Genomic DNA, 130,095 nt, shown 5'->3' on the forward strand with positions numbered 1-130,095 from the left:
CCCCCCAGGCCCTCACTGAGAAAGCCCGCCGCTCGCCTTGTTCCTGAAAACTCTCCTATCACTTGCGCCTGGCTGCAGATCTGTTCGGTACCGCCCCCGGATGCCCGCCTTGCCCAGCGCCCGCTCCCCTTCCGGAAGGCCTCGAGGTGATCAAGTACATGGCTGCCGCGCACAAGGCCCTTCGTAGGGACAGTCCTGTCAGCCCGACCTTCGACTCCTCCTCGCAGCACGGCATGTCATATAATCCTTCCCAGCCGGTTTCAGGCACCGCCGTCGCACAGCCCTTGGCCCACCACCTGGATGGCCACGACCTGCACCCCGGACTGCCCGCCTATCCCGCCGACTCTGCAAAGACTCTCCACGACAAGCGCCGCCACTCGCGAGGCAAGATCCATCCCCAGATCAAGCGCTCCTCCTCCACGCCTCACATGCGCGCCCTCGCCCTCGGAGAGTCGAGTCCCATTTCCCCCAATTCAGACAAACGCCGCAACAAGCTGGGTTACCACCGCACCTCCGTCGCCTGCGGTACGTCTTCTTCTGCCTCGTCTTCCTCTTCTTCTTGCTCCGTAGCTGACGCCTCCCAGGACACTGCCGTCGAAGGAAGATAAGATGTCTTCTGGCCCCGGATGACCCGCAGGGGCGGTGCTCAAACTGCATCCGCCTCAAGAAGGAGTGCAACTTCTACCCGGTTGAGCAGCAGAACCCGGGAGAGTCGAGATCGCAGGCTGCCAAAAGAGGCAGCGTGTCACAGGTCGCTTCTTCCTCGTCGTCCTCGTCTCCTCGCGCATCCAACGCGTCTGGGCACGAAGCGATTGAGGAATACAACTCATTCCAGCCCATGGGGTCCGGTGAGCCCCCTCCCGGTTTTGCCGTCACTTCAGAGATGGACGGGCCTCTTGACATCAAGGCGGGCGGGAGTACGTCGCACTCACCGCGTCAACGGCATTGTTCACTGACGCCGACAGCAGCCGTTCCCCAGCAAACCCCGTTCCCGTACTCTCCAAACTTCGACGTGACTACGTGGGGCCAGGGCTACCCGAGTCAGACGCCGTCCGACGGCCATTCGGAGGCTTCTTCGGTCGCGTACTGGTCAGCGACAGGAGCTCCGGTATCAGCATCCTTCTTCACCGAGCCCGTCGGCATACAGGGCCAATCGGGCCAGGAATCGTCCCACGGCCAGCTCGCACAGCCGCAGTTCCCACCGCCCAACCAGCAAATGTGGCCCGGGGGAGTCGCGCGGTCAATGTCTTACGGAGGTCCGGAGTCGATGCCGCACGATTTCCAACAATTTCCGCACTCGGGTCACTTGGCCGTGCAGCAACAAAGACATACGACCCACGAGCTGGGTTCTTCAGGGCCTCCAAACGCAGCGGTGCCAACATCGATGGCGGCTTGGCAGCCGTTGATGCCCCCGGGTTCGGAGGGCATGCAACCGGGCCCGGTGCAGCCGTACAACGCCCCGTGGTTCGGCGAACCGGCACAATTGGGATCACTGGAAGAAGAACACAACTACGCGTATCACCACCCTTTTTGAGACTTTACCATTTCCTCCGGCGCAACTGTTTTCATGATACCCCCAAAAGGAACTGGCATTTGGGATAAGCAAAATCAAATACGTTCGCACTCTCAAGGGCAGGGGATTCTCATGGTCGGATCGAAATTGATGAAGGCGGCGGTGGATCAGGATCAGGATCAAGATCAAGATCAGGATGGGGATCAGGACCACCAGGACCAGGATCAGGACCCCCCTGGATCGACAGTTTCTAGACATTCCGCCACCAAAGGACCATGATATCGCTTCCCACCTTCACATCGGCATCTTTTCGACCATGTTCGACTGGCATTACCACTAGCGCGGATTCGGGCCGACGAGCTGACTTGCGCTTATTCTTTCATTTTTTTTTTTTGGAGTCATAGCCATGCAATGTACATCACAAGGGCGGGCTTTCCGATGTTTCAAGAAATGCATTCAGGGGTGAGCTTCTCAATTTGTATAATCATTCTGCTACTTTGCGGAGGCCGTATAATATTTTTAGACTTTCTTCAATCGCATTCACAGCTTTGTAATTCACCACGCTTCCACGACCAAAGGGGAAGTCCTCCCTCGAGAAGCCTAATCAGGAAGGTTGTCGGAAGCATGGCTGCTAGCGTCTCAGTCAATATAGACAGCGCGGGTTAGAGTAGCAGGGCCAAGTCATGTCTTGGGCAGCAGTCTTGGATGAGGGCGGGTAATGTCCGGAAGAGCAGGCAGCACGTGGGCGTCAGACAGCGAGTTTCTGCAGCTATAGGGTGCGCAGCGGCAGGTTGCAGAGCAGGTTGCAGAGCAGGTTGCAGAGCCTGTTGCAGAGCCTGGTGGTCGCAATGGAGTCGGGGCCGAATCAGGGGCTCCGGGGCGGGCAGTCGGGGAGGACGAATCAGGGAGACGGAACGCGCAGACACACTCTACCTGCTTCAAGGCGAAACGACAACCGTATCCGCGGGAGCCCATGGCCGCCAATCCCAATCTTCGGGTGCTTAAATTTAGAGCGATCCCTCGTGGCTTTTTCGTCGTGGCAAGCAGCTGCACCGCAACCATGGGATGCGTCCAAAACACGTCGCTTAAGCTGGCGATGTCGCCGGGGCTCGGTCTGACAGCCTCGCAGCAGCCCGCCGTGCCACCTGAAACCCCCAAGTGAGGCACAGCCCTAATTTCCCGACGGCGAGCAAAAGGAATCCGAGCGAAGTCAAAGGCCCACATGGCTGCAACTGCTCGTCCTGATAAGCGCATGGATTCTTTGGACCAGCTGCAGCAGGCCGGAGCCAGTGCCTAGGCAGGCCGGTGACGCAATGCCACGCCGCTGCGCCGCGGTGCCTGCGCTGCCGAAGCCGACGCCGTCGCCGACGCCGATGGCAGAACAATGCGCGCAGCTGGGCGGCCAGAGCATCATGGTCATCATGGTTTGGTTGGGTGGTTCGGTGGCCGGGTTTGGAACCGCGAAAGGGAAATGGATGTGGACAGTCCTAGGGATCAAAGAGCGTTGACTAGTCGCGACCCGGCCCAGCGGGCGATCCAATGGCGGCGCCGTGTTGACATTCGCATCGCCCGGAGGCAGATCGCCGGGAAACCGGTCTCTTCGCCTGTCCATCGCCCTTCCCCACTTGAGCAACGACGCCGGCGCTTGCCTCGACCCCGGTTCCCAGCTCGCCTGGAGCCGGAGCCAGCTCCCACACCGGCCACACCGGCCACACTGGCCACACTGGCACACCCCAGCGCCAGCGCCAGCGCCAGCTCCACCGAACCGCCATGCCACTCTCGTGAGCCCACCAGCCCACTGTTTTTATTTCAACTACACTCCTCGCAGCCGCCCCGTCGCCGCCGTCTCGCTTGCCCGCCGCCGCCCGCCGCCCGCCGCCGCACGCGCACGCCGGCCACCTCGCAGAGAAGCAGAGAAGCAGAGAAGCAGCGTCCGGGAGACGCATGCAGCGCCCGCCACAAAAAGGAAGCAATGCTGAACTCAATAATCCAACGTTTCGCCACCTCGGGACCACTGGCTCTCCTAAGAACGCCCCCAACCAGACCAGTGCGCTGCAAGGATCAGAGCCCCGGCAATAATCAGCAAAAAGCACCACACCACGCCTCTTGCCTGCAACGGCGTGTGCACATCATGATCGCCGCTGTCGTGCCATCTCTCGCAGCATGTCAGCAACGCCATCAGTCAACCAGGAAAAGGAAAAACGAACGAGGAAACGTGCCTCCTGCTGCGTGCGTCACCACCGATCTTCGCCAAAAGCAGCATGGGTGAGCTTATGCATGATACCCTATACACGCCTTGTACATCAGTCGCCCATGCCACTTCGGAGAACCGTCCGTACCACACACACCCACACTTTCCTAGCTATACTATTCCCCCCGGCGCGTGGTCGGAGACGCTACGCGCAACAGTGTCGACGATGGCCTTTTCGTCGTGGATAAATCGACCCGACCAATTGCGGCGTCTCACCAAAGTGGATGGCGTGGCCCCCACCGCCACAATCAAGTCAGCTTCTCGCGTAGTCGCCCGCTTCTGGTCTGGACTGAGGGAGAAAAAAAATTCTAATTAACGACGTGGTGCTACAGGGTGCAAACTTAGTTTTCTTAAACTGTTGATCGAAAGCGACGAGGCTTGGGAAAGTCTCCCCGGCCTCATGGTAAGCATGCTGATAGCCTTACATTTTGCCACTGATGATCTCACTAGGGAGAGAGATTCATCATTCCCAAGCTTTCGCCATGAGAAACTATTGGTTCGTTCGCAACCTTTTCCACTCCTAATCTCCCTACCTACCTACTCGTCGCATATATTGTTGCCAATAAAGGAACACGAAAACGGTCGAGACCAGCATAGGGCCGCTTTCCTGGTCGCATTGATTGTGGCTGAGGGAGGCCCCCCCATGACGCTAATGACTAGCAGGGGGGGACAGACTAGTACTTGCAGTTATGTGCGGTGGCCCATCCCGAAAGGCTACCAGGATGGTGGATCGGGCCTAAGCAGAATTAACGAGCAAATCGAAAGATCCGCCTCTTGTGCGAACGCCACGGCGGCCTTGCCCGTCCGCTCCGCGCGCGCGGCATGGGGGCCGCCAGCGGCGGCGGCGGCGGCGGCGGCGGCGGCGGCGGTGGTGGTGACCAGGAGCTGCCACCTCCGCCGTGGCGGGTCGATGGCCCGGCGTATGTGTGCGTGCGCGCGCGCGCGGATGTAGCGGGCACTACCTACCACTATGGATGCGAGATCGTCTTTTTAGCTATTGTGTTCCTCTTGGCCCTGCTAAAACTGGACTATTCGAGCTTGCAGAAAGACACGACAGCAGCTTCTCATCCTTCCGTCCTTTCCTCTTGTGCCCTCGCCCCCCCTTTTTTTTAATCTCTCTTTCTGGTTTCTCGTACCACCGCACTATGACTGATCGGTACGGGATGCGCAATGCGTGAAGGAAGGCGCTATTGTCAGCCGGGCCGGCGCGCGAAGGTTTCGGTGGCTGCTTCATGTTATCCGCGCGGGCGCGGTTGGTGGTTGCGTCAGAGGGTTTTTTTTTTTTTTTTTTGGTTTGGTTTGGCCTGGCCTTCCCCCTCCTTTTCACTGGCGACGCCACGGTCATATTCGCTCGAGTAATCATTGTAGAAGCCAAGCCTGTACTGTTTGCACATTTATTGGTGGGCTAGCTTTTACCGCCTTCTCAGTCATGCGCTGTTCACTTACGGCGTGTGCTCTTCTGGCTTGATTCAACGCGATCAGCAATGCCGCGCCTCTGGAGAGACGAAGAGCTAGACCGGATGCCCATCGCTAAGGAAAGCTTGGCGCGCCGTTCAGGCACGGGATAACAAACGCATACCGTTGCCGTGTCGAGGGAACGGACAGCTGAACTCCGGCGCATGTACATCCGGATGAATGCTTCTAATGACCATGTGAGAGAGCCTAGGCAGTTCACATCTATGTCAGGATAGTTACGTCCACTGCCAACGCAAGAAGGTTTGAACTTTTAGTGTATGGGTGTAGGAGTGGCACTCCTTCATGCCATTCTCATCGAGTGCGGCCTGCGCGACACTAAGCTATCGGTCTACTGTGTACTTGGCCTTGAGCGCTATAACGTCGAGATCAACGGCCAGTCGGCCTGTGGTCGCGGTGTCGTTGGCAAGAAAAAAAAAAGGTTTCATACAGAGAAATGTGGCAAGCCGACCTACGTTGGTGAGACAGCAAAGGTTGTGTGCACTCAGCACATTGCTCAACCTGCACCCCCTTTACCAAGCGCCACCCGTCTCCATATCTACAGGCCTACGCATATGTGTGTGCGGTGCAACGGCTCAGTGTGCCCACAATGGTTCAAAGCAGTTGACATGGCCCGTGCGCATAGTGTCGGTCGTCCTCCTTTCGCGCGCTTACGCTGGACCACCATTCCGCTGAGTAGAGATGCGCAGAAGACTTTCTATACCGATAGATAGACCGGCATAGAGAAATGGCATGTGACAACCGTTTATCGACTCGCATTTCTGCCACGGGCGTGTAGCGCGCAGACGGTACAGTGGGCTAGCAAAGAATGAAGCCCAGAGAGACGTGGTGGAAACTGATGTCCGGACGTACGTGTACGGACTTCAGGTCCACTTCTGTGCCTCGATGTCTGCTCCAACTGCCCACGGAAGGAAGAACGTGTAGTCTCTTGGGGGGGAGGAAAGAAATGGATCAATGCTTTTCGCCATTCAACTGAGGCGGAAAACTTTCCCGACGGAGAGCGGAAAACTGCAGAGCGCAAAACTTGTCCGTTCCCCGCCTGCGTTATCAACCATCCGAACCCTTGCCTGACTGCCAGCTCATCTTAGGTCCAGATACGATCCCAAAGCGTCGCCATTCACCCCGCCTTATTGTACCGGTGGTTATAAAGGCCGCGCCTCGCTGCACCCTTCAGTCGGACAGTCACCGCAGCACAACAGATCAACCAAGAAGACCTGAATATGCCGGACATCTACGCCAACATCGACGCAGCCGCGCTGAAGGCTGACGCTGAGGACTGCATGCTCTCCTTCGGTTCGGCCTTCCATCCAGACATCATCACGCATGCCAAAGACGGCTACATCTACACCTCAGATGGGCATCGGATGCTGGATTGGACGTCAGGGCAGATGGTATGCCATCTCGTTCTCCATTAGTCTGGAAGTATAAAAAAGGAAGGAAGGAAGCTAAGCTCGCTCCGACAGTCCTGCCTGGTCGGCCATGGCAACCCCGAGATCGTTGAGACCATCACCCAACACGCGTCCAATCTGGACCACCTCTTCAGCGGGATGCTCAGCCCACCGGTCATCAACCTCGCCAAGCGCCTGACCAGCTTGACGCCTCCAGGCCTCGACAAGGCCTTCTTCCTGAGCACCGGCGGCGAGAGCAATGAAGCCGCCATCAAGCTGGCCAAGTCGTACACTGGCAAGTTCGAAATCGTCGGCCTGTCTGCGAGTTGGCACGGCGTGACGGGCGTTGTACGTTTTACCTACCCTTCCTTTCCCCGCGCCTCAAGCTATCAGAATCAATATTGACGCCAGATCGATTAGGCCGCTGCCGCTCAGTACCTCTCCGGCCGAACCGGCCATGGTCCCATGGTGCGTACACACCCATCATCTCAAATCCCTCCCTCGCAGGTAAAAAAAAAAAAAAAAAAAGGAGAAGACTTACAAGAAGCCCAACGACCAGATGCCCGGCTCTCTCATGCTCCCGGCCCCCAACACCTACCGCAGCATCTTCCGGCACGCGGACGGGTCGTACGACTGGCAAACGGAGCTGGACTACGGCTTCTCGATGCTCGACAGGCAATCCTGCGGCAGCCTGGCGGCCCTGATCGTCGAGCCGATCCTGTCGTCGGGCGGGATGCTGGTCCTGCCGGACGGGTGGCTGGCGGCGGCGAAGCGGCGCTGCGAGGCGCGCGGCATGCTGCTGATCGTCGACGAGGCGCAGACCGGCGTCGGGCGCGCGGGCGACATGTTCGCCTTCGAGCACGACGGCGTGGTGCCCGACGTCTTGACGTTGAGCAAGACGCTGGGCAACGGCGTGCCGCTCGCTGCCGTGGTCACGAGCGACGAGATCGCCCGGGTCACCAAGGAGAAGGGCTTCTTGTTCTACACCACGCATATCAACGATCCCATGCCCGCTGCTGTGGGGCTCAAGGTGTTGGACATTGTCGTGCGCGATGGCCTGGTTGAGAACTCGAGGCGGCTGGGCGCGAGGTTGCAGGCGGGCTTGCGGCGGCTGCAGGAAAGGTACGGGTGCTTGGGGGACGTGAGGGGCCGCGGCCTCATGGCTGGTGTCGAGATCGTGTCAAGTCGTGAGACGAAGCAAGGCGATGCGGCCCTCGGCTTCCGTATCTCTAGCAAGATGGCCGAGCTCGGCGTCTGGGCACAGCTGTCTACCTTGCCCGCTTTCGGCGGCGTCTTTCGCATTGCACCGCCCATCAACATCACCGAGGAACAGATGGATCACGGCTTGGCTGTCATGGAAGAGGCGTTGCGGATTACGCCAGGAACAATGCCTTTGTACGATGAGAGTTCCGAGACTGAAGCATTGAGCAGATTGTAAGGGCGTCTGTCGACAGGAGTAATTGGAAGAGATGATGGGTTGATGATCAGTCAAGTAATCGATGCGTATCCAATCAATGCTCTGCCCCAGTGTACAATGTAATCAAGTGTTTTTCCTAGGGCCCCTCAACTTTCAAGTATGTCCCACAATGACTCCCATGGGCAATCTGAATCCAGCGGACCAATCGGGATATTGAGCTCGGGATAGCCGCTCGTTCCAAGATCAGGCGTTTCTTCTTGGGTTCCCAATTGCTGGTTCTCTTCAGTGGCCTGTGTTGCATGTACGGTGCCGACTTCGCGATCCCTCATTGGGAAATCCAATGGTGCTATGATCCTGGAGATGGGTTCGTCGCAACGCTTGATAAACATGTCCGCGAGATCCCAATTATCTTTGCTTTTGGCGAGGTGTAGTCTTCTCCGAAGGGTTTTTAGAGTGTTTCTACACTCTTCGGCGACTGTGGCGTTGGCGGTGTCGATAGCGCAACGTAGCAAGACAGTAGCAGCCGAGACAAGTAAATGGCCAGTAACTAATACAGCATCAGCGCATGAAGCGTTGCGGAGGTGGTCGTCCAGCTCTCACAGGAAAGCCAAAATTCCCTTAGATGGCTACTTTTGAGCAAGCAAACGAAATCGGCGATGCGTGTGGCTGCACGACGGAGAGTTGTGAAATGGTATTGACGGACATCAGGTGCGTCCGATCCCTTCTCACGGGCAGCAACCTAGTACACGTCAGAACCTTTACCGGGGAGCATGAGAAACACATAGCTGCTCGAGAACTCAAAAGACCCGGATTTTACACCAAGGATACTCGATACATACCCGGTATGATAACCTACAAGTAAGCATTCTGACTGACAGGTAACCAAAGTGTAGACTACTGGCCCCGGAGACAGATGTTGCATTTTCAACGGCACCGACCTGAAGAAATTCGGGAAGCTTTTGCTCCCACTCATCGAGATCACATTCAAGGCGTCGTAGCTTCCTCCAGATCTCCTTGTCTGGTTCTGAGAGATCATATACCAATGGAAGCACGTCGCCGAGGATCTGGGATAGCCGGCAAAGCTGTATGAAGCATTCCGCTGCTTGGACTCTTTCAATGGTCTCGTTTCCAGGCGTCAAAAGCATGGAGAGAGTAGGTAGCGGGACGTCGTATTGTCTGCGTAATATCGATGGAGGAACGCCGTGAGCAAAGCTTGACCTGCAAAGGTCAGTAAACATGAGGCTGGATGTGTTTGCTGCGGAATACCATTGATCCAAAACCATGCAGCCCCAGAATATCCTAATTCTCATTTTCTTCTCCCGAGTCGCGGTTCTCCATTCGCTTGGGTCCCGGTTCAAGCCGAGGCTATGAGCCAAGGCCGTCGTCCTGCCGGAATTCATAATGTTGCCCTGGATGGATCCGACGGGCCTTCCCAGCAAATCAACCATAGAAGAATAGAGCGTGTACAAATTTGGGGCAAGGAAATCCTCTTGCAGCGCGGCGATGGCATGGTTCCAGAAGTACTGTTCGCTGGGACAATGGTGGTGCTTCAGCGTATCGGAAAAGTTCCAGAAGGTGAGAGAAATCGCGTAGATTTCGCAAAGAAGCGTAGAAGAAAGCGTTGGGCCATCTAGTCCTGAGACCAGCTCTTCATCGAGCACTGGAAATGCTGGATGGATGTGCGTGAAATAGAGTTGAACAACCTCCTGCTTCTTGGGGCCCAGGATCTGGTCAAGGATTTCTCGCTGGCTGCGACCCGAGTCTTTGGCAAGCTTCAGTCCTTCTCTATGTCTGGGGAGCGCCAAGTATATCATGGGATCACCTGGAGCATTTGAAACCACGCTGTACGGTTGGCTGGAATGCAAGCCGGTCCTTGGTTCCGCTGTCAAGTATCGCTGAAGGATCTGCACATCTTCAGCGACCAATGGCCCGATTACGATGGAGGCCTCGCCGGCAGGGCCTGATACAGCACGATCTCCATTGCGAGTGCTGGGGGCAGAAGTGTCTCGTAAATGGCGAGGAGCTGTGGGGGACCCCTCGCTTACGGCGCTGTCGGATGCGCGGGCTCTAGAAACAGACGACGGCCGGGCATTCTCCAACCTGGACCTTCTCCCTGCGCGTGCAGGACTTGGGCGGCCAGGATGGGCGGCGGGCGGACGGGCGTTGCTTGTACGCGTGCCCGTAAATAGGCAACTCAGGCCCTTCTCGGCACAAAGCTCACAGGGCTGTCCCGTGGCCGTAATGTTGCACCGGATCTTCCTTCGTCGGCATCTGTCGCAGGCAGGCACGCGGTGGCTCCGGTATGGCCGCGACTGCAGTGTGGTGTTGTTCATGATGACGGTTGCGAGGAGGAGCGGGAAACGATGATCCGACGGGAAACTGTGCTTTCCGTTTCCGTTTCCGTTTCCGGCCCTTGCCCCACCATGATGCTTAGCGTCTTGGCGTTCTGGGCCATTTAGTCGTTGCCGTTCTCTGCGAGATTTCTTCTTCTCTCGTTCAACGCCGCCACGTTTGGCTTGCCAGAGCTCGCCCACCCCCCACCCGCTATGCTTTTTCCCACATCGTTCCCGAAATCCCGGCGGCACCTCAGAATGCCGAGGTGCCGAAACCCCCGCTCACTGAACTGATCGGCATCGGTGGCTTTTGGCTCGTGGATGTATGCGCTTCATCGGTCCCTCGTCCAGAATTCGCGTTGTCCGAGGCGGTCCATGTCGTTCGAACTTTGGCGTATTCGCTGTCTCTCCTGGGGCCCTTCTCCGCAGTGGTCAAGCCTTACGAGCTCGCTTGCGCCCGTCGGTAGCGGGGCTTCGATCAGTGTGCCTCGGAGACCATCCTCCACACAACAGAGTCGTGTGCACGGCCCGCGCAGACTATATGCTGCCATTTCTCAGGCCCTTCGCTTCGTGTGCATCAATCGGCGTCAATCAAGCCGGAGCACCCGGTTTGCATGACACCCACTCTCGTATTCAAGACCAGGCTGCCCAATGGTCATTCCAGGCGAAACGAGCCCACCAACCACTGGAATTACGGCTCGTCAGCAGACCTGGATGCAGCCTCGCCGGTTGCTCCGTGATTCGGATAACTTGCTCAATCAGGCTGTGCTTGTATTGATGCCGATCTATTATCCAGGATTGCCGGCCCAGACGAGCATTGGAGCGACGAGCCACATCATCCGCCCAGTTTTTCTTATGCACGGTTGAGCTGGCGCCTGACAGCAGATCCCGGTCGGTTTCACGGCCCTGATTGGCCACCCCGCACCTTTCCCCAGTTCCATTCCTGCGGCCCCTCCCCACCACAACCAAAGGTCAAAGCCACTTGATATTCCCATCCGCTGCTGTACGCCTTCGTATGCATTTTCATGCTCGTTGGGTCGTATCTGGGTCCTGCATTCTCGCCAGTGGCCTACTGCATAGCCGCTCGCAACGTAATCCCGAAGTGGTACAATCTCCAAAGTTGCACAGCAACGACTGCGGTGGCATGGCGGACGGGCCGAGGCCCGGAATGCCTGACGAGCGGGTTTTAGATTACCTTCCACGAGGCCAAGGGATTCGAACTGTCCCGTGAAGCCTCGGGTTACGGCGCTGGGTGAGGTGTATATCAGCTGTGATCAGCGCCTCATCATGTGCATCACCGCTTTGTTGTCCGTACTTCACTCGCTTGGCCCAGCCTTAAGCTCGATTAGATCCAACATGCGTCTGTGCAGCCTTTTGATTTGCACGCTGGCCACTGCGGTGTGTGCTGCTCCTACAGCTGGCCCGCTGGGCGCACAACTCGGTGTCAAGTTCAGCAAACGGCAGGATGAGCTCCCCACTCTGACCCTCCCTTACGGGACATGGCGGGCATCAGAATACAACGCAGATGCTGATGTACGTCGAACGCTCCTGCCGATGCAGCCAGCAGCTGACCGACACTGTCCAGGTGTACACCTTCAAGAACATCAGGTTTGCCGCCCCACCCACTGGGGACAACCGTTGGCGCAAGCCTCAGCCACCGGCCAACAACGACACCATCCAGGACGGGAGCTACGGGCCGATCTGCGTTCAAGCTCCGATCGAAGGGCTCAATCTCCTCGGCCCCGGCAACAACGCTCCCATTGGTGGAGCCGTCAACCAGTTCTTGGCCGGGATCCCTGTTCCCATCTTTGAAGGTGGCTCCGAGGACTGTCTCTTCTTGGATTTGTTTGTTCCTGGAGATGCTGTACGAGGCCCTGACACAAAAAGCCTGCCGGTGATTGTGTGGATCTATGGGGGAGCATATGGTACGTCTCTCGGCTCATCTTCAAGGCAGAACCTGACCACGTCCCAGTGTTCGGCAGCAAAGATGCACTTGATTTGATTGGGTTCTACAGCGGAACGGGTCTGATCCAACAATCCGGCGGGAACGTCGTCTACGTCGCTGGCAATTATCGCCTGGGAACCTACGGGTTTCTTGCTGGAGAGACCGTGGAGAACGAGGGTGTGCCTAATGCTGGATTCTGGGACCAGAGAGGTCAGTTGCCCATTCCTTGGCAATTTGCGGGTGGCGCTAAGATCAGTGACAGCGGTCTTCCAATGGGTCCAAGACTACATTGGACTGGTCGGCGGAGACCCCACAAACGTCAACGCCTGGTAAGTTACTTTCCGCAAGTGTACCCAGAACACCCAACGCACGGACCACGACCGTCTTAGTACATCACCTTCGTTACAACCCTGCGCTCTTACGCTCGCGACAATCAATGAGGATTGCTGACAATATCCAAGGGGTGAGAGTGCGGGAGCCGGCTCGATCCTGCATCACCTTACAGCGCAAGGTGGCACCCTTGACCCTCTATTCAAGAGGGCAGTTGCGCAGAGCTCGGCATTCCAAATCATGTGGGATCGGAAAGGCACTCTTGAGAACATCTATCAAAATTTCACCACGCTTGCTGGCTGCGAGGGCCAAGGGCTCGAGTGTCTCCGCGCAGTTGACTCGGCAACCCTTGACACTGCCAACGAAGCTTTGATCAGGGACGCGCCGGAAAGTGCTTTCAACATTGGTCCCGCTGCAGACGGAGACTACGTGCGTCAACTTCCCATGCTAGAGTTCGCGTCAGGTCAGTTTTCCCAAGGCTAATCCTCCCCATTGCCGGACTCACACACTGAATAGGAAACTACTGGAAGGACCTGGAGTCCCTTATCATCAGCCACACGGCCGACGAGGCTGAATTGTTCGTTGATGGACACATTCAGACGGACGAAGAGTTCAACGGATTCATCGACTCTGTCTTCCCAGAGTATGCCAAAGAGGCCGGGATCAACGCTGCCATCGAGGAGTTCTACCCACCGGTCTCGACCAACGATACGTACGCCACGGAGACGGAGCGGACCAAGGGGTTTGTGCGCGACTCGTCCTTCACGTGCTGGTCGCGCTTCCTGACGGACGCGTACGACGGCAAGACGTGGAACATGCAGTACAGCGTGACGCCGGGTTGGCATGGGACGGACCTACTGCCCGCTTTCTACCAGGTTTACGTGTCGTTCGGCGACGACGTTGCGTTTCCGTTGCTGCCGGGGTTCGGGTCATTTGCAACAGCGTACCAGTCGTACCTGACGTCGCACGCGCGCTCTGGCGACCCAAACACGTACGCGGCCACGATCAACATACCGCCGGCGATCAACTGGCCCCGTCCCACGACGGGCGGCGAGGATTTGGGCAACGTGCTGAACGTGGGGGACCTCGGCTTCTCGCTGACCACGGACGACCAGCTGCCCAAGAGCGAGTGCGACTTCATCCTCGAGCTGGCTGCCGCGGTGACCAATGTCGGCGGGTATGCAGTGCCGGGGACGGCACAGCCGCAGAGCTTGGTGGAGTTCGACGGGGACCCGAGTGCGAACTACGAGTGAGGCGCGAGATGAAATGAGACGGATATGCAGGCGAGGGCGCTAGGATTGCGAGAGAGTAACTGGTAGGACAAGGTGGTGACTGGAGCGAGATTTAGATGGTCAGCCATGAATGATTAGTTGAAGCGCAGATCGCGGCGTCGATGAAACACGCAGCTGTGGAGCCGAAATTTGGATGAGCTTGGCTTCAGGCCACGAGGGCACAGGTGCCGCGATTTGGTGCCTGGGAGCGGAGCAGCGCCATGGTAGAGGTCGCTTTATTTAGTGAGGCTTTTTGCGCGCGCCGGCAAGCTCAGACCGCGTGGCCGGGGCGGGGCGGAGCGGAGCACAGGCGCAGCGCCGACTCCTACGAGAACGGCAGGCGGAGCAGCCACAGGGCCACAGGGCCACAGGGCCAGTTGCAACAGCCCACCGCCGCCCGATCCAGAGAGCAGGCCAGCGTGCAGGGTAGCGCCGATTCCGCCCCAGTGGTCTCATTTTTTCTTTTTCCCGTGGGAGTGGCGCGCAGCCAGCGACGTTCCAGCCTTTCTAGGCCGTGCAGGGGCCTTCCGCCGTTAAACCCGTTGCTGCTCGCCTGCCCTGCATATACCTACGCTCCGAATTACACTAAGGACCCGCCCATCCTTGCTCGGTCACCTCTCCCACTGCCACCACCACCACCACCACCCGCCCGCCCTCTCCGCCGCGCTCTCAGGCGCCCCGGAATCCGCGACTGTGCCCCGCGCCGGTGCTGAGGCCAGCTGCCCCTCCCCGCCACGCCAATGGCTCACGCTGGAGCCGCAGCGGACCTTCTGCGGCTTGTATGATTGCTGCTCTTTGATCCGCCGCCTCGCTGTGGCGTCCTAGTCTCGAGCAGCCGTGCGGCCCCGCGCACACGCGTGGTTGCTGCCAACGAATCCACGCCTGCTCTAGCGCCATTGCTGGCCTCTCCCTGCTCGCCGCCTGCCTGCAGCACTCTTCTCCACGGTCGACCGCCCGTCACTGCAGCTGCCCCATCACCCCTCGAGCGCACAATGACCAGCTCGCCACCGCGGCGCTCTGTCTCGTACTTCCCCAAGGCCGGCCGTCTCTTCAAGCGCTCCGAATCCGACCACCAGGCCCTGCCGCGCCGCCCCTCGCGCATTGCGCCCATCTTCGACCAGGACCATGCCGACCATCCGCTGCGCCCGTTCGACGAGGAGGAGCATACCCAAAACTATGGCGAGGCTTCCGCGACCCCGTTCACCACTCCGCTGCCGCCCGAGCCCGTCGACCTCTCCGCTCCCTACCTCTATCCCACTCTGTCCCGCAACGAGCGTCTGCGCCTGACCATGACGTGGTACTATACCAAAGACATTGCCGAGGACGAAGAGCTGCTCCAGAAGCTCCAGGGAATCATCAAGCTAGTGCGCTCATTCATTGGCTGGGACTTCGTCATCATGGGAATCATGTCCGAGAATACATGTTCGTCAGCTCCTCCCATTTGTCGGTCGCAACTGCGGCTAACGCGTCCTCTGCAGACCAGCGGCTGGTGACCGATGGAGTGCCCTTGGCCTTGCTTCCTAGAAGGGAGAGCACCTGCGCGCACACGATCAACCAGGCCCGCGGGGTAAGTCCACCAAGCTCCCCCGCCCTCGCACGCTGACCCCCCGCTCTAGGTCTTTGTCCTTCCGAACATGCTATCAGATTGGCGCTTCTGCCATTCGCCCCACGTCCAGGAAGGAGGATTGCGTAGCTATGCTGGAGCCCAGTTGCGCTGTGAAACGGAAAACGGACAGTTCGTCGCTTTGGGCTCTTTGTGCATAGCCATGAATTCTGAGACAGAGGGACTTGATGCGGACAAGCAAGCAGCCCTATCACGCTTCGCGGATATTCTCAGCGCCGAAATCGTCAACAGGTCACGTATCAACCGTCAACGCCAGCGCCAGGCCATGGGCGATATGCTATCCAGGATCAAGTCTAGGGCGACGCAGCATACTGTAGAGGACTTGGTGAAAGACGCTCTTCGGGACATCTACCCGGACGCATCAATTACCCTGCAGGACTCAGACAACGGCATCATCGAGCTCGAGGCCCGGCCACCAATCTCCTTCTCCGACGACGTGCAAGACGGCTTGTGGGAGGACACGGAGTACCTGGAAAATCTGATTCGAACGAGCAATCACTCCCGACTGGAATCCGATCAGACCATTCGCGCCATGGTCGCACGATGCCAAAAGCAACCTGTCGCCCGCTTTTTGGTCGTATCGTTCATCAAAGTCCAGCTCATCTTGGACGATGTTGACGCGTGGTTCGTCGAGTCTTGTGCAATAATACTGTTCGACTTTTATCACGAGCGCCTTCTTGCTGAGGCCTTGAAAGCTAAGGAGACCTTTTTCCGCGGCATCACCCATCAGCTTCGCACTCCCATCCACGGCATCCTTGGTTCCGTGGAGCTTCTTGGGGAGGAACTATTTTCGACGGCAGAGCACGCTCTTTCTAACGGTGCAGCCAAACGAGCGAGCATCGCATCAAGCGTCACAGAATCGAGCACGGACTTTTACACGAGCAAAAACGCTCGACTGTATCTGCAATCAATTACCAATTCCGGGCGCGAACTGATGTCGACGGTCAACAACATGCTGATGTTAAATCGCTGGGCGGAGTCGAGCAGGTCAATGAAGCAAGCTTCGTACTACGAACTGAATCTCCTCGAGGCCGACATCTTACGGGACATCACTTTAATGCTTCCAGAGGAGGAGCTGGCTTCAACGTCGATATTATTTGACAACCAACTCACGATTGAGTGCAGCATTGTCACGATTGACATCGGTCTTCTCAAAGAATGCTTGCAGTCACTGATCCTGAACGCTATTCAATCAACAAGTCAGAATGGGAGCGTTCTTGTCATAATCACCGCGAAGGATGACTACTCCACGTTGCAATTTGATGTCAAGGACACAGGGGCTGGCATTTGCAAAGAGGACCAGAGTCGAATTTTCGAAGCTTATGAGAAGGGCGACGCACATACCAGAGGCGTCGGGCTGGGTTTGACCATTTCCTCCAAGATAGCCACGTCCATGAATGGCTCTGTGTCCTTGGTCTCATCAGAAGTTGGAAAAGGATCACACTTCCGGGTGGAACTTCGAAACCCGGGCTTTGCTTGTCCAACAGACCATTGCCCCTATATACGTCCTGCCATGAAAGACGTCCCCAAACGATACCACGAGGTACCCACAGGCCAGGAAGTCATGCCACTGGTCCGACACTTTATGAATTACCTCGAACACCGTGGCTATGTCCGTTCGGACATCTCAGAAGGTGCGCTCAACCTCGTCAGCTACTGTGAGGACGAGAATGAATTCCAGGATCACTTCAAGAGAGTGGACCCCACCGCCATATCCGTATGTCTTATCCCTTCTCGTGCGAGCACGCGCTCGCTCCATGTCCCTTCTGCAAACAGCCGGATCCTCTTCTTCGAAGGCCCGTTCCTTTCCACCCGCCTCTACGACATCCTCTACCAAATCAACGGAACCTATGCCAAGCTCAAGCAGCTGCCTGAGCAATCACCCATCACCAATGGCGTGCCAGTTGGCCCAAACGAGCAGATACACGACGTGTTCGCGCGGAAAATGCGCATCGTTGAGCCCATCAGCGCGCTCCTCGTCGACGACAATGCCATCAACCTGCGCATATTCAAGCTCTACTGCGAGAAGCGCAACATCCCGTACGCCTGCGCCGTGGACGGAAACGAGGCGGTGGCGCAGTACAAGGCACACTTGCAGACGCAACCGCTCAACCTCATTTTCATGGACATGCAAATGCCCAATTGCGACGGCATCGAGGCGACCAAGCAGATCCGCGAGATTGAGCGCAGCTGCGGCCGCCACGCCGCTGTCATCTTCATGATCACTGGTCAAGATTCGCCAAAGGACAAGGCGCAGTCGAAGCAAGCGGGTGCGGATGAGTTCTTCGTCAAGCCCACCAGCCTCAAGACGCTCGACCTGGGCATCGCGCAGTATTTCGAACCGGTGGCTCAACGCGATATTCCGGTCGGCTGAGCTTTCGAGAGTCCAAGGAGGGGATGAACTGCATAGCCTCGTATTAAATCTGATCATGTCTCTTGTGAGATGCATCGCATTGAACCTGCATACCAGACGGCGGGAACTCCCCACGACATCAAAGGGAAACGTTTGTCGTTCAGAACACAGCAGAAGAGCCTTAGAACCGAGGGCCTCCGAGTGCCACACGCGAAGCAGTACAGCGCAAACATATCAACACGCTACATATCATGCTCACTGTCAAACTTTGGACCTCCTCAAGGAAGACTTTATTCCGAAGCTTGTCGGAGGGGAATGCTGCATTTTTTTTTCTTCATTCGCTACTGATAGTGTGGAGAGATACTGAACAGCCAATCATCCGGGAGTGGGGAACAGCTTGAGTAAGGAGGGCAAAGAGAACTCAGGGGAGGAAGAGATGGGAAGAAGTCGAGTTATCGCTGGTTGGATTTTTCCTTCTCTTGCTACGGCTACTTCCGAATGATACCTCTGCAGCATTCAACGTTCAGGACCCGGTCCATCCGTCCAATGAAAAAGACAAAAAGAGCTAGGGAGGAGATGGTGTTAGAGAGCAACAATATACCCATTCACATGCACAAGCGCTCCCAAAAAGACAATTACATGCTCGAGTTCATTACCCTTACTCATTGGTCTCGTCATGGTAATTAGGATTTCGTTACCCGCGGGAATTCAGCAGCAACAGAAAACAACAAAAGACGCATCTGGTATGGCAAGTGTGAAAGCATAAGAAAAGGAAGACAAGTTGCCGCCTCTTCTCTTACTCCAGAATGCAAGAAGATAGGAACAAGGTTAGTTATGTCCATGTTAGTTCGAAAAAGCAAAATCGAGAGAGCAAGCAAGGAAAAAAGAAGCAAACACACCCCTGTACTCCTACTACGGTTAAAACAGGAAACCGAGCAAGCGAAGCAGAAAAAGAAAAAATAGTGGACAAAAGGAAAGAAAGAACGAAAAAGGCTCTGGGCCCGATCCATCCTAAGGGATAGAAAAGCAGAGGGCGGGCCGCCGGTGCTCCAGTTCCTGGCAGGAGGACTTTCTTCAGTACTTCATCCCTTTATCGTCGCTCTCGTCTCTCACGTCCCGCCCCCAGTTTCTCATGAGAACCAGGGAGCTTCCCCTCGTCGCACATGCACATGCACACACACACATACACATAAAGCGCATGGCTGGGTGATCACGAGAAAATAGAGGGTGTGCGTGGTGAGCGAAGGGCAAAAGGAGGAGGAGGAGGAGGAGGAGAAGCGACAGTCACCTCAAGCAACAACGGGTCCCACCGTTGTCGTCGACTTCGGCCCCGACGATGATGTGCTGCTGCCGCCGCCGCCGCCGCCGCCGCCGCCTCTACCGTCGCCATCACTGCTTCCACCGCCGCCGCTTCCCGAACCGCCGCTCTTCCTTCGGAATTTGGCATAACGTACTGTTGTTCCCCATGCGTTTTCTTGTCAGCTAGCCATTTCTCTTTTCCAAAAAGTCGAAATTAACAGGAAGGGGGTAAGCGAGGTGAGAAAAGGGGGGGTGGAGGTTGGAAGTGGAGGAAAAGCAGGGGGGATAAAAGGAAGGAAAAAAAAAAAGACTCACGGCCGCACGCATTGCACAAGCTCTTCGGCCCAGCAGGTCCCTTGCGCCACTCGGGTGAAGAGGTGGCGCTGCACCAGGCGCAGACGTAGTCGTCGACGGATTGCTTGGCGCGTTTCTTGAAGCCCGCGCCGCCCGTCAGCGCCTTGACGATGAACGGGATGCCCACGTCACCCTCCATGACTGTTGGGGTATTCTTCGGCGGCGACCGGTTGTTGGTGCTGATGTTGTTGATGCTGATGTTGTTTTTCTTGTTGTTGTTGCTGCTGCTGCTGCGGTTGGTGGTGGCGGCGATGGTGCCCGGGACGGCGGTCGTACTGAAGGTGCGGGAGAGAAGGGCTGGCGGGGGTTTGTTGTTGTTCCCAGCAACGGAACGGGGGCAAGGAGACGAGAGGGAGGGCACGATGACGGAGGCGGATGTGTTGGTGCTGCTGCTGCTGGCCGGGCCGAACATGCTGCTGCCGCTGCCGCTGAAGACGGATTCTTGCGCTGAGGAGGCGGAGCCCGTCGTCAGCGTCACGTTGGAGGGCTGCACATCGAACCATGGGAAGCCGTCGCTCGGGCGCCGCATGGCCGTGGTTGCAAAGGCGGCCGTGGGCGCGGCCATGGAGTACTGACGTGTCTGGTAGCCATCGCATTCCTCGGAATCGGCGTCATTTTCGTTGTCCTGCTGCTCGGCCTTCAGCGCGGCCAACTGTGCGGTCAGCCGCTCGTTTTCGATCTTTAGGAACAGGAAGGAGTCGAGTTTGGTGCCTTGGGCGAGCGGGTAAGGCCGGGCCATGAGGACGAAGAGGCCATCGTCGTTTGGCGGTGTAGCTGTGATGCCGATACCGACAGGGATGGGGCCAGGCGAAGCAACCTCATGGAAGCGGCCGGTGATCTCAAAGACGGAAAACGAGGGGGAGGACGTTAGGTGTTGGTCCGCAAATCCGGACGGAAAGAGAGCGGTGTCAGCATTGGTGCCCGCCCCCACAGTATTGACCCGGCTTCGGATGCGACAGTAGAAGCGGAAAGGCCGTCCGGTCGACGAGGCCTCGCGAAGCTCGTCCCGGTAGACAGGCGCGTCGTCCTCGTGCACGTGGTCTACCAGCACGGTGCCTACAAGGTCTTCGGGGCCGTACCCCAGCAATGCCGGGCTGTTAGGCGAGACGTGCTGAATGGTACCGCACAGTGACAGGACATAGTGGAGATCGCGCAACGACTCGAGCACAGCGGCGCTGATGTGCGTCCAGGTGGCTGCAGGCTTGGTCCGTCTGGCGGCGGAGGCGCCCCAATGGTGGCGGCTGGCACTGGCCGAAGCTTCAGTGATTGAGGCAGCAGCGAGAACGGCAGCGGCGTCCTCAAGGGGCCGGCCGGGATCTGGGTAGCTTGGGTCCATTTGCAGGGGAGGAGAAGAGATGGATCAGAAAAGGTTTTGCCTCCTCGCGCTCCCGACGCGCAGCCGAGCCCGGGTCGAGGCAACCAGCGGGGATCGAGGGAGAGAGAGAGAGAGAGAGTTAGTGTTGGAGAGTACCTCTGTCGCTACTCAACGAGAATTGGCTGGAGGTAGGGGGGCCGAGGTCAGTTGTGGCGCTTTTCTATACACACTTGACTACAAGCGAGCGGCCGAGAGGATCGACCGATGCTGCGGTCCGCCGTGGTGCCCAACTGAGCACGCTGGAGGGTGGGCCCGAGGCGTATCAAACGAAAGCAGCAGCTGCGTGGACAGGCCGACTAGCATGGACGCGGTCCGGCGTCGGCTTGCCGGGCCTGGCGGGGACGTGATTGGGCGGCTGGGCAGGGCCGGGAGCCAGGTGGGATTGTCACTCAACGGAGGTGGGAGGCAGAAGGCGGGAAAAAGTGGTGCGATGCGAGATGCAGCAGCTCGACCGGCGTGGGAATCGTCAGGACGGGCGGGCATCTGATCTGACAGATCTAGACCGCCGGGCACAGAGGCACAGGATGGATCAGGTACGCAGTCAGTCGCGGTGCGGACGCGCGTGGACGCTGGCTGCGGTGGCTGCGGTGGCGAAACGGCCCCTGCGGATGAGAGCAGCATGGTGGCAGCATGGTGGCCGCGGGCGCCCAGAAGCGGGACTAGGCGCGGCCAGGGAGACACAGTATACAGGCCGAAGCGCCGCGCGAGGGTGGTGCGGACGATGGGCGTGCGGTGGGAAGAACAAGGTTCCAGGGCTAGCGCTCGAACAGGCAAGCAGGCGAGGGCGGCCGGTCGCATGCAGGGCGCGGAAACGACAGAGGTGCTGCGCCGATCCGGCGAGACCCTCGAGCCGGGCCCAGAACAAGCCTCCCGCATCCGGGGCCGCGGTTTTCTCCAGGGCCGCGTTATTCCAGAACGAGGGCTGTGTGATGAGGCCGCGTGAGGCTCAAGCGCCCGGCTGGGCAGGCCGCGGTGCTTCCTGGGGGCTGGTCGCGCGCGTTGGGCGCCATTCGCTGCTCCGCAATCCGTTGCCACGCGCCCGGGGCCCGTTGCAGCTCCGTTGCAGAGCCGGCCTGGCGAGTTGGTGCTTGGGTCGCCGACTCGCCGCTGCCGCCCGCCGCTGGCCACGGTGCCACGCTGCTCGCTGCTTGCTGGCCACGCTGCTGGCCCCGCGAGCCACTGCACTCGTGCCGGGCCCCCGTCGCGGCCACTGTGCGCCGGTCCTGCCCCCCGATTGGGACCATCTCAGCTGGCTCCGCTGCGAATGTCGGGGCCATGGAAGCGATGCCTGCCAACCGCCAACCGCCAACGGCCGCCCACGCCGGGTTGCGTGCCAACTGCCAGCACTTGCGGTAGCGCGCAGGCTAGCACGCTGGCCCGTGAGTCCGTGACCGCCGCCCGTGTTCGGGGATCGCGCGGCAAACGAGTATCGAGGTGTTGCGGCGGGAGGGTGGCGGACCGGCAGCTTTGGCGGCTCTGCAGCCGGCCTGTGCGCATCCCGGCTGGCGTCAGTCGCCTCACAGCAGTCCACATTTCGCCGCTGCGCATTGCTGCCCGGCTTCACTGCACACGCTCACTAGCCCGGTCACTTGCCAGTCTCGCTCCGTCGCTGCTGATCTCGCGCCTTTCATTGGCTGGATGCTCTACCCGTACACAGCTCAACGCCTCGCCCCACGCCCGGTCAATTAATTCCCCCCCCAGCACACCAGTCTGAACCTTTCGTCTAGCTTGTGCGCCTCGTGGCCTCCTCTTCTCCGCTGCCTCGCCGTCGACTGGCTGCGTCCCACTTGCTGAGCGCCAATTCACCGTGCTATTCGCCGAGTCCGTCTGCGACCACTCTCCCCGCTCCGACTCGGATCCTCCCTTCGTCGGGGGGGAAACGAGAAGGGTGCACTAATGGCAAAGACCATGGTTTCGATTGTGGTGAACATGACGCAGTGTGTTTGAAGACGCACGTCGTTTGGAAAGCGAAGCGTGTCCTGCTCTAGGAAGGTGTGGCGGTGCAGCCGACAGCGGCAGCGGAATGGGTCCGCACCGAACCTCCGATCACACATCATGCTCCACCGTTGCTTGACAAATGCACTCGCTCACCCAGTCTTATTAACTGCTGCATCTAAACTCCTTTTCACTAGATGCTAGATCCAACTATCAACCACCGCTGATAAAATGCCCATATCCCGATTGCACAGCCTTGCATTTATAGTCGCCGGGCTAGCAGTGGCACTGGCTATCTTAGCATCCTCGTACGATCTTGCGTCCGCTGCCAAGGACTTTGTGACTTTACACGTGCTTCCAGCCGTTACTTCGAACCCTGAGCAAAGAAACACTCACAAGGCTGAAATGGCAGAGCAAACCCCCAAGACGCCCGTATATTTCGTGTCCCACGGAGGGGTAAGTATCGCCAACCCTCCCCCAACCACCTGTGTACTGATAAAATAGCCAAACCTCGTGGAAGAAACAGATCATCCGGCATATGCAAAACTACAGGAGATCGGCAAGGAGATTACAAGCAAAGTCAAGCCAAAGGCAGTGGTTCTCTTCTCCGCTCACTGGCAAGGCCGGAACGACAAGGTGCTGGTAAACACAGCTGAGATTACCGACCTGATCTACGAGTGAGTGCAACTGTAGGTCAATCTCGAGCTGAGCTGACCTTTCAGCTTCTATGGCTTTCCGGATTGGTATTACTCAATCAAGTATCCTCACGTAGGGAGCCGAGATCTGGCACAGAACGTCATGTCAAAGCTTGAAAATGCCGGCATTGGCTACACGCCGGTAACCCGAGGTCTCGATCATGGTGCCTGGCTCCCACTACTTGTTGGTAAGCACTGACCGAGATATATCAAGGTTATACGGGGCTAAGACATATATTAGCATTCAATCCTGAAAAGAACCCACTGAATGTCCCCATCGTTCAAGTCTCTCTCTTCAAGAACGAAAACCCAGACGAGCACCACAGACTAGGAGAAGCTGTGGCAGCTCTTCGGGAGGAGAATATCCTTATCCTAACGTCCGGCATGGCCGTGCACAATTTGAGGGATCTTTGGTTTTCCGCGGGCCAAGACCAGCCGATGCCGTATGTATTGTTTGCCATTCACGCAAAGGCCAGCTTCTGACATGGACGCAGCTACGTTTACAGCTTCGACAGTGCGCTGAAGGATGCTGCTACGGCTGAGCCAGGCCAAAGACAGGCGAAAATGGCCGAAATTTTGAAGCGAGGAGATGCCCGCCAAGCCCATCCAACCTTCGAACACTTGCTGCCAATTCATATCGCCGCAGGTGCGGCGGGCAGTGATGTCGGTACTCGTCTGTTCACCCTCGCGGACGGGAGTATGAGCTGGGCGCAGTATCGATTTGGAGATTTGGCGGGCAACGCGACGGTTGCGGCCAAGTTCTAGGGACACGTCTTCCCAACGCGAATTGGTGGGGAATTAAAGAGCCGTCGATGCTCCCGCAGTGCGGAGCCTTTTGTATTTGTACAGCCCTCGGATAGGGAAGCAGCTACTTCATAGCATCTACGACGACTTGACCAGCTCGGTGACTTTGCTCTCAATCGTCGCATCATCCAACCCTGCGCGGATAGTCAGCTTTCTGCGCTCGTGCCAGCGTCGCAACATGCACAGCAGGCCCACTCACCCGACAATGGCAGCATCTTCTCCTTTCCGAACTCTGTCGTGCTTCCGTCAGCCAATGCTACCCCGTCTTCCAACCGGGGGACGTCGCGGCGCACCATATCTCGCGAAAACCTTGGGCTCCACGTTCTGGGCTTCTCTGATGAGGATCGGCGTGTGCGGGTTGTGCTTCTTCATGGTCGGGTAGGCGCGCAGGAGGAAGTTCCTGGGCGGTCCAATCAGCGTTGTCTCTTTTCCAATCGAGGTGGGCGGCGGGGGCGGAATTGTACCGTGCAGGGGCGCTCTGGGACGAGGACTGGCAGAGGGCGAAGCGCAGCTCCTTGACGGCGCTGCTGAAAGCGTACTTGGAGGCCATGGCGAGGGTCGGGGTGGTGGATGGGCGGTTCGGCGGTGGTGGAAAGCCAGACACCCAGGATGGCGTCGACGTCGGCGCGCAGGGCTTGGCAGCGGGATTTCGGGACTCCACTCTTCCTCGCGCCTCAACACCACCCGGCCTGAGTAAGCTCCGTGCCTTTTCTTATCCCCGCCCGCCGGCTCCCTCTCAACACCAACACCTCTCTGCCTCGCTCCGAGCCGCCGCCCTCCGCTCTGTCGACAAGCTGCCCGCCATGTCTGCCTTCCGCCCCACCACCCGCGTCCTCAACTTCTCGCGCACCGTGCTCCGCAGCCCGGCCTTCCGCCAAACCCCCCAACGCCGCCTGCAGTCCACCGCCGCCGACGCCAATGCCTCCTCCCAGAGCGGGTTCGGCAGGTTCTGGAACAGCCCTGTCGGCCCCAAGACCGTCCACTTCTGGTGTGTCTCTATCCTTCCCAAATCCATACGATACGCTGCCGCAACAAAAATGTTGTGTCGTGCGATCAAGCTGGAGAGTGGGGCCCTCACGCAGACCACATGAGCTGACCCATCCGCAATAGGGCTCCCGTCATGAAGGTACCATCCCGATGACTCCGGTTCTATTGCACTCATTCCTTCGCCGTCTTCGCGGAATTGACCATGTTTCCACCTCCGCTATGACTGTACCACAAAACGACGGAAAGCTGATAGATGATACAGTGGGGTCTTGTCCTTGCAGGTGTTGCCGACTTCTTCCGTCCCGCCGAGAATCTCTCTCTGTCCCAGAACTGCGCTCTGATGGCCACCGGTGCCATCTGGACCCGTTGGTGCTTGATCATCAAGCCCAAGAACGTCTTGTACGTGCACCTCGACCGAACCATTTCCCCGTTCGATTTGATGTGATCGGCCTAGCGCAAACCGGCTAACCTGGCTCACCGCAGCCTTGCTACCGTTAACTTCTTCCTCGGCTGTGTTGGTCTTGTCCAGACTTCCCGTATCCTGAGCTGGCGCTCGTCCCAGAAGGGCCAGTCCGTGAGTGAGGAGGCCCAGCAGGCTGCTCAAGAGGAGGCATCTACCGGCAAGAAGATCCTCGAGGACCCTGTCGCCGCCGCTAAGGCTGCCAAGAACTAAGTCGATGGCTCAATGAAAGTGATATCATCGGATAAGCGTTTGAGAGGCTGAAAATTCATCTGGTGGAACCGAGCAAAAAGACAAGATGCTCTTCACACATCGGGCGCAAGCCAAATAGAGAGGGGCGGCAGGTCTCACAGCAGAGATACCCCGGAAAATGGAGGCTGGGTGAAGAATGTATTCTGGATAAATGAACCATGTAGCATGAGCGTTCTCGATTGATATCCTGCCATTTCTGGGTTTTTCTTGACATAAACGTCAGTCTTTCAGTTTTGCTACAAACGTCTCAATCTTGAATTGCTGCACCCCATCTATCCTACCAGGTAGACTTAGATTTCTATCCACAAAAGCGCAGCTATCTTGCTTTCCGGGGGTTGAGGAGAAGACGACCATGATCAAGATCAACATTGTACCGAGAATTGGTTTAGACTTCCCATCATCATGAGACTTTGAACGCCCGCCACGGCAGATGGGCCGTTTCGTGCCCGTTTGCTCGACATCAGGGTAGTGGCTTCCGATCACACTTAACTCATTCGAGCACATCTCTCAGTCTGAAACCGACGACGGCTTAATCAGTAGCCACGACAGAGTCAATCCTCATCCTATCAGCCAAGTCAGCATTCTTTTTCTCCATCAACATCAATATATTATGGATACAACTTACGCATCAGGTGTTCGCTTCGCATCCTCCTTGATCAGTTCTGCGGCCTTCTCGCCAATCCCATACGCCGGCATTTGGGCTGGTACATACGACATCAGTAACATCCCCAATAAAAAAAAAAAACCACTTTATCGTAGCTTACTGTGGCCCTGGTTCATGAGAGGCATGACGCTGCAGTCCGCGACCCTCAACCCCTCGACACCCCTCACGCGAAGCCGAGCATCCAACACGGCCACCGGGTCGTCATCCCTTCCCATCTTGCACGTTCCCGCAGGGTGGTAGCCTAGCCACCCGAGTCAGCAATCCACAAACATCCTCCTCGGTCTCGAACCGGCTCCGTAAACTTCGAGAAGGGATCACTCACAGGTCGTCGCATTCTCCCTCACAAAGCCAGCCCACTGCTCCCGCGTCGTATACTCGTGATGCTTCTCGCCCGGCGGCCACGAGCCCTTGACGTAGTCCTTGGTACCCGCGCCCCCGGTCACGATCTCGTTGCCCCAGCGGCACGCCTCGGCCATGACGAGCAGGTCCAGCGGGTCGGCGAGGTAGTTGTGGTCGACGACGGGGTTGGCGGTCGGGTCGGCGCCGGCCAGCGTCACGGAGCCGCGCGAGCGCGGCGCCAGCAGCATGCTGAGCAGCGAGAAGGCGCCTTGGCCGTCGCCCGGGAACGCCGCGTACTGCTTCGGCCCGCCGTAGCACTCGGTGCTGAACCACTCGACGTTCGGCTGCGACGCGCGCACGAGGCCCATGGCGTCGCGCGCGCCCTCCAGCCCGTGGGGCTTGCTGGCGTGCGGGTCCGCGGGCGGCGGCGGCGGCGGCGTGGCTTGTTGCCATTCGGGTGCGTCTTTGAGGCGGTCGTCGAGCCTGCCGTAGGCGAAGGCGCCGAAGGGGAAGGTCGAGAGGAAGCCGGTCTTTGTGTCCTTGTAGAGTTGGTAGCTGGAGTCGAGGGCGCCGTCGTAGTAGGCGAGATGGTCGTTCGTGAGTTCGGGCTTGTTGGTCTCGTAGAAGACGAAGGTGATGAGATGGTCCATGAGGTTCTTGCCCACACCTGGGAGATCGACCTGGGTTTGGATACCGTGTTTGGAGAGCTCGGTTTGAGGCCCGATTCCCGAACGCATGAGGATTGCGGGGCTGCAGTAAGATCCTGAGCTCACAACTATCTCCTCTCTTGCCTGGACAATTCTTTCCGCACCGTCCTTGGTCACTATCTTGACGCCGGTGGCTTTGAGCCTTCCATCCACCGGCTCGAGAATGACTTTGTCGACCACGCTGTCTGTCTTGATGGTAATGTTTTCCCGCCTGTAGCCCTTCGTGATGAAGTCGGCCCCCGTCGACCGAACACCTTGGTGGACTGTCCGGACAGTGTTACTACATCCTTGGGGAGAAGCGCCAGTAGAGAAAAGGTCTGGGGTATGAGGAATCCCTTGGTCGTGGAATGAATCCAGGAGAAGCTTAGATATGGGGGCAAGGTCATGGGGCTCTGTGTGCAGAGGGCCGTCCGTGCCATGCACGCTCAAATCGGCTTCAAAGTCATCCTTGGGATGGAAGGTCTCCGCCTGTAGTCACAGGGGTCAGCATTGATGCCGGACAGCCAATATAAGAACCGCGGACTATATCGGCTGCAGACGGCAAAGCTTCCGTCTGGATGCTGGGTCACAGCCCCGATGCGCAGCCATGCCCGGATCGCCCATGTGCAGTCTCTTGGCAACTGCACTAGTCTCCAGCCCATCCACACGCAGGAAGGGTACGGATGCGGGGTAACAATGCTGGTGAGGGGTGAGGGACCTCGGGACGCAACACTTGCCTTGGCCATGCACCTCCACATGTCTTCGCCCGACCAGCCATCCAAACCCCAATCGTCGTAGTCTTGCTTGTTTCCCCTGATGCAAAGAGTGCCATTGAGGCCGCTGCAACCTCCCAGGAACCTGCCTCTGCTGTTCTTGATCTGGCGGCCATTGATGCCCGGAGCGGGCTCGGAGGTGATGTTCCAGTCGGTTGGCCCGTCAAGGTTCTGCGACCAGCCGCCGACCATGTGAACATTGTCCAGATCTGCGTTGTCAGGACCTGCCTCGATCACGCAGACAGAAACGTTGAGGTCTTCTGCCAAGCGGCCCGCAATGACGCAGCCAGATGTACCGCCACTGTGGGTCGGGGGTGAGTGTAGGCCACTGCGCAGTCCGGGGAGGGCCGGTCTTACCCGCAAACCACGTAGTCATACATCTCAGATGCCATGATGGATAGCAAGTTCTCCAAAAGATGGGCGCTGACAGCAGAAGTGAAGCAAGCGGGGATGCAGTCTCAATTTACGCAGAGGTGCCGCCTAAATAGCGCGGCGAGCTGCAATAAGCACTAAATCAGAAGGCGTATGTATGTATATTCTCCACCTCGTTCCTGCCTGCTGCCTCGTGCAGCGGGTTCCATATTCGGCGCTGAGTGAGCATCCTGTGAGGAAGACTAGGGCTCACCCGGGCTCATCATCGGGGCTCATCAGCGGCGGAGGAGGAGGTGAAGCGCGGGCTGGCGGTGCGCGGCTCGGCAAAGGCGTTTCTTCACGCACGATCGTCGGGCGCGGTGGGCGGCGGTGGCAGCGGCGGCACCCGCGCGGCGCGAGTGGGCGACCCCAGAGATGTGCGCGAGCTGTACAAATAGCTGGCACGGCGCTGAAGTGTTCGTTGGAGGTTGACGTTGCGCGCAGCGGGGCCATGGCACGGGCCGGCACGTGTGGGCTCCCGTCCACGGTTGCTGGGACGGCGGGCGGCTGGCTGCTGGCAGCAGGAAAAAAAAAAATTAACGGCGGCTGCGTCGGGGCAGCGCTGGAGGAACCGCCAACAACTGTCCCGCACTGATAGGACCGGCCGCATCGGCGTCTCTCGGGCGCAGGGCGCAGGCGGCACCGGGCGCCTTCTCGAACGCCCAGCGAAGGCAGTGATTACCCCGGGCCCGCGCGCCCTCTCACCCGACGGGTTCCAGAAACACAGCAGACTCCACCAGGCCAGCCGCACCGCCGCCCAGGACCGCCCAGCGCAGCAGACAGCGCACTCGCCTCTGCCCTGCGAGCCGCCGCCCCATCGCCGCGCCAGATCCCGGTCCTGATGTGGCACCAAGTGAGCTGGCGCCCGCCAGTGCGCGCCAATCAGCCCGCCGCGCCCGTCCAGCGCCGCGGGACGACTTGCAGGCATGCTATCACCGTGCAAGATCTGCTGCCGGGATCAGGCCCGGTTTGCTTGTTGACCGGCTATCCTGCCCAGCGCTCCTCCACCACACCCTCTGCTTTCCTGAACCACACTATGCCTCCGTCCGCCGAGTCAGGCCCACGAGCTTGGATTTCCTTCGCGACCGGACGCTCGTCCCTTTATTTATCGCGCGATATCGGGCAATGAGCGGTGTATATGGTCGCCGCCTTGTGAACCGCCGTCAAGAATCCAAGAGTCCCGCCACGCCCACCGAGAAAGTCGCGCTTGCCTCGACCGCGCCCCCAGCCGCCCCTCCCTCGCCCAACCTCACCATGGCCTTTGGTTGGCGCAGAAGGCAGCCGCAGCCGTCCGAGCCCGACGCTGCCGTCGAGAAGGCCGAGGTGCAGCGTGTGAGAAAGCGCGACCTCCTGCGCCAGCTCTTCTCGGGCGCCTACGCCGACAAGAAGCAGGAGCGCGCTGCCAGCATCCCGAGCGTCGTCGAGCCAGAGGTACCCATGCCCCGCCCACGTTTGCATTGCCTCGTTGCTGACATGGCCACGCTGCTCCAGCGCAAGAGCCTCCTCGAGCCCTTGCGAGAGCTGAAGAAGCACTATCGCTCGCGCTCGTCCTTTGCGAAGACCGCCGACGATGACAGGTCCGCCGTTGCTGCCTCCACCTCCGACGTCCCGGCCACGCAGCCCGCCCAGACCGACGACGCCGACGACGCGAGATCAGAGGTCCTGGACGACGTTTCCACCCCCGATCCGAGCGGTGCGTGATCATCATCTGCCCTTTTCACCGCCATGGTTGCAGTCGGCTCCTCAGGGGAACCGACCCTTAAGCCGAAATGTGCCAGGGGTTGCAGTCGCTAACACCATGGATCTTGCAGGCTTGACTGAAGACGACATTCCGAATCTGTTCGCTGGCGCCCCTCTCTTTTCCGTGGACAAGGTCAAGGGCCGCCGCATCCCGAGAGTTGACTTTCCTTACGACGACACCCTCATTGTGCGAGATGTCAGCGACAGTCTGCAGCTTTCCCACGAAGCCTTCTCCTCCGCCACTCTCCGGCCCCACCTCTGCCAGGTTGGACACCAGGACGAGAAGAAAGGGCTGCCCATGGGCTACGACATCAATGTGGTGGAAACCCCGAGCATGTTGGGCGCGCAGGGACTGGAGCCTGGTACCGTTGGTTTCGACCATTTCTTGGAGATTCCGAGATCCGACCACCTGCGCATCGGCGACAACGATGACGAAGCGATCGTGAACCGCGAACTGTTGGAGGAGGCGCCGGAGAAATTGGGAATCAAATGGCTGGACCAGCGGTTGATATACGAGCGGCTCATGGAACTCAGTCAGGTCCACCAGGCTTTCAAGGAGAGCGCCGGCAAGACCACTATTTTGCACTCGCAGGCCCCTGGAGAAATGTACGCCCACCTGTTCGGCAAGTTCCTCATGCCGCCGCGCTACGATGGATCGACAGGCGACCCGACTGGTTTGAAAGTGCAGATCGAGACTTTGATCAGGGTCCTAAGGTTGAAGGGAATTTGGAATGATTTCAGTCTTGTGGAATGGCGGATACGTTTTGGCCGGATCTTGTGGGACACTGCCTCTTCGGATCCTGAAGACTCGGAGGAGTATGCCGGGCCGAGCGAAAGGGACGTGCTGCTGCTCCAGATTCTGCTGGCTTCGGAGCTCCTCCTTCGCTTGGACGCAATATCTGGACTCACGGTGAAGGAAGTTACCGAGCAGCTGCATTTGACTGAGGCCGAGGTTCGCAACTTTGCGACCATAAAGTCCCGCAAAACTGACTGGGACTTGGTACTGGCAAGACGGTTTTTGGAGAACATCGAGATCAGCGAGGAAACACCGGCCCCTCTTACCCCGAAGAGAAAAGGTTTCCTTGCCGCCCTCAATGTCACGCGGTCCACGGAGGAGGAAGACGAGCCGCAGGAAACTGAATTCTGGCTGAGACCCCGCTACCGAGACCGCCAGCTTTCCGGTCTCCTTCATTTTGCAGAAGCCATCGCATGGCCTCGATTCAAGGAAATTTCTATTAATCTGACAGCTAAGCTCCAGGATAGCGGGACGCCTCCCTCACCGAGTGCATACGCTACGCCGCTTGCCTCACCCCTCGCCACTCCGCGCGTATTAAAGGATCCCAGTGGATACTTTGACGAAGAATTCCGTCGTCCCCGTCCGAGCCGTATGAGCACCTCACGATCCATCCAGCTCCACCCGTCGGTCACCTCGACGCCTGCCACGCCTCAACGGCCTTCTTTGCTTAGGAGAGACAGCTCGCAGCCCACGTCGGCCTCGAGTAATGGACCAACTGACATTGGCGGCTGGCTGAGCCGCACCTATCTCACCGGACTGGTCCTCCCTGGTGAGGCAATCTCCCATTTCCTTATTTCGACATTGCTGGAGAACGACAAAACGGCTGTAACCACGCTCGGGGATTCGGCCAATTTGTACGGTGGGTTCATCTACGCTGAACGCAGCTGGTGGAGCAAGACTTGTATCGTCGGAAGGGTCCTCGCCACCATGGAAGGCTCGAAAGAGTGCATGGGCTGGATCAGCGTGCCTTACGTTCCGTTGGGTTTCCGGGACTCCTGGATCGATATCGTCAATGGAACCGCGCCGCCGAGCCCGGGTAAAAAGACGAAATCAAGGATCGATTGCGGAGAAAAGATGGAGCTTGACTCGAGCTACTTGGCGGGAAAACTCGACAGCGAGGTTACGGGAGAGGACTTCACTCTGCCGAAGGACTCGATCGAAACGCCGGCGAAGCTGGTGCGGTTCAACAGCCTGCAGCTACTCCCGGAACCCGTGGTGGAAATCCAGGACCCGGTTTTAGCGGCGGATGCGGAACCCCAACTCAGCTACGCGGCTCAGATGGCGTTTGATCTGCTGGAAACAAGCGTCACACTCTCGTTGACTTACGACATTCAGTTTATCACGGCCTGGCCGTGCACACCGCCATCTTCCGCAACGAACAAGAAGCTGCGCCGCCTCAACAGGAACTCCACCGGTGGCAGATGCGGCCCAGTTTCCGCGCACCCGCTGCACGTCGCGCATAAGTACCGCGTCATCTCACCGGTGCAACTGCTTGCGGGCTCACCGCATCTCACGCCCGCGTCGTCGACGATCTCCCTTCTGGACGAGACGGCGGCTAGCGGCGAGGTCCTCGTGATCGATGCCCGCCCACCGCGTAACTCGGCTGATTCGGGACCGGGTCTCAAGCCGCCCACGGACAGCACGGCCACTCCCGCTGGTCCCTCTGGTGGGGCTGACGCGGCGCTCCTGGCTCGTGCGTGGTGTGCGGACCGCGGCGAGCACGCGCTTGTCGGGCGTGTGGGCCGGACCTGCCTGGCCTGCTGCGTGAGAGAGGCGCGCGCCCTCGGCGTCCGCATCGTCATCCGCGTCTGAGAGCAGCTCAACAAAATTAGATAGAGACACATTTCCCCTGTACTTTCTGTATCACTAAATTGCTGGTCAATGCTTTTTGTTTTTGTCTTTAGCGAGCGCCGAAGGCCATCGACGAGCTTTCTGATTTTTGGGATATCCGATTTTTGCACCTTTCTGTCTTTTACCACCCCGTCATTTCTCTCTTTCTTCTGAGGCATGGTAGAGCGAGCGATCGTTAAGCGAGATTGATATCTGATTCCCCCTTTCTGCATTTAATGGGTGTGTTTGTTGTTGTTTTGCGCAAGATTTTGTTTGGCGAGTTCTGCTCCCACAAACCCGCGAGCAAAGACTGATCGTTCGTCTTGTTTCCCCCCCTCTATACCCCAATACCACCAGTGCGACCTGCCCCAAATGTCTAATTATAAGTTCCGGGTTCCAATATTTTGTATCCCTAATGGGCGTGTCACTTGATACACGCCATACGCCCCCAGTCTTAATCACAGCATCCCGAAGCTCGCCCCCGTCTACGCGATACAGCGAATAAGTAGAGTAATAATAAGATCCGAGGTGCGTCTCCTTGGCTTAGAGTCACCGTGGCTTTGGCGACATGTGGTAGCATTTTCTCTGGTCACTGGGGAGTTCTCCCCGTTTCATTGGTATATATTTAGATATCCAATTCTGTGCACACTCTCCGGAATACTTTCTGAGCGAAAAGATGCACAAGACACCCTGGGAGGAGAACTCAGTAGTTCGCCTGGTCGTTCCAGTACAGCGTCTCGTGCTGGATTTCGGGACCGGTCGCCAACAGATCCCAGTCGAACTTGATCTTGATGAATTGCATGAGGTGGCTCGCGAGCTTGAGAGCGCCGACGTCGGTAGGATGCCACTGCGGACCCTGGTTTTTCGAATGGATCATAGAAGGTCAGCCATCTTTTTTTTTTCTTCTCTCCCATTTCCGTTTGCAAGGCTTGTCATCTTTTCCTAGATTCTCCGTCCCTTGATTCGCAGTATGTCTTTACCCGCGCGGTCTCCTCCTCCTACACCATCCGTCCCCCTGTTCCCTCTCAGTGTACTCACGCATTCCCCTTCACACACTGCCGGCAAGAGAAGGGCAATGCTCGGGCACGGTACGTGGGGGGCGGCAGAGGAAAGAAAGTCCAAACACTTACGATATCGTTATGCTGCATGATGCCCGTCGTGTTGAAATAATGCACGAACCCCTCGCTCTCATACCTCCTCGCCACCTCCTGTATCTCGTCGACGAAGGCGCCGCCCTGGGCCCACGACGAGCCCACGGGCCCGAAGCCGTTCCACAGGCTGACCAGCACGACCTGGGCGTCGGGCCAGACGTCGTGCACGTCGGCGACGAGGGCGACGTAGGCGGCGAGGAAGGCGGCGGGCCCGCCGACGTCGTTGGCCGTGTTGTTGTCGTTGGTGCCGAGGTTGACGACGACGACGTCGGCGGGGGGGCGGGCGGCAAAGTCCCACGGCTCGGCGGCGGCGTGGTCGGCGCCGTACAGGCGCGCGGCGCGCGCCGACGTGTCGGACGCGTAGCGCCACTGGCGCCGCTGCCCGCGCGCGTTGCCCCAGCACGGCGCGTCGACGAGGCAGATGCCCGGGTAGGCCGTGATGGAGAACTCGGCGCCGCCGAGCCCCGCCGCGAGGTCCCACGCGTACGACGCGAGCCCTTCGTACGTCGCGTACTGCCCCGCGGAGAGGGAGTCGCCGATGATCTCGAGCGTGCGCGGGGCGAGCGGGAGGCCGACGAGGGTGCCGTTGGCGGCGCGCGAGACGTGGATGTTGGCGATTTGGACGCCGAGGGACCAGTTGGTGACGCGGAGCTCGAAGGTGCGGGTGCGGGAGGTGGTGAGGTTGAAGCCCGGGGTGGCGGGCGTGACGAGCAGGTTGGTGGAGTTGGCGGTGACGTTGGTGAATTGCTAAGTATCGGGAGATGAGTGGTTTTGTTGTTGTTGTTGTTGCTGGGGGATCAGGGAGGAGATGAACAAAAGAAGGAAAAGGAGCTGCACCCAGTCCTGGCCGTCGAGACGGTAGCCGATGAGGACGCCCGGGGAGGTGTGCTGTCCGAAGCTGATGGCAAGGCGGTCGCCGGTGAAGGCGAATTTGAGGCCAGGGGCTCTGGATTATGAGGTGGTGAATTTGAGCAAGCAATTATGTGTTGCAGCTGGGGACTCACGACCACCCTGATGGATCGACCGTCAGTCACGCTGGACTTGGATCCATTGCTCGAGGGGGATGCTTACAGGAGATGTGCTTGCTGTCCCAGCGACCCTTGTAACCGATTTCGGTGGCGTTGGGCGGGTAGGTCCTCCAGGTGGAATTGCGGTCGTCGTCGTCAAGGACGATGGTCGTGTTTGGGAAGTGGACGTCTCGAACCTGGCCATTCTGCAGGATCGTTGCACAGGCACTGCAGGCCAGAAACACCACAATGAGGAGGCTTGGGAGGCGCATGGTGACGAGACTTCAAGACACTGTTGCTGTAACCATTGGCACGCAAGACACGGGTACGAGCAGGTCGGCGGCCCAAGTCTTTGTTAAATAAAGCTACACATTGCGGCTGGGCGGGAACACGGGCACAGCTGGATAAACACAGAGCAGAGACTCGGCGAGCCAAGCAGCGCCGGGGCAGGGCGCTCCGCGAGGAGTTTGGGAACCATGGCGGGTGCAGCAGAGGCAGAGGGCGGATTCAGGCTGAAGCAGGCGGGAGCAGGCTGGAGCAGGCGGCGGGCGCGGGTGCAGTCGGGGGCAGTCGGGGGCAGCGTCATGTGTCGCTGCAGCCACGGCGTTGACGTCTTGAACATGCGGCGGGCAGGACCTGCGTCTTTAGGCCCATCTTTACCCGCGCGCACTGCCGATGCGGACGATCTTCCGGCGCAAGTGCCCCAGGACGAGGGCGTTGGAGTCGCGGCGCGGACGGGGTGGTGTGCGACGGCGGGCTGTGAGTGGCCATGTCGCACACAGGGCCGTTGCCGCCCGGCGCCGCGGGCACAGCGAGGAAGGTAGCTACCAGGCGGCGGGCGTGGGATTGCGATGTGCAGGGTGGGTTTCTGGTCGTCGCGCTGCTGCCGGCGGCGCAGACGTCGCGGGACGATAGGGCTGCAGCTGTCCGCCCGTTGGTTGCAGCACTTGGGCCCCTCCCACTGCCCAAACCACCGCGCGCGCCGCCTTATTACTCGCAAACGCCGCCCGCCCGCCCGCCCTCCTCCGCGAGCCGCCTCTCCTCCGCTCTCCGTGTTCCCGCCCACTTCGACATCCCCGCGTCCATGGCGCGCGGCGGGCAGTGAGCGCTTGACAATGCCGTCGCCGTGCGTGCCTCCGCACAATGGCCTCCCCAGCCGCTTCCATTCCCGACACCCAGCTCGGCCTGACCCAGGGCGAGATCCAAACCCTCCGCTACCACCAGCAGGTCGCCCTCTCGCAGCATGGCGGCTCCTCGTCGCGCGCCGCCAGCCAGGCCTCGTCCCAGGGCCGCTTGCTGCTCGACCCCACCAGCCTGCAAGCATTGAGCACCCACTTTGACCGTTTGCTGCACAGCATCCAGCAGCGCTGGTCCCATGTGAGCTCCAGTCCTGCCCTCCGTCACCAGCGCCCCCCCCACTGACCCGCGTCCGTCTGCCCACAGCTATCCGACCAGACCCAGTCCGCCACCGCCATGCAGTACGACCGCGCCGGCAACCTCATCTCCGACGCCGACGCCCAAATTGCCCGCTTCCATGAGATCCTGCGCCAGATCGACGAGCTCCAGGTCGAGTTCGACAAGATACGCCGCATTGGAGAGATAGTCAAGGCCTACCGCCGTCGTGTCGAACACCTCGACCGCCGCGTCGGCCGCTGAGATTCAACAGACGGCCATCTTTGCCGTGCACATGCCTCTGCCCTCTCTGGCGACGCCCTTGGCTGCACTTTGTCCGCGTCTGACGTTGTGTTGCTCTCCCACGAATTCGCACATGGGCCCAACACTGCCCAATTTCGGCGCCCAACGGTTACGACTCACCATGAAAACCTACCAATGAGACAGCACTGATCTAGGACGCCCGACGTATACCCAACCCACGTAGCTTGGCATGGCCGGACATGCAGAACTAAAGCCATGATTTTCATTTTGTCCCATTTTCACAAGAGATTGGATGCCTCGCGGCACAAAATCGAGATTGCAGCGGTATTGTTTACTTTTTGAGCTCGGGAAGACCGGCTTGTGCGAATGCGAACATGTTTTTGGCAAAGGAGCAAGCGCAAGGCGTTCATATGGAGTTATTGCTTTTAACTTTCAGCCTTTTCTTGGCCCAGCTGCTTGTCTTTCCCGGCTGTAGGGATATACCCCATTTTCCTTCTTCTTTTAGCCATCTGCAATTTTGCCTCTCTCCCTTGCAAGCGTAGCGGCTTGGAACATCGATCGATTGGAATCATACTGCGTCGAATCCAGCCATGTCCCAGGCATTGGGAAGTCGGTGCAATGAAGTTTTACATTGCTTTTCCCCATCCAGCCCGCCCTTCTCTGACTCCTGTCCGCGCCGCCTTCCAACCATTGGTCTGATTTGCCTTTACCGTTACGGCGGGTTCTTAGACGAGCTGAGCCTTGCCTGGCCCCCCCGCCCGTCGTTCAATCCTTCCACTCACCGCTCACTCTCCCCGAACCCAGCCGTTTTCCGTACTCATTTTCCCTCTCTTTTACCCGAAACCTTGTTTCCTATCGGCACATGCCGTTCTTCTCCTCTCACTCTCACACCCAGCACCCCACCAACTACCTTGCTCTTCGGCTTCACCTCCACGCGGAGAGAAGAAAAAAAAATCGATACAACGACCTCGGCAGAAGCGCGATTTTTGGGAAGTGTTGGAACGGCGCAGTAGTGGGACGAAGAAAGGATTACCCTGCAGTAACACAAAAAAGGAAAATCTAGACTAGTCATCGGGCACTCTTGTTTCCCCCCCTCTTTTCCAGCGGTTCCCTTTCTCAGTCGCTCCCGCGTTCGTGATAATAAAAAAAGGAAACCTCCGAGGTGCCACGGCCCCGATAGCCGCGCCTCTGTTCCGGGCCACACAAATCCAGGGATGATGACATTTACCTCCCACTAAACATCTCATCGCCCAATCAGAGCATGAGTGGGGGGAGAGAAAAAAGCAAGAAGAGAACACTATGGGGGAGACCGGGTGGCTTCAGATTGCGGCCACACGGGCACAACAGCCTTGTCGTTTTTTTTTATTCTTGCTTGGTTTCTTTGCTCTTGCGGTGGTGCGGACGAGCGGGATCGATCGACACCACTGTCGCTGGATACATGGTTACTTCGACTCGCTATCGCGTATGAGTTTGCATGTTTCACAACAATCGGGAGGCCTGAGCCATGGCCTGACTTTCTGGTAGTCTTGATGTTGTGCATCGTGTTTTCTGCACAGATGGGCCGTGGGGCGGGAAGTGGGGGAATGCATGCATGACAAGGACCCTTGTCACCCTACGTCCGCTCTAATGCAGAAGGTTGACGTGAGCGGCTGTGTGTGTGCAGTTGGCACAGTTGATGGCAATGTCATCATTTGAATGCAGTTGACATAGTGGTGGACTTGGCGACTAGCACGTCTTATTGAAAGTTTATTTGTTTGTTTGTACAGTGGGGGCACGTACGTATACGGTACCCATTCTGGCCGGAGATAATCATGGCTATCTACTGAACGATACAGACGTTCCAGGAGTGTTCCTTGTACTGGTCGGCGCTGGTCATTGTGAGGGTGTTGGTGATTAGGACTTGAGGTTTGTGGGTGGTGTTTTGGCTTGTAAGTTATTCTTGATGCTGGAGGCTTTGAATTGGCGGGGTGCGCCGCCCAATATATATCTATGCTGTGGCTTGCTCGCCTGCCGAACACCAAGACTGCAGAGAAGAAGTCCGGTGTTGGTAAAAGAAGAACATGAATGACAATGGTCACGTCCTATGATGTTCTTCTTGCTTGACGCACAATGTACTCAAAGGCATTGTAGCTTTTCTCACCAAGACTTCTTTGTCTTGTATTATTTTAGGATTTGGTAATGATAGGCACCTTATTCTTTTTATAGATCTTTGACAAAAGCGACTGTGGGACAAAGGGAATTGACTCGTGCATGTGGTACGGAGAGATACTAAAAAGCGGAAGTACTTAAGCTCACAACTCCCCAGATCCACCATCATACTTCTCCGCTGCATCAAGTTTTAGCTAACAAACATAAACACAACCACACTAAAACACCGAGACACATAAAAATGGGCATCACCAGTATCCCCAAGCCCGGAATCATTCCCACTTCTTGCCTTGTCATGTAAGCAAGACAAGGCGAAGGCAATAGACAGAATGGAAAACTTAGGAAAAACTGCTTAAATACTACAGTTCAGGTAAGTCACGTCACGCAAAACAGCTAATTCGAGATAGGGTGAAGTTACTCAAATGTCGACAATCGGCATGCATAATATTCATGAACTTCGGTGTGCTTACTCAAAAGCGCTTTCGGCCCTCCATAACATTCACCATACACCAGACTGATAGGCAAGGTACACTCCCAGAAAAAAAAGAGTAGAAGAAAATTAACACCAATCATGGCGCCATCAAGACGCCAGAATGCTCTGCTTTCCCATACATGCATCGGCTTCCTCCTTTCAGCCACCCAAACCCTCTGCATCCCCTATTTCCTCCCAGATTCAAGACTAGAGTTCTCTTTGGTCACGAGAAGTCCTTACAAGCCCCATAGACCGGCAACCAAGGCGACGACACCAGCAATGCTGGCAGCACCCTGGCCCACGATGGAAGCGCCGGCGCCAGTGGACGAGGCAGGGGTGGCCGCGGAGCCGGAGGGCGTAGAGGAAGATGAACCGCTACCGGAAGACGAGGAAGACGACGAGGAAGATGAAGAAGAAGCCTGAAAGATACCGCCGCGGATTGCGTCGGGCGTCTCGGCCTTCTCGACATCGGCGGCGGCGGAGGCGTAGGCTGTCAGGGTCTTGGACTTGCTGTTCGCACTGTCGAGCCGCATGGTTAGCCACTTTCCTTCCCTGGGCAAGGGAGGGAGCAGAACGGAAGACTTACGCGGGGTTGATTACGCCGACCATGCCGCTCTGGCAGTGCTTGCCTTGGGAGCAGTAGTACCAGATGGGATCGGTGTTGTTCACGGTGACGACGAAGGTCTCGTTGGCGGCGCCTGAAGACGTCCTGACGAAATCCGAGTTGAAGCCCGTGTCGGACGGGGTGCAGGGGGAGTCGAAGGCACCCTGAACGACCGAATGCGCTTCGGGCCAGAACTTGAAGGTAAGCGTGTCGCCCTTGGCCGCCGTCGTGCTGTTGGGCTCGAAGGTGAGGCCGTTCTTGCCGACGACGATGTCGATGTTCTTGGCCTGAGAGAGGGAGATGAGGACCGTAGGGGCCAAAAGGGTGTAGGTGGAGAAGTGCATGTTGGCGATTGGTGGTTGGTGGTTGGTGGTTGAATTGAGGTCGTTTTCTTTTGGTATTAGAAGATGGTATGTAGAAACTGTGTCAAACAGTCCTTTTCTTTGAACAGAATAGAAGAAAACGGGGTATCTTGTTGATGAGAAGTGATTGATTTGATGCTGGAGAGCGCATTCCAAGCGGCGGGCGGGTCGCCTACTTTATGCATTCCGCAAACCTTCGTTTACCAGCTTTGGTGGCTCTCCCTGGCTACTGCAAGCCGCACACACGAGGCGGCAAGACGGCAACGAAGGGGCTGTGTAGAGCGCTACGGCTAGAGGGCGCTCGCACGCTTACCGTTCCAAAGCTCACAGCTATCGAGCATACGACACGGCGATATGGCCCAATGCTCGATCAGGACCTTAGCCTCAGCCACGTCAGGCTGGCAGCTCGAATCTAACTGGATCTCGGAAAGGCCCTGATCGACGGGCGAATCAGGCGTCGGTGCATGTGGCTGGCGTTGGCGGCTGGGCTGAGGGCAGGGCTCAGCCTTGACGAGACGTGCGATTCACCTTAAAGGGCGAGACTTGAAATGGTTGCGGCACCTTTGGCGTCTGGACAGGCGCCGTTAGGGGTCATCTGGCTGTGTAACGGGCTGGGGTCCAAGAATAGCGCGGGGTGCTATAGCTGAAAGCGGCAAGTCTGGGACAAGCTCGTGGACGGCAGGTGTCAGTCCAAAGCTTAAGGGCGGCTGCATGTTGGGGTTTGGAGCGGTTCGAGAAGCGTTGCAGGATGGCCGGAAGCGTCAGAGAAGCGTCACAAATCTGACGCACTTGTGGAACATCACGTCTCGAAAGGGCATTTGTGAGCCTGAGGCGACCACAACACTGACGGGGGCTGACGGAGGCCAGTCCGGCAAGAGCAAGCGCTGGTGACGGCGGGGAGTGGAGGGTCGGCTTTTGCAAGTGGTTGAAAGCTGAAGGCTACTCCCATGTCCAGACGCAGAGTTGACGACACGGCTTGACGACACGGGCCGGCGGACGAAGCGTTGGGAGTGGCGCCAAGTCACGGCAGCCATGGTAGTGCACATGTTGAGGAGGCACGAGGCGGCAGTCTCCCAGAGGCAGGTGTCGGCGGGGGCATGGCCTGATGGAAGGTCGTTATATCAGCCCTCAACTCCCACCTCCCGCCATGGTCGCCGCCAACTCTGCAGTGCAGCGGGCGCCAAGGCCGTGGTACCGATCGAACCGGGCTGTCGTGACAATTAAAACCAAAAATCTCTCACGGCCGGCGCGCAGTCGCCTCTAGAGGAATGACATCCGCCACACTTACCTAATAACCCATCAACATTACGTCCAGGCAATTCCAGCAGCAATGCTAACCCTGTGCAGCCCCCATAGTCGCCGTCTCCATCTCCGCATCTCCGGGGTCCGCTGCGTCCGCTGCGTCCGCCATGCGCTGACCGAGCCAAATTTTTTCCTCTTCCGGGAGGCGCGTCGAACGATCGATCCCCGCGGGCTGGGGCCGGTTTGGGCAGTTTGGGCGAGCGCGGGCGTGCGCGGGGCCTCACCGGTGTGGGACGCGGCGGACGAGCATGGAGTGATTGGCGACGCTGGCGACGCTGGGCACGCGCGACCGGCAGCGCAGCGGCTTATCGTGCTCTCGCGCGCGAGGAAGGAGCGTGGGAGCGTCAGAGCCGTCAGAGCCGCACCTGCGCACCTGGGCAGCCGCGCAGCCGCGCAGCCGAGTGCGCAAGTGCGCATCGCAAAACCTATCGCCCGGCTAGCAGCGGCGGCCAAGGACGAGCCAGGTAGGGGCCCGTCGGCGTGGGCTGTATCTGGCGCTCGCCATTTGCCAAGCCGCACCACCCGCCCGGCCCAAAAGAGCATTGCTGTTAGCAAGAGAAATGCCCTGCGATCTGAGCACTCTGCTGGCACGGCCACACGCCCGCCGCCCTGAAATACCCCAAGAGCCGTGAGCCTCTCTCCCTCTCCTGTCCTGCTCCCTGGCCGAGTCCGGGATCGATGCCAACCGGAAAAAATCATTGCTTGCCGCTGCTGCTGTTATGTTGCTGCTGCTGCTTCTTCTTCTCACTCCCCTCGCCTCAGGCTTGAAAAACCACCACTAACTCCTAAACCAAGCCTTGGCCACCCCCAGGCCCAACGACCGGTGGGGATTACGTCTTTCTTAGCTTATTCTTTCTTAGCAACCCTGCTGTCAGGAGCACCAAGGAAAAAATGCTTTTCTTTAAGCCGCATGCACCCTCTTCCCCTCCTTGTACCCTTTCCCCGCCCCTCTCCGTGGACTGCAAAGGACCTTTCACGTTTCACCTGCCATAATGCCGACGCTTCCAGACCACCTTTGCCTGACACCTTCACCTCGCCTTCGCGCCTTTCTGCCTTGCTTATCCACCACCGTCTCGGAGCAAAATTCATGCCACGTCCTCGCTGTCGCTCAGGAGCGAACAGGAGGCGTTGTGGAGGAAGAATCGCAAGGGAAAAGAGGAGGCCATGAAGCGAACCGCTACCGACGCTGACGACATTTGGCGCCATCGATGGCTCGCATCGCGAAAGGAAAAGGAAAAAAAAAAGAAAAAAGAGCAAGGGATCATCATCATGGGCGATAAGATATGCAGCGCACACAGAAACGCCGAGCGAGACGGAATCGACTACCATGGCCATCGTCGTCGTCGTCGTCGTCGTCCGTCATCGAATCTCCATCGGACGGGCTGGCTGCTGCCTGAACTGACGTCCTGCCTGCCTGCCTGTTCGTCCCGCTGCCGAAGATGCCGAAAGTATCGAGCCGGATGAATGCACTCTCCCACCAACCCCCGTCGGCTCTGACTAGTACTGGTTGCCTGGATTAGGTTTATCTCTCCCTCCTCTTCCCTTGTTCGGACGCCGCATGGAGCCATCTCCACTTTCGTCGTTGCTCACCCACTACCCAATTGATTGGCGCCGAAGCTTTCCTTCCTGTTTGCCCTCGGCACGACTGTTACGATAAGAAAGGGATGGGAACACGCGAGCACCCGGTCGAGACTGAAAAAGGATCACTCCCCCCCTCACACATACCTACCTCTTTTCCACCCGGAACCATTGGTCTCAAACGAGCCGGGAAGAGGCGTGTGAAGGATGAGGATGGCTGCCTGCCGCTGCTCCTCCGCATCTGCTCGCACACCCTACCTACGTGTTCCCCCACGTGCTCGCTCTCGCTGTCGTCGTCTGGGTCAAGAGGGGGATTTCCAAACCGTTTCACGCGCAAGCACTTTGGACAACATCGGCAAAGCATGGATATTAATCTCTCGTGATTTGCGTCAAACCTCGCCATCTCTCGACTGGAACTGGGCTCGCGGAAACCACAACCGACACATCGACAACAACCACTCGCGGCCGACAACAAAATCCAAATCCCATCTGCGAAGCGAGCTCCTGCAAAACACCACCCTCCCAAGTCTATACGGAATACAGCAACGAACGAGGCCGAAAACCCGCGTTTACAGCTGGAGCACAAACACGACTGACACAAAGCGCTGCGCCCACCGAAAAAAAACAAAAGACAAAAAACGACCCTCCATTCCCGAACTACGAGAAAGAGACGGAACAGCAATCGAGCCGGACAAGGGAATCACATCGTAGACTTCGTGGCCAAAGAGAACAGGGGGGATAAGAGCAGAGGGAAAAAAAAGGGGCCAGAAAAAGGTAAAAAGAAGCAGCAGCCATCGAGAAGGGTATTAAGGCACGGGTACCACAGGATGTGCAGAGCGCCTGCCTCCACTGCATTCACCCCAGGTAGGCTGTCCCGTTTGGATGCTTTCCTCGTGTTCTTCCGAGTCGCCGTCTCATCGTCGATTTCTTCTCTCGTCTTTTCATCCACATTTCACGGCGGAGCGCCTGCCTCCTCCACCGTCATCAATCTAGGTATTAGACGGACCGGTATTAGCGGTCCGCAACAAAACATTTGCCCGTGGCGCAGCACATCGAGTGTTGCGTCACGAGCAAACGGCCTGTTTGCCGGTGCAGAGCGCCTGCCTCCTCCACACTGATTGCCAGGACCAGAAGAACGTGGTATTGCTCGTCGGATTCCAGTAACGAAAAGAACTCTACAAAGAGCCATGTAACAATGAATCTTCGGTGCGATCAAACGCACCGTCATCAAAAAAGCGAGGGCGGGGGTGCGGTCCCTCTTCCAATCACCCCCGCCCGAGGTATCATCTTGGTTCAGGTGGAAACAACAACGGATCAACGCCAGACACGTCTGGGTTGCATCATGGACGAAAAGAAGGAATCGATGCGTGGAGAGACAAGATGGTTGACAAGTGCAACCCTGCTGAGATCGGCTGAGACAACGAGCAGACTACAAGCTCATTGTCAGCCACTCCCACTCCTGTGGCCCGCTTCCCGACCCTGGAATTGCGCCTTGTCCCATGGAGCCCATCTGAATGGGGTTGTGCTGAGTAGCCATGGTTGGGGGAGCCTGGACGAGAGGTTTCGGCTCGCTCTTCTTCTGGCTGCTGCTGGTCGAGGGAAGGGATTTGCCAGTCGTGTCGTCCGCATCGCCCATTTCGGTATCTTGGTTGCCGGCTTTCGCACTCCGCAAGCGTTTGGGTGCAGCGGCAGAGTTCCGCGCCGGGGCAGATGCAGCCAAGTTCTGGGATTGCGACTTTGGCGGACCGGGCGCAATTGGCACGACGCCATTTTTAGAAGCAGTAGTGCTGACGTTGCTAGCAGTGTTCGCAGCCGTGCTCGACGCCGTATTCGACGCCGAACCCGTGATCGACTTGGGAGATTCGGACTCAGCGCCGCTGGCCTTGGTTGAGTTGGGCGTCGTCACAGTGGACTGCGCAGCGATCGAGTTCTTGCGCGACGTCTTGTTCTTCGACCTGCTCGAAGTGCCGACCGGCACGCTGTTGCCACTGCCACGGTTGCGCTTTTTGATGACGTCCGTCTTGAGCGATAGCGGTCGCACGACACCGTGCAACTTCAAGAACAAACCGCATGCATTGCAGAGCGGATGACCTTCAGGGTTGCGCCTCCAAAGAGGTGTGGTCTGCGTGAAGCAATTGGTGCAGGTTGTTGGCGCGCCGTTCTGATCGCCTGACTTGCTGCCACCAGGACTCGCCGGGCGAGATGGCGCAGCCGAGCTGAAACCAGACTCAGGAGGCGAGTTGGGGGAGGACTGCGGCCGCTGCTGCATCGCTTGATGGGCTAGAGCAGCTGCATTTGGCGTGGAGCTGGTGCGGGGTATTTTCTGACGGCGCGGATCGTTTCCACGATTCCGGATCTCACTGACAGAGGCCGCAGAGCCGTGGGTACGTCCCAGACTGCCCCCGGAACTCCAGTCCTGCGGCGAGGGAACCATTTCGGTTGGCCCGATGGTGACCGTCTTGCGTGGAGGCCCCGCTGGGAACCGTGCGGCAGTCGGATTGAACTGGTTCGAGAGATTGCTCGTATCCCATTGAAACGACCCGTTGAAATCGAGCGAAGAATCGTCCATTGGGGAATATTGCGACTGCATGGGCATCGTACGATCAGCAAAAGCGCCGCCCTCTTCCTCGTTATCGTCCGAGTCCGCTCCGAACTGAAAGATGTTGTCATGTCTCGACAAGTCCATGCTGGGGGAGCGGTTAGGATGCGAGAAGTTGGGGTGAACTATGTGATTGGGATCCACATGGCTGTTCTGATGGTAAGAGTGCGCCGAGAAGGGCGGTGGTGGTCCCGCAGCCGAAACATTGTTGAACAGCGAATCGCCGGCAGTAGGATTGAACATGAAAGGTTGCATCGAGCTGGACAGGTTGTTGTGGGGAGGGTTGAAGCTGCCCATGCGCCCTCTTATCTCCATGCCGCTGCGGTCTCCGAAGAAGATCTGCTCGCCTTCGGGAATGGGCTGAGGGGTGGAGACAGTGGAGGGATAAGCGGAACCTGGAGGTGAGTTGTAGAAATCCGTCGAGTTGAGCGACGACGCCATCGAGTGGGCGTTGTTGAACATGCTCGAGTAGTTGTTTCCCTGGTTGGTGGCCATGGGTGAGCCGATGGGAGAGAAGGTGAACTGGTTCTGGAAGGGACCGGCGGAGTTGATGATGGGATCGTTATCGATGTCGAAGGTGTGGAGGTTGAAAGGGATCTGGCTGGAGTTGGACTGCTGCTGCTGTTGGAACTGAGGAGGGTGAGGTTGGTCGAGAGAGTAGTCGTGGAAGCCCTGGTCCTCGGGGTCGTGGGGTATCATAATGCTGCTCACAGCGGGTACCTGCGGGGACGCGTCCGGCTTCCTCTTGGGAGGCTGATAAGGATTAACATGGGTACTGCCTGATAGCGATTCGCCAGAAACGGCAGCAATAGGAACTTACTCTTCGCTCGTCGATGCTTGTCTTGCGGACGTGCCTCTGCACGTAACCAAACTCATTCTCTCTCGACACTGCCGGCTGCACGGAAGGAGCAGAGGCGCGCGAAATGTGAAGGGTCTGGTCGTTCAACTGGCTCTGTTTCCTTATCGGAATGGCGGGAGCAGTGGCATTCGTCAACGAGGGCTGATCGTCCGAGGCCGAGGGCGAGTGGGGCACGCCGGCGGGCGAGGCGACGGAGGAGGGGACGATGAAATCGTCGAGGTTCATGGGCTCGGCCCGGCTGGCCTCGAGGTCGTGGTGTGCCTGCTTGTCCTGAGACAAGCTTCGCAGCTGCGCGATACCGCTGGGTGCGGTTGTGGGTCTCGAGCTCGCTCTCTTATCGTCGTTGGTTGGTTTGTGAGATAACCTAGCGGCATGCTTTGTCAACACCATCCCAGACACGCAGAATGTCGCAAAATTCGGAAAAAGGCGACTACTGACTGTGCACTCTGCCTCCGCATTTTCCGCAGGTTCATCGACATCATCCGCCAGGTCAGGTTCTCCATGCGCTCGGAATTGGGCAGCTGCGACTTCTGCTTGTTGTACAGCTTCCATATTTGAGTGCCGATGGGGTCCTTCTTCTGCATTTCGTCGGGGTCGTCCAGGTGGGCGACGGCGTCATTCTGGAGACGCGGGAAAAAGGTGTCGCGCAGCATGCCCTCGCGGGCGACGCTGTCGGAGGGCGAGAGATCCAGCTTGGAGCTGTCCAGGGTGCTGGCCGAGGTGAGGGACTGCACGGCGCTCGAGGTGCCGGAGACGTCGTCGCGATGGCCTTGGGGGAAGCGGACGTGCCGCGGCGAAGATGATGTGTGGAAGGAGTGTAGATCCGTCATCGCTCCAATAGCGTCGTTGTCGAAGTCGGCAGAGAGGGGAGAGGCGTGCATGCCTCCCCCACGCTCCCCATGTTGCGCATCCGACATTGGCGAGGGCAGCGTCGCGCAAAGCACGGGGGTTGCGGGACAGGTGTGGCAGGTGGAAGGATTCTCGTACTCGAGGGCGGTCTTGCCTCTTGCTGTTCCCAGCGGTCCACGGGCTTGGGGAGGGCTAAATTGTATGGACGCGGGCGGGCGACCAGTGGAGAGCGACCTTGTTACAGTGCTCTTCTATGGCTGGCAGCAGGCGGCGTGATGGGGAGGCCGCTCGGTCGGAGAGCGTTCAGAAGCCGGCCTAGCACCGGGCGGGCACCCGCTGAGGCTGGACTAGCGATCCTTGGCCGGACGATGCTTGCGACGCCGTGAATGGACTCGGGCCTTTTGGGGCCCTGGCGGGTGGTGTGGTGCGCAGCGCTGCCGGGCGCGAGTGGCCTGCGCTGGGCTGTGTGAGTCGCCCTAGCGGCTTGGTGGTGGGGTGCGCCAGCGAGAATTGGCCCTCGTCGACTCGCGCACGTCCACCGCCGATGCGTCCACGAGCCAACAGAGCCCGGCAAATGTGGCGTGCAGGACGTCTAGGATGGCCCTGTGCCGCTGCGCCGGGAGCGCAGGGAGCGGCCAGAGGTCGCGCCCGCGCGAGATGATGGCCGCTTTACGAGCAGAGATGATGTATGCGGAGCAGGGCAGCTAGCTCCAGCGAGCCGTGGCGTCGCGTGCGGTCGGCAGGATTCAGTAGCAGCAGCAAGCCCACGGTGGATGATGCGCAGCCGGCTACCGCGAACGTCCACTACGTACGTCGACCAACGGCCGGGCAGGGCAGCATAGGCCCGGCCGCCGCCGGCGGCGCCGGCCCTGGCCGGGGGCGAGGCGCGCACGCTTCGGGAAGCGCAACGGGAGCGGATGGTTGATGTAATGCCGCAGCGAGTCGCGTCCGCGCAAGCCCAGCCAGATATTACCGCTGCGCCGCACGGCAGAGCAGAGCGTGGGCAGCAGAGCGTGGGAAGTGGGAACCAGCGCGGGGGCTGCAGGGCAGCACGGCAGCACGGCAGCACGGCAGCAGCGCAGCAGCGCGGCAGCGTGGCAGGCACGGGGGCGGCCGGCGACTGGTGATGGGTCTCGTGGAGGTGTGCTTCTCAGCTCGCCGCCTAGGGCGGCAGCAGGCGGCTCCGCGTGTCATAGCAACCAACTGATCTCCCTCTCACTCTCCCCTTCGCGAGCGCACGACTCACTGCGCGCCGGCTGCCGGCAAGCCTCCAGATGCGCAGCATGCGCTCGACCTGCCCGAGCCGGGTTGGCTCTCGTCCACGCGTCGGCGACGACGCCGCCTGCGATCCACTTCTATTCCACTTCTCGTCCGCCGGGCACATCTGACGACGACGTTGCAGGCGGTGGCAACGCGCGCGGGAAGGGTCCCCATGTCTTGCTGCCCATTTTCTGGGAGCATTCCCGGTATGTGGATTTTCTCTGGGTGCTCGATCTGCCGTTCGTCTCCATGCCGTGCCCAGTGCCCATAGCTTCGCCGCGCCTAGACAGCAGCGCGGCTCAGCGTCCAGCGTCAATGATTCGCGAGCGTGGCAGTAGCGCTGCTGGGAATTTCACCGTCAAGAATCTACTTTTCTCCGTTGTGTTCTCCAGCTTAGTCGACTAGATACATTGCTTCGCCCGCGCTGGCTGAGTCTCACATGTTTGCTGCGAGCTCGTCGCGAGCCCGCTGCGAGCCACGACGGCCGCCAGCTCCAGACCGCCGCCTCTTGCACCAAGTCCCGAACATGGGAAAGAAGCTCCGAAAAGAAACGCCGCCCCGCATGCAGAACATCATCCATGGAAGATGCCGCCGTAATTCCGACGAGCGATGCCCTCAATAAACACTGAGGCCCACCGGCGCCGCCGTTGCGCTCGAGCGTTGGTGCCGGAGTTGATCCCTCCCTCTTTTCCCCTCCTCCGCGCCGCGCTGCCCACTCGCCAGTTCTTCCTAAAAGACCCGAAACACACGCTTGAGGCACGCGAGCGTCTCCACGCCGGCGCCAGACTTTGTCGCCTGTTGCGGTGCGAACTGACCGCGCACCGGCTGCTGGCTCGTGTGCTCGATCTGACGCACGCCCGCCCGCCTGCTGCAAGCGTGGCCGACAGGCCGACCTCTAATTCAAGCTCCAATCAGCGCCCGGTCTTTTCAAACCCGAGCGTACCAAGCACTCGCCGACTCCGTGCTCCAGCGGAGGAAAGGCGGAGATGCCCAAGCTCCGCCGTCCTCCCTCCGCCCGGTTTGGCTGCCCTACCGCCGACGGCCACGATCCCTGCAACCTGCTTGCTCCAGATCTGGGAGACCAGAGCTCCTAGTGCGGAAACACTGTTGAACACATGGTAGGCCTTTGCCAGCGCTCCACCCGGCTGCAGCTGTGCCCCCTTCCCGCGACTCTGATCAAACACGGTGGAGTTCGTTCAAGCAAGATTGCGCCCCTTCAGAGGAATATAACGATATGCGGATCTTCCGCTCAGCACCTGTCGGACCAGCAGCTCGTTCCGAATTCGCGTGCGGCTCGACAAGGCCCCCCGGCAGATTCCGTTGCATGCACCGCTCTGTGAGCCGCCGCGGCCGCCGCCCGGAGGGCAAGCCATGGAAACGAGACGATTTGCCCAAGGGTAAATATTTCTCCACCGCACGGGGCTGCCAGTCACAACCGCCGTAGCGGCCGTATCCCGAAGCAACCCGTGGCAGAGACCACCGCAGTCCACTTCGCGACCTGCCGCGCCGCGTCTGCGCATGCAGGGTCTCATTTAGCCCGCTTCGAATCAATCTGAAATGGCCATGCTGGGGCCTGTGGCACTGAATCTGAGCGCGGACTTGGTTCTGTTTGCAGATGCTTTCGGCGAGCCGGTAGAACGGGGCGTCGAGCACGCGGCTTGAGATCTCGAGAGCTCCACCGCAGGTGTCTGACAGCAACGGACCGTTGCGAGCTGTCGCGTGGCAGAGGGCACCGCTGCCGCAACGCCCGCTCCGCGAGTCGCGCGAAGCAAGGACTCCCATGATCGACTCGAGTGCTTAGCAGCCTATTTGTCAGTATGGACCAGCCTTCGAATAGAGTTTCTGGATGAATGACCACAGTGCTGGAAATCGCTATAAACAGCCGCCATCGACGCAGACCTCGCGATCGTGAGATTGAGTGCGCATCCCGGGCTCAGTCGTGCGCCCGTCAGCAGCACGAACAGGCGTCGGATCTATCGTCGGATGAGGGAGCGCAGGACGGGAGAGGTGATCTGCCCTGCAGTGTTGCTCGCCAGAGTGCAAGCATTGAGAGCGCGAGGCCCCGGCTCCGGGCTGAGTGAGCGGGCAGCAGCCAATGTGGGCCCTTCACATGCCAGGCTTGTGCATCCCGTGCAGCGATGCGGATTTCGCTTGAGCGAGCGGGCGCACCGTCTTCCTGTGCCAGCAGGAGGCGCGCAGATCCAACTCACCGCATGCAATCTGCCTGTTGCACCGTGTCGTCAGAGCCGCCCGTCGCAGACCCTGCCTGACGACACGGTGCCTGGTGATCCGGCGTGCCAGCCACCAGCAGCAACTGCCGCGCGAGCAATCAAGAAAGCGGCACGCGCAGCGATTCCCGTTGCGGCAAGGCGGCGAGGTCCGAGTGGGGGTCGCCTGCAAGCCACCGTGGGATGCGATCTGCAGACGCCTTTGGTCGGCTTAGCAGTTGAACCGTGGCTTGCCGCGCCACAATTTCAGTGCCCTCTGCCCTCTGCCCTTTGTCCTTTGCTCTCTGCCCTGCCCTCTGCCCTCTGCCCTCTGCCCTCCGCTGCCCTCCGCTGTCTTCCGCCCTCGATGATTGAAGGGGCTGTCTCCGCGCCCCGAATTTCCGCAACAACGCTGCCAATGATGGCCTAGGGAGCTCCAAACCGCGCCCTAGACAGCCCGAGGCCGTCGCGGAGCGAGAGCTCCTGTACTCCCGGGTCGCCCGACGGCCCTTGGCCTTGCCCCAGGACCCTGATTTTGCATGCCTTCCGCACCGCCCTCCCTTCCCGCCAGCCGCCGCCAATCCACCTCGCATTATTTATTCCATCCCGCGCGATGATGGAACGCGCCACGCAAGCTTGGGCTTTTGGTGAGGAAACGGCGTGTCTCCGACCCCGGTGCAGTCCGGTCCAAACGCCAGTATCCAGTAGCAGCTCCGTCAGCGGGCCCGTCGCCATATTGCCAGCCCCGTGGTTGGAGCGGCGCGGCGGGAGTGCCCTCAGTTCGTATCCCTTCCGACCGCAGGTAGGTATGCCGGACCGTAGGAAAAAGCCACCGGGAGTTCCTGAACCGGAGCTACGTGCATTGCGCTTGTGTCACCATTGCTCGCGAGGGCCACCGCCGCTTAGCCTCACAACGAGCCAGCGACGTAGCTGCTGCAGCGATGTGGCCGTCAATCCCTCGTACATTGGGGCCTCGGTGACCGGGGGTTCGGCTCCTCCGTGTCGTGAAGGTTATGGTGCGCCCTAAAACTCGTGCCTCAGCCTTTCATCTCGAGTCGTGCGCGCAACCCGTTACCCTCTCTGGCGACGCATGCCGCGGACCACGACAGCAAAGCGGTGAAATATAGAAAACGGGCCTGGGTTCCAGTCACACCGCGGGGCATGCGGCAAGGCCATCCCAGCGGCGGGCGCGTCGGGCAGGCCGGGCAGAAGGCCGCTTGCTGTGGAGAAGACGCCGAACAGGCGGAGACGGCGACGACAATGCTGCTGACCGTGAGGCTGCCGTGTGTCTCATCCATCTCCATGCGGGCGTGCACGCGAGGCTGGGCGGCTGCGACGCACGCGCACCAGCAGGGCGTCGCATGGCGGTCAGCCCTCGCACTGCCCCGCTGCCTTGCTGCCTTGCTGCCTTGCTGCCTCACTGCCTCGCTGCCTTCTGTCCACCCAGCGCTTCGCGGCTCCACTGCGGTCCGTCCGCCCCCGACAGCGGGAGTTTACAGTGGCATTGTCCTGGTAACGGGCGGAGTCGGCATGTCAGCGACGGTGTCCGGGTCCATTGTTGGCCTTCATCCTCGACGATGCTCCATTTCCGGAAGTCGAGCACGTGCGGGCCTTGGTGTCGAGATGCATGTCGTCATGTTGTTCCTGCTGCCCGGTTTGCGGCTCCAGCAGCTAGCTCCACATGCGCCAAGGAAAGAGGCCGTCGAGGTCGGCTCGGTGCGGTGGTTGGGCTGGAGAGGCGACGTCGTCCGTATACGGAAGCGGTCCAAGGCGGGACGACACTGCATCTTTATATCGCGATGCGGCCGCCCACACCCACGTCCCTGGAAGCGATCGGAGTACTAAGGAATGGCCAACGCAAGGCTGCTAGGCCTGCGCAACGGGCGCAACGTCTGCTGATTTGCGATTTCGCACGCCGATAACGTTATCTCTGTCTCGTGTCGCGCCGAGCGCCAACAGCCCAGCGCATCGCAAACGCACGCGCAGCGACTAGACACGGTCCGCGTTTGATAAGTGGCTCCGAGGCATGCTGGCCTGGCGTCTGCATCTGACCGGATTGCACCATTCCTGCTACCGCCGGGGCTCAGGAGGGCTTATTCCCTATCATTGCCTCCCTCCTACCCCGGGTCCAACGGCCCGGTTCCTTCCCAGCGGCCTGTCAACCCTGCCCTACGCCTCCCAAAGGAGCTCCTGCAGGGCGATGACCGAGTATCTATGAGGCCGGGCCGCTGATGGGGCGACACCGGCCTACGCCAGGCACCTGTGGGCGATGCTCACAGCTTCCTAGATAGGCTTACGACGACAGGTACGGGATGAGAGGAGGCGATCACTCCAAATCTTATCTTTCTAGAAGCCTTGTCGGGCCTTGAGCCGTTGCATCGGGAGGCCCTCTGTTGCATCAGGAAGGCATCCACAGCGCTACCAGCGGGGAGGGCCGGCCGGAGCATCCAATTACTTGCATCCGGATCATCGTTGCTGTTGTCACGCCGATAAAGTCTAAGTGACAGGTGGCCGTGCATCCCACTACAGTGGCTGGTGATAAGCTGGAGGGAGGCCTTGCCAGCTGGATCCCCACAGATTGGGCGATAGCTCAGCACCGCACGGGTGGTTTTGTGGGGTGCATGAGGGCTTGTTATCTGAAAGATGCAGACCGGTGCGATTGAAGATTACATGCCCATTCTCTAGAGTGGGCAGAATCCCGTCGCTGCGTCTCCGAGGTCGTATTGCTGCTTTTCTTATCTACGCTTTGCTTATTCCAATGCCCAGTAGAGCAGGTGCCAGCATTCACATGTGATTGACTTTGAAACATGGCTTCTCCACACGCGCTTGTGCGTCTGGACGGCATGGTACAGGCGCAGATAAACACGACCCTTGGTTCCATATTTTGGACGCGCGTGAGAGGCTCGTCTTCGCGCCATCGAGCATCGAGCGTCCAATCGTTCATGGCAGAGCTGCTTTGTGCCGGACGGTGACTGTTGTAGAGAAGCTGTTTACCCAGGATAGACTCGGACATGGTCTTCGGCATCTCCGGCATCTCCAAGAGAGACTAAGATTGGGGGATTGGTCGAGAACACGCCGCCGGAGCTCATCATGTACTCTTATCATGGTCGCGCGAGCTCTCCGATGGACTGGATGCACTTCCCCCATTAACGGTCTCTTCTCCGAGCACCTTGCTGGCTGCCATGAACCTTTTCAGACAGTATCGATTAGCAAAGTCCCGTATCTCGCGCGCAACGCGGGGGTACTTGAGCAGCTGCAGCGCTTCGTGCGTCTGTGATAGCTGGCCTGCGGGGTGAGACGTACATTCCTCCGCAGTATCCGCCGAGGCCACGCATGCTCTCTGCCTGGACAGCAGTCATGCGCAGTAAGTTCTCCAAGTCCGCCATGTTCGCCGAGAGCTGGGCCAGCTGCGAGTGCAGGTGCGAAAGCTGGCGGGGCTTTTGGGACGAGGGCGCGGTACTCGTGCGAGAGCCGGAGCTGGTCGAACGCTGGACTCCGGACATGGTTGGGAAGTGGATTGCGAATCCGGCGAGCGGCGTGGTTCGAGCAGCGTTCGCGAAGCTGTGCGTGGGTGCGGCGGCGATTGTTGTTGCGAGTGGGAGCTGCAGCCGCGGGCTCTGTTTACTTGACTACCGGAGCTTCGGAGTTAAAGGCACGACCAGGATCTGCCATCTGCCGCAAGCCGTGAGCTTTTTCTGTTCCTCCGCCTTCACTGCTCCCCCATCACCCGCTCGCGCTTCTACGACACAACCATGGTGTCGCAACAGACCATTCGCCGGATTGTCCTTACCGGCTCCATCAGCGCAGTCACCATCACCGGCGCCATCTACGGTGCTGGCCTGAAGTTCCAACAGGAGCACAAGCAGGTATGTGCATTTCCAACCCTCCATTTGAGGTGGCTGCAGGCGCCTTGTCTCCTCCTGTGCGCTTCCATTGCCTTTCCGAAACATACTTGACGAGTCTCTGCGACCCGCCACTAACGGTAATTTTAGGCGCAGAAGACGGTCTACGAATTGCCTGTCGAGGAACGCATTGCAGGGCTGCAGACGAAGCGAGCGCGTCTTGTTTCGCAGAAGGAAGACCTGGAGCGAAAGATTGCAGGCCTCGAAGCACGCCGACCTCCGGTGGCAAAGTCCCAGCCCTCCGACTGATGAACCTTTCCCCTGCATATTCGCCGCCTGCTCGGATGCCGACTTTCTTGCCCGTCATGCAACATCGCGCGTGTCCGCCCGCGAGGCCCCGCACCCTCCTGTATCGTTGCGGATCGGCTATCCATTGATCACCTAGGCCAACGATGTTCCTGCGGAGCCGTTGCCTCCGGACCCAGATCCGCGCCAAACCCGTCGTAAACCACATTTCTGCTTGGTGGCAAGTATCATCATGGCATCCCGGAAAAGGCTCTTCATGGAATCTCGACGCGGGTTCGTGCCGCGAAGTGCCGATTCGAGACTTGGTCTGGACCGCAAGGATGGTTGCCAACCTGGCAATCACATGAAAGCGGGATGAACCGCCTCTCCAAACGAACCAATACGGTGATGCACTGCAGGTGCGAAGTATCTTGATCCACTTGTCCTCTCGGCGTTCCCGTGCGAGATTTTCCTGCTCAACAATAATGCTACTGCGCCGGCTTCACTTCTGCTCCTGTGTCGGCGGGACTGGGTAGTACCGAATTAGCAACACCGTGCGTGGTGTCATCGCGACCTGTTGGAGCAAAGGGAGGGATTGCAAAAGCAACTTCGGTGCCCTTGGGACCTGCAATATTCAGAGTGGCCCGTATGCCGTGATCGGCTGGGCAATGGCTTATCCGGAAGAAAAACTGGCAAGTCCTGCGGTCGGGCCGCGTCAGCGTGGATGGAGGTATAGCATTGGTGGATAAGCCTTGTGGGACATTGGATGTGATGGAAGGGCATAACAGAATCACATATGACTTTTCGTCGACCGCGATTGTCTCGAGCACGACAGCGTCTAAGTGTGCAGGGACCACACTCGTAGACTACATTTGGCACTAAAAATAAAAACAGACATCAGACCTGCTCGTTTGACTCCATATCGCAAACTTGACAGCAAACACATCTCCAAATTTACCAGATCAGGACAGCGTTGTGGCGTCCTGCCCCTCCAGTTCCCTCAAACACCACATGGCGCGGACGTCATCCTTGCATCCCGACACTCACCGTCTGACACATGCCGCGGACGCCTCTGCCTCCCTACTATCCTTACTTTGCCACCACCCCACCCTTCCTTCCACAACACACCCGCTCTCCAATCACATGCACATCGTTAGTACTAACACTGCCACTGCTGCCATCAAATTCCCTTTACTTCAGCTCATCACTGTCCGCTAGCAGCAGGAAAAAAGGTCTTGTTCGCTGCCAAATGTCCGTGGCTCTGGGTCTTTTCGGCGCAGCGTATGATTTGTCAAAGTCGATTTGGCCTGCCTGTGCCCCGGGGTTTTCGGAATTGCGGAGGTGATAAGAGAAAAAGAACGAAAAGGACGGGGGGGTTGGAAAGACACATGAATGGGCTAGATGATTGCTGACGAGTCAACGAAACGTTGGATCACCTTGAGTATGACAAAGCCCCCTCGTCTCGTAATTGGCAGATGCTTGGATAGCCCACTTTCTTCAGGGGAGGAAGAAAAGCAATGTCAACGAAAATTGCTAAATGCATTCAAGATGTCTAACGAAACTATTTTTCACCCTCTCCAACCTCTCAGCTTTGCCGCGTCTTGCTCTATGAAGCTTGACTCATAATTGAAGTCCGATTTCTCCTGGTGGTGTCTCAACAACCACTTCGGATTTCCCCAATAAAGGTCTCGATCTGGTCCCAATGGATTCTCAATAGCAGCCATGACGTCATCTGGCGCTCTCAATAACATGTTATCATGTTATGGAATTCACATTGCCAAAGTCCTTCCAAAAAAAAGACAACGTAACACAGGTCTCTCTCTTCTGTACTCTGCCCGCCTTGTCTAAGCAAACTACATTGGGCATGCCCGTACTCGCTCCGCTCTCGAACGATTAAAAAAAAAGAAAAGTTCAAGTCCACACTCCCAGGCGAGACATGACGCCTGTATGTACAAAAACCATAAGATGCACACCGACAATAAAAATGCAAAACCCAGCCAATACGACCCATTTTACGTCGTTCTCTGGTAATCGGAGTTAGTTGAAATAGATCACCCGCCCCCCTTTTTGTTTTCCGTGCCAATCAAGGAAAAAAGCGTATCCGTAGAAGGGTTGAAACAAGTCCCCAGTCCGTTTTACTATCATGACCACTATCTCTCAACGTAAAGGCTCCATCACCCAACAAGTCCCCCTTTACTCGAGAGGAATGCCATCGTACTCGCCGTAGCCGAGAGCAAGGTTCATGTTCTGCAGGCACTGGGTGGCGGCACCCTTGAGGAGGTTGTCGATGGTAGCGTTGATGACGACGCGCTTGCCGGAAGAGTGGACGGCGAAGCCACCGACCTCGACGCCGTGCTTGCCGGCGATGTTCTTGACGAGAGGGGACTCGCCAACAATCTTGACAAGCTTCTCGCCAGCGTAGCGGTCCTGGTAGAGCTGGCGGATGTCACGAGCCTTCATCTCCTGCTTCAGGGGGATGTTGATGGTGTGCTGGAAATTGCCGTCAGTTACAATGTCGTGTACGGGGAGTGCTCAACCAAAAACTTACATGAATGCCCTGGAACCAGACGGCAACGTGCGGAATGAAGCCAACCGGAGTGCCAAGCTGGGAAGAAATCTCCCTCTCGTGGATGTGGTCTGTCAGGCTGTACGGGATGAGGTTGTTGGTAAGGTTGTTGACGTCGTTCTTCGGGCTAGGCTTGGTGCCAGCACCCGAGTAACCGGACACACCAAAGACGGTGGGCTGGCCACCAAGGAAGTCAACAATAGGAGCAATGCCGACCTGTGCGGCGGTGGCATAACAGCCGGGGTTGGCAATGCGAGTTGCATTAGCAATCTTGGACCTGTCCACAAGCTCCGGGAGACCGTAAGTCCATTTCGAGTCGAAGCGGTAGTCGGCCGAAAGATCGACAATGACGGTGTCGGGCTTGCCTGCAGCGTCGATGGCGTCGACAAAAGGCTTGCAAACACCGTTGGGGAGAGCCATCACCCAGCAATCAATCTCGCCTTCCTCGGCCATGCGGCGGACGTCATCGGGAGACAGGTTCTCGTAGGTGATGTCGCGCTTGGTGTAACCTTGGAGCTTCTTACCGGCAAGCTCACGGGAAGAGACGTGCCTCAGGTCCATGTTCGGGTGGTTGTGGATCAGGTCAATGAGAGCTTGGCCGGTGTAACCACGGGCACCGATCAAAGCGACCTTGGAAGGCCAGTCCTTGCTCTTGAACTTGATGCCGTAAGGAGGATTGGGGTTGGTGGTGGTAGCGTAGCCCCTGGAGGAAGAGGGAGCCTTGAAGGCGGACGCAGAGCTAAGAACGGAGCCGCTCTTGAGCATGCGGGTGCTGGTGGAGTAGGATCTGGTTTGCGAGTTCTGTGCGGCCCTCGACCTGAGACCCTCGGCGTACTGTGCAGCGCGGTTGAGCTGAGACTCGAGGTTGATATCACCAAACATGGAGCGGCCATGCTGCTTGAATTCAAGCATCAACTGGCGGACCTCCTCAAGGTCAGTAATGCCGTACCAGTAGAGGACCTCGTTGCCGTGGCGCAGGGAACCATCGGCGCGCTCAGCAAACCAGGTAAGGTTCTCGTCATGCACATCGACAGTCCACATGAGCTTGGGGAAATCGGCCTGAAGACGGGTGAAGATGTTGCCGGCAAGGTTGGTCAACCAGCCGGACTTGGTAATGGTGAAGGTAGCGAGGTGGGCGGTCTTCTCTTGCTCAGTAGGCGGCAAGACAATGGCAAGAGCCTCCATCTTCTCATCAAAGTAGGCCTTAAAGGGGCGCTGGCCGAGGTTCTGGATATAGCGGTCGACGACGGCCTCAGCATCAAGGCCCTTCCTGTCACGGACGAGAACGTCCTTGAGCTTGGAAAGATCCTCGAAAGTCTCAAGCTTGTCCGCAGTCTTCACTTTGTCACCACGCCTGATCAAGGTACCGGCACCGGAGTCGGTGAAGAGTTCCTTCTCCAGGTAGGACGGGTGGATGATGGCCACACTGGATGACTTGGGCAGGTCCTCCAGCAAGTTCTTCATCTCCTTAATCTTCAACCTGGTGCCGTGCTTGACCCACGACTGTGCCATGAGGTGGTCGTACTCCTCGTCCAAGTTAATGGTCGAGATCATCTCGTTGGTGTTGGCGTTCCAGAGACCACCCTTCTCCGACAAGTAGACGATCTTGAGCGGCTCCAGGGCACGAGCGAGCTCACCGGCCGCGACATCGGCGTTGACGTTCAGGACCTGGCCTGCGTCGGTCTCGGCCATGGAGGTCAAGACCGGGAGCTCCTTGGCGGCAATTGCAGCCTCAATGGGCTTGGGGTTGACGTCGGTGATCTTGCCAACCAACTGCCACTTCTCCTTGTCCAGGTAGTCGGCGGTCAGGACGCCAGCGGTGATGGGACGAGCGCGGACACCCTCAGCCCACAGCGAGGACACCAGCTTCATGTTCTCCTCGAGGAAAAGCTTGCGGGCGATGCCAAGGGTCTTGGGGTCTGTGACACGGATACCCTCCTCGAACTGCGGTTCAACACCAGCAGCCTCAATGATGCGGTTCAATTGAGGACCGGCGCCGTGGACGATGACCGGGTACAGGCCCATGGTGGTCAGGTTGCGGAGAGCGGTGCAGAGAGCGTCAAGATGGTCGGTCAGAATGGCACCACCGACCTTGATGACGGCGAACTGCTGCGACTGCACGGAGCTGAATTGAGCCAGGTACTGCTGGATCTCACGCTTGGAGCCGACGTCCTTGAGGATCTTCATGATGGCAGTCCTCGCGCCCTCCTGGCGGCCCTCGTTGGAGGTAGTATAGCGGCGGGCAGCGCATGACTGCAGAGCTGCAGGCGCAGCGCGCGGTATCGAGGGACGAGCGCGGCGGAGGGCAGAGCGGGCGGCCGCGGCGGCGGCACGGGAGCGGAGAGGCAGCATTGTGAGTGGAGAGGGGAGTGTTGAGAAGCGCGGCTTTTGATGGGCGCTGTAGATATGAGTCCTTCTTGGGCGCAGCTTTTATCAGCGCCGGGCTCAGCTGGAGCACAATGCAGGCGGGAGTGGGGAGCTCTCACCTCTGGGGAGCAGACAGTCAACGCCAGCTAGCCGCGCTGCAGTGGCATGGACAGCAGCAGGACGGGGGATTGGCAGAGAGCGGAGGGCGAGTGGGAATGCGTGGCCGGGGAAGCGGACAGTCGGGCACGGCGTCACTATGTTTTGTAGCGACAGTGGCCGCCGAATTTTCTGAACCTGGGCTCCGCCGAGATCGCGCGCAAGCTCCCATCCCCACACTTGGCTGCACACCTCCGAGCCCATTCGGCTGCGGCGGCCCCCCGTGGCCCTTGTCTCTGCCCATCGAGACCTGCATGCCATGCTCGAGCCCCTGCGGACCGCCATTTTTGCGCCGTAGCTCAGCGCCTTTTGCGCCCATTTGCGCGGTCTCACGCCTTCGGCTGCTCCTCCGCCCAGCGCGCGGGCCCATTCTCCGATATAGGACAGTCAATATCCCGCATCGTGTCCGTCGCGAGCCACCGGTGAAGCCAGAAGACCTCGCGGCAATCGTGCTTCGACAAACCACGCACCTGGATTTCTGAATGCGCCACCCTGCGAAAATCAGTCGCGCCGCACCGACAAATCGCGCCCGCACCATGACATCAACGCTGTTGGCGCGGCAAGTCACGATGCCAACCGTGGCCGTGCACGGCTTTGCCAATTGCATCCGACGAGCTGAAGTATTGGCCTACGTGCTGCCCGACCGTCGCGACGTCCTCCACCATCGGATCAAAGCTCCAAGCGTCCCAATCGGCTTGTTTTGCGATTCTTCAACCCAATCTCGAGACATGACGTAAATTTTGGAGCCGTCGTCACGAAGCAGCCAACACTGCCCAAGTCCAGCAATTACCTAGACCATGGGAAGTGCCCGTCCTCCGCGTTCTCACATGTTCAGCGTCTTTCTTCTGCAAGTACTCATAGCGCGCAGCCAACTCAATTCGTTTGGAAAACATGAACAGGGTAGTTTCCTAGCAGAGGTGTATCGTAGAGAAGCCATCAATTATTACAAGCCGGAACTGCATGCAGCATCAAAAGAACCCCATCGCTCCATATTCGCCAGGTACGTAAGAGTTACACTCCGGAGAGAGGGGTATTTCCCCGGAGGTTCCGTCGGTCGTGAACACATGCCGTCGAGGATAGTCGCGTTTCCGCATACGCATAGCATTCGTTTAATTTTTCTGGGTGGCGACGACTGCAGCAATGGTCAGCGAAGCGTCCGAGGAGAAGCAAATCGCAGACACTCACCAGAAGGCACGATGATGATGACCAGCAGGATGATAATTCCGACGATCAGGCACATGCGCATCTTCATGTCCTTCCACCACATCTGCTTGCGCACGCGGTTGGCGCCGCGGCGGAAGCCCTGTGCGGAGACAGCAAGGTTGTCGGTCTTATCCTGGAGCGAGTCTAGCCTGGCACCACGTTCCGACACCTTGTTGATGTTGTCGCGCATAATGCCGACAGTGCTGTCGATTTCCTACATGCCATCTTGTCAGCAAACCGTCTCGTGAACCGTATGCCTGCCATGCGCCGGTGATAGGGCGCTCGGAACTGCGACCGCGGACAGCTGAGACATTCGTTGTGTTTTGGCACGACCGTGCGACAAATCAGGAGGTGTAGCAGCTCGACCGCGAGGGCCGGCAGGCAGCAGATCTATCGCTAACACGGCGCTGCCGAGCAGCGCGCGCGGGAGGCCTGGTCCCCTGCAATCAAACGCCTGGGAGCGGACATGCCTTTGTGCCTCAGCTTGTATGCTGCGACTGCTGCCATGCCAGAGCTCCATCGCTGCTGCGACCTGCCCGTCTCACGCTGGCCGCTGCCGCGTCGTTCCGAGAGCTGTTGCCGGTGCGATGCACACGTTGGCTGAGGGGAGGCGGGAAACCTACAGCCTGGAGAGCGGCGGTGCGTTGGTTGCCGCCATTGTTCTGGCTGGCGTTGCCGCCCGAGGGAATGTAGGGGTCGTAGGGCTGCTCGCGGTCGGCCATGGCTGCGGCGGTGACGGGTGCCGGAGGTGAGGATAAGAGGTGTTACGAGAGGTGTGCGCAGAGTGGCTGTTGAGGTGATGGAAGAGGGTGGAAGAAGTGTGGGCGGTCGAGCGACGGTGGGTGAGTCGGTTGGGAAGCCAGGTGGTCGGGCGCTGTTGGCGAGGATGGCTTTGACTTGGAAGGGAGGCTGAGCTGGGAGCGCCGAGAGCAGGTCGTTAAGAGTCTCGTTCTCGTGGCGTGCGCGGGGCGCGGGCTGCAACGCTGTTTCCTCTGCACGCTGCGGGGGCTGCAGAAAATCGCGGGTGATGCACAGTAGAGAGAAATTGGAGGACGAGGCTGTAGTATGGGATTGAGCAACCAAAATACACTGGCTGCTCGAGGGACCATGGCGCGCTGGCGATCACGTGTGCGCAGCGGAAGCCGTGGCAACCAGGCCAGGCAGGGCTGAGCCTCGCGGTTGGGCAGCGGGCGGCTCCTGCGAGTCGGTCACCGGGCGCACGCGGCAAGCAGAGACTACGTAGGCACTGGGGCTGGTGCTATTCTCGTGGGTCTGCAGCCTGCTGCTACATAAGTGGCCGCGCCTGCTCGGCGGCTACGCCTCGCGCGCGACACCCGCTGAAGCACAATGCGAGACGCGAGCAGCTGCCCCAGCTGCCCCTCGCGCGCGCCGGCGACGCACATTTCTTACGCCGCTTGGGCAACCAGCGCGTGTGTAAGGAACGGCCGCGCTGGGCTTAGAGCCTTCCGCTTTAGCCGTTCCAAGCCCGCCCAGCATGCTTGTGTGCGGGCAATGGGTGGCTCAGCCGGCGAAGGCAATACGACGGCAGCAGGATTGCCTTGTCTTGGCTGCCAGCCTGCCAGCCGTCCCCTTAGCTTGCCGGCCGGCCTTGCTACCTCACGACCAGAACTCTTCTTGCCGCTCACGCTCGTTTCTCCAGCACCGTTGACCGCTTCTTGCACCCGAAGAACGCTTGCAAGACCGCGTCGCACCGGCGTCTGCCAGCCTCCGCCCGATCGTCAGTCTACCCCGGATTTCCGCTGCGCACCCGCCATCTCCATCTCCACCCGTCGCTCCTACGGCCGTCATTCACTCGCTCGCCCGCGCTCCTACCACCAGCCCGCCCCCAGCTCCGACTGCGCGTTTTCCACCCTCCGGAGCCCTCCACGCGGCTACTCGGTCCAGCCCGCCTTGCGCACGTCTTTGCTAAAGCCGCCACGGAGGCGCAGCTCTGCCGCAGTGACCTCGTCATCTCGTCGTTGCACTCATGAAGCTCTCCACATTCGCGACCGCCGCTCTGATCGGCGCGTCAGGTGTCGAGGCGGCCATCTCGGTCACCTGGACCGATGAGAGTATGCTATTGCCCATCCCGTTACCGCGCGGTGGCTGACGTTTCCCTCAGACTCCGTCAAGTCAGCCATGAAGACAGTTGCCAAAGGCATGACCCAGTACTACACTGGCGACAACCCAGGCGACGTCCCCGGAAACTTGCCGGACCCATACTACTGGTGGGAGGCTGGCGCCATGTTCGGAGCGTTGATTGATTACTGGTACTACACCGGCGACGACCAGTTCAATACCATTACTACTCAGGCTATGCTCCATCAGATTGGCCCGGACCAGGATTACATGCCGCCCAACCAGTCACGAACTCTGGGTAATGACGACCAGGCATTCTGGGGCATGTCGGCCATGTCAGCTGCTGAGAACAAGTATCCCGACCCGCCGGCTGGACAACCGGGCTGGCTGGCCTTGGCTCAGGCTGTCTTCAACACCCAGGTGCCTCGCTGGGACAACGACACATGTGGTGGTGGCCTCAAGTGGCAAATCTTCACCTTCAACAACGGATACAACTACAAGAACACTATTTCGCAGGGTTGTTTCTTCAACATTGCGGCCCGGCTTGCTCGCTACACCAATAACGACACCTACTCGGATTGGGCTGAGCAGGCTTGGGACTGGACCGTTGCCATTGGTCTAATGGACGGCAACTTCCACTTCTACGACGGTACCGATGACAGGATCAACTGCACACAGATCAACCACATCCAGTGGACATACAACGCGGGTGTTTACCTCTACGGTGCCGCGACTATGTGGAATATTGTAAGCATTCATATTAGAGCTGTCGCTCCTGATTGGGCATGTCCTAACAAGCATACAGAGCGCCGAAGCTGGCGATGAAACCGAGACAACCGGGAAGTGGCATGACCGTCTATCCGGCATCATCAAGGGACTCGATGTCTTCACCAAGAATAACCAAGTCTTAGAAGAGGTCGCCTGTGAGGCCAACGGCAAGTGCAACATCGATCAGCGCTCATTCAAAGCCTACATCTCTCGTTGGATGGCCGCTACGACCAAGGTTGCCCCCTGGACTACGGATCTGTTGGAGCCAGTGATGACTGCTTCCCGCCAGGCCGCTGTCGCCACCTGCACTGGTGGTGATGATGGGAACCAATGCGGCTTGAGGTGGACGACTGGAGCGTTCGACGGCAGCACTGGTGTGGGCGAGCAGATGGCCGTCCTCGAAGTCATGGGCACTGCACTGATTGCCAATGTGGCTGGACCACTTACCAACAAGACGGGCGGAACTTCTCAAGGAAATCCCTCCGCCGGTTCGAATAGTCAGAAGACCCCGACATCTGCCGATCCCATCTCGACGGGGGACAAGGCCGGTGCTGGATTCCTTACTGCTGTAATTCTCATCGGCATCCTAGGTGGCGCATGGTGGATGGTGGTGTAAGACGGGTAATCATGAGACAAGTTCCTTTCCACGCGTTTGTCATTTTTGAGTCGTGCGAGAGATTTGGAGCGGACTGTCCTATTCCCTTAACCTCTTCCCACTTAGTAGCGCTACCTAGGTGGAGAAGCGGGCAATACGGCCTGTACTGAACAAAACCCTCTGCATTGAATTTTGCTTCTTTTACTTTACGGAATCGAGGACCATCCCGGTATCTCACGGATGGATCATGACGGTGTTTTGAGAATACCATGGGATTAGCTGTTGCATAATCTGTTTTTTTATGGCTGGGTTTGGTATTTGGGTAACTCTTCGGGATTCAGGGACGGGGACGAAATGGGAATCAAGTTCGCACTTATTTCAAATTCGCGCCAGCATGCAGGCGAGTTTGCAGAGCATCGATGCAATAATTTAGTAACTCGGACAAGATCTGCGTTGGTGGGCTGTGCTTGGTGGCCGAAAGAGGTAATGCAATGTCAGATGCGAGCATATGGTGTGGGTCCGATCAGAACCCCTTCTCTTCTTGATCGCACATGATTAGCAGAACGCATGAGCGTCTAATGAAACTGCGTTATAGCAGCACACCAGCTTTGAAGATCTCGCGGTGTCCTCTTACAGGCGCAGTGCCAAGTGAGCCCTTCCCCGCGCAGATCGTGTTACAGAGCCAGTTTCAGTAGCTACCTTCTCCTCACGAATAAGTGGTCCACGCCGATCGTACCGCACATCCACCCCTGGACCCTCCAACTCAAAAGCAGGACGGTAGAGCGGGACCAAAGCCTGCCTTGTCTAGTCGTCCACCCACCTACCTGGACAACAAGTCAGACAAAAGGTCAGAACATTATTGACTGGACGGCCAGCCGCCAGTATACTTTCCTCATTTTCTTGTCAACACACACAGCCACCAGAGGCGGCTATTTTATAATCTCTCTCATCTTCTTTCGAGCTGTAACATCGGCCTTTTAACATCAACACTTCTCATTTCTTCAAACCCAGAGAGCTAGCCTCTACTCTTTTCTACCCATTCTTCTTCTTTTGAAACTTCATCTTCTTCCAAGTACGCCACCCAACAAAGACACAAAATGGGCACCCAGCCTTCCCACATCAAGCTCGGCCAACGAGTCCCGCTGTTGACAGAGATGCAACAGCTCTCCACGGACTTCGACGACCAATACAACAACATCCGTTCCCCCCGCACCGCGCCGTCGCCCACGCCGACGCCGACACCGAAGTCCCGCGTCCCCAGCACCATCACCATCTGCGCCTACGACCCGCCATCCCCCAAGATGGCCTCTCCCCACAACCTCGGCCGCCACAGCCACCACAACCACAACCACCACGCCCACGCCCACTCCCACCGCCACAGCCTCCGCCACAGCTTCCGCCACAGCAACTACCAGCACTACCACGACCAAGCCTACCACGACCACCAAGACCACCACAACAACCAACCCACCCGCACCGCCTCATCCTCGTCGTCGTCCTCGTCCTCCTCAACCACAACCACCGCCCTCCCACCCCCAAGCATGCTCTCCGCCGCGCTAGGCCCGTCCTCCGCATCGCCAGCAGCGCTGCTCGCGGCGGCAGACGCGGCGGCGGCGACGCCGCCCTACCAGCACCAGCACCAGCACCAGCAGCGACAGCAGCACCACAAGCGGCAGCGGCCGCGCAAGTACCACCAGCAGTACCATCAGCAGTACCAGTACCAGCACCAGTACCAGCAGCACCAGCGGCCGCACCCGACGCCGCCGCGGTCGACGCCGGAGCCGTTTTGCGCGTGCTGCACGACGCCGCTGCCGCCGCCGACGCCGCCGCCGTTCCGCGACGAGGACGAGGAGCGGGAGCGGTCGGGGTGTGGGTCGCGGGAGCGGTCGGGTTCGTGCGCGGGGGCGAAGCTGAGGGCGCTGGTGCGGAGGGTGATGCTGTGTGCGAATGGGGGGTGTAGGGGTGGTGGGTGGTGTCGGAGTGGTGGGTGTGGTGGTGCTAAGGAGGAGAAGGAGGGGGGAGAGGAGTTCAAGATGATGACGAAGACGGAGGCGGAGGCGGAGGCGGAGGCGGAGATGGAGACGGGGAGGAAGAAGAAGAGGGGGATGAGTCTGAAGGGGATGAAGGGGAAGGGGGGGTTTAGGAGTGGTGGTGGTGGTGGGAGGAGGGGGAGGTGGTGTGGGAGGGATGAGGCGGATGAGGCGGACAATATCAGTTTGGCGGAGAGCTTCGGGACGAGCAGTAGCTTGAGGAGCATGAAGAGCGGGAAGATGGTGATGATGACTGTGAGTGCGGATGATTTCCTTTCCCCCCTTTTGATTTTCTTGAAGCTGATGAGGTGTGAGCAGGGTCTCGGGCGCCGGATTATGATATAACGGTCGAGCTTCATGAATTGATTTTCTTCTTCGCGCAAGACGCAGGAGGATCTTAGGGGCTGTGAAGGGTTGAAGGCGTTTCAACGGCTAGGTGGCTTTCTTTCTCCCCTGGGTGTAAACCGGCTGGGCCGGGCGGGACCCAAACACCCAAGAATGGTTAGGGTGAGCGGTTGGCTCGAGGATGGGTGAACTCTGGTGCCGCAGGACCTGGCATGGGACAGCGTCGAGTAAATTATGAACAGCTGAGATCTAATTAATCTTTGATCCCATCCTTTCTGTCGCCTCTATTTCGCCTCTTGCTCTTTCTCGACAACGTCCACTACGAACGCGCCACCGAGGAGGATGGCAGGCTCGTCGATGGAGTGGTGCTCGTAGCTGGTATCCAATTCGAGTCAGCCAAACGCAACCAGCTGCCGTAAGATCAGACTCACCTCAACGTTCCCACACCACCGGCTTCTAGGATCAGCGCCGGGTTGTCCGACACGTGCCTCGCAATCCACCGCGCAGCAAAGGCGCGCAGTATGTGTCCATGAGCCACGACAAGCACGTCGTGCGGGCCAACGTCCTTCTTGGCCTTGCCGACCGCCGGCCCATGAAAGCGCGTCCGGATCTCATCGATCAGCTCGTCCAGTCTCTTACTTACGTCCTCGGGCGACCTGATGCGACAACCCCTCCAGTCAGCGGTCTAGAACATTGCAGTGGCCCCCGATTGGCTCGAGAAAACGCCCACGCTGCGCCGTTTCCCCGCTCCTCGACGCAGCCTTAAAAGGCACGGAGTGAGATGCATGCACTCCATCCTCTCGATTAAAAATAACGGGAGCTAAACCTCGGACGGAAGGAAGAATAAAACGGCGGTAAAGGACTCACTCTCCACCGGGACACCCATCCCTCCAGATGTCCCACGGACCCTCGCTGCGCTCAGCGCGCCGCTCGCGGATCTGGGCGCTGGTCAAGCCCTCGTAGTCGCCGTAGTCCCATTCGCGGATCTTGTCCGTCACCTGGATGTGGGCATGGGTGCGGATTTCCTTCGTGGGGTTGCTTTCATCCGGCTCTTGCCACGGCATGCGTTCCGCGCAGCCTAGCGAGAGGAGCTCGAGAGTGCGCTGGGCGCGTTTGCGTGGGGACACATAGCTGTAGTTTGTGGCGTTTTTTTCATCTCTGGCGCGCCGTTTAGGGCGGCGCCGCGAGAACACGCGAGATGTGAGTGATGGGTCGCTAGTGCTCGGGTACAGGAAGGAGACGGAGTGCAATGGTGAAGGTCGAGATTAAAATAGGAGCGGGAGGATTCCGATGCATGGGAACTGACATATGGGCTAAATTCTTGGGCACAATCAGGCGGTCGTGGCCCACCAAGGCCTTGCCGGTAGCCCTAATTCTGCGCTCGCCGTTGGCCGTGAGCGGCAGCTCGGTGGAGCCCGTGTGTCGTCCGTTCAGCGACCATTCGGTCTCTCCGTGGCGGACTATGAAAACACGAGGGGTGCAGGCCGAGGTCATGGTTGCAATGGCGAGGATGCGGTCTGGCAACTGGCGGTGAGGCTGGACAGAGGAGACGGCCACCGGCTACAATTTGAACATGCAACGGCCGAGCTGAGACCGGGATTGGGGTGATGACGGAGAAAGGCAGAGATGCTGATCAAGATGATGACATCGTGGGAGCGCCGGGACCGTGCCCTGCCCAAGCTTCTCCGCGCCCCACATCTGCGTGTCTGGTCGGCGCTGCACTCGGGCCCCTTCCGCCCGTCTTCACGGAAGCCACGGGAGCGCCTAACTAGCCTCTCCACTTGGTCGATGGGATGATGAAAGAAAAGAAGCATGGTCCATTATTGATAACTAAGCTAAGTCGTCATCTCGTAGGTGAAGGTCCCGCCCGAGGCCGTTAAATAGGATATCGTAAAGAATCGTCGGGTACACACCCGGCAGAAGTGAAGAGGGGCCGCAGCGCCATTGCTCGCCGGCGTCAGCCACCATGCACCATTCACATGTAGTCTTTTTCCTTGGAGACGACGCTCGAGACAGCCGAGTCCTTGTGCGCCCGGCGCGACTGGCGCGTCTTGAGCTTGGACTTGAACGACAGCACGGAGCTCTGGCGGTGTTGTGTCAGTAGGGTTGATCCATGCCGGTTGCGAGGCGATCGACCCGCGGGCGCTTACCAGGACAAGGAACGGCAGCGGCTTGCTCTTCTCCTCTTCCTTTTCGTCGTGCTCCTGCTCGTCCAGGCCGCCGAGGATCTCGCTGAAGTCGGTTGCCGGGCTCTTCAGGCCGGTCGAGGCAGACGACTCGCTGCCGGTGCGGGCGGCGCGCGGCAGAAGAGGGCCGCCGTCCCAGCCGGCTGGTACTTGCAATGTCAGTCAAGGGGCGGGCAGAGCATAGATAAGGGCGACTACCTACCCTTCTCCAGCCTGCCGTACTCGGAGCCGCTGGCGCTGGTGTATTCCTGGCCGGAGCTGTCGCGGAAGAGATACTTCTGCGACACGTCGTCGTAGCCAATGCGCGTGATGCCCGAGGGCAGGCGGTAGGCGTCGGTGTCGTAGCTGGACCAGCGTTTGGCACTCATGATCGCGCGAGCATCCGGGAAGCGGGGCGGTGGTGCGACGAGGGGCGGGCACGCGAGGCAGGTATACGGTAGGTGGTGGATGAGGTGGCTTGTCAGCGCGGCCGGCCAACTTATATCTCGCGCAGGGCAGATAAGCTTCACTCAAGTCCGGGGCGAGGCTGCGGAGGGGCCATGGCGCAGAGTGGAATCCAGTGCTACGCGAGGCTGTGTCACGGCCTGGTGCGTTGGAGCGACGGCAGGAGCCTCTCGCCTGCTCTCGCCTGCCCTCCGCATTCAGCTCGACCAGGCTCGACCAGGCTCGACCAGGCTCCACCCAGCGCCAAAACAGGCACGATAAGGACGAACCGGGCTGGCTCCGTCCGCACGCCCATCCCTCTTCAGCTCCCTTTCGCCTTTTCGACCTCAACCCTCCACCCTGCTCTCACCTGCCGCCGTTGGCCGGCGCCGCGCTGTGTCCCCCCAGCCAGCGCCCTGCAGCCGTCCTGCAGCACGTCACACCCGCCGCCACCGGATTTTCCGCTCGTGTCGCCCAGGAAGTCGACAACAGTGGGTCCAGAGACAGCTGGTCCGGGAGGCTTTCTTTGCTCGTTGTCTCTGCTCTGCCGCCGCGGAATGCGCGCCGTTGCCAGGCTGTTGTCGCGGCGAACGCGCGTCCGGCACGCAGCACAAACGTAAAATGACGGCGACGGCGTTGCAGAAGACGTTCTTCAAAGCTTCGACTGCGACTCGCCACGCCGCGCTGCAGCCAATAGCCGCCCTCCCGCTCCCCCCACTGAGGCGCCAGCTTTACCAAATACGGCAATTCTTGGTTTCCTTTTGGCGGCGTAGCCACATCACCGCGAAGTGTTGTCAGGAATTCTCGACCGCCGTCCCCACAATCTGCTCGGCTCAGGGGCACGACGTCTTGGTAGAAAGATTCTGCCGCTCGTACCCGGATCAATGGCACAGCAGATCACCGTCGTGGAGTCGACGCTTGGACCCGGTTCCGGACGTGATGAAAAGGCACGGACATCCTGGCGGCCTATGTATGGCATGCCACCCGCCATATTTTGCTTCTGTCAGCTGCTGTTGTATCGCTCGCTCTACGACTGCTGCTGAAGCATCTCATGCTGTTACCATAGCGGATCCTGCATTCGGCCAAAACCCACCCCCCTGTCCTCCCTCGACTTTCGACGGCCGAACGAATCTGTTTTAGCCTTGCATTAACGCAAAGGCACGAGGAGCACCGGTGAGTCGCCAACTCATCAGCCTCGACTGTGCTCCACCCACACCGAGCAAAATCGTCTGGACGCAACTCAGTACACCATACATACATACATACACTTGTCGTTCCAATTGCCACAATGGCGTCAGCCTGACGCTGATGCTGCACGATCGCCAGTCTGAAGAGACGGACTCACTGACGTTTCAAATCCTCATAACCCAACTGTCGACGTACACCGTTGCACTTCTTGTCACCGGCCTGCCGTCGTGGTCAGCGAGGCCCACTTTTTCCTCGAGATCGATCTGGGATCCGTCATCGTTCTCATGCTTCACCGAACTCCTTTTTCTTCAGGCTAGTGCGGCGGATGCTCCTTTCTGTGCGACACCGCGGGGTGCATGAAGCGTCCTGGCACCGACGTCACTTCTTACTGCAGGCCTACTTGAACCTCCGCTTCCCTTTGACACCAACCTAGCCAGGTGGCTTTTCGTGTCATGTTCATCCTCCATTCATGCCTGCAATTGCATCCGTCCCGAGTTCGGTGTTTCCATGACGGCACACTTTACTTTTAATTCTTGTCTCTTTCTCATGCAGTCATTCTGTCATACATGCTTCCAAACACATGCTCTCCTGGGACTATTCATTTCCGCTTCCTGCTCTTCAAGGCTCAGATGGCTTACAGTGTGTCACAACTTGCCTTCCACCGCCAGACAGTCTTCCACGCCACACCACTGCTCTTCCGATGACAGAGGCCGCCAAAGCTTACGAACCCAAGGTTCCAAGATATGTCGGTTTCCCAAATAGTCACGTGCAAGGTAAACCATAATTTGCTTAGGTGTTATTTACGCCGTTTCTCGCTTGCTTCTTGGGGCTGGGAAGGATGAAGGGTTCGATGCCTATACGGCTTATAAGACGATCAAAAGCCTCTTAGCTCATGGCCAATGGACACTGGAAGTCCCTTTAAAATGACTCTTCCGGAGTTCTCATTCTCTGGCCCGGATATGTCCTGATTGAACCCAATAGGCCGTCGGTCGCTGGCTTCAATTTGGATCCAAAGCCACTTCTGTAATTGACAAGGCGGAAAGACATATAGAATGATTTTTGACAGGGATTAGACCTCACTGTGTAGCCTCCTTGAGGATCGTCGACGAAAGTGAGGGGAGAAATGTAGAGCTTGGCGTTATCTAGTGCACTACGCCCGGTGCAAGGCCTGCAAAGGCAGGAATTAAACTGACATGGACTCTGAATAGCGGTTTCTGGCTTATACAACATATACACCTTATGTCCCTGATGGAAAGGAGGCATTCCGTTTGCATGCCCCGATACTTCGAGGAACGTGATGACGAAGAGCTAACAACTCGAGCACGGAAGTTGGGTAGACTGATATGTATGGCTGTGTAAAGTAATAACACTGCGCTTAGACTGTTAATATACTTATCTAAAACATGAAGACGTTACTGTAGCAGCGCTCTGGTTAGTGGGAAGAGTAGATAATACTATCAGCTGGTGATTATGTACACCGCTGAACCCCCTAATCTACAACCAATAAAGTTTACTCTATGCTCCTTAATATTGCTCTTAAAGAGCAACTGGGCGCGTTAAAGAGGTATTAAGCTGATTGTTTAAAAAAAAAAAAAAGAAAGACGGTTTCGGTTCGACGCCAGTAGTTGAGCTGATATATGGATTCGGGACCAAGACGCACAGAACAGGCACAATATTCTCCAGTATGGATAGTGAAGGGGCCTATTTATTTGTAGTAGCTTATTGTATTTGTATATAGCTAGCTATGCACAGGGCTCGCGATTGATCTAATTGACAAGCGCAAGCGGGGTCCGGGGGTCCGATTGCAATCTAGGAGGGGTCTTTAAGTTGATTAATCAATCGGCCAAGCTTGCGCTGGGATTGATTGATAGATTGACAATCCGCTTGCACTTGCTGCGAGCCCTGGCTATGCAGACGTGTCTAGATATTCGGTGCGATATTAACTCTACTATGCACTGAGCGAGTGGTGTTGTTGAAGTGAAGCGTGCCTGTTGCGAGTTTAGCCCTCAATGGGGCCCGTTGATGAATGAAGCGTTGGACCGTGACAGTTGAGATGACTATGCCTTAAGACAGCACTATATAGTCTCTATCTTCCGTGCTGTATTGCGTAGAAGGCCCTTTTTACGTACTTGGGGCTACAGCTTTGGCATTCACCGCTTGAAGTCGCCGAGACACAAGAAAAGCCACACAAAAAGGGGAGGGCGAAAGGGATGGGGTGCGCTGGATTGGACCTGTGCTTTCCCAGAAGTGCACTGGATGAAGCGTTCCGATTCGCCCGTGAGGCCGACGATGCCAGAGCATTGACGCTGCGCTCAAAAGGATATCGATTCGAAGCCACCAAGCTACCATGTGAACGCGGGGAACTCCATTTACCCCGTACGGTAGCACGTGGCGCATAACTAGCGTCTTTGGGAGCGAGTAAGGCCAAAGGCGCTACCCAGCAAACGGCGCACCTGTACCGTAGTCCTTCTCATAAAAAAAAGCCCAAACAGGTTAGCAACGGCCATGTCTTCTTTGTAACTTTACTCTATAAGTATGCGAACGTGAATCAAGGACCCGAGAGCTGTTTTACCTTACTTTCGCACTAGCTCCATTTTGGCTCATCGCTGAAGATCGAGGGCGCGGTCAAGTGCCTTGAGACAGTGGAGGCGATGTGGCTCCCAGCCTAACGGCGCCACCACGTGGAAGGAAGAAAAGGAGAGCGCGGCTGAAAACGAGCGGTTGGCTGCATGCGATGGAACATACACTACGTAGCCTTGTTGCACGCCATCGCAGATGGCCGAATCAGAGTCAATCGAGAGATGCGCAGTAATAGCCGGAACCCGGCTGAAAGGGAGGCTAAGGAACCGGCGGGTATGTCATCGGGAAATTCAAGAGCTTTTGCTTTTGCACATTTTATTTCTTTATCTCGTTCTGTAGATGCAGCACGTCAGTAGTACGGCGGAATGCGTGGCCAGTCTCCCAAGGCAGAACGAGAAAGCACACTACATTGCCTCCGGACGTACCACTCATCGTCCTGTCCGACGTCTAAATTTAGCGCCAGCAAGAAGGTCCGATGGTGGTGAGATTATTCCGTGTCCGCTCACCAGGGGCGTGCGGGCCACGCGCGCGTCAGGAACGGCAGCGTACAACGCAAGCACGGGCACTATTTGTATTCAGCTGACTTACCGGAAAGATGCTCGTAAAGATTGGCAGGGCTGCAGAGACCGTTCTGGACTCAGGTCCCGAAAGAACCGCGCATGTGTCCGGTGCCAGCCACAGCGACACTACTCCGGGAGAATACCTCTTCCGATGCATCACTCAGGAGACAGGATTTAGGGTCGAGCGACAGTTCGCATTGAGCTAAGACCGGAAAATATGGAGCAAAGACGATAAGCGACTAAATTTAGCCACAATTTCCCCCAGCATGTACCCTTTCGTCCCTTGTCCGGGGATCGAATAAACTCCAGGAACACCGGGAACGCCCTAGCTACTACACGCTAAGTTTTGACCGAGAGAAAGCAAATCGACAAATTCGCTGAGAGGATAACAATGATTCCTTGCAAAGCGATGAAAGCACCAGTGCCCCAAAACTTTACTCCGAGAGCTTGCTGCTTTTGGTTGCTTGACTCCGTTGCCCATGTTCCAGCCTGTATGTCTAGGACTTTTGTTCCTTGCACAATCTGATGGCGCGCGCGGTTGGTGCAGAAGAGCCTTTTCGGCTGTCATCTCTGGCCAGATGTAGGCCCAGAGTTGGAAGGTTGATAGATGATGGAAATTAAGGTCGAATAAGATTAAGGTTGGATATCGGTCCGTGGTGTGGCGATTAAGAATAATGGAGTAGTCGTAAGGTTATGGCCTGCCGACTGCAGCGTGACTCCACCACGGCGGATATGCAGGGAAGAAGATGCCGAGCAGTAATGGTTGCCGGAATAGGTGGTCGATATAGTCATACATGGCGTTGAAGGTCGAAGGTGATTAAGGTGACGTGTTCCTCGTATGCAGCTGGTATGGATGCTGCATGTGAGGAAGACAATTGGCAAACTGTTGTGGACAGACTTGTTAGCATGTGGTTGGCGGTAGGGAGCAGTGTGACGTGCTTACCATTAAGAGTACATGACTTATGAGGATCTCCTTTGGGACGAGAGCCAACCGCCACTTGTTTGGGTGCTGCCCCGGCGGTCCTGTGACGCTCCACTACTTTGGTAGCGGGTGGAGCTGTCTCGTGAAGACGAGGTGCGGGCGGACTGGTTGCCGGCAGAGCAGTAGGGGCAGTTCTGGCGCAGGTATTTGCCGTACCAGCAACCGGGAGCGCAAGTAGAGCCGGCCATTTTGACGGAGTGGTGGTGGTGTGATTAGAAATTGGCGAGGCGGTGGGGTGGGAAAGCGAGAGGGCGGCGTGTATTAGAGCAGTTGAAAGACGGGCGGGTATGAGCTGGTGGTAGAGGTGCGGCTCGGCGGGGGTTTTATCGATATCGTGACGGCCAGGAGATGGTGAGACGGCGAGGGGAGCAGGGATCAAGCCAGAGATGGGCAGTGACGCGAGTCCAGGAGACTAGTGCGGGTACGTAGGTTGCCCAGATTGCTGCTTTTGGGCGGTCGCAAGCCCGTTTGGCCGACGGCCGGGATCAGCTGGGTAGTCCGGGGGCGTCCGGGTGGAGATTCAAAGGGTTCCGTGCGGGAGGCCAGGCACATGGATCGCCGGAAGCGATCAGAGGGTGGCAGTGCTGCGCTTTTCTGGCTCGCGGACGGCGTGCGGTGCGCGATATATGTGCGCTCAGGCTGGCTCAGGCTGGCTCAGGGTGGCCGTCTTGTTGGGCCGGAGCGGGAGGGGCGCCGGGCGCTGGGCGCTGGGGGGGGATACTACTGGGCCGGGATAAGCTGCTGTGGTGTTGCGCAGCCACGGCTTCGAGTTGCCCCAGCAGGCGCTGACATTGCCACCACCTTCAGGCTAGACGGGTAGTCGGAGTCTGGCTCGCGGTGCGGGGGGCAATGCACCACGCACGGCAATGCACGCCCAGCATGACGGCGGATCGAGGCGGCTGCAGGCGCCAGGCCGGAGGTGGTGCTGCATGCAAGCGCGGGCTTACCGGCCAAAAGATGATGTCGCAGGCGGCAGGCTGAAAAGCAACCCGTTGACTTGGACGCGGCGCGGGCATCGGCGATGGCGATCGCGCGGTGCGACGCCTTGCGGATGCAGAAACATAGGGCTGGCCGGAGCCAGAGGTACACCGACCAGCAACGACGACCGACGACGACCGACGACGTACCACCGGCGGGCCTGGCAGTGAGGCGGGCCAATCGCCTGCGCCGCCGCCCTCCATCATGGCTGCCATCACCGCTGCCACACTGCCGGCGCCGCGCCCGCATCCACCTCGCCGCCGCCTAGAACGCGGCGATCGGCCGAGCACGCGGCGGCCAGAATTCAAATCGCGCGGCCATTATTCACGGGGCTGGGGCTGAGTGACTCCTGAGGCTCTGCACCGGCCTTGGTCCAGCGCTGGCCTGGTGGGGCGCGACTGCAGGGCCTGTGCCGGCCATACATACCGTCATCCCCAGGCTCCCCGGAAACCTTAATCAGCGACGCGACGGTTGACGCAATGCGTGCTGCAGCCTGAGCTGTGAAGCTGATGAGCCATTTCGCCAGATCGCCAGGCCAAGCCTCACCTTATTCGGCTACAGCCGGTGCGTGGTTTTTGCCCGCCAACGGCCACACGTCCACCTGCCAGAGCCATGAGGCAGAGCATCGCTAACCCGCCGGGGGCCGTGTTTCCGCTCACGATGCTCCTCGTGCCCTCCACCCGCTGCGTTAGATCAGCAGCGTGATTTACCCGACTCAGGAACGCCTTTTCCCTCACCCCCCCATACTGCCTTCCCCGGCTTCGTCGCCAGCCAGCTCCGCCTCACGTTTGCTTCACCGCTGGATGCTGCTGGTGTTGTCGTATCGCGACTATATAATCGCCGCGCGAAGGCTGTCTGCTGAGGCCTCAAGTGAGTCGATTCCAATCCACGGCGGATAGCATCCTCTTGCTCCCATCAACCTCTCACCACCCCCACCCGTTAAATGCCTCCTACACCTTCTATAATCCTGACGCCGGCTTCGTCCTCTTCTCCCGAGCAGGCTCGCAACGTTCCTCTTCTGAATCCTCACACCACAACGGGTAAGAAAATTAGCTGCAGAGCGTTGGCGCCGATCAGTGCTTATGTTGAGTTAGCTCGACGCCCTTCCACTGAGAACATCACCAATCAATACCGCAACCGCTACGCCCTCTACCTCGCTGCTCAGTTCAACATTAGCGCCGCCGCCGCCTTTGTTGAGATCGACGAGCAGATCCGCTTCAACCAGTCCAGGAAGTCTTCCGCAGTTTCCGAGGCTGACGTCCGGGATGTTCGAACTGGTGGTGGCTTTTAGCGTTTTCATTGTCGGCATGGTTGCTGCCGACCTGCACTTGGGCAGCGCCGGCGCAAAGAGAAGCATGGAGTACGCGCAGAAGGCACGTGGTCTCTGATTCACTTCATGTTTGACATGCCACCGGCACCTGGACTCTTTCGTTGCATTGGCGTTAGCTTGGGTCCTATGAGCATACGAATTCCATTGGCACTGGCCCGTGTTGCGTTCCAAGTGAACGTGTTTGACTGCTTGTAGAGGTGACAACATGAGAGCAAAGGGATCGTGTCTCGAAGAAGAACACGCATTGCGAGACAGCTGGACCGGTTAAGACTGCCTTCCCCGTGCGTATGGTTGTGATGAGCTGCCACGACGTGGGATTTGTGCGTTGCTTGCTGCGTTATGACATGCATCCCTCGCACAGCTTCTGTTGGTGCGTCGTCGCCAGGCGCATTGGGCCGGTTACCGCCGGGGGTGCATCGGGTGGCTTTCCATCACGAAACTTGTCGGGGCATTTCGATGACGGTGGCAATGCTACGTCTCGGGCGATCGGAGACTATGTTTCGTGCTGTGGTAAGGGCATGGCAGAAGCGTTGTCTTCGCCGCCCTCCAAGATCGGGAGACGATGGTGTTTTTGCTCGTCTAAGCGAGCCCGCACACGGCGCCGAATGCGCCGAAAGTTGAAACCATCACGAACTTCGCGACCTCAATACACCCGTCTCATCCTCACGCAAAGGTACGCTCGACCCCTGATACTGGCTCTACGCTCGCCCGCGATGCTCGCCGAGTCATCTTTCGCGCCCCGCTGCGTTGATTGCGACCGCTGACGCAGGTCCGCTTAGCTCCAGCCTTCCCGACCTTCCCCTCCACACACAAACCGCAATAATGGATCAGGCCAAGCTCGCGCGGATGCAGGCCTCTGTGCGCATCGGTAAGTGAAGTCCCCGCTAGGAACCGCCCCAAATTGCTTTCGCCACGCAACATCGAGGTTCGAGAGCTCCGCTGACTCGATGACGTGAATAGGGTAAGCTATCTCTGCTCTTCAACAAGACGCGCCCCCCGCTTCGAAGCGCCAAGACGTCATTCGGTGACTTCGCATTGGAGAACGGACCTGGGACAAGCTGCTGACGGATGATGATCGTGATAGAGGCAAGGGTACCCCGCGCAGGAAGGTCAAGAAGGTCCACAAGGGCTCTGGTGGTGACGACAAGAAGCTGCAGGGCGCCTTGAAGAAGCTCAACGTTCAGCCCATCCAGGCCATCGAGGAGGTGAACATGTTCAAGAGCGATGGCAACGTTATTCACTTTGCGGCACCTAAGGGTGAGTTCCAGATCAGCTGCGCTGGTCCCTTAGCTCTGGATTGGCGTCATGCCGGGATTTGAGCTTGCGGGGTTGAGTGGTGTCGATTCCTCAAGACCATTTTTAACGCTCTACGCAGTCCACGCCGCCGTCCCGGCCAACACCTTCGCCATCTACGGCAACGGTGAAGACAAGGAGCTCACCGAGCTTGTTCCCGGTATCCTGAACCAGCTCGGCCCTGACTCGCTGGCCTCCCTCCGCAAGCTCGCCGAGAGCTACCAGAGCATGCAGAAGGAGAAGGGTGAGGGCGAGAAGAAGGAGGACGAGGATGACGATGACATCCCCGACCTCGTTGCGGGCGAGAACTTCGAGGGCAAGGCCGACGTCGAGTAGATGCACAACCCAACAGGCCAGGAACGAAATTTAGGACATGGAGCAGAAAAATAGTTATCTGCTTGCGAGGTTTCTTGTCCCGATGCTTTGCAAAAGTCAGGCTTCCACGGCGATGGAAGGGAAATAGCAATCTCATCCTATTTCGATGACCGCGTATCTTTGGTGCGGTGCACGTTTGATCTGAAGTGTGAACAAGAACCACAAGTTCAAGAGCAGCAGAAACGTCGGATGACTGACAGCCAAGCTCACACGGGCGCGGAAAGGAAGGCATGCGCTGAGTTCTAGAGATGCAGACTACGTATCGGGAATGCATGACAGTTACTATATCATCCGCGGTAACCGAGAGCGTCCTTCCTGAGTGCTGGATTATCCAGAACGAAAGAACATCTCATGATGTTTGTTGAGGGGTGCATGCAGCACAATGTGATTGGGCCCAAGTCCTGGGGATCTTATCTTATCTGAGCCTTCCGTCGGGGCGCACGTCCCCCTGCTCACCACGCGGCGCGCGACTGTCGCGTCCTCGGAATCTCAACGCGGGTCGGCAAAGCATCGCTTCCACTTACAACCTTTGACGACACCGCGCCCATTCCTCAGTTCCACCTGCTCGCATGCAACATGGCGCGTCGCCGATTGAGCTCCGAATTAGACGAGGATGAAGACGGCAACGACAGCTATGTTTCACAGACGCAGAGAAGTGCGAAGCGTCCCAGGACTGACGACGACGTGTCTGAGGTGCGCTTGCCTTTGGCCTCACTGCCGGGTGACATAGACTAACAAACGTCTGAAGGCATCCGATGATCCTGTCCTCCCAGACAGTTACCGCTCACAACCTCGCCGTGGAGGCAGCAGCAGTGACGATCTTGTACCGCTGAAGCACCAGCCGGGGTCGATCGTCCGTGTCAAGCTCACCAACTTCGTGACGTACACATCCGCCGAGTTCCAGCTTGGTCCCAGCTTGAACATGATCATCGGTCCAAACGGCACGGGCAAGAGTACGTTGGTCTGCGCGATCTGTCTGGGCCTCGGTTGGGGCCCTCAACACCTGGGACGTGCAAAGGAACTTGGAGAGTTTGTCAAACATGGCGCACGCGAAGCTGAGATCGAGATCGAGCTCTCTGGAGGCCCTCAAACCCGCGACAGGAATCCCATCATTCGCCGTCTGATCCGCAGGGAAGGAAACAAGTCGTCCTTCGTGCTCAATGAGCAACAAACAACCCATAAAGAAATCATTCGGCTGTGCAAGTCTTTTTCGATCCAGATTGACAACCTGTGTCAATTCCTTCCCCAGGACCGTGTCGTCGAATTCGCGGCATTGAGCCCGGTTCAGCTGCTCGAACAGACGCAGCGCGCCGCAGCGCCTGACTACATGAACGATTGGCATGACCAACTGAAGGCGATGAGGAATGAGCAGAAGACCAAGACTGCTACGCGCGACAATAAGCACGAATTTTTAAGAGGACTGCAAAACAAACACAACTTGCAGAGGGCCGACGTGGAACGAATGCAAGAGCGCCAGGCTCTTACGGACAAACTCCAGGCGTATCAAAATATACGACCTTTTGTTCAATACCGAACCGCACAGGCCACATTTAAAGAAGCCAAAAAAAATTTCAATGATGCCAGATTGGAACTCAGGGAACTTCAGTTAAGGGAACAGCCGACCTTGGATGCGCTCAGAAGGAAAGACGAATATCGCAACCAGGTCGAACAAGTTGTACGGCAGCGGACAAAATTGGTCGAACGGATGGAGCGTAACGCCGAAACAGTTCGTCAGCGCATGGACAGTATGCAAGCTGAGATCAATGACAAGGACACATCCAAAAATGCGGAGAAGAACGCCAACAAGGACAGGGCGCGTCAACGCGATAGCCTCAAACGGGAAATCATGACCATCACGGAGAAGATGAACAAAGGAACGCCTGAGTTTGATGCTGCGGCGTTCAACGAGAGAAGCCGAGAGAAGCAACGCGCATCGCGCGAGCTGCACATCGAGAATCAGGACTTGAACCGACAACGCGATGAAATCTTGCAGCGGATTCGTAGACTGGATGCGCAGAAGCAAGAAGTCGAGAGAGATGTCCAGAGCCTACGGTCTCAGGCTGGACAACAGTCCAACAGACTTAAGAAGTTCTCGATGGATACCTGGAAAGCCTGGGATTGGGTCCAGAAGAACCGAGATCAGCTCACCGGCGAAGTTTTTGGTCCGCCCATCGTGTCTTGCTCCGTCACAGACCATCGCTTCTCCGACGCCATCGAGTCCTGTCTACAAAAGGGTGATTTCCTCGCCTTTACTGTCAGCAATCGTCGGGATTTTGCCACTCTGAGCAAGACCTTCCAGAGGATGGGTCTTAACGAGACCCATATCAAGGAAGCCATCAGACCTCGTGACAGTTGGAAGCCTTTGATGTCGAGCGATGGCTTGAGGCAATATGGTCTGAGCGGCTGGATCATCGACTACCTGAGCGGACCGGACCCAGTACTGTCAACACTCTGCGACAGTTTGAGGCTCCATCAGTGCGCTGTGACTCTCCAAAACCACAGCGATGAACAGTTTGAACGCCTCAAGGCTAGCCCCATTCAACGATGGGTTGCCGGACAACGTACGTACCAAGTGTCCCGCCGACGCGAATACGGAGATCAAGCGGTGTCAGTCACTAGCAAGCCGATCAGGCGATCAGGGGTCTGGACAGATCAACCTGTGGATATGAGCGTCGAGCGTGAACACCAGAGCAAGATCCGTGAGATCGGTCATGACATACATGATCTTAACCAGGCAGTCGCCGAATTGACAGAAAAAATCCGGGCGAACAAGGAGACAATCAGTCAGCTCGAGAGGGAAAAACGAGACATTGACGAACAGAAGCACGAGCTGCAGAGGCTCCGTGGCGAGTTCGAGGGCTTGCAGACGAGGAAAGACACGTGTGAGATTAACCTAGCGCAAACCACGGAGGCGCTGAATAAGATGGCGCAGCGGCTCGAAACGATCGATGCGGAAACCGACGAGCTCATCTTGAAGAAGGGCCAGCTTGCAATCGACTACGCTAACTCGGTCAAGTCGCTGCTCGAACTCCATCACGGCGTGTACGAGGCTGAGATTGTACTCGCAGAGGCCAAGTCGGAGTGCCAAATCTGTGATGAACAGAGCAAGGCCATCAAGCGGGACATCGCGGACCGTGAGACGAATATGCGAAGACTGAAAGCAGAGTCAGATCAATGCAAGAAAGCAGCACAACGGTTGTCAGAGGAGGTCAGCCGTATCAACGACATGAGAAGCGACGAGGAAGCAGCGCTCGTTGAGCACATTGAGACAGTCATCTCCCTCGAAGACCTCGAGGCGGAGATTGTCATTTTCCAAAGTCGTTTGACTCTGCTCCACGGCGGCGATCCCAATGCAATCAGAGACTTTGAGAAGCGTGCAAAGCTGATTGAGGAAACCGAGCAGAGACTGCGCGGTCTGGACGACGAGCTTCAAGAGCTCCAGGACAGGATTGAGGGAGTCAAGTCCCAATGGGAACCAGAATTGGACGGACTTGTTCGACAGATCAGCCTGGACTTCTCCAACAACTTTAGCAAAATTGGATGTGCTGGGCAAGTCAGCATCTACAAGGCAGAAGACTTTTCCGAGTGGGCAATCCAGATTCAAGTCAAATTCCGGTAAGCCGTTGCCACGGGGTTCACAAGACAAGAATGATGCTGACCGGGCTCTACAGTGAACAAGAACAGCTCTCGATTTTGGACTCGCATCGGCAGTCTGGTGGCGAGCGTGCGGTGTCGACAATTTTCTACCTCATGGCCCTGCAGTCTCTCGCTCGCTCACCTTTCCGAGTGGTCGACGAGATCAATCAAGGAATGGACCCGCGCAACGAGCGCATGGTTCACGAGCGCATGGTGGATATCGCGTGCCAGGAACACACTGCACAGTATTTCCTCATCACACCAAAGCTTCTTCATGGCCTGAAGTTCCATCCGCGGATGACAGTGCACTGCATTGCCAGTGGAGAGTACATGCCAAGCGACTACCGCGAACTGGATTTCAAGGCTCTGGTAGAGGTAGCATTGAGGGTGAAGGGCAAGGCCTAGTTGGGATAAAGGCCCATGTCGTGGCGTTCTGGGGAATCATGGTTTGATAAATAGGGAGTTGAGGCGTCTAGACCAGAGGAAAAGCTGCAATAACACATAATTTTGAGACTTTTGTCTTTGTCGGATCTTCCGGACGATACCGATCAGTGCCAGTAGGCGCCAATCGAGATTTGCAGATGGTCGCGTGAGCGAGGAAACGTGAAGCGTCGCAGGACTTGGAACTGTGGCACTGTGGCTAGTGCCACTAATGCAACCTTCCCGAGCCGGGCCATCTCTCGTAAAGTTGACCCTTTCGTTGACACGAATGTCCACGATCCCAACCACAGCCTGCCCGCTCTCGTACCGCGCTCCTCCCCTTCCCCAGGCGACGGACTTGGGCAGCTGTGATCGCCGCGCACGTAGACGGGGAATGCTGACGCCGCGCCACCTCGCCTAACGCCGTGACGGGCTGTTGAGCCCAGCTGCAGATCCCCCGGTCACGCAGGACTCGCTTTCACCTGGCACCTTCGAGCTCGACCTCGGAACACACCCTCCTTCCTCTAACCCCAAGCGCGACACTGTCCACGTCCCGCCGCTGGATCGCGGACCCCGGACCGCCAATCGCTATCAAACGCTCGTTGTCCCCGATACCGCTTCCGCTTCCGACTGACAAAACACTCGACGCCACGATATACGATACGACCCGCGCAAGGATTGCCACATCCGCCGCGGCGACAACCCTCGGTGCTTGCCCCTACCCCAGCGCACGTGCGACCGACTGGCCGGAGAGACCATCGCATATTCCAGTGCTACTACGGGCGGGACAAAACCACCATGTCCGAAGACAGCAAGGCCCAAGGCCCCGGCCTCAGCTTTGCGGACATTGTGAGCTCCCCTCCCCTCTTGGCGCAGTCATTGGGCGGCCATTTTTTCGCGGCGCGGGCTTACTGACAACGGCAACCACGCCAGGCTGCGGGCATCGTCGAAGACTGCCTGTACAACATCATCCACGACATCGTGCTGCAGACGCACCGCGAGGAGAAGCTGCAGCGCATGCAGTCGGCCGCGACAACGGCAGAGCAGGCGGCCATAGCGGAGCACCAGGAGAACACGGACAAGGCCACGGCGAAGGGCACGTCGGCACCGCCGGTCGGGGGAGGAGGGGGCGGCGGAGACGCGGCGCCGGCGACGAGCGTGCGCATCGACACGGGCGCGGCCGCCTACGACAACGGGCGGGTGACGCTGCGCGGCAACCCGCTCAAGACGGTGCCCGAGATCGTGTGCCCGCACTGCAAGCTGCCGCGGCTCAAGCACCCCATCGCGGGCGTCGGGTCGCGGCTGCCGGACCTGAGCAAGAACTACTGCACGCGCCACCCGTTCGTCAGCCGCCAGGGCCACGACATCTACAACAACCCGTTCCCGACCGACATGGCCAAGACGAAGAAGGAGCGCGAGCTGATCAAGCGCCAGGAGAAGGACAACACGCCATCGGCCGGCGGCGGCGGCAGCGCCGGCGGCGGCAGCCAGCAGGGGGACGACTCGCAGGAGAACAGCCTGTCGAAGCTCGCCGCGGGCGGCAAGCCGGCGTCGTACATTCCCTGGCACACGTGCCCCAACTGCAAGCGCAGCCTGCTCATCACCCGCTTCGCCCAGCACGCCGAAAAGTGCCTCGGCATCTCCGGCCGCCAGAGCAGCCGCAACGCCATGGCCAAGCTCAGCTCCTCGCAGGGCGCCGCCAGCGCCGCCGCGGGCAACACCCCGCTGGGCAGCAGGGTGGGCACGCCCAACCCGGGCAGCCAGGCCGGCAAGCTTGGCTCCTCCAGGAAGGAGGCGGCGGCGGCGGCAGCGGCGGCGGCGGCGGGCGATGGCGATGGCGACGACGATGGCGGCGGCGATACGCCCAAGAAGATCAAGAAGAAGAGCAGCTACGTCAAGAAGGCCGACCGCGACCGGGGGGACCGCGACCGCGACCGCGATCGTGACGGCGATGGGGAGAGGCGCGAGAAGGGTGGCACGAAGATCCTGAAGCTGAAGACGGGCGGCAGCGGCGGCGGCGGTGCCGGCGGCTCCTCGTCGAAACGGCCGCCCAAGGAAGACAGAGACAGGAAGGAGGGCACGCCGATGAGCGGCGCCGGCGGTAGTAAAAGGGACAGGGAAAGGGACGGCGACGGCGGCGGCGACGAGCCGGTCCCGCGGAAGAAGCTCAAGCTGTTCAAGACGGAGAGCAACGCCAGCGACTTGACGGACAGGGACGCGAAGGAATCGGTGTCGTCGTCGACGACGACGAAGAAGAAGCTGACGACCTCGATGACGACGGCGGCGACGACGACGACGGAGGACCAGTCGGCTACGGCGGGGAGCCCGGCGAGCACGGCGAGCTGATTTGGGTCTTTCTTTTTTTTTTTCGCGCTCGTCTTCTTTTTCTTCTCATTCTTCTTCTTTCTTTACCCCCCTCCCCCTCCCTTGTTTGGGCTTGGGTGGTTTGGTCATCATATTTCTCTCCCTGTCCGGATCATTCGTCCCTTTCTTGTGAACTTCTATGCACTTCTGGGGGGAAGACTCGTTCCCCCCCAACCCACCCCTTCTTCTTGGTCTCTTGAAAGACCTCTTGTTATTGTTTTTTTTTTGGGGGGGATGGATATTTGATTTGAAGCGGCATTATGGGCGTTGCTACTGGACGTGGGTTTGTTTTGGTTGGTGGAAGTAAAGATACCTGTGGCATCAACAAGTAGGGCCCACCAACGATTGATTTCTCATTTCTTTCTCGTACATGCGTCTGCTCTATCGAAGGAGAAATGGAACAAGTTCGTTATATCAAAGAAGCTAAACTCATGAAGCGTTTATCATGGTCTCACATACATCGTTCACTTGGTGGTACGAGCATTCAGAAGATATCACGCACAAGGTAATCAACATGAAAGGTTTCGAGAAAGAAGAAGAGAAAGCATCTCGCTGCTGATTTTCAAAGGACGCGATGCGGCTGGGTGTACATATATTCATGTGTCCCCCGAACGAGCAGGACAGAAAGTTATATATACAGAGAACAACTCCTCGAGTATGTACCTGAACTAGTAGCACGAGCATCGCTTGTCCTCGTTCAGTTACTTTCCTCGTTCCATTTCAAAGATTTTCCATCTGCCTTTTCCCCCCCTTCACAACACCAAAAATCACTCATAGACAAATCACTCCGTTTTCCCATCTCCTCTAAACGTAGACGTACTCAACGGCACAGGGGCCGTCCTCCTCCTCGGTGGAGGCGCCATCGACCGACGACGACGAGGTCGCGTCGGTATCGGTGTTGGAGGTGCCCTTGTTGGTGCCGAAGCCAGGGAAAGAGGTGGGCCAGGCGGCGCCGGGGGTGAAGGAAGGCCAGTTGCCCCAGCCGCCGGTGGCAGTGGTGGCGGCGGCGGCGGTGCTTTCAGCGACACCGGCGGCCTCAGAGCTGACGGCCGCCGTGGGCGCGACGCTCGTGGCGGCGGCGGTGGAGGGAACGTCGACCTGCGTGGATGAGCGAGTCTGCGTCTGGAGAGTGGTGGGGGTGGCCGGGGCAACGGGGGTAGTGGAGGAAGAGGCCTCCGCAATCACGCCAGCGGCCTCGGTGGTGGCCGACGCCTCGGGGGTAGAGACGGCGCTGGAGGCGGCGCTGGAGACGGCGGCGGCCGGGGTGCTGGAAGAAGCCTGGGTTACGGCCGAGGACGCACCTGCGCTGCTGCTGCTGCTGCCGTCAAGGGACATGCAGGCGAAAGACATCTTCTTGGAGGTGGAGGTGGAACCGCCGTAGGAAACGGCAGTCGAGACATCCCAGGTCATGGAGACGTAGGGCCAGCAGATGCGGCCGTCGCTCATGGTGACCATGTCACCGGCAACGTAGACGTCAGTGGCGCTGAAAGCGTCGCCAACCTTGGCGCCAGTGCTGTCGACCTGCTGGAAGAAGGTGCCCTGGAACTCACCCATGCAGCCCATGGCGATGACGGGGCAGACGGGGTTGGCGGCCTCCTCCCAAGTGACGAGGGCGTTGGCCTCGCCGAAGGTGGCGACGTGGGCGTTCTGGCAGTCGTTGTCGCCCTGCTTGATCCAGTTGACCTGGCTGTCGCCATCGGTGGAACCGACGGTGGAAGTGGCCTGCTCACCGGCAAGGGTGCTCTTGTCGCTCATGACGGAAATGGCAATGTTGCGGTTGTTGGTGCGGTTGGTGACGTGAGTGTAGCCGTCGCCCATCCAGTCGTTGATGACGACGTCCTTGGCACCGCGGGAGACCCAGGAGAAGATGTACTTGGAGGAGCTGCCGAAGCGAGCCAGACCGCTGAAAGAGCCGGACATGCCGCCCATGGGCTCACCAGAGCCACCGTTGGTGGTGTTCTCGTTGGAGATCTTCTGGCCGGCAGTGGTCATACCACTGGTACCGGTGTTGAGCCAGATGGCACCCTGGTCCTCAGCGCAGATGGAGGCGAAGGGAGCAGCATCAGCGGCCTCGAAAGCGATACCGGTGTTGTGGCTGCAGCCCCAGGAGCTGGAAGCACCGTCGATGGTGGACAGGGTGCCGTCCTCCTTGACGTACTCGATAGAATCGCCAAAGTGGCCGGAAGCATCACCAGAGTAGTCAGTCACGACGAAGTAAGCACCGTACAAGCCAGCCTCGGCAGAGTAGACGAGGTCTCCGTTCATGTCAGGGGAAGCAGAAAGACCATCGGCCTCGTGGACACCGGGGCCGCCGAGCCAGGTCTTCCAGGTCTGCTTGCCGCTGGTATAGCGGTAGAGGACAGCGACAGGGGTGTCGGAGGGAGGGGCGTTGGTGGTGCCCGAGGGCATGGCCTCGTTCACAAGGATGGCGAAACCATCGTCGTGAGCGACCAGACCACCGGCCTCCTTGGCACCAGAGACAGTGACGGTGGTGCCGGTGGCGGCAAAGGTGGTGGGGTCGACCTGCTGGACGTGGACATCGGTCTCACTGCTGTCGAGGTAGGCAAGGTAAGCACTCTTGCCGTCGGGCGAGACGGCAAAGGGAGTCCTGCGGTGGTGAGGGATGCTGGTCCAGTAGGCCTCCTTGACGGGACCGAACTCGAAGTCGAGGGCCAGGGTATCGACGTGGGTCTCGAGGTTGGACTTGGTAAGAGCTGCGGTGGTGCTCTGCACAGCAGAGAGCAGCAGTAAAGCGAATGAAGGCGCCAGCATGCTGGGCAGATTGCAAAGAATGACTGTAAAAAGAATGGATAGCGAAGTAAGTTCGTGCCGAGCCAAGTGGGAGCGGCTGCACCGCCGTATATGTATTCTGCGGCTACTTCATCACGCAGTACGAGAAGCAGGACCCGGCCCTCAGTCCGGACATTTGTGGCCCCGCGGCACAGGCACAAGGCGTGTTTTGTTTTGATGGGCTTCGGCGGGGGTTTGTCCAAGAGAGGCCGCGGTCCTTACTCGTTTGAAACCGAGCAGGGGCGCGGGGCCGGGAGATCTCGTTTCAAGCCTGCCTTACGGAAACAGGCCGTCAGTGCGCGCTTCATCGACGTTCTGTTGATGGCTCGCCTGCCGCTTGCTGGCGGTGCGCCGACCTGTTCGGGTGACGGGCAAGAAGGGCAATGCAGCTCGAGCGGCTGCAGTGGCAACTCTCGTCGAGATGCGTGACGTCTGACTGGGTGGCAGCGCCACAGCCTGGAGACCAGTGAGGGGAGAGGGCCTGTGTAATCTCCGCAACGGCCATGTCAAGCGGCGCCGAGAAACGGTGGATGCCGGCGTTGAGCGTGTATCGACCGGACTACTGCTGCATTTCTGCTGCTGCTCAACCAGGATGTGCCGCATCGGTGCACCATGGGTACTGCTTAGACTGCAACGCGTGTACTGTGTACAATAGAGACAGGCGTGTAGGGGGCCCTGAGCCAAGCGGCAGCGGTGTAGGAGCGGGGGCGGTAGCAGACAAATGACGGCACGTACATGGCGACCAGGTACGGCGGCAAGGCGGCGGCAGAGAGGGCGGGTGTCGGGTGGTGCAGGAGGTGCTGGGCGCTGGTGGGCGCCGGTGGGCGGAAGGAGGCGTGACGGACGGGGCGCGTCGAGGCGGGCACCGAGGGCAGGCGCGAGCCGCACGCGAGCCGCATCCGAGCCACCGGCCAGGCTCTCCACCGGCCAGACTCTCCAAAAATAATTAATCAGGGCCGACTTTCCAGCACCCCAGCAGCCGCCCGGTCACGCCGGGTTGCCGAATCCCGGCATCCCATCGCACCATGGCCCACTGTATCCGACTCCGCATGGCCCGCCGGCTGCTCTCCTGCGTCAACACCATCGCGCCATCCTCTCACGAACCCTCCCCTATCGACACACCTCTCTCGAATCCCCCCATCTCTGGCCCCGCTCGAAGCCGAAGTAGCCGTTGCTATTCTGTATATTGCGCCGGCTGCCTCCACTCATGACCTCTCTGATCTCGTCTATCTCGAGCCAGCTACTCAGGACTGCACGGCAACCTCCGTCACTCACCGTCACCCCGCGCCCCTGTAAATACAGTGTTCGTATCTGATTATTGCAACGCATCTCTTCCTACCTGCTTAGGCAACATTCGCCAATCATTTCGCCTCCGTTTCCCCACTAACAAGATCTGAGCGAAGAGCTTAATTCTGCAGCTTTACTGTGGTGCTCTGGATCGATCGACATATCTGATCTGGCTTCCAGCGAAGGCTTGGCCAGCAATCAGCTGCAGCAGACCGACCTCACACAGGTATCCCACAGGCTCGATTGGACCGTTGGTTTTTTGCTATTGCTATATGCCGCACTTGCGGCCCTCTGGAGCTGCACTCATCTATTCCAGAAACAGATGCTCTCTGCCGCCCTCAGCTGCTCGACGCCCTATCTCCTGGATACTCGACTTGTCTGACTACGCCACGATTGCAGCCCGCGATATTCTGGATGCCAGCCAGGCCCATGCTCTGGTCTAGATCAGCAAGGATGCCCTTCATCACATCGCGCGCCCCGGCTCTACCGGAAATTCCAAGCCCGTAAACCCACGGTCTGCCGATACACACAGCCTTTGCCCCGAGCGATAGTGCTTTGATGACATCGACCCCCGTCCGCACACCGCTGTCGAACAGGACCGTCAACTTGTCACCGACTGCCTCGACAATCTCTGGGAGCATGGTCAACGAGCCAATGGCGCCGTCGAGCTGGCGGCCACCGTGATTCGAGACGATGATGCCCTGTACTCCCGCTTCAACAGCTTTGACGGCATCATCGGGGTGCTGGATGCCCTTCAGAATAATCGGACCGTCCCAATTCTTCTTCAGAAGCTCGATTTGATCCCCTAGGTTCCCTTGTCAGCTTTCCGTCCCGGCCCAAATCTTCCCTAGGTAGGACTTACAGGTATGCGCCACACCCGAGAAGCAGATCTTCACCCACTCCCGCCCCGCAGCTATGAGGTCTTCCTCAACCTCTTTTCCGTAATTCTCCTTGAACTTCCGCCTGAATACCGGATCCGAAAATGCGACTTCGCACCCAATGCCCTTGACGAACGGCACGTACGCCTGATCCAAATCCCACGGTCGCCATGCCATTGCCCATGTATCCAGCGTTACCACAAGCGCGCTGAATCCGTTGCTCTTTGCACGATGGAGCAACTACCCACGTGTCATTAATCAGCTCCCAAAATCCCGAAAGACAGACGACTATGCAAAAGAAAAAATAACAAACTCACAGATGCGGTAATCTCATCATCGTGCGGCCAGTACAGCTGGAACCACCTCTTCCCCGCGGGCCCGTTCGCCTTGGCCACATCCTCAATGGTGGACGAGGCGGCGGTGCTGAGGATATACGGCACCCCGATCTCGGCCGCGACCTGCGCAACGCCCGTCTCTTTGTCATCGTGAAAGATGCTCTGCACGCCGACGGGGGAGAAGAGCAAAGGCGTATCGTACCGCTCGCCGAAGAGCTCGACCTGCATGTCGCGATTGGTCGTCTGTCGCAGCATACGTGGGATGAGCTACACAAAACGGCCCCACAATCGTCAGCTCAAACCGTACTGACATGGCAGGGAAATGAAAAAAAACGATCAAGCATGGGAGAGGTGGAGCGGAGATAGACTTGCCTTCCACGTCCTGAAGGCCGCGCGGTTCGCGTCCATGGTCGCGCGCTCGCCCGCGCCGCCCGCGATGTACCGGTAGCTGCGCGCGTTCATGTCGCGCTCCGCCTGCGCCTCGAGCTTGTTCGGGTCCGTCGTCACGGCGGGAAAGATGTTGTGCAGCATGCCCTTTCCGTATATCTCGTTCTGGTACGCTCCGTACTTGCGCGCTCCCGCATCGTTGGGGGCGGCCGGTACGTTTTGCGCCATGCCGGATGCCATGATTGATATCTCTTTTCTTTTGTCTTTTCTCCTTCTTCTTACAATCGGTCTCCTGTTTTATTGTGGTTGCTGATGGTGGGGTTGCGGCTTGCCGAGACTGTGGGGAGCAGGGACGGATGGGTCAATCAGACAGGAGGATGATTGCGAAGTAACCGGATGTCCTGCTTTGTATGGGAGATCATGGGGATGTTATGAATGATTCAGCTGTGGGGTATCTCACCTCGGCAGATCGTTGGCGCTGCGACTATGTGCGGAACAGGGAGTTGCTGCGCCCATCACTGCCTATGACGTATGATCTGTCCGGATGATTTGTCACGGGGAGCTGAAGGAACGCAGGGAAGCTTGAGCTCTGGCGCAATGTCACTACACACAGGTGTGGAGCTCGCGTAGGGAACAATGTCCAAGATCGCCCTGTTGGGCAGTTTTGTTCCCCTGCTCTCTCCCTCTTTCCCTCTTGATGTGTGATTGGAGTCGTTCTGGCATATGCCCTAACCTGGATCTACGACCGAGCAGGACATCAAGTCTCCTGTCCATGGGAAGAAGGTACTCCAAAAAGACCATGGGTTTCGAGTTTGGTCCATTAGCGTGCCGAGGAAGCATTGCCGTCATACAACGAGCTACAAAACATCCAACATTCCCCCCTCCCCACCTTCACGCAGCCGCATAGGCCATCAACCCAGGCTCCACCAACCCCCTATCCGGATACGTCAACAGATTCACAGCAGAAAGCACCAGCACCCCCTCCGTCCCCAAAAGGTCATCCAACCCCAACCCGGGCGCCAGCGCCGTCGCGCACACACTGTCCAAATCCAGCCTGTCCACGCTCCCGGGACCGTCGTGCGTCAGGGCGTCGACGACGAGCGCGTACGTCAGCGGGTTCGCCAGCATGCTCTCGTGAGTGTACAAGCCGGCAGCAGGCCCTTTCCCCGCACACACGACCTGCGGGACGGCGTTGGTGGCGCCGGCGCCGCGCGCGTCGCCGACGAAGGCGGACGCCGCCGTGCCCGCCGACTGCGGCTGCACGATCTCGTCGAGGAAGCCGGAGAAGACGGACGTGGTGGGCACGTACGCGTCGGCGCCGCCCGCCGCGCGCAGCGTCGCCACGAAGCGGCTGGTGTATTCCTGCTGGATGACCGAGGGCGCGCAGGGGCCGAGGCCGATGCCGCCGCCGCTGGAGAGGCAGATGGCGTTGGCGAGGACGGTGCCGTGGAAGTCGGCGCTGACGGGGATGAAGTCGCTGACGGTGGGGCGGGTGGACGGCCAGTAGGTGAAGGCCCATTGGGTGTCGAGCCCGCCTTGCGACCAGGAGATGATGGAGACGTTGGCGCTGTTGGAGATGCCCGAGATGTAGTTGATGGCGTAGGCGACGTGCTCGGCGTTGGTCTGCGCGTCGCGCAGCAGCGCGCCCGGCACGTTCAGCCACACCGGGTCGGCGAAGGCGACGTCGGTCAGGAGCTTGCGGAGGTTCGAGGCGAAGTTGATCCCACCGTAGGCGCCGGTGCCCGGGACGAAGATGACGGGGGGTTTCTGGCCGTAGGTGAAGGCAGGAGGGATGTATATTGCCTGGCGCAGCTGCTGCTCACTGAGGGAGTAGGGTGCATCAGAGGGCGATTTCTGGGGATATATGGGTGTTGCGGGGTCGCGGAGGTTGTTGTTGGTTTGCGAATTCTCGCCGGTGGTGAGGATGCCGAGGGCTTCGTTTATCGTCATGGTTGTCAGGCCTTCACTGATCTGGTTTGCCACGTTCTTGTAGATGTTTGTTGGTGTTGCAGAGTAGACCTGCTCGAGCCGAGACTGTGCTTCCTCGACGCTGGTTGGCTTGGAAGCCGGTTGGACCAGCTTGAGCTGCGACAATATGGCAGTAGGGTCTGTGAGGCCATCGAGGGTGGTCAAAATGCCGCTCAGAAGTTGCCTTTTGTCAAGCTCTTCGAGTCCGTTCTCAGGCACGGGAGCTGGAATGGCATTGGCGCGATGGAACAGAAGCACACTAGATATGAGACCAGCATTGAACAAACGCATTCTGGAGATGTTTGCGGGAACAAAACCTGGGGTGAAGCGACAGTAAGGCTCGATTCTAGGTATATAATAACACGGATACATAGCAGCGGGGAATTGTCGGCATTTCCATAGCCAAAAGACAAGTCAGCATGCAAGAAGGATTGAACTGGCTAGGATATGGTACGAGATTGGGATTGGCTCTAAGCTAAAGGACGCGTCAAGTCCAATGGGGCTGGCAATCGACAATATGCTTTTGTTAAAATGCGGCATGACGTGTGTAATAATATCCAAATGCCAATTTGATGACAGTGGGATTCGCTTGTTTGCGGGGCAAGAGAGCGCGTAGGCAGCCCGCCTTCACGTTTTTGGGTAGATCGTGGCCAGGATAAATCAATAGACAGTCAATCCTCCCCAAACCGGCGTAGCGAGACGGCTGCTCCACGCAGGGAGTCCGGCGAGATCTGGCCAGAGATACGTGGCGATGGTCGAAATAGCCAGGGGTTTAGCGCTTCAGACCGTGGCATGCCCGCAGCAGCGCTGTCGTCCAGAGATAATCAAGGTGATGGCAGAGTGCAGCTGGTGTGGCCGATGGGAGCGGAGGCGGGAAGCCCCAGAGCTCGGACTGTAGAGCAGATGGGATGGGCTGGCTGGGCTGGTGGGGAAATTTTTGCAAGGAGTTCCATGCGGCTGGAGTACGGAACAGCCCATTTGGATCACGGGGTGAGCGACGATCGTCAGCGATGGACGCACCGTTGGTGGTGATGGCGGGGTGCCGAGGTACATGGATGAGGGGGGAACAAGAAAGCCGCCCTAGAATGCGGAGGCGGCTTCTCGCACATGCTGGCACGGACAAGAGCCGGGCACCATGTTTGCGTGCGGGAGATGAGTGTGGGATGAGCGTGGAACGGATGTGGGATGGAAAGCTTCGGCCGGCGTTTCAGAGGCGGCGCCGCCACCTTTGTCCGCCTGACTCGCACCCGGCGGCTCCTTCCTTTCAGCTTGCCTACGTGCCTACCTCTTTCCTTCCCTGCGAGCTGCTTTGCCCTCCCTATGCTTCATCACACATGTTGCACCCTGTCTTTGCCCACACGTCTCAACGAGAACTTGCACCTGCATAGGAATCCGCTTCCCTACACCGGCCATGGCTACTCATAAAACCCTATGGCGGTCGCGATGGCGCCGCGCCGGGTTAGATTCGCCCTTCAGCCTCACGCCCCTTCACGCCTCCCGTCTTCTCTTTCCTGTCCAGTCACCCGAGAGCTACGCTTGACTCAATGCTTTGCTCTCTTGGGCCACTCTATCGGCCACGCCGTCCACGGCTGTTCTGGGCGCCATCTAAACGGCAGTCGCAGGAAACGGCTTCCAAAGGGAACATGCCTCAAGCGCATTCCAGACCTCTATCACGCTCCTAGCGGCTTGGCAACCAAGCCTGTGTCTGACGCCCTCGACGTGCTACACCACTCCCCTGTGGGTCTCGGCCGCCGCATGTCTACTTTCGATCCCGCACAGCCATTCCTTCAGGCCCCTTCCCTGTACTGACTTCCATTAATGCTTAGCGAGCACCCAATCCGTCCTTCAACACGGCACTTTCCTCCACCGCTTCACACAACCGTTGGCGGTGGCATATCTAGAGTAGAATCTGGACTTTGACTTTGTGGCAACCGGCGCTTCTCGCGCCCCCATCCGTGCTGAGGCTGAACGGATGGCCTGGTGGGCAGACTCTCAAATATAGCCGACTCTTTGCACAACTGCTCGCGCCGACTTTCGTTCCTCTTGTGCTCTTCGTTTGCGTCTTTGGTTGTGCAATGCTGTTCTCCCCGGCCAAGGGGCTGCTCAGCGCCCATGTGCTCTTCGGCATAGCCTCACTGAGCAACGCTCAGCAATATGTCGGAGAAAACATCACTACCTCGCTGCCTATCGTTCCCGGCGCTGAGATCACTTACTTCAACATCAAAGATACCAATAACAAAAACACCACTCTCATCAACTACATGTCTCTGAATAGCACGGCCAAGAGACTGGATCCCGCCGCACTCAAGAGAGCAGTCATCGTCGTCCATGGCCTCAATCGTGACCCAAACACGTATATGAGCAACATGTAGGATCTCAATCCCGCCACTCACACAACCACCACTGATCCGGCTCAGGCTCTCGGCTCTGGCTCAGGTGTCTGGCCATCCTGAAGTGAGCACCGACAGCGTCGCTATACTTGCCCCGTACTTCACCAACGGAGACGACAAAGGCTCAGGCTATCCTTGGCTGGACGGCGGCAAAGGTTCTTATACCTCTGCACTTGTCTGGAAGGGATCTCAGTGGGCTTCTGGGGCGAACAACCAATATCCGAAGACGCAGACTACCGTTTCCTCTTTCGCTGTCCTGGACCAGCTGACCACCTACTTCGACAACAAGACACTTTTCCCTAACATCAACCAGGTAAGCGCTTCGGTACTGGGCTCATTGCAGGGGTTGTTGACATGTTCCGCCAGATCGTCGTCGCGGGTCATTCGCTGGGCGCCCAGACGGTGCAGAGGTACTGCGAAGTGGGTGACAACCTCAGTACCAAAACGCCCGTGGTGTACTGGGTCGGCAATCCAAACAGCTACGGATGGATGAGTTTGGACCGGCCGATTGACTACTCCTCGTGTTCCACCTACGATGACTGGCGTGATGGCTTGTCGTCCTACACAAACACATACGGTGCTGCTGTAGTCGCTGCCGGACGCGATGCTGTCTTGAGAAATTACAACACCAAGAACATCGCTTACACTCGAGGTACTCTGGACCTGGGAGACGACTCCTCCGGATGTGGTCCCACCACTACCGGTGCTAACCGACACGAACGCTTCTTCAACTTCATCCGAGCCTTTCCGCCCACTTCCTCATGTACCATTGATTACGCTGCCATAGGACACGATGCTGGTAGTATGTTTGCTTCACCTGGGGGACAAGCACGCCTTTTCTTGGACAACTTCGACGGCTCGGGATCCAAAGCCTATGACTTTGGGTACCCTCGCCTCCAGGCCGGAGATGACCCCTACCCTGACCCCTCTCAGAGCTCCGCCATAGCTCCTGTGTCTCCCGGATCTTTCTCCGGCATGACATACCAAGGGTGCTACTCCGATCCAGGCTCTGTGTTGCCTTTGAAGGCTTACTCTAATAATGACAACACCATTGATACATGCACAGCCACATGTGCCGGTCAGGGCTACAAGATTGCTGGGCTTGAATTCGGAGTCGAGGTACGAAAAGCTGCGCTTCCTCTCCCGTGTCAGGATTTCGGTACTAACAATTCATCTAGTGTTGGTGTGGGAATTCTTTGGGCTACAAGGCTCAATCAACCACCGACCAGGCCTGCACAATGGCCTGCGCTGGCAACTCCTCTCAAATATGCGGAAATAGCTACCGGCTTTCGGTCTTTTCCACGAGCAACATTACCACCGATGTCAAGCCGTCTTCTCCTCAGCAAGTCGGGTCTTACTCGCTCCTCGGATGTTACAGCGAGGCCACGTCCGGGAGAGCACTCTCATCAAAGAGCACTTCGCAGTCTAACATGACTGTCGAATCCTGCGCTACATACTGCTCTGGCTACTCCTACTTTGGTGTAGAGTATGGTGCTGAGGTAAGCGTAGTGTAATCCATGCCAGTTGGTAGATACTAATTCCCGTCAGTGCTACTGCGGAAACACTGTTGCATGCTCAAGTGTCTCATCGCTTGCCACGAACTGCACAATGACCTGCGGCGGCAACACTACCGAATACTGCGGTAATGCTGGCTACCTCAACATGTATGCTTTGCCATCAAACACCGGGCCTTCTGCGTGCGCTTCATCTACCAGTACATCTGCATCAACTAGATCCACCACGACCTCGGCATCCACAGCGACCTCGGGATCAACGACTTCCGGATCAACGACTTCCGGATCAACGAGTTTGGTGTCAACAACGACTTCAGGATCCATGACCTCAGCTTCCACAACGACCTCAGCTTCCACAACGCCTACAGCTTCTACGACGACTTCAGGATCGACGAGCTCAGGATCCACAACGACCTCAGGCTCTACAAGCTCCACGACTTCAACCTCCGTGACAACTTCAAGCCTCGCGACCTCTTCGGGATCCACGGCGACTTCGGCTTCCACAACAACCTCAGGATCCTCAGCGACCACCTCGGGCCCCGCAACGACGTCAGGTTCCACAACCACTACCGTTACTACCTCCTCAGCCACTTCTTCCACTACTCCTCTCGCATGCCCGGCTTCCAATGGTACGACGTACACTTCGAAGAATAACAAAAATTACTTGATTGAATGCTACACGGACCACTGTAAGCCATCCAAGCCTTTATAGTGTTTACACCAGCTAACTTCGTCTTAGATGCTGGCGACATGCTCACCACTTCCGCAAGCACATTGGAGCTCTGCATAGACGCGTGCGATTCCAATTCCGGATGTGTCGATGTGGCCTGGGTTTACGGATCCTGCTATCTTAAGAGCTCTGTCGGTACCGCCATCTCCAACAATGCCGTTCTTGGTGCGAAACTCATCACCAGTTCGCCGTCATCTTCGACATCCGCTTCTTCAAGCGGTACCTCTTCTACCGTCGGCGTCAGCTCTTCTGCAAGCAGCTCTTCTGCAAGCAGCTCTTCTACAAGCAGCTCTTTTACAAGCAGTTCCTCTACTGTCAGCTCTTCTACTGTCAGCTCTTCTACTGCCAGTTCTTCTACTGCCAGTTCCTCTACTGTCAGCTCCTCTACTGCCAGCTCGTCGACTTCTACTGCCAGCTCGTCGACTTCTACTGCCAGCTCGTCTACTTCTACTGCCAGCTCCTCCACTTCTACTGCCAGCTCCTCCACCACCAGCTCCTCAGCAACCCCATCCTCATCGACCATCTCCTGCCCCACTTCCGACGGCAAGACCATCTCCGGACCCCGCGGCCAAAAATTCCTCATCGAATGCGGCACCGACCACCAAGGCGGCGACATGGGCGCGCCCACGTACCCGGGCAGCTTCGCCGCCTGCGTGGCCCAGTGCGACGCGACCGACGGTTGCGTAGACGTGTCGTACGTCTCCAACGGGCCCTGCTACCTGAAGGGCACGCTGGGCGGCTCGCTCGCCAACGCGGGCATCTGGGGCGCGAAGCTCACGGCGTCGCTGCCCAGCGGCATCGCGGCGCGGGGCTGCCACGCGGACTCGGCGGCGGCGCGCACGTTCCCGACGCAGGCGTACGCCAACTCGTCCAACACGCCGGGCCTCTGCGCGTCGGCGTGCCGCGAGAAGGGGTACAAATACGCGGGCACGCAGTACGGGACCGAGTGCTGGTGCGGGCCGTCGTTGCCATCGACCGCCGCGGCCGCGGCCGACTGCTCGAGCGCGTGCGCGGGCGACGCCGGCCAGGCGTGCGGCGGCAGCTTCAGGCTGTCCGTGACCGAGGACACGGCGTGGACGCAGAAGTTCTTCGCGCGGCAGTCGTACGGCACGTGGAGTCTCGCGAGCTGCTACAGGGACAACGTCGACGGCAAGAGGACGCTGGGGACGAGCGTCTCCATCGACGCCGGCTCGGCGACGGTGGCCAAGTGCTTGGACGCGTGCGCGGCCAAGGGCTTCGCCTACTGCGGGGCCGAGTACTACTACGAGTGCTACGGGGGCGCGGCGAAGCCGGCTGACGCCCTGGTGGTGCCCGACGTCGCCGATCCGCTGCTGGCGGGTTGCGATTACGCGTGCTCGGGCAACTCGACCGAGGCTTGTGGCGGGGCGGATAGGCTTTTGGTTTACGTCAATAATGGAACGAGGGTGTGATGGAGAGCGTACCCGCGTTTTGGTTGATGTTAAGAGTTTTTTGTTTTCGAATCGTTAATGTAATGACCTTCTAGAAACCTTCTTTCCAAGGGACAATCATAGGGAGAAGAAGCAATTGACCACCTTTGAAGTGCTAGCCAGCCCATTGCTGTTCATGTTTGCGTGTTGTTTTTCATCTCTTCATTTGCTGCTAAGCATCTGCCGGCTTCTGGCCGTAGGTAAAGTAAAACTTGGCGTGCGTCTTCCACCTGCTGTACAAGAACTCGTTCCGGACCGCCGCCAGCAGCGTCTCGATTTGAGGCATGTCCCAGTCCAGCACGCGGCTGAAGATGGCCAACGAGGTCGGCGCCAGCCCCTCGAAGGCGTTGAGCAACGCGCACTTGCCAATCTCCAGGTTCTGCTTGTCCCAGGTGCCCATGGGTACCTAGAGTGCTTCTGTTCAGCTGTGATGCGCACGGCCAAGCGATCAGGAGAGGAGAGGGATGGGATACCTACCTCGATGATTTCCTGGACGACGTTGACGAAGCCGGCCTTGATCATGTGGTCCTTTTGCTCGTGGGCGCGGTTGAAGCGCTTGCCGATGCGGGCGGTTGCGTCGTCCATGGTTTGCTGCCAGTACTGGATGTTGCTGTGCTCGAAGCCCGGCTCGTCCGAGTAGAACCAGGCCGAGATCTCCTGCGACTCGGCCCAGCCGCCCGGGCGCAGGTGCTCGAATGACTGCTGCCACAGCCGCTCCCAGTCGCCGATGCCCGGGTACAGATAGCGCACATGCACGTAGTCGAACGACTCCTTGTCGGTGAAGATCCAGTCGGACTCGGCGTCGTCGATGATGAAGTGGCAGTTGGGCGCCGTCCTGTGTTGATCGATGTGCATGTCAGCCAGGTGTACTGCCTCGAGGTCCGGGGGCGCGGGAGCTTGTCATGTACCATTCGGGCTGTATGACGCTCAGGTCGGTTCCTGCATCGCCAGTTAGCCGTCTGATTTGTCGTGTTCTCGAGTAGCACGCGCACGGCGAGTTGCAGAAGATTTTGCGCCAGCTTGTCCCGCAAAAGATACTACGCCTCCTGTCTACCACGTAGGCTTTTAAACCACACACATACACCCAGACACGGCGAAACGCCAAGCAGAAGCGAAGATTGAAGGAAATAAAAACGAAAGAACGCACCAATGACCTGCGCATCGGGATGCAAGTCGGCAAAATCCAGGGCCCAGAGACCAGTGCCGGTGCCGACGTCCAGCACGCGTCGCGGGGCGTCGGAGGGTTCGTCATGGGTCCAGTCCAGCGGGGCGCGCTGCAGCTCGCCCTTGAGCACGAGGCCGAACCAATGCTGGATGAGGTCGAGGCGGTCCTGCTCGCGCTCGTCCTCGGGCAGCGGGTAGGCGCCCTCGCGGTAGGTGTGGTAGCGACGGCCGTTCTCGTAGCGGCCTTCGTAGATGGAGGCGCTGACGGACTGGGTGATTTCGTCGAGGAAGGCCTCGGACGCCGTCTGCGACCTGGCGCCGCCGCTTCCCGACGAGTCTTCGGCGGCGGCGGCGTTGGCGGCGGAGTCGGCGGAGTCGGCGTCGGCGTTGGCGTTGGCGGTGGCGTTGGCGTGGGCGTTTGCTTGGGCGGACCCTCGATCGTCAGCGTCGACGCCCGAGGCCATGGTTTTGGGACGGTATTTCTCCTGTCACTCCTCCTGCTCCCTTGCGGCGGGATGGGGGCGAGGAAAAAAAGATAAGAGCGGGCGGATTCACAGATAAGCGAGGGGACAGCTGCTTCTTGGCTGCTTCTTCTTCGCAACCAGGGGGAAAGAGCGGGCGTGTTCCTTGCTGCAATCCTGATGTCGCTTTCCCTTCTCGCGACGGACAAATAAAGCGGCAGACCCGGCGCGCTGGACGCAAAGGCGCACCGTCTTATACGTCTGCGCCCCCGAGCCCCCGCATCTTTTCATGCACCCTAAGTGGGCTCGCAACCTGCCGCCCCTCTCCCACGACCAGGGGCCCAATCGCCGGATCGCTCGTCACGTGCCCCAAAATGACTCAGCAGACCCTGCGGTGAACCACGTACGTGTACGCCGCCCATTCCCCGCGCTCGCTCTCTCGCCTCTTCCCCTCGCGACATCTGCCACTGCCCTGGGCTGGCGCATTGGCGGCCCTTGGCGCTGCCGTCGCCCCAGCTGCTGCCGTGCCAGCCAGGGGAGCACGAGAACGCCGTCAGCTGCTGCAGGGAACTACCCGAGGGAGATGCAGATCTTCAGCGCCCTGGGCCGCCCGCCCCGAATTCCCTGCTATCGAGAGTGTCACTCAATGGCCATGGTCGAGACAATCACCTCATCACCTGAGTCTTACACCGTATCCAGCGTCGAGTCAGCCCCGAGTCTCCCTACATGAGTAGTCAAGGGGTCTGACCATCAAGTCAGAAGCCACCTCTCCCGTCTCTCTGCTCCATGTCCTCCGACCTCATCATGTTCCTTTTCCCATTCGACCCGGCCAGCCTTTGGAAGCTCCAACAAGGCCAGATTCTCCATCCACATGGGTTTACTCCCCCTTTCCTCAACTACTGTTGCGAGTGTTTCTCCAAGGCCGGAGCAGTCGAAAGACTCGGAAACAACTCACACAAGGATTCAAGGAGCACGGGAAGAAGGCATTGGGCAGAGACAACTTCCCCAGGAGGCCGCTCCGCTAAAGTCAACCGTGCTTAGAACGGCGCACACTTCGGGGGATGGCCGCCAAGGCGACAAACACGAGCACCTCAGAGCCGGGATTGACTGGAAATACCTCACCCCGATGTGACATATCAGCCCGTGTGCAGCTCTTCTCCTGCTTCCAACGCTCATGAAAAAAGCATTTCTGATCGCGTTTGACAAGTTCATCCCCTTTCTCCTTCACTGCTGGCGCCACAGGATTTTTAGTTCGCCAAAGGTCCCGCTGGTAAGGATTCTCGGCGATGTGATTGATCTTCGCCCCGTCAGCGACCAGTGGCGGGCACGCATCTACAGGGAAAAGATCGGTTGCATTGCTTTTTCCCACAGGAGAAGAAGAAGAAGAAGAAAAAAAACACTTATCGCCAACGACAGCCTCAACAAATTTCTAGCGCATGCTTCGGCATAGCCAAAAAGAAAAAAAAAGGTTTTTGATAAGGAAAGTGGATCTCGTCAAACTTGCATTATTCTCTCATTCGACACTGGTTTTTAGCCCCTTTACGCTAATAGAGAGACAACCGATCGACCGGCTTCTTGGGCCTCAACGGGCGGATTTTGCGGGGCGCTGAAGCTCGATCTGCCAGGATTCTCGTGCAAGGTCCTCCTGATGCCTCAAAAACGTTTTTGGGTTCTCCTCACGCTCCGTCTCACGTCCTTGTTTTCTATTTTTCTACTCGGAAAAGACGAGTGAGCAACAGCTGTGGAAGTTGTCAAGGCGGGTTCTACTAGCGTTCACAAGCGCAGTCGCGGCAGGACGGAATACCAGCCGTCGTCTTGTCCGCCGCGCGGGCACTAGTAGTGTCACTCTATCCGAGAGCTCGGACTACTGGTGGCTAGAATGTCGGCTCGTCATTCGGATTTCCGCAAACGGTCGAAGCCAGCGGGGCAGCGGTCTACCCGAGCCGTGTGGCGCTATACTACATGCTCGATGGGAGATGCGGTTCGGCCGCAGCACAGCAAGATCGGCAGCCCCCTGGATCCTGCAAATGGATTCCGACAGGACTTTGCTAGCCCAAGGGATTCTCATTGCGTGCCAACTGACCAGGGCCCTCGTCGAAGTGCGGGGCGGCGAAGGGGTGACGATTAAATCCTTGGACGATCGTTCGGATGAGGGACTCTGGCCATCCTTCGAAAGGCGTCGGTCCCTGCCGATCAGCGGTAGCCGTCAGCCGCAGGGGAATTTGCTGATGATTCGTAGGCCAATCGCGTCCCATGGCGTCTGACGATGGCCCCCGCGCTTCTACCCAAGCCGTGTTCCACCCGAAACCATGCGAGCGCCTTAGTTCGGATTTGGGATCGAAGCTCTTAGGAGGAGTCTCCGCATCCTTCAACAAGACGCTTGTCAAGGGAGGGTGGCGTTCCGTAGCGTGGGAGCTAGCCGACGTAGCGGCGCCCGAGCCACCCGCGTCCATTGTCCGGAAGATGGTGAAGGGAGGGTTTGTAGGTTCCATACGCTCCAATCGCGTTTTCTAGAAGCCATGTGATTACGGCTTGTCCCTGGCTGGTTTTATAATTAAGGTTGCCCGCATCCGCAGCCCTTTCCGGCGACAGGGTCGCTCTTTTTTCCCGCTTGTCCACGGTTCTCTTGCAAAGCCGTGTCAGCAAACATGTTGAATGATGTTCAGAAAGCTTTCATCTTGGAGCAGTGGCTCGAATATGGCATCGGCATGGCGGTGTTCATCCTCCGCTTCTACGCCAGATGGAAGTTTGTCGGCTTCTCAGGTTTCTCGTGGGATGACCTGTTTGCTGGGATATCTATGGTAATCATATGCATCCCGAGTTTGGCAAGGATTGAGAACTGATCAGCTCCAGATATTCTTCACCCTTGATCCCGCACTCCTCCAAGCAGTCAGTGAGTACCACATGCTCGGTGTAGAAAGTTAGATATAGCTAGCTGACCATTTCCTTTTTCAAAGTCGTGCATGGATCGTTCGTCGGCCTGAACGAAGAGACGGCCCAACAGCTCGCACCGCCGATGATTGCGTCTCTACAGACGGGGTCGAAGGCCCTCTTCGCAGCCTGGTTCACATACATCACTCTGATATGGACGCTGAAGGGCCAAGTACTCGGGTACTACAACAGGTTAACGTAGGTATCTATCGAACGCCTCAGCTGCGCATGGTTCTGACCAGTCCCTCAGTGCAGGCACTCGGCAGAACAAGTGGGTGAAAGTCATGGCTGTAATCTGCTTTCTGTCATGGCTATCCCTGATCCTTCTTGTCTTCTGCCGTTGTACCCCCATCCAATTGAACTGGCGAATCGTCCCATATGCCGGAGACCAGTGCACACGCACCTCGTCAACCGTCGTCGCACTCATGGTTCTCAACATCGCGTAAGCCACCTACACCCCGCCTCCTCCTCCTCTGTTCCGAAACCACCACGACCAGTAGTACCTAGCACCGAAAAAAAAGGCTAATCAAAGAAAAAAAAAACATACAGAAACGACATCGGCCTCGTCCTCATCCCAGCCAACGTGCTGTGGTCGGCCAAGATCGCGCTGCGGCGCAAGCTGCTGGTGGCGCTGCTGCTGTCGTCGTCCTTCTTCATCGTGGCGTGCGCGCTGCTGCGCGGCATCCTCGGGCTGCAGTCGATCAGGAACATCGTCGTCTCGATCCAGTGGGGCACGCGCGAGACGTTCGTCACCGTCATGGTCATCTGCGTGCCGCCCATCAAGCCGCTCCTCACCGGCGGCTCCTCGCCGTCGCCGTCCCAGGCCGCCGGCTCGTCGCAGGAGTATTACGGCACGGGGACGGGGACGGGGACGGGGACGGGGACGGGGACGGGGACGGGGACGGGGAATAGGTGGGGCGGTGGTGGTGCAGGTGGTGCAGGTGGTGGTGGTGGTAAGGCCATTCCGTTGCGGGAGACATCAAAGGCACTGGGCGTGGCGGCGGCGGCGGAGGAGAGGGACCTGGAGCGCTGTGGGAGCTCGTCGATCAGGGACGATAGTGACGTGCAGTCGCTGAGGAGTAGCAAGGACTTGATCGAGGATCGAGAGGTGGTTGTGTCGGCGCCGACAGCGGCACAGCTAGGACGAGAGCGTGGGGGCGGAGGGATCAACGTGACGACCGAGTTTGCAGTGTCCAACTCGCATTCCAACGACGGGCAAAGCGGGCAGCAAGGGCGCGGCTGGTCGGGCCATGACAGCTGGGGGGTTTTGAGACGGTAATGATGATGGTTGCAGGGGGGGTTGGGCTACTTATAATTCGGCGTTGTACTGATTGATGGGAAGAGGGTTTGCGCACTCGTCGTGTTGGAGAAGAGAACAGTAATATTAATGCAGCCGAAAGACGCAGGGTTCCTGCGGACCACATGCGATGGATAAAGTGTTCAAGAGACACATGGTGGGTTCAAGCAAGTATTCAGTCCGGTTTGTTCCGCGGCGCTGATCTCGTTGACTGAGTCACTTCACAGCGTTGGTTGGTTCCACAAAAAACGTCTCTCTGTAGCCTTACCTCGTCTCGAGGATTCAAACGGGAAAGATGGCATCAGAAGCCAGGTGAAGGGCCTAGCGGATACGAAGGCGATGGCATGAAGCAACGCGCAGGCGCAACGCTGCAAGGTTTTTACTTCAGCAGGATGGGATACGGGGGCCAGAGTATGAAGTCACACACTGCTTAATATAGCGAAGCGGCCCGAGCCAGGCGACGGTATCATGGCCCAAGCGCCGGCCTGCATCAATTGGCCCCCACGACACACAAGCTTTGCTGCCCGTTGGCCCGCAGGGGGCGCCTGTGGATCCGGCTTGATTGCGCCGCCTATTTCTCCGCTTTCCCTCCATCGTCCCACCGAGATAACGACACCAACGACCATGGCAGCTCGAAGCCTGCTCGCCGTCGCCTTCGCCTTCGCCTTCGCGCTGTTGCTGGCCGCCCCAGTCCGGGCCGCCGCCAGCTCGTCGATTGTGCCCACCAAGAACTACATCGACACCATCTCGGGCTACATCGAGCTGTCCACCTGCGCCGAAGATGTGCTCAGCACCGTGGTCAGAGCCCAGCAGAGCGGCTGCGGCGACAACATGGCCACGACGAGCTACACGTGCTTCTGCACCGACAGCAGCTCCTACTACAGCGCCATGATCTCCTCCGAAGTCTCCAACTCGTGCGGCACTGCGGGATCCGCCCAGGCGTCGAGCGCAATCGCCGTCTTCGACGGCTACTGCGCGCTTGGTGTTGAGCACGGTCTGTCCACCACCACATCCGACACCCGTAAGTCCAATGCCGCACACCTCACAGCCCGGGCACTAGCTTGCTGACCACGGCCAAGAAACCTCCTCTACCGCCTCGCCCGCCGCCAGCGCTTCGACTGCGCCCGCCACGCAGACTGGAAGCGCCTCGACGTCCGCTGCCTCGGCCTCGGCCACGTCTTCGGCGGCCGGGGCCAGCTCCAGCTCCGACAGTGCGCGGACCGCGGCCATCGCGGCAGGCGTCGCCGTGCCCGTCGGCGTCATCGGCCTCGCCCTCGTCGGCTACCTCTTCTACCGCAAGCGCGTGTCCGCCACTAGGGCACACGAGCAGCTGCCCATGGCCTCGCCGGAGACGGAGAAGGGCTACCCGCCGCAGGAACTGTCGCCTCAAAGCGTCCAGGAGCTGCCGCCGCACCAGCCGCGCCAGGTGCACGAGCTTGATGGGAACGTGAGGCACGAGGTAGCTGGGGACGCGGGGAAGAGTGGTGCTGCAACCATCAATGTGGGCCGACCCGAGTGAAGAAGCGTTGCTACTGGGAAGAGAGGGTAGCGCAGCTGAACGGGGCCGACTGCCCATGTCTCAGCCATGTAAAATCCACGGCCAGCCGGTTTCCAGACTGTCTGTGCTTTTTGTCGAGCTATACTTAGCCACGCTTGCTCAGCCTCGGCTCTTTATTTAAAAAATTGGGACCGCCCGGCTTGTTGTCCACCACCGTACCCAACCATGCCTCGACCTTACCTTGTCCCCGGCCTCACTTGCGTCCTTTCCATCTTGTCCCACATGCCTGCCGCCCAAGCCGATTATACGTACAGTGGTAACCTGGTCACGTACTGCGGCCAATACGATGCTATCAATACCACCTCGGGTCTGTATGACATCATCAACAACGCCTGGGGCGACGATGGATCCGGATTGACCTGCACCACGGTTGGTGAAGCCCTGCTCAAACGGAGAGACTCGTCCACCAACCGACTGATCAACACGCAGACTTGTCTCGGAGAAAGCACCGATGACTTTGCTGTCTTCAACTCGACCTGGCGGTGGTCCGACGCTCCGACCGAGGTATGAACACTTCCGGGCATTGCTCGCAAGAAGCTCCCGTTGACCAGCCTCGTGGACCAGGTCCACTCGTACCCCGACGCGCTCTTCAACACTGAGCTGTTCCCTTTGGCTTTCCCGGACGTTACTTCGTTGAAGCTGAAGGCGGACTGGGCAATCGTCCCCTCCCCCTCGGACGACACGGCAACAGACGAAGCCACACTGGCCAGTCTGGACGTCGTGGCCGATGTCGCCATTGACTTGTTCTTGGATGAGGACGCCAGCACGGCATCCGATTCTTCCGCTGCCGCATACGAAGTCATGATCTGGCAGGCTGCATACGGCAACTGCGACCCCATCGGCTACGATCCCACCTCGACCAGCGCGCCGACCCAGGAGCTGGATGGCGTCACATAGTACCGTCCCTGTGTCCGACTCGCAGCATGTGTTCCGCAGCTAATCCAAGCCCAGCACCTTGTACCAAGGGCCGAATGCCAATGGCCAGACCGTCTTCACGTGGTACCCCGACGGCAACCTGACGACCATCGACGTCGACTACTTCCCGCTCCTCGAAACACTGCGTGGCGGTGGCTACATCCCCACCGCCGCTTATTTGGGACGCTTTCAGTGGGGGTCGGAAACCAAGCACTCTGCCCAGGACCAGAACATCACCTTCGTGGTCAACTCGGTCACCATGAGCGTCAATTAACATAGATACATCACGAAGCATGACATCAGCTACAAGCCATTCCCGAGTGAGTCGTCTGTGACATGCATACCGAAACGGCATTTGATGTTCCGCCAACGCCGACCATTGCCCGATTGAGCCATGGGATTGCGCGTCAACGACAGGGGACACGGCGCTCAGACATGAGGGATCCGAAGTGAGAATAAGATTCGGGAGTCGGGTTGCGGGAGAGCTGCAGATCTGCCATCAGGGGAGCGGTCAAGGGAGTCGCGAGGTTCACGCATAGAGGACCCACGATTCCTCTCGCTCACACTGCCGCTTCGGGCATGGGCCGTGTCCCAATCCGGCAACTGGCTTGCGTCTGCGTCGCTTATTCGGCTGGACGGCACCGCCAAGCTTCGGACAACGACATGCCCAAGGCATCATGGAAAAGCGAAAGCTAAGCAATCGTAACAGTACTGACATCAATCACTCTCCCTACTATTTCGAAAAGCGCAACATTGAATTCCACCGCTGATCCGCCATGCCAGCTCGCCCAGCATCCAGAGGCACAACCGGCCCAAACAAGCCATTGCCCGTCTCACAAGTGAGTTGGTTGTAGCAACTCTAAGCTCTCTTACGTGAACAGTGCATATTCCCGTATTCCCACGAAAGACACTGTATTCTTGCTACATGGGGATCGGCAGAAAATGCCCGTTTCCAATGCCGTTGCCAAGGTAGCATGGGCTGAGAGTTTGCTCTGGGAAGACCAAGAAACAGGCCATAGCATCATAGCCAAAGACGGTAGTGGAATGGCTGGAGAACAGAAGCACCATCAAGCGACCTCTGGCGAGACTGTCTTGGCAAGATTCCTGGATTGGTCCATGGCAATAGAAAAAGGTGCGTTTGATGTATCACCACCTCTGCCGAACACATTGACTTTGGCGTCAACGATGCTCTTGCTCCAATGCATATAGAGTAACGTTAAACAGCGACCCCCACATCGCATAGGAAGTTCCCGATCAGACAGTGGCCTAAAGAAAAGTCCGACTCGTGGACAGCAACCTAAAGAAATGGCCAAACTCGTGGACAAGCGGCCTAAAGAAATGGCCGAACTCGTGGCCAGTTAGCGGGCTTGGCCATGGCCCGGGGAGGAATACGAGCCGCGGGACAGATTGATTGCTGACTGAGGGCAGGTTTCGGGCCGAGCGCTTCTGTTCGAATCAACAACCAATGCCGCCAAGCAAAAGCAAGAGGGCTCAAGGAGAGCGGAATCGGCGGCAGCCAGGGCGTGTATAGCGGTGGGGATGGGTGATTAAGGCGGGAATTGAAGCCAAGCTCCGGCCGGCCTAATTGGAACGACAGGCCGCCCGACCATTGACTTCCCACGCCGCTCCCGATGCGCTGCCGCGTCGGCATGCCGGCTCTGATGCTGCCAAGCGTGGCCAAGAAGACTTGATGAGGCTGGACGTGTTTGCGCCACTGCCGCCCGGAGATTTCCAGCTTCCCGCCCTGCTGGCCCTCTCCACCCCCTGCCCCAACCACCGCGGAACCATGGCCTTGCCAAGCGATATAGATTGGAAACCATCGTGTGCTCGACTCGATCCGCGCCGGGTTGTCTTGGACGTTTCAGGTCACGACGCTGCCGTCGGCTGCCACCGTCCTCGCTCTCCCTCATCGGGCAATTTTGGGATACTGGGCGGTGGTGTCGTGTGTAATGTGCAGTACGCTGATTTAAAGGCGCCAGCCCGGCCGCACCATCTCGTTTTCATAGTCATTCTCTTCCATCTTCCAACACATTCATTCACTCTTTTTTCACCACGCTCATTCTCATCGATCTGGGATCGTTTTTATCTGCCTTTTTCGCTCCAAACTCAAAATGTTCGCCAAGTTCTTCATCCTCCCCCTCCTCGCCGCCGCGGGCGTGCTGGCCGTCCCCGCCGACGACACGTTCGGCTACGATCTCGTCCGCCGTTCCGAGTTCCCCATCCCCGCCTCCAAGGGCAGCGTCAGGCTCAGCGCCGCCAAGGTCATCGCCGGCGTCTTCGACGGCGGCATGAAGATGTACGGCCGTGGCGTCTCCTGCACCGGCCAGACCGAGGGCACCCCCGACGACGCCGTCTTCGTGCTCGAGAACAACTCGACGCTCAGGAACGCCATCATCGGCGCCGACCAGATCGAGGGCGTGCACTGCAAGGGCTCCTGCACCATCGAGAACGTGTGGTGGACCGCCGTCTGCGAGGATGCCCTCAGCTTCAAGGGCGACGGCGTCGGCAGGGTCATCGGCGGCGGTGCCCGCGGCGCCGCCGACAAGGTCATCCAGCACAACGGCATCGGCTCCGTCTTCATCGACGGCTTCACCGTCGTCGACTTCAGCAAGCTCTACCGCTCGTGCGGCAACTGCAAGAAGATGGGCCGCCGCAACGTCTCCATCAAGAACGTCAAGGCCTACAACGGCAACCTCCTGGCCGGCATCAACTCCAACTACGGTGACAGTAAGTGATCACGACAACTGCGCGAGGGTGGATCGATCCTGTTTTGCTGACACGACGCTTGCTTTTAGTCGCTGACATCACCGGCACCTGCACCACCTCGGTCAAGAACGTGTGCACCGAGTTCAAGGGCAACAGCAACGGCAAGGAGCCCGCCATGCTCAGCTCCGGCGACAGCGCCAACTGCAAGTGCGCCACCGTCGAGACCTGCTAGACCTTTTCTCCGCAATCAGCCGTGGCACTCTGCTCTTATATCGACCTTCTATTCTAGCCTTGAAACCAATTTCTGAATCTTCCAATCTGCTTTGTCGTCAAGGCCTTAGTGACTGCGTCTATTGATGGTTCTTTGCACATATATATATATGCACGGGCGAACATGGGTGAATTGACTACGCAAGTGTTTACAAAGCATGCACAGTACCAACAACTTCTCGATTCCTTCCAGCACAAAAGCCCCCCTCCCCCAACACTGGTAAAGACAGACGATGCAGTCAGAAAAGGCGCCTCCAAACACCTCCCCCCTCCCCTTCTCTCTCCCCACTATCCACAACACTCAACTCACTCAGCAGTTATACGTCAACCTCAACCCATTCGGCGGGCTCTGGAAGAACCCAACGCTCCCCGCCCCATCCCCCTGCACCTCCACGAGGTAATTCAGCGTGCTCCTGCACTCCCCCGTCACGACCGTCACCCGGGTATCCGCGTCGCTCCTCGCCACCACCTGCGCCGTCCCGACCCTCGCCCCCTCGGCCGGGTGGCTCAGCCACGAATCCGCCAGACTGACGTCCCTGCCGTCGGCGGTGGCGAAGAAGTCCAGGCGGACCGGGTTCTCGGGCGTGCCGCCCGTGGTGGTGATGCCGGGCTGGTTGTTGGCGCCGCCGTCGTTGTACCCCGCTTCGAAGAAGAGCTCGACGCTGCACCCGTACGCGCCGGCGGGTATGCCCGCGAATTGTAGTTCTGTGATCCATTGGTGTGTCTTCGCCTTTGTCGCGTCGTCGACGCTTTGGGCTGTGTATACGTAGCCGTGGTCGCCCGTGTTGTGTTCCGGGTCGTCCTGCATGATCTGGAAGAGGTGCGTGGGGTATTGCGTCGTGCAGGCGCGGCGCGAGAGCTGCGTGCCCGTTGCCGGTGCAGGCGCAGGTGCCGCCGCCGCGAGGGAGAGAAGAGCGGTGGCGGTGGTGGTGAGGGTGGTGAGATGCATTTTCGTGGGTGTGTGTGTGTGGTGGATGCGGTAGGGGGGTTTTTTTTTTGAAGATATTTTCCTATTTGAAGACAACACTTGAGGACGATGGTTCGAGTGCTTAATGGTGGTCAACTCTGAGGCACCGGAGCACTGCATTATATATGTTGTCGCTCCATCATCATCATCATCACCAGCTCCGCCACCGTTCGCTCACGAATGGACAGACACAGGTCAGCCCAGCCTTCACGGCTGCTGCGGTGTCCCGTTCTCAGTCACAGATGACCGACGCAGATGGAAGAGCCCCGTGATGGCATCGTAACATCTGCTCAAAGACACTTCTCGTATAGCGCCCTGGTTTTCTCGGGGAGGAATGAGGTAAGACGAAGCCTCGCAGCCAGCGCCCCGATGCTGTGTAGAAAGACCCGAGTGCCCATTTGTACAGTGTCGGACTGTCGAGATCGCACGCGCAGTTTCCCAAGCCATTGTCGTGCAACGTCACGTTCTTCGCTTCTGTTCTCTGGGGAAGTGTGGATGTGACCTCGCCGACGAGTGGAGCGTCGAGAAAGCGGGCGCCTCGTAACATGTTCCTACACGGAGCCAAGGATTACGGGGCGCTGCAAAACCAAACCCCCGGATTCTATTTCTATCCTGTGGCGGCCGCCCTGAGAAGGGTGGTGAGATTGCGTGAAGCGGCACGTCACGAGATGCTACTCATGACTGGTCGTGGCTTGCGTCCAGCCTGCCCACATTCAGCTGCCAAGTCCTGTCATCAGCCTTACCACCAACCATGTCATCGCTGCCGTGCGACCAGAACGTGATATTGGCGACTGTCAGAACCAGCCACTGCAGCAATTGAATCATGTGCAAACGTTGCACCGCAGCAGCTTCGCCTATCAATCCCTTCCCAGCGAGCTGTTTGATTTTCTTTTGAATGACCATGAATTGCACTCGTACCTGGACTCCTAATTCATGACATGCTTGGCTTTGATTAATGTACATTGATGTTTGGCCCATCTTAGGGCTGGTCATCATTAGCTTTTGTAATCTCCCAATCCAATCCTTTCAAAGGCCTGGTACGCAATACGAGAAGGAGCACGTCCGATGCATGTTTAACCGCGGAGGAACGCGCGAACGCCTCTCTCAAGAATGACGCCGCCAGCCCCCGCAGCAAGCACAGCCCACGTCCACTTGTTCTGCACCTCCTGGGGGCTGGGCCAGAAGCTGTTCTTCTCGCGCTTGTACTCCATGAGCTGCTGGTACTTGAGCTGATTCTCCTTGGGGTAACGCGACTCTTGATCCGCCTCGTTGTCCTTGTCGCCGCCGATGAAGCGGAGGAAGACGTAGTTGGCAACAGGACCGAGGACCGAGATCGGGTGAAGGATCCCGGCGCTGTAAAGGAGGACGGGGAACGAGAAGTGGACGAGAGCATCACCGAGGTAGCTGCATGCGGTCAGAATCATCCTTCTCGTGATGCACTGATGTTGGAGAACTTACTTGGGGTGCCTAACGATGCTCCAGACGCCCTCGCGGTTGAGTTCCTCGCTGTTCTGCTTCTTGTGAGACTCGAGCTGAGTATCCGCAAGAACCTCCAGAGCGTATCCGGTAGTGAACAGGAGAACAGCGAGGCTGTGGAAAAGGGAAGCATTGTCGGGGAGAGGAGAAGACCTGGCACTCTCCACTCCAGCGCGGAAAGGCAGGGTGAACGGAAGCGTGATCAACGTCTGGAAAGCAGCCTCGGGCAGGAACATGCTGAAGAAGGACTTGTTCCAGAAACCCTTCTCTTCCTTGGCCGTCACATAACGGGCATCATCCTTTCTGCGCTTTACGCTACGACTGGCAATGCGGTAGAAGAGACGAATTCCCCAAGCAGAGACTTGAGTGAGCAGGATCTTTTCAGGGTAAGTCATAGTCGACCAAGCGTGCTGAAGGGAGAGCCCATCATAAACGACGCGGGTGCCGATGGCGCTCCACCAAGCGTTGGCAACCATGCCGGAAGGCCAGAGCCAGTCCTTCAATTCTACTCGGTTTGTGTAGCGAGCCACTCCGTACGTGACGGCAGAGAGACCAGCGTGCAGACCGAAAGAGGGGAGAATAGCTCCCTGCAGCAGCCCAACTGCGGTAGCATTGATCGGGTTGATGGGGCGAGCCCCAAAATGGGACGCAAATCGATCCTGCTCTGCACCGGAGCCAACGTTCCTGCTCGTCGACCAACCCGAGCTAGACGAGCCGGGTATGGATTGTGAAGGGTTATCTGGGTGGCGGCTGAAGTGAGAGGCATAGCGGTCTTGCTCGGCACCCGATGTATGAGGTAGCCTCTGGTTGATCTTGTCTATGGGGATCGGCTTTCCACCAAACCACCCTTCATAGCGATCCTGTTCGGCTCCAGAAGTATGAGGTAGCTTCCCTGAGATTTCACTTGCCGAAGGTCCTTTACCACCGAACCAACCGGCGTAACGGTCTTGTTCGGCTCCAGAAGTATGGGGTAGCTTGTCGGAGATGTCGCTCGCAGAAGGTCCTTTGCCTCCGAACCATCCGGCGTAACGGTCTTGTTCAGCCCCGGAAGTATGAGGCAGCTTCTCCGAGATGTCACCTGCCGAGGGCCCTTTGCCTCCGAACCACCCGCCATAGCGGTCTTGCTCAGCACCAGAAGCCTGCGGAAGGTGTTTTGAGATGTCGTCGGCCGAAGGGCCTTTACCGCCGAACCATCCACCGTACCGGTCTTGCTCGGCGCCCGAGCCCTTTGGCAGAATGTCCTGGGCCTTGTCTTTGATGTCGTCGGCCGAAGGGGCTTTGTTGCCGAACCAACCACCAAAGCGGTCTTGTTCGGCGCCAGAGGTCCTCGGCAAAGCGTCTTGAACCTTCTCCTTGATGTCGCTTGCAGAGGGACTCTTGCCGCCGAACCAGCCGCCGAAGCGGTCCTGCTCAGCGCCGGAAGCTTTGGGGAGCTTGTCTTGGAGCTTGTCTTGGACCTGGTCGGCGGAGGGAGCTTTCCCGCCAAACCAGCCGCCGTAGCGATCTTGCTCCGCACCGGAGCCCTGGGGGGCAGGGATGTTGTGGAGGTTGATGGAGGGGGAATCCTTTACGGGATTGTTCGGATTGGCCCCAAAATGGGAGCCGTAGCGGTCTTGCTCAGCCATTGGGATGAGATTGACAGCAATGGATTGATGTTGAGGGGAGAGGGCCGGGTGGAACGATGCGAGGAGAGGGGTTTATTATGTCTAGGCGCATTCTGCAAGCTCGACAGGGCAGCTGCGCGGCTTGGGTCGGGTGAGCTCCTCCGCATATGACGTCGCTAGTGTATCATAGCTCCCGCCGCCGTGGCTACCTACCTAGGTACCCCTCGATCGCGCAACCTAAGCGACCTTACTCCGCGAACCCCGCGGAACGTCAAACCCTGTTGTAGGCGGCAGTACATGGATCAGCGGTGTTGATGAGTTCAGCAGGCTCCCCGCCCGCTGGAAGTGGTGGAAGTTGAAACGAATGCCTGCTTGAGTTGTGGGTGAGAAGCTTTCCATGGCGCTGTAAGCTCAAGCCAGAGCTTCGCGTAGCTGCTTTTGCTTGCGCAATATATATGTCACGGCATCGGAGCAAGCTCGGACGAGATCCTGGGTGTGACACATGCATGCGCGCTGCAGAACGGGAAATGTTTATTTCTGGGCACCTTGAGTCTACCGGAGGTACTTCTTCAACCCCCGCAGTCTGTCCTGGGCAAGCTCCAAAACATCATCGTTCTTGCACACGGCGAACCGCAGCCAATCCTCGACAATGTGTGCGTTCCCGGGCGTGAAGAATTCAGTGGGCGGAATCGCCGCGAGCCCGAACTCCTTGATCAGGAACCACGACAGCTTGAAGTCGCGCGGGCGCTCGGCCACGTGGGGAGGGAAATCATAGCCATCGGGGAGCTTCACCTTGGACATGTTGACGAGGACAAAGTACCCGCCCTCCGGGATCGAGTACGGCAGCCCCAGCTCGTCCCAAATGGCATTGAACTTGTCCATCTTACCCTTCATCTCCTTCTTCGATTCGTCCCAGAAATTGTGCTTGTCGGCCTCCTCAAACGCGACAGCCGTGGCTTCCTGCAACGGACTGACGCTGCTGTAGCAGATGCGAGTATGCGCAGCGCTGACATACTGGATCAGGTGCTCAGGACCGATCAACCAGCCGACTCTCCAGCCCGTAGCATAGAAGTTCTTGCCGCCAGACCCGACGGTTATGGTGCGCTCGGCAAGCTCGGGGGACAGAGTCGCAATGCGGGTAAAGGGCACGTAGAACAGGCGGTCGTAGACCTCATCGGAGAGGACAATCAGGTTGTGCTTGACGCAAATGTCGCCAATGGCCTGCAGCTCCTCCTTGGCGAAGACCTTGCCGATCGGGTTGTGCGGCGTGTTCAGGACGATCATGCGAGTCTTGGGGGTGATTGCAGCCTCAAACTCCTTCAAGTCAATCGTCCACTCGGCCGCCGACGTCGTCTTGGTCGCGCCCTCCTTGGGAGGGTGCATGGGCACGTAGACAACCTTTCCGCCAGCCATCTCGATGTTGGAGATGTACTGGTCGAAGAAGGGCTCGAATACGATGACCTCATCGCCCGGCTCGACGAAGGCCATGAATGCGCTGAGCATGCCCTCATTGGCGCCGGTGGTGATGGTGATCTCGGTCTCAGGGTTCAGAGTCTTGCCGAAGAACGGCGAGTACGCGTCCGACAGCGCCTTCTTCAACCTCGGGCGACCCTTCACACAGTCAGCACAGCATGCGCATCTTATCACTTGCCGCCTGTACCTTGGTGGGGGAATACTGGTTGCACTCGACGCGGTCGAGGGCGTGCTTGGCGGCGTCGAGGACGAACTGCGGCGGGTTGTAGCCGAAGAAGCCCTGGCCCATGTTCACGACGGGCGTAACGGGCGTTTGAGCGGCGGCTTCGTTCACAATCGACCTGCATGTGGCATGAGTATCTGCTGGTTGCTTCAGATAGGAGAGGGGTGCATACCAGACATCCTGTCTCTGGCCTGCCACTCTTGCGGCCGGCTTGAACGGATCGCGGCGCGTAGCCGTGGCCGACATGGCTCTCGCGGGCTGAGGAGGGCGGGCGATTGAGGGCAGAGCCAGGCGCAAGGAGCGAAGAGCAGGCTTGGTGGAGGTGGAGCAAGAGAGTAGCAGCGTGGGCCTCATGTGCATAGTTGGTTTGCTGGCTGGTGGTTCTTTTCCTGCATCCCACCTACCCACCAGTGGACAAGCCCGATTACGTGCTTGCCCACGAGCGATCGGCGTTAGCCCGGCGGTAACGCCGACATCGGGGAGCTCAGACACGGATTGACAGCTTGCGGCCCGTCGCGTCGCCCCGGATTCTCTCCCAGACCACGACGCGTCTCGTCGCAGCGCCGCCAATTGGGCCCCGCCCACACATCATGGTCGACTGCCCTATTTGCACCAAGCCCGTCTTAGAACGCCACATCAATGAACATATTGACTCCGGCTGTGTGGCCCTTATAATCGACCCGACAAACGCCCCGCCGCCTCCGACCCAGAAGGCCAATGTCGCCAGCTTTTTCCAGCCGCCCTCTACAAAGCGCCCCTCCGGCCTGTCCGCGAAAAATGCCGAACCCTCGCCGGTGACGTCTCCCATGCCCACCAGGACACAGCTTCCCGTGCCATCCGATTCCTCTGCCAACGCCTTGAAGAGACCCTTCGACCCTGAGGCCGCCAGCACCAAGTTGGAGCCAGGGTCTTCACCGCCGTCTCCAAAACGCAACAAGTCCCATGCTTTCCAAAAGGTCGCCCCACTGGCGGAGCGCATGAGGCCCAGGACGCTTGATGATGTCTGTGGCCAAGAGCTCGTGGGGCCTGACGGCGTGATCCGGGGTCTAATCGAGCAGGATCGCGTCCCGTCGATGATACTTTGGGGAGGGCCGGGCACCGGCAAGACCACAATAGCACGCCTTATAGCGCACACAGCTGGCTGTCGATTCGTCGAAATCAACAGTACCAGCTCCGGTGTAGCTGAATGCAAAAAACTCTTTGCCGAGGCTCGTAACGAGTTGGGTCTTACAGGGCGCAAGACGATCATATTCTGCGATGAGATTCACAGGTTTAGCAAGAGTCAACAGGATGTTTTCTTGGGGCCTGTCGAGGCTGGACAGGTCACCCTTATTGGTGCGACAACCGAAAACCCAAGCTTCAAAATCGTGAACGCTTTGCTGTCACGGTGTCGCACGTTTACCCTCTCCAAGCTCTCTGAGGAGACTGTCACGGTCATTCTCCGCCGAGCACTCGAGCGTGAAGGAGGCAATGCCAATACCAGCCTCGTCGATGACGAGATGCTTGTCTACCTCGCCGCTTTCGCCGACGGCGATGCCCGCACCGGGCTCAACCTCCTCGAGCTGTCAATGGACCTTTCTACTCGACCGTCCATGACCAAAGATGGCATCAAAAAGTCCTTGACACAGACTCTTGTCTACGACCGTGCTGGTGATCAACATTACGACACCATCTCTGCATTTCATAAGTCGATCCGCGGTTCCGATCCCAATGCCTCTCTATACTATTTGGCACGCATGCTGCAGTCAGGCGAAGATCCACTGTACGTCGCAAGACGGCTCATTGTTGTGGCGTCCGAGGACGTTGGCCTGGCGGACAATACAATGCTTTCCCTTGCTACCGCCACTTATGCTGCCTGTGAGAAAATCGGCATGCCCGAGTGTCGTATCAATCTCGCTCACGCAACTGTCGCGTTAGCCATGTCGCCCAAATCGACGCGTGCATATCGCGGCCTCAACAATGCCATGGCCTCGCTTCAGGAGCCGGGCATAGCAGGCCTGCCGGTGCCGGTGCATTTGCGCAACGCACCCACAAAGCTGATGAAGGAGCTCGAATATGGAAAGGAGTACAAGTACAATCCGGACTACTTGGATGGGAAAGTCGTCCAGAACTACCTGCCCGAGAAGATTCTTGGTAGAACTTTCTTGGAGGACACCGATTTGGGAACGAAGATTGATAAAGACTTGCCGGAAGAGTTCCATGAGTATGATCTTGGCTAAATGTGTCTGTTTGAGCGATTGTATTGCTCGTTGAACAGGAGACACAGAAAAAGGCATCAGACTGTCGCCAGCAATCGAACAGTGCTGGTTCTCCGCTAGTGCAGCAAGCGGCCTGACCTCAAAAGGGAGTTTCTCTTCGCAGCTAACTCTTCCTCGAGCTTCCAATGGCTTGGTCCGAAATGAATTCACCTTGTGCCGTGTTGCCAACCGTCACACCTTCGGCAAAGCTAGCGGCGGCTCGCCGTAAGAGTTCAAGGAAGTCGATTCCTGGAAAATGGACCGGACCGGAGCATCCAAGCTACTACTATGGCAGGTGCAAAGATCTAGACTAAAACCCAGTCGCATGCAAAGGTATGTGCTGGTCATATGAAAGCGTGCTGCATGTCAGCACATTGGATACATGTACAATTTTTGTATGTAAGAAGCGAACTTTTCAAGTAGCGGTACTGGGTATCAGAACACAGGTTCGCTGAACGTAATCGTCTTACGATGATAATACTGAATTCCCAGATCCCCACGTGATGTCCCCCAAAGCGCCTGCGAGCTGTTCCGGCGGCAACTCTTGCCGCAAGTATTGTTCTTCATTTCTCATAGATTAAAGTTTATACAACTTCCTGGACCATTCTCCCCGCAAAAGGTGTTTTGACAGTCGCGGGCTTTGACTGAGTCATCAACTCTCCAAGAGGAGACTCAACCCAGTCATAAGGCACCGCAATCTGGCTGTTCTCGGTAGTCTGAATGTAACGAACCCATAGAGCCGGGGCACGTTCTTCTTCCTCTTGCTCTTCGCCGCCTGCATCAGCGTCGGCCTGCGCCTTTCCACGGCGTTTCGGAGCTTGCTTTTTGAGGAGACGGTTGATGGTGTCCATCTACAAACAATCAGTTTTCTGTCCACGGAAATAAAAGCCATTGGCTGGTAAGCTAAACTCACTTTCTCTTCTTCGTTGCGTTTCTCGCTGAGGTTCTTCCTGCGGCGAGCCATCTCAGCTCTCCGCATGGCATGCTCCTCGGCAGTCAGATGCTTCTTCTTTTGCGCTTCTGTCAAGACATCAGTATGGTGAAAGCCAGCCATCTCGCAGTAACGTACCATTCGACAGAGAAATCAATTCGCCCTCGTAGGTCTCGAAAGCCGCCCGTTGACGCCTGGTGAGCTTGCTGAGGTCTGGTGTGCCTGCTCGACTGCCAGACATGGGCGTCTCCTCGTCGCTGTCTATCTCATCGTCCAGCTCGTCCTCGTCGCCCTCAGCATCATCTTCCTCACCATCCTCATCGTCTTGCTCATCTGCAGAATCCAGCTCTGAGAGCTCGTCATCTTCGCTCTGGTCGTCCTCCATGGCCATCTCCTTAGCTTCAACGCTAGGAATCTCCCGATCTGCTTGTGAGACCTTGATGCTGGGCTTCTGCTGCTGCTGCTGCTTCCCCCTCGCCTTGACGGCTGGAGGAGGCGGGGCAGGTAGCGAGTCCTCCATGTCTACGTCCTCGTCGGCGTCAGCGTCCGCATCGGCGTCGGCGTCGGCGTCGGCGTCATCGGCCATGTCCTCATCCTCATCACCGTCCTCCTCAATATCGTCGTCCTCCAGATCATCCTCGTCCATGTCATCCTCGGACGTCTCCTCGATGATGGCCTTCTTGTTCCGGGAGCTGCGCTGGCCGACAACGATCTCGCCACCGACGAAGCTGTCGCGCGAGTTCACGCCGGCATTTCTGCCGCTGCGAGACTGGCCGGTGCCGGTGCCGCTTGTGGCCTCGCGGAGCTTGCTGGGTGCGGCTTTGACGGTGAGGTGGATAGACTGGCGCGTCTCCTCGGGCGAGGTGCGCTCGATGGTGGCAGAGGTGGGGGCAGCAGCTGCACGGCGCGGGCGCGAGCGAGTGGAGGCAGGTTTGCTTTGCAGGTCAGCGTTGATCTGGGCGCGCGAGCGCAGGCGGCGGGTGGTCATTGTGGGTGTTTGCTGGGATGGGTTGGGGCTGGAGCAGAAGGGAAGGCGGCTGCAGGTGTATCTGATAGGCTTGGGGGTGGCTCTTGCTCCGAAGCCTGCGTGCCTGGGCGTGTCGCACGGCTTACTCAGGGAGGAGCTGGGTACATACCTATTGTTGCTGGCTTTGTTTGCCTGCGCCGCAGGTGTCCAATCGTCGCTGCCAGACTCGTCGTCGTCGTCGGTGCGCAGCCGCTTGACTGGCCGTCCGCCGCGATCCGCCATGTTGTTCGTGCGAGCGCTATCGGCCAAGGGGCGCAGCTATGAAGAAGGCGGTTCGATACGAAATGCTGCGCAGGACTCCGGAGCTCCAAGCTGCCCTCGCGCATTCCGCTTGATGCGCGACGGGGCGAGCTGCGCAGCGGGCCGCAGCCTAGGCCTGCACGTGACGTCTGCGCGAGCGGCAGCTACTTCTGAATCGCCTGCGTCACAAGCCGAGGTCCCGGCCGCCGCTCAGCAGAGCTCAAGGCGCGCCTTCGCTGTCCGCTGCCTCGCCCTTCCTCTGCACTCTGCGTGTTGCGACAATGTCGGACAGGAAACCCGGCATCCCCGCCTGGCAGCGCGCCCAGCCGCCATCATCCACGCCCTCCGACTCCGCTTCATCCGCCTCGGGAGACTCGCCGCCGCCCACTCCAAGCTCAGACTCCGCCTCCGAGCACGCCGACGAGTCGCACCCCGAGCCGCAGCCAAGTTCCCTGGACGCGAGCGAACCTCCGAGCGATGCCGCCCTCCTCCTGCAGCAGGCACTCAAATTCTTGAAAGACCCCTCAATCCGCGATGCGCCCAACGACCGAAAGCGGAGCTTCTTGCGCTCCAAAGGCGTGTCCGAGGAGGACATCCAGCTGCTGCTCGCCGACGTGAAGATGCAAGATACACCGCCAAGCTCAGTGGCTCCGCCAAAGGTGGGTACAGCGCCTTTTTACAAGACGCTAACAGCTCCCGTCTCATCTCGTTTGTCTGACTTCTTTCTTAAACTTCGTTTATTAATTGCCTTTTCGGGAAGTCGACGGAGCGTGCTGACCTTACCGTAGTCCCCTGCGACTCAGCAACCTTTATCGCCTCCGCCCACCGCCTCCCGTGCTGCTCCGAAACAAATCCCACCCATTGTAACGTATCCAGAATTTCTGACCCAGCCAACCTCACCACCGCCGCTCATTACCGTCTCGCGTGTTCTCAACGCCATATACGCTGCCGTAGGATTGGGTGCTGTGACATACGGCGTGTCGAACTACCTTATCAAGCCAATGGCCGAGGAGTTGGTTGGAGCGCGGGCAGAGTTTGCAGTCAACACAAAGTCCAACATTGAGAAGTTCAATGAAAAGTTGGAGAGCATGGTCTCTACTGTGCCCAAGCTCGACAACAACGGAAAACCATTAGCTTCAGAGCAGGAGAAAGATGCCGTCTCCGATGTGGACTCGGACGAGGACCCCACAGAGCTGTACCATCGCGATTTCGGGACACAGACAAGTCCCGCTCTCTCACGCCGTGCGAGTGTCGCATCTTCTGCAGGTGGCTCGGACAAGCCTCCGGCAACGCCGGTTGAAGCACAATCTGCGCACCTGGATATGTTGACTGCTGAGTTGCGCGGGTTTACCTACATGACAAGAGGCAATTCGACAGCCGATGACGCTGTGCAGACACAGCTGGGAGATTTGAAAAACTACCTCAACGAAATGGCTTTCTCGAGCCCCTACTATGGAAGCGACATCTATGGCACCAGGTATGGTGGTAGTTGGAGAAAGTCAGGCGAGGATGACGCCATGGAGGCCTTCAAGGCCGACATCAGAAGTGTCAAGGGTGTTTTTCTCTCATCAAGGAACTTCCCAAGCTCGCAGCAAAGAGGCCTTAGGAGGTGATGAAGAATTATCGTTGGAATTGTATGGCAGGTGTTGATGGATCTATCCTTATGCCGAGGATAGCTTTATGTTGATACGACAGGTTCGTACATGCTCTACGCGGTGTAATTGGCCGCTAAAACATATTTTTTTTTTATCTATGTTACCACTGGATATCCTCACAAATTACGACAATCGGCTACACATACCCTAACTTTAGTTCAAGCAAGTCCGATCCTCCGCATGCTCAACAACCCCTAATTCGCCTACTACTCACACAACCCGTTCTAGAACTCTTCGCACCCACTCCATCCTTGTTTGATTGGACACCTCAGATATGGCAGCTGTCGGAACAAATGTGTGAAACGCATGGGTCCCGCCCGGCCAAACATGAAGCTCAGCATCGACACCGCATTCCCAAAGCTTCGACGCGTACGCCACATTCTCATCTCGGAACGGTTCGGCTGATCCCACGTCAATGAACGTCGGCGGCAGCCCTGACAGATCCGTCGCTCTCGTCGGGGCGGCATAGTAGCTGACGCCCTCGCCGCCCGCCTCATCGCCCAACAAACACTTCCACCCGAACTCATTTCTCTTCGCATCCCAAGCATCCCCCCGCGCATACTGCCGGCAGGACACGCTATCGTTCCGATCATCCAACATGGGACACACCAACAGCTGCGCACACAACCTCGGCCGCCCCGCATCCACATCATCCCGCGCCATCAGCGCCACCGCCGCTGCCAACCCCCCACCCGCCGACTCTCCCGCCACCATCAACCGCCTCTCCGCGTCGACCCCCAGCTCGCGCTTGCCGTTCGCGGCCACCCACTTCAACGCCGCATAGCAGTCTTCAGCGGGCGCCGGATGCGGGTGCTCCGGCGCGCGCCGGTACGCGGGACTCACGACGACGGCCCCCAACGCGCGCACGTACTCGGCCATGGTCCCCATGCCGAGGAAGGCGTCGCCGCTCATGAACCCGCCGCCGTGGAAGTTGACGATGCAGGGCCGCGACCTGCCGCCGCCGCCGTCGGCCATGCCGGATACCGGCCCCGCCATGACATCGACCGCGGCGGGCGAGAAGACGTGGAGCTCGATGGGCGCACCGGCGCCGCTGCCGCCGCCGGGGATGGTGCGCGTGTAGTGCTTGACGAAGGGGTCGGCGAGGATGGCTTCTTTGACGGGGGCGATCATGGTGGTGAGCTCGGCGCGGTAGGCGGCGATGGCGGCGGGGTCCATGGCTGGAGTGGAGGGGAAGAGGGGCATGGCGGCGTAGAGCTCGGGGTCGTATGGGGGGCGGGGGAGGAGGTTGTCGTTGGAGATGGGCGGCATTTTTGTGTGTTTTTGTCCAGCGATGGAGGGGGGTTTAGATCACGATGCTGTTCTGCTGGATGTCTGCAAGAAGCGGCTGGACATTCGAATGGCTTTGGTGTTGAGCCTTGGTTTCTCGAACGGCTGGTAGGTAGGTAGGTGGGAAAGGTTTCGTGAAGCTGTTGGCTTGAGTGCGAAAGGCATCCCCGTGGCGCCCTAAACAAATAAGGGCCCGTGGCAGTCATCATCTGGGCCGTGTATCCGGAAGGCGATGGGAGCCAGAATGTACATCATTCGTCCGTTTGGTAAACTCGGAACCTACCAAGGTTGCAACCTAGTCAATTCAGGTCCCGTTCGAAATCGGCGATAATAATCCACATGTTCCTGATTATCTCACGTCTAATAAACTCCCCTTTTTGATGGTAAGCCATCACTGCCCTGAGAGTCGAGGCTTCACGTCCAGCCAAGGCATCGTGGCAGCGGACGGAGTTTGATCAATTGCGCGGCGGGACTGTCGCTCGCGGCACAGCAATGGAAGAGGGCTTACAAACACGCTCCCCACGCGGACAAGCAACTGCGCTCTGAAACGGCCATCAACGGCATATCACGGACAATTCCGGCATCCGTCCCCAAGACTTCAGATGATCTCAATTCGGCTAGATAGGAACACAAGTCACCTGTCTAAATGGTGTTCTTTGCGACCAACAATTTGTGGGAACCATCTTGTGGAGCTGGTCACTAAGGCACGGACAAATTTTCGGATGGTGTTGTCGACCCACAAAAAAGAAAAACAGTGCCAAAAGGCAGTATCTCTGGACAGGCGCTTGTGGTTTCAAGATAATGGCATCATGCATTTCTTTTTGCGGAGACATACCGCCAGGCTTTCCCCCCCTCTGGAATTTACATATCACCATCCCTCCTAAAGAAGACCGGAAAAGAAAATCAGAAGCTTCGTGACTATATCCTATTCTCATGTAACCTCTTGGTCATGACCAATGTTATAGCCCAACCCGAACGCCTGCAATAACGCATGACAAAGTTCTTTTCTGCGAAGCGAAGGGGCAAACGCCCGGAGGTACGAGAAACTGTCGCCAAGGATATTGCATTGAATGTGCAAGGACGGAATTATTTAGAGCGATGGCGCTACTCGGTGCGGTTGCCCTGCTCGTCGAAGAAGATCTTCTTGCCGGAGCGCACACTCTCCTGGAGAGCGCAGCCAATGCGAACGGCCTGGACGGCGCCCTCGATCTTGAAGGGCAGCTCGGTGTTGTCGAGGCAAGCGGCAGTGAACTCGTTGGCCTCTTGGACGAAGGCGTACTCGAAACGGCCGTAGTAGTGCTGGGGGAGCTCGCGGCGGACACCGTTGGGCTCGTGCATCTCCACGAGCGAGGCCTGGGGGTTGCCGTTTACGACGATCTTGCCCTCAGTGCCGATGATCTCGGACATGTCGTGCTGACCAGCAGCCATGATGCGCGAGGAGTAGAAGGTGGCGATCTTGCTGTCGTAGAACTCGACGATACCAAGACCGTTGTCGACATCGCCATACTTGGCCAGTTCAGGGGAGACGGCGGTGATACCCATGGCAACGACGGACTTGACCTTGGAATCCTGGCCAAAGTACCACAGCGCAAGGTCAATGTCGTGGATGTTGCAGTCGACGAAGATGCCGCCAGAGAATTGAGCGTACTCGACGAAGAAGCCGGAGGGGTCGAGCTTATCGCAGGTCTGGCTGCGGAAAACGGCAGGCTTGCCAATGCCTCCGGTCTTCATGCGGTTGAAAGCGTCACGGTAGCTTGCGTCGAAGCGGCGGGAGAAACCGCAGAGAACCTTCAGGTGCGGCTTTTTGGCGGCGGCATCAACAACGGATTGAGACTGGAGGATGTCAGTTACTTGGCCCTCACTTTGTCCACATCAAGTACCCACCACTTCGATGCTTGTGGAGAGCGGCTTCTCGCAGAGCACGTGCTTGTCAGCCTGGATGGCCTTGATGGCTTGCTCGGCGTGCACAGTAGTGATGGTGGCAATGACAACGGCCTCAAGGCCGGGATGCTTCAGCATCTCATCGTAGTTGTCATAGATCTTGACGTCGGGCAGGTTCTTCGCAGCCCACTCGGCTTCCTTCGGCTCGGGAGTGAAGGCTGCTACGACTTCGGCGCGGGGAGTGCGGGTGAAGAAGTTGATGGCGTGGCGAGCGCCCATGCGGCCGAGGCCGGAGATGGCAACATTGAGCTTCTTGGGGGCCATTGTAGCGTCGTGTGGAGCGAAAGGACGAAGGAGGTGGGAGGGAACAGGCCGGGGGTATCAAGGTTGCGATTCGGGAGGAGCTGTCCACTGTAGAAGAGCGAGCAATGCAGGTTAGCTCGGGAGTTCAGCCAAGGTCATTGGGAGGAAAAGTAGATGGAGAGACACACGAGGTGAGCTATTCAGGCCAAGCGCGGAGCTCGTCAGACAGCAGATAGCAGCGGAGTGTTGAGAGAGAGGTGCACAGAGAAGAGTGGTGGGAGGACGAGCAGCTTATATCGCAGTCTCTGGAGTCTGGTCGGAGTAGGTAGCTGGTGCGGGGGGTAGACAGCTAGGGTGTGGATTTGCGCGTTCTGCCGCCTCCCCACGCGTTTTTGCAGGTATTACGGCCTCGCCGCCCGGCGGGATGCACGCCGACCGTGCCCGAGCGCCGCCCGCGCCCGCGCCCGCAACGCGCAAACACTCCTACCGGGCCGTCTCGTCGGAATCTCCTTCCCTCCCCTGTTCTGTGCAGATGTTGTATGTAGTCCGTACATACACCACTCTCGCCTTTCTCCGGAAATTCATTCCCACTACGCTCAATGTCGGCCCGCCAGTGCGGAAACGCCTGCCGCATGCTCCACTACCCCGCCATCTCCAGCTCGCAGAGCGCCGTCTGAACGCTTGGCCACGATGTGATTCCCGCCGACCCCGGATTCTGCCTGCAGCCGCACCCGACCTTCTCCATGGGGTGCGAGGAAGCGGGCACTGGCCATCCGAGGTCTGCATGGCCCCTCCGCATCCGGACCTCTCGCGTGGCGCCTCAAACAGCTATCGTGGATTGCCCCATTGGGACTGCCTCATGATCGCTTCCTTCAGTCCAAGCTAGTCTACTAGTCAGGCTGCATGAGTCAAGCCTGGCAGTCAGTTACCTACCCGTTGGCCCGCGTGATCAAGCATCTGCGCGTGCTGCGTTACCATGGCACAGTTCCGTGCCTTGCCATGCGTGTCGGCAAATGCAACGTGCTCAATCGGGTATCCGCTCAAGGCATCGACACCGAGTTTCGGAATTGATCATCTCCCCGCTCTACGGCCTGCCGATCATCGTGCCGGCCGCGGGAGCAATGGACCATAATGACCGTGTTGCAAAAACTGTATTCAAGGGCTACTTTTGAGGTTTCAGTCTGGCAAGAGATAGGCTCTCTCCACACCACACCGCATTAAGCAAGGGTAATCCACATTAAATATCCATCAACGCCAGACATGCTTTGTACATCATCCTAGAGCTTCCACACCTCACAGCCTGGGGCTCAACTTCCCGTTAGCCCTTAGCTGGAGGGGTAGCTACAGCTTGGTAGCCTTACCGTGGCTCGTCGCTGGTGTCAACCACGACCTTCAGCACCAGATTGCCCTGGTCATCCTTGGTCTTTGCCGCCATCTGGAATGCCTCCGGAAGCGAGTCCAGGCCCTTGTAACGGTGCGTGACCAGCTTGGAAAAGTCAGGGTAGTCCGGACCGGGCTTCTTCGACACAACTTCGATACCGGTGGGGTAGGTGTTGGCGTAGCGGAAGACGCCCACAATGTCCACCTCGCGCAGTGCCGCAGCGGATATGGGGATGGTCTGGATGGGATGGCCCATTCCGATGAGGAGGACTTGGCCACCGGGCCGCGATGCCTGTCCTGTGTCAGTCATGTCGTTCATGGCGCAGTCGACTGGGGTTGACGTACGTAGATACCAGCCTGCAGGCAGGATGGCACGCCAGTGCACTCGAAGACAGCGTCCACCTCGCCGTACTCCTCTCCGCTTGCCTTCTGCATCTTGCCGAGAGCGGCTGCGGTTTCGCGTGCGATGTCGAGGTTTTCTTCAATCGTCTGGCCGCGCTTCATGGGGACCGTGAAGCCGGTGTGTGCGAAACCGTTGTTGACAGCAAAGTTGACGCGGCCCTCGTCGATATCCGCAATCAAGATGTTGCTGGCGCCAGAGATCTTCAACATACCAGCAACCAGCAGACCGACGGCACCTGCGCCGAAGACAAGAACGGAGCTCTGAGGAGCAAGTTTCGCACGGCGAATGGAGTGAATCGCGACACCAAGGGGCTCAAGGAGGGCGCCCAAATCGAGAGAGAGATCGTCGGGCAGCCTGCAAATCCGCATAAGTCTCGCATCCTAGCCAATGGTTCCCCCGATCACAACTTACTTGTGGCACCACTTGGACGGGTGGTTGATCCTATCTTGGAGGGTGCCCTGGGCATGAGGGAAAGCCTTCGCGGAGCTCCGGAACTTCATGCCTTTGCAGATGTTGTACCTGCCCTCCTTGCACCTCTCGCACTCGCCGCAGGGCTGGCCAACTTCGAGAGCAACCTTGTCTCCGACCTTGAAGTTGGCTGCGGCGTCGGCGCCCACCGCCACGACAACACCAGCAGACTCGTGGCCCAGCGACAAGGGCTCCTGAACTATGATGTCGCCGTTGCGGTAGTGGTTGTAGTAGTGCAGGTCCGAGCCGCAGAGGCCCGTAGACCTCACTGCGACTTGAAGCTCATCCGCGGCGGGCGCAGTGAGCTCGCGGTTTTCCTATGCCTGGTCAGCACATCGCCGGGGGCAATACCGTCGCGTGATCTCACAATTCTGAGGTCTTTGGCGCCGTGAAGCACCGAGGCACGAATGGGACCGCACATGGTGAGCGATGTGTACAGCTAGCTTATGGGGGAGCGGGAAGTGGAATTGAAGCTTGCGGAGCTGGGAAGAAGGCGGACTGTGCGAAGAACAGAGAGACGTGCAGCCTGGGGGATGGCGGGACTCGAGCGCAGGATATATCTCGAGCAATTGCTGTCTCGAGCCGCGGGGAAGTTGCGGCGAACGGAAAGCTGTACCCAGAAACCCAGCGAGCTCTCCGGAACTGACGGGGATGGCGCGGGGATGGCGCGCCAATGACGGCAGAATAGACGCGTCGGCAACTGACTCAAAGGCCGAGGGCCCCGCGCTGTCAGCCCCACGCGGGCTTCGGCTGCCCCGCGCATCATGCCGCGCGCTGTGGCCTGGGGGAAGGGAGCTAGCTCTGGCAAGACTTCTCCGATGCCCGGCCCTTTTTCTTCTGAGCTTTCCCGAATTCTTCACGTCACCCGCATGGCCCAGCAACGACTTCGCAAGCTCCATCACCAACTTTCTCCTCAACCTTCTTCCGCAGCTCTCCCTGCATCCTCCTCCTCCACTCCCTCCACCATGGCCTCTGTCCACAAGCTCTTCTCCCTCGATGGCCAGACCGCGCTCGTCACCGGCGGCACGCGGGGCATCGGCCAGGCAATGGCTGTGGCATTGGCTGAAGCTGGCGCCGACATCCTCCTGATCCAGGTATGTTGAGCTCGCGACAGCTGGCTGAGGCCTGAAATGGCTTCAGGCTGCAGCACAGCACGTCCACTGACATGTTGCAGCGCGACACCTCCAACACCGCGACCAAGTCTCAGGTCGAGGCGCTTGGCCGGAAAGCCACCATCTACACCGCAGACCTGAGCGACCCCAAGTCCGTCGGCGAAGTCGTCCCCAAGGTCACCGGCGACGGCCAAAAGATCGACATTCTCGTCAACTGCGCCGGCGTCCAGAAGCGGCACCCGGCACACCAGTTCCCCGACGAGGATTGGGACGCGGTGCTGCAAGTCAACCTCCGCACCGTCTTCATCCTCTGCCGCGACGTCGGCGCTCACATGCTTGCCCGCGACCCCGACTCGACAGGCCGCCGCGGCGCCGTCATCAATGTCGCCTCACTCCTCTCCTTCCAGGGCGGCATCACCGTGCCCGCCTATGCGGCCAGCAAGGGTGGCGTGGCGCAGCTGACCAAGGCGCTGAGCAACGAGTGGTCGGGTAAGGG

At 58.4% G+C, this 130,095-nt stretch overlaps 47 protein-coding genes across 47 annotated transcripts in view; 24 read left to right on the forward strand and 23 right to left on the reverse strand.

Moving 5' to 3' along the window:
* Positions 1 to 158: 158 nt before the first annotated feature.
* On the forward strand, positions 159 to 1,534 carry BKCO1_160001 (zn2 cys6 dna-binding protein; the record flags this gene model as incomplete). The annotated part of the gene is made up of 3 exons (XM_020271365.1): positions 159 to 525; positions 585 to 917; positions 969 to 1,534. 3 exons carry the CDS (start codon positions 159 to 161, stop codon positions 1,532 to 1,534), a joined length of 1,266 nt encoding a protein of 421 aa, XP_020131835.1.
* A 4,923-nt stretch (positions 1,535 to 6,457) lies between these two features.
* BKCO1_160002 (uncharacterized protein) lies at positions 6,458 to 8,063 on the forward strand (the record flags this gene model as incomplete). Its single annotated transcript, XM_020271467.1, has 4 exons — positions 6,458 to 6,628; positions 6,701 to 6,973; positions 7,046 to 7,093; positions 7,155 to 8,063. 4 exons carry the CDS (start codon positions 6,458 to 6,460, stop codon positions 8,061 to 8,063), a joined length of 1,401 nt encoding a protein of 466 aa, XP_020131834.1.
* A 125-nt stretch (positions 8,064 to 8,188) lies between these two features.
* BKCO1_160003 (c6 transcription factor) lies at positions 8,189 to 10,375 on the reverse strand (the record flags this gene model as incomplete). The annotated part of the gene is made up of 4 exons (XM_020271478.1): positions 8,189 to 8,589; positions 8,643 to 8,781; positions 8,882 to 9,260; positions 9,309 to 10,375. The coding sequence occupies 4 exons, from the start codon at positions 10,373 to 10,375 to the stop codon at positions 8,189 to 8,191; spliced, it is 1,986 nt and encodes a 661-aa protein (XP_020131833.1).
* Positions 10,376 to 11,731: 1,356 nt separating this feature from the next.
* On the forward strand, positions 11,732 to 13,903 carry BKCO1_160004 (carboxylesterase family protein; the record flags this gene model as incomplete). The annotated part of the gene is made up of 6 exons (XM_020271489.1): positions 11,732 to 11,908; positions 11,961 to 12,300; positions 12,348 to 12,530; positions 12,583 to 12,649; positions 12,782 to 13,113; positions 13,167 to 13,903. 6 exons carry the CDS (start codon positions 11,732 to 11,734, stop codon positions 13,901 to 13,903), a joined length of 1,836 nt encoding a protein of 611 aa, XP_020131832.1.
* Positions 13,904 to 14,913: 1,010 nt separating this feature from the next.
* Positions 14,914 to 17,919, forward strand: BKCO1_160005 (histidine kinase hhk3p; the record flags this gene model as incomplete). The annotated part of the gene is made up of 3 exons (XM_020271500.1): positions 14,914 to 15,343; positions 15,400 to 15,488; positions 15,538 to 17,919. The coding sequence occupies 3 exons, from the start codon at positions 14,914 to 14,916 to the stop codon at positions 17,917 to 17,919; spliced, it is 2,901 nt and encodes a 966-aa protein (XP_020131831.1).
* Positions 17,920 to 19,187: 1,268 nt separating this feature from the next.
* BKCO1_160006 (white collar-2) lies at positions 19,188 to 20,887 on the reverse strand (the record flags this gene model as incomplete). The annotated part of the gene is made up of 2 exons (XM_020271511.1): positions 19,188 to 19,351; positions 19,513 to 20,887. 2 exons carry the CDS (start codon positions 20,885 to 20,887, stop codon positions 19,188 to 19,190), a joined length of 1,539 nt encoding a protein of 512 aa, XP_020131830.1.
* A 2,205-nt stretch (positions 20,888 to 23,092) lies between these two features.
* BKCO1_160007 (aromatic ring-opening dioxygenase subunit) lies at positions 23,093 to 24,321 on the forward strand (the record flags this gene model as incomplete). The annotated part of the gene is made up of 5 exons (XM_020271522.1): positions 23,093 to 23,317; positions 23,366 to 23,538; positions 23,584 to 23,744; positions 23,798 to 23,999; positions 24,051 to 24,321. 5 exons carry the CDS (start codon positions 23,093 to 23,095, stop codon positions 24,319 to 24,321), a joined length of 1,032 nt encoding a protein of 343 aa, XP_020131829.1.
* Positions 24,322 to 24,438: 117 nt separating this feature from the next.
* Positions 24,439 to 24,910, reverse strand: BKCO1_160008 (nadh-ubiquinone oxidoreductase; the record flags this gene model as incomplete). Its single annotated transcript, XM_020271533.1, has 4 exons — positions 24,439 to 24,494; positions 24,560 to 24,592; positions 24,654 to 24,760; positions 24,825 to 24,910. 4 exons carry the CDS (start codon positions 24,908 to 24,910, stop codon positions 24,439 to 24,441), a joined length of 282 nt encoding a protein of 93 aa, XP_020131828.1.
* Positions 24,911 to 25,163: 253 nt separating this feature from the next.
* BKCO1_160009 (uncharacterized protein) lies at positions 25,164 to 26,020 on the forward strand (the record flags this gene model as incomplete). Its single annotated transcript, XM_020271544.1, has 4 exons — positions 25,164 to 25,348; positions 25,471 to 25,486; positions 25,610 to 25,746; positions 25,831 to 26,020. 4 exons carry the CDS (start codon positions 25,164 to 25,166, stop codon positions 26,018 to 26,020), a joined length of 528 nt encoding a protein of 175 aa, XP_020131827.1.
* A 568-nt stretch (positions 26,021 to 26,588) lies between these two features.
* On the reverse strand, positions 26,589 to 28,913 carry BKCO1_1600010 (gmc oxidoreductase; the record flags this gene model as incomplete). The annotated part of the gene is made up of 6 exons (XM_020271366.1): positions 26,589 to 26,622; positions 26,685 to 26,760; positions 26,824 to 26,964; positions 27,046 to 28,237; positions 28,339 to 28,822; positions 28,879 to 28,913. The coding sequence occupies 6 exons, from the start codon at positions 28,911 to 28,913 to the stop codon at positions 26,589 to 26,591; spliced, it is 1,962 nt and encodes a 653-aa protein (XP_020131882.1).
* A 1,144-nt stretch (positions 28,914 to 30,057) lies between these two features.
* Positions 30,058 to 33,280, forward strand: BKCO1_1600011 (tpr domain containing protein; the record flags this gene model as incomplete). The annotated part of the gene is made up of 2 exons (XM_020271377.1): positions 30,058 to 30,625; positions 30,744 to 33,280. The coding sequence occupies 2 exons, from the start codon at positions 30,058 to 30,060 to the stop codon at positions 33,278 to 33,280; spliced, it is 3,105 nt and encodes a 1,034-aa protein (XP_020131881.1).
* Positions 33,281 to 34,001: 721 nt separating this feature from the next.
* BKCO1_1600012 (gdsl-like lipase acylhydrolase domain protein) lies at positions 34,002 to 35,728 on the reverse strand (the record flags this gene model as incomplete). Its single annotated transcript, XM_020271388.1, has 5 exons — positions 34,002 to 34,154; positions 34,429 to 35,196; positions 35,287 to 35,395; positions 35,454 to 35,460; positions 35,521 to 35,728. 5 exons carry the CDS (start codon positions 35,726 to 35,728, stop codon positions 34,002 to 34,004), a joined length of 1,245 nt encoding a protein of 414 aa, XP_020131880.1.
* Positions 35,729 to 36,599: 871 nt separating this feature from the next.
* On the forward strand, positions 36,600 to 37,112 carry BKCO1_1600013 (uncharacterized protein; the record flags this gene model as incomplete). The annotated part of the gene is made up of 2 exons (XM_020271399.1): positions 36,600 to 36,833; positions 36,900 to 37,112. 2 exons carry the CDS (start codon positions 36,600 to 36,602, stop codon positions 37,110 to 37,112), a joined length of 447 nt encoding a protein of 148 aa, XP_020131879.1.
* Positions 37,113 to 39,968: 2,856 nt separating this feature from the next.
* Positions 39,969 to 40,680, reverse strand: BKCO1_1600014 (extracellular serine-rich protein; the record flags this gene model as incomplete). Its single annotated transcript, XM_020271410.1, has 2 exons — positions 39,969 to 40,251; positions 40,319 to 40,680. 2 exons carry the CDS (start codon positions 40,678 to 40,680, stop codon positions 39,969 to 39,971), a joined length of 645 nt encoding a protein of 214 aa, XP_020131886.1.
* Positions 40,681 to 45,007: 4,327 nt separating this feature from the next.
* BKCO1_1600015 (gata transcriptional activator) lies at positions 45,008 to 47,953 on the reverse strand (the record flags this gene model as incomplete). The annotated part of the gene is made up of 3 exons (XM_020271421.1): positions 45,008 to 46,930; positions 46,998 to 47,400; positions 47,475 to 47,953. The coding sequence occupies 3 exons, from the start codon at positions 47,951 to 47,953 to the stop codon at positions 45,008 to 45,010; spliced, it is 2,805 nt and encodes a 934-aa protein (XP_020131885.1).
* A 7,151-nt stretch (positions 47,954 to 55,104) lies between these two features.
* BKCO1_1600016 (uncharacterized protein) lies at positions 55,105 to 55,503 on the forward strand (the record flags this gene model as incomplete). Its single annotated transcript, XM_020271432.1, has 2 exons — positions 55,105 to 55,218; positions 55,345 to 55,503. 2 exons carry the CDS (start codon positions 55,105 to 55,107, stop codon positions 55,501 to 55,503), a joined length of 273 nt encoding a protein of 90 aa, XP_020131884.1.
* Positions 55,504 to 57,672: 2,169 nt separating this feature from the next.
* On the reverse strand, positions 57,673 to 60,397 carry BKCO1_1600017 (protein arg-mitochondrial; the record flags this gene model as incomplete). Its single annotated transcript, XM_020271443.1, has 2 exons — positions 57,673 to 57,969; positions 58,028 to 60,397. 2 exons carry the CDS (start codon positions 60,395 to 60,397, stop codon positions 57,673 to 57,675), a joined length of 2,667 nt encoding a protein of 888 aa, XP_020131883.1.
* A 1,280-nt stretch (positions 60,398 to 61,677) lies between these two features.
* BKCO1_1600018 (vesicle-associated membrane protein 4) lies at positions 61,678 to 62,493 on the reverse strand (the record flags this gene model as incomplete). Its single annotated transcript, XM_020271454.1, has 3 exons — positions 61,678 to 61,700; positions 61,754 to 61,985; positions 62,395 to 62,493. 3 exons carry the CDS (start codon positions 62,491 to 62,493, stop codon positions 61,678 to 61,680), a joined length of 354 nt encoding a protein of 117 aa, XP_020131888.1.
* A 1,265-nt stretch (positions 62,494 to 63,758) lies between these two features.
* On the forward strand, positions 63,759 to 65,234 carry BKCO1_1600019 (mannan endo-alpha-mannosidase; the record flags this gene model as incomplete). Its single annotated transcript, XM_020271465.1, has 3 exons — positions 63,759 to 63,843; positions 63,894 to 64,597; positions 64,656 to 65,234. The coding sequence occupies 3 exons, from the start codon at positions 63,759 to 63,761 to the stop codon at positions 65,232 to 65,234; spliced, it is 1,368 nt and encodes a 455-aa protein (XP_020131887.1).
* A 1,076-nt stretch (positions 65,235 to 66,310) lies between these two features.
* On the forward strand, positions 66,311 to 67,588 carry BKCO1_1600020 (uncharacterized protein; the record flags this gene model as incomplete). Its single annotated transcript, XM_020271468.1, has 1 exon — positions 66,311 to 67,588. One exon carries the CDS (start codon positions 66,311 to 66,313, stop codon positions 67,586 to 67,588), a length of 1,278 nt encoding a protein of 425 aa, XP_020131801.1.
* Positions 67,589 to 67,872: 284 nt separating this feature from the next.
* BKCO1_1600021 (phosphoglycerate mutase) lies at positions 67,873 to 69,082 on the reverse strand (the record flags this gene model as incomplete). Its single annotated transcript, XM_020271469.1, has 4 exons — positions 67,873 to 67,963; positions 68,020 to 68,244; positions 68,456 to 68,719; positions 68,895 to 69,082. 4 exons carry the CDS (start codon positions 69,080 to 69,082, stop codon positions 67,873 to 67,875), a joined length of 768 nt encoding a protein of 255 aa, XP_020131802.1.
* A 481-nt stretch (positions 69,083 to 69,563) lies between these two features.
* On the reverse strand, positions 69,564 to 70,142 carry BKCO1_1600022 (carbohydrate-binding module family 50 protein; the record flags this gene model as incomplete). The annotated part of the gene is made up of 3 exons (XM_020271470.1): positions 69,564 to 69,671; positions 69,739 to 69,917; positions 69,977 to 70,142. The coding sequence occupies 3 exons, from the start codon at positions 70,140 to 70,142 to the stop codon at positions 69,564 to 69,566; spliced, it is 453 nt and encodes a 150-aa protein (XP_020131799.1).
* A 7,286-nt stretch (positions 70,143 to 77,428) lies between these two features.
* Positions 77,429 to 77,776, forward strand: BKCO1_1600023 (uncharacterized protein; the record flags this gene model as incomplete). The annotated part of the gene is made up of 2 exons (XM_020271471.1): positions 77,429 to 77,525; positions 77,580 to 77,776. 2 exons carry the CDS (start codon positions 77,429 to 77,431, stop codon positions 77,774 to 77,776), a joined length of 294 nt encoding a protein of 97 aa, XP_020131800.1.
* An 861-nt stretch (positions 77,777 to 78,637) lies between these two features.
* Positions 78,638 to 79,444, forward strand: BKCO1_1600024 (nascent polypeptide-associated complex subunit beta; the record flags this gene model as incomplete). The annotated part of the gene is made up of 3 exons (XM_020271472.1): positions 78,638 to 78,683; positions 78,857 to 79,072; positions 79,191 to 79,444. The coding sequence occupies 3 exons, from the start codon at positions 78,638 to 78,640 to the stop codon at positions 79,442 to 79,444; spliced, it is 516 nt and encodes a 171-aa protein (XP_020131797.1).
* Positions 79,445 to 80,059: 615 nt separating this feature from the next.
* Positions 80,060 to 83,524, forward strand: BKCO1_1600025 (structural maintenance of chromosomes 5 smc5; the record flags this gene model as incomplete). Its single annotated transcript, XM_020271473.1, has 3 exons — positions 80,060 to 80,176; positions 80,232 to 83,098; positions 83,155 to 83,524. The coding sequence occupies 3 exons, from the start codon at positions 80,060 to 80,062 to the stop codon at positions 83,522 to 83,524; spliced, it is 3,354 nt and encodes a 1,117-aa protein (XP_020131798.1).
* An 813-nt stretch (positions 83,525 to 84,337) lies between these two features.
* Positions 84,338 to 85,885, forward strand: BKCO1_1600026 (transcriptional activator; the record flags this gene model as incomplete). Its single annotated transcript, XM_020271474.1, has 2 exons — positions 84,338 to 84,388; positions 84,473 to 85,885. The coding sequence occupies 2 exons, from the start codon at positions 84,338 to 84,340 to the stop codon at positions 85,883 to 85,885; spliced, it is 1,464 nt and encodes a 487-aa protein (XP_020131795.1).
* An 822-nt stretch (positions 85,886 to 86,707) lies between these two features.
* BKCO1_1600027 (muc1 extracellular alpha glucan glucosidase-like) lies at positions 86,708 to 88,675 on the reverse strand (the record flags this gene model as incomplete). The annotated part of the gene is made up of 1 exon (XM_020271475.1): positions 86,708 to 88,675. One exon carries the CDS (start codon positions 88,673 to 88,675, stop codon positions 86,708 to 86,710), a length of 1,968 nt encoding a protein of 655 aa, XP_020131796.1.
* A 1,643-nt stretch (positions 88,676 to 90,318) lies between these two features.
* BKCO1_1600028 (fmn-dependent dehydrogenase) lies at positions 90,319 to 91,448 on the reverse strand (the record flags this gene model as incomplete). The annotated part of the gene is made up of 3 exons (XM_020271476.1): positions 90,319 to 90,785; positions 90,843 to 91,098; positions 91,176 to 91,448. 3 exons carry the CDS (start codon positions 91,446 to 91,448, stop codon positions 90,319 to 90,321), a joined length of 996 nt encoding a protein of 331 aa, XP_020131793.1.
* An 81-nt stretch (positions 91,449 to 91,529) lies between these two features.
* On the reverse strand, positions 91,530 to 91,820 carry BKCO1_1600029 (glycolate oxidase; the record flags this gene model as incomplete). Its single annotated transcript, XM_020271477.1, has 1 exon — positions 91,530 to 91,820. The coding sequence occupies one exon, from the start codon at positions 91,818 to 91,820 to the stop codon at positions 91,530 to 91,532; it is 291 nt and encodes a 96-aa protein (XP_020131794.1).
* A 651-nt stretch (positions 91,821 to 92,471) lies between these two features.
* On the reverse strand, positions 92,472 to 93,839 carry BKCO1_1600030 (lipase b precursor; the record flags this gene model as incomplete). Its single annotated transcript, XM_020271479.1, has 1 exon — positions 92,472 to 93,839. One exon carries the CDS (start codon positions 93,837 to 93,839, stop codon positions 92,472 to 92,474), a length of 1,368 nt encoding a protein of 455 aa, XP_020131893.1.
* Positions 93,840 to 95,623: 1,784 nt separating this feature from the next.
* BKCO1_1600031 (wsc-domain-containing protein) lies at positions 95,624 to 98,106 on the forward strand (the record flags this gene model as incomplete). The annotated part of the gene is made up of 6 exons (XM_020271480.1): positions 95,624 to 95,916; positions 95,966 to 96,251; positions 96,305 to 97,057; positions 97,117 to 97,437; positions 97,487 to 97,635; positions 97,698 to 98,106. 6 exons carry the CDS (start codon positions 95,624 to 95,626, stop codon positions 98,104 to 98,106), a joined length of 2,211 nt encoding a protein of 736 aa, XP_020131892.1.
* Positions 98,107 to 98,202: 96 nt separating this feature from the next.
* On the forward strand, positions 98,203 to 99,612 carry BKCO1_1600032 (carbohydrate-binding wsc; the record flags this gene model as incomplete). Its single annotated transcript, XM_020271481.1, has 1 exon — positions 98,203 to 99,612. One exon carries the CDS (start codon positions 98,203 to 98,205, stop codon positions 99,610 to 99,612), a length of 1,410 nt encoding a protein of 469 aa, XP_020131895.1.
* A 190-nt stretch (positions 99,613 to 99,802) lies between these two features.
* BKCO1_1600033 (tam domain methyltransferase protein) lies at positions 99,803 to 101,258 on the reverse strand (the record flags this gene model as incomplete). Its single annotated transcript, XM_020271482.1, has 4 exons — positions 99,803 to 100,036; positions 100,108 to 100,465; positions 100,539 to 100,569; positions 100,778 to 101,258. 4 exons carry the CDS (start codon positions 101,256 to 101,258, stop codon positions 99,803 to 99,805), a joined length of 1,104 nt encoding a protein of 367 aa, XP_020131894.1.
* A 2,645-nt stretch (positions 101,259 to 103,903) lies between these two features.
* Positions 103,904 to 105,465, forward strand: BKCO1_1600034 (uncharacterized protein; the record flags this gene model as incomplete). The annotated part of the gene is made up of 5 exons (XM_020271483.1): positions 103,904 to 104,056; positions 104,109 to 104,148; positions 104,213 to 104,384; positions 104,437 to 104,628; positions 104,736 to 105,465. 5 exons carry the CDS (start codon positions 103,904 to 103,906, stop codon positions 105,463 to 105,465), a joined length of 1,287 nt encoding a protein of 428 aa, XP_020131897.1.
* A 642-nt stretch (positions 105,466 to 106,107) lies between these two features.
* Positions 106,108 to 107,002, forward strand: BKCO1_1600035 (uncharacterized protein; the record flags this gene model as incomplete). The annotated part of the gene is made up of 2 exons (XM_020271484.1): positions 106,108 to 106,504; positions 106,563 to 107,002. The coding sequence occupies 2 exons, from the start codon at positions 106,108 to 106,110 to the stop codon at positions 107,000 to 107,002; spliced, it is 837 nt and encodes a 278-aa protein (XP_020131896.1).
* Positions 107,003 to 107,206: 204 nt separating this feature from the next.
* Positions 107,207 to 108,230, forward strand: BKCO1_1600036 (glycoside hydrolase family 12 protein; the record flags this gene model as incomplete). The annotated part of the gene is made up of 3 exons (XM_020271485.1): positions 107,207 to 107,545; positions 107,606 to 107,937; positions 107,993 to 108,230. 3 exons carry the CDS (start codon positions 107,207 to 107,209, stop codon positions 108,228 to 108,230), a joined length of 909 nt encoding a protein of 302 aa, XP_020131899.1.
* Positions 108,231 to 110,067: 1,837 nt separating this feature from the next.
* Positions 110,068 to 110,894, forward strand: BKCO1_1600037 (pectate lyase; the record flags this gene model as incomplete). Its single annotated transcript, XM_020271486.1, has 2 exons — positions 110,068 to 110,683; positions 110,752 to 110,894. The coding sequence occupies 2 exons, from the start codon at positions 110,068 to 110,070 to the stop codon at positions 110,892 to 110,894; spliced, it is 759 nt and encodes a 252-aa protein (XP_020131898.1).
* A 348-nt stretch (positions 110,895 to 111,242) lies between these two features.
* BKCO1_1600038 (uncharacterized protein) lies at positions 111,243 to 111,881 on the reverse strand (the record flags this gene model as incomplete). The annotated part of the gene is made up of 1 exon (XM_020271487.1): positions 111,243 to 111,881. The coding sequence occupies one exon, from the start codon at positions 111,879 to 111,881 to the stop codon at positions 111,243 to 111,245; it is 639 nt and encodes a 212-aa protein (XP_020131891.1).
* A 1,091-nt stretch (positions 111,882 to 112,972) lies between these two features.
* Positions 112,973 to 115,000, reverse strand: BKCO1_1600039 (uncharacterized protein; the record flags this gene model as incomplete). The annotated part of the gene is made up of 2 exons (XM_020271488.1): positions 112,973 to 113,303; positions 113,358 to 115,000. The coding sequence occupies 2 exons, from the start codon at positions 114,998 to 115,000 to the stop codon at positions 112,973 to 112,975; spliced, it is 1,974 nt and encodes a 657-aa protein (XP_020131890.1).
* A 531-nt stretch (positions 115,001 to 115,531) lies between these two features.
* BKCO1_1600040 (kynurenine aminotransferase) lies at positions 115,532 to 117,029 on the reverse strand (the record flags this gene model as incomplete). The annotated part of the gene is made up of 3 exons (XM_020271490.1): positions 115,532 to 116,590; positions 116,640 to 116,793; positions 116,848 to 117,029. The coding sequence occupies 3 exons, from the start codon at positions 117,027 to 117,029 to the stop codon at positions 115,532 to 115,534; spliced, it is 1,395 nt and encodes a 464-aa protein (XP_020131766.1).
* A 236-nt stretch (positions 117,030 to 117,265) lies between these two features.
* BKCO1_1600041 (aaa family atpase) lies at positions 117,266 to 118,894 on the forward strand (the record flags this gene model as incomplete). Its single annotated transcript, XM_020271491.1, has 1 exon — positions 117,266 to 118,894. One exon carries the CDS (start codon positions 117,266 to 117,268, stop codon positions 118,892 to 118,894), a length of 1,629 nt encoding a protein of 542 aa, XP_020131767.1.
* A 602-nt stretch (positions 118,895 to 119,496) lies between these two features.
* Positions 119,497 to 121,092, reverse strand: BKCO1_1600042 (papa-1-like conserved region protein; the record flags this gene model as incomplete). The annotated part of the gene is made up of 3 exons (XM_020271492.1): positions 119,497 to 119,763; positions 119,826 to 119,932; positions 119,982 to 121,092. The coding sequence occupies 3 exons, from the start codon at positions 121,090 to 121,092 to the stop codon at positions 119,497 to 119,499; spliced, it is 1,485 nt and encodes a 494-aa protein (XP_020131768.1).
* Positions 121,093 to 121,391: 299 nt separating this feature from the next.
* On the forward strand, positions 121,392 to 122,723 carry BKCO1_1600043 (peroxin 14 17; the record flags this gene model as incomplete). The annotated part of the gene is made up of 2 exons (XM_020271493.1): positions 121,392 to 121,769; positions 121,899 to 122,723. 2 exons carry the CDS (start codon positions 121,392 to 121,394, stop codon positions 122,721 to 122,723), a joined length of 1,203 nt encoding a protein of 400 aa, XP_020131769.1.
* A 252-nt stretch (positions 122,724 to 122,975) lies between these two features.
* Positions 122,976 to 124,034, reverse strand: BKCO1_1600044 (esterase; the record flags this gene model as incomplete). Its single annotated transcript, XM_020271494.1, has 1 exon — positions 122,976 to 124,034. One exon carries the CDS (start codon positions 124,032 to 124,034, stop codon positions 122,976 to 122,978), a length of 1,059 nt encoding a protein of 352 aa, XP_020131762.1.
* A 1,122-nt stretch (positions 124,035 to 125,156) lies between these two features.
* BKCO1_1600045 (myo-inositol 2-dehydrogenase) lies at positions 125,157 to 126,257 on the reverse strand (the record flags this gene model as incomplete). Its single annotated transcript, XM_020271495.1, has 2 exons — positions 125,157 to 125,885; positions 125,937 to 126,257. The coding sequence occupies 2 exons, from the start codon at positions 126,255 to 126,257 to the stop codon at positions 125,157 to 125,159; spliced, it is 1,050 nt and encodes a 349-aa protein (XP_020131763.1).
* Positions 126,258 to 127,593: 1,336 nt separating this feature from the next.
* On the reverse strand, positions 127,594 to 128,908 carry BKCO1_1600046 (sorbitol dehydrogenase; the record flags this gene model as incomplete). Its single annotated transcript, XM_020271496.1, has 4 exons — positions 127,594 to 127,908; positions 127,962 to 128,373; positions 128,431 to 128,804; positions 128,855 to 128,908. The coding sequence occupies 4 exons, from the start codon at positions 128,906 to 128,908 to the stop codon at positions 127,594 to 127,596; spliced, it is 1,155 nt and encodes a 384-aa protein (XP_020131764.1).
* A 544-nt stretch (positions 128,909 to 129,452) lies between these two features.
* The window catches only part of BKCO1_1600047 (2-deoxy-d-gluconate 3-dehydrogenase), a gene marked incomplete at both ends in the record, with an annotated part of 866 nt that continues 223 nt past the window's right edge, over positions 129,453 to 130,095 (forward strand). Inside the window, 2 exons of the mRNA XM_020271497.1 lie at positions 129,453 to 129,581; positions 129,662 to 130,095. The exon at positions 129,662 to 130,095 is cut by the window's right edge and continues 223 nt beyond it. Coding sequence (XP_020131765.1) covers positions 129,453 to 129,581; positions 129,662 to 130,095 — 563 coding nt within the window. The remainder of the gene's footprint in view (positions 129,582 to 129,661) is intronic.

Source organism: Diplodia corticola, assembly GCF_001883845.1.
Source record: "Diplodia corticola strain CBS 112549 chromosome Unknown scaffold16, whole genome shotgun sequence".
Taxonomy (NCBI): domain Eukaryota; kingdom Fungi; phylum Ascomycota; class Dothideomycetes; order Botryosphaeriales; family Botryosphaeriaceae; genus Diplodia; species Diplodia corticola.